The sequence below is a fragment of the Poecilia formosa genome, unplaced genomic scaffold (genome assembly GCF_000485575.1).
Source record: "Poecilia formosa unplaced genomic scaffold, Poecilia_formosa-5.1.2 Scaffold311, whole genome shotgun sequence".
Taxonomy (NCBI): domain Eukaryota; kingdom Metazoa; phylum Chordata; class Actinopteri; order Cyprinodontiformes; family Poeciliidae; genus Poecilia; species Poecilia formosa.
In genome coordinates this window covers 70,031-213,591 of record NW_006800250.1, presented here as the reverse complement: position 1 = coordinate 213,591, position 143,561 = coordinate 70,031, and the positions used below count along the sequence as shown (strand labels likewise).

Below are 143,561 nucleotides of genomic sequence, written 5' to 3'. Positions count from 1 at the left end.
TGTCGAGATTAGATTGTACTCCACTTAGAGTAGCACTACCTTAACATATTTTTACTGTAGTGAAAACGGAAAGTAGCAGTCCAAGAAATTACTCAAGTAAAAAAGTATTTGATAAAAAAAAAAGCTACTAAAGTATTGAGTAACTGATCAAAACATCCGTCACTTCATATTTAAAAATGACATCAAATGGACAAAAGTATAAAGTTACATGGAAATTTTGGTATTTTAATTATCAAAATGGAAATAATTCATATAAATAGTATACATTCAAAATAACAAAATCAGGCAGAACAAAAGTTTTCTGAATCAATTTCTTTTGATACAAAACTTGTGAAACTTTAGCAGAAACTACAGATGTGTGCGTTTGTGTGTCTGGTGAATTTTTGGTAAAAATAAGCTTATTCTCCTTTCAGTGAAGTTACTCTCAATGAGCAAAGTACATTTGAGCAGACATTTTGCTCAACTAAGAGCAGCGATACTTAAGAATAAAGTTAAACAAGCGAAAGTAAAAGGTACCGCATAGTAAAAATACTCCTAAAACTCTGTTTTTTTTCTTCCAAAAAGTTACTCAAGTAAATGTAACTGAGTAAAAGTAACTAGTTACCAACCACCCAACTCTGTTTAATAAAATACAGTGTAGCACTTATTGAAGGTGGTTTTACAAGAGACTCCTGGGGCTCAGCTCTCCTCTGAGCACACTGCCTCCAGTTTTCTGCCCAGGTCGGGTCAGATTACCTGCAGACTGAATCGGCCTGTTCAGAGAAGAGGAAAACGAATCCCCCGCCACCTCACACACACACACACACACACACACACACACACACACACACACACAGAGGAGCCTGGAAACAACTTCTCCTGTGAGAGAACATTTCACTTAATCACCAGGAAAGTAAAAAAAAAATATTCTTGATCAGGCACATCGGTGTTCAACATTGTATGTTATTTTGAGAATAATTTTAGAGCTAAAACCAGCTCTGACTGCAAACTTGTTCTGTTGTTAGCGGTGAGGCTAATAGGACTTCTGAAGGAGAATGGATCTGATAGTACTGGAGTTCATTAAGGACTGTAGAGTCTTGCAATCACCTGTTATGCACCTCTTTTAAACAATTAGATCTCTGCCAGAAAATGCACTGTAACTGTGTCAGTAATCAATTACAATTTAGGTAGTTTTTCTACACAACAGCCTAAAAGTCTGAATGTATATTATGTAGGAAAAGACTAGAAAAATGCAATCAGATAGGGAAAAAAAATCAAATAGGAAAAAAAAAACTAAACACCTGAACACGTTTATAAACAAAAACATACAAAATGTGAAAATGACTTCCCAATTAATTAAGGGTGGATCAGTTAAAGTGCATAAAAATGGTTTATTTTTTCCCAAGTGATATCTATATTATTGACCTAAGCCATATTCATGGCGGTGGATGGAGTAAATGTTTTTATCCTAATGTACACCGTGAGAAAATATAAACTATAACTACGGTTATGTAATTAATACCTGTTGTTAGCTTAGTACTATTAATTTCTTATGAGTCTTATCTAATTTACTGGAAGCCTTTTCACTAAAGGACTTTCATATTTGCGGTCCACACAGATGTTTTGTCCTTTGAAACACCAGTGAATGGAAGCAGCTGAAATTCTCAATCTCTACACATGATCAGTTTCCCCTCAAAACCTGTAAGTTGCTTTTCTCAAAACGTCACATCACCGGGTGTTTCGAACAACGAGATCTGCCTTCTTTATGAATTCATCTTCACAAATGTCCAACATGTTTATTACATTAGCAGGATCTTTGGGGAAAATAAGACCACTTCCTCTCATCTTCCTCTGTATTGTTGTTTCAGAACTGATGTGGCCATGCATCAGTTTGAAATGTTACTGCTGGAAAGCTCTTTTTTGCCAACCAACCAGTTAGATTTGTGTTGAAAACATGTGACACCTGTGGTCTGCTTTTCCAGACGATACTCCATCATTTATATTTGGCAGTGTGCTTTCTCTCTAATAAGGACGTGTGTCCAAAGGCTCTCCTTGTGTTTCTAAGGATTTTGGCTTCAAATAATCCTGAAAACAAAACTGATTTAAGATCACAAAACTGAGACTTAAAGTGTCCAGTTTCTAGAGACGGCCTTTAACCTCTCTGCTGTGTTTGCCTCCACGCACGCCCACTGTCAACAAACTGCAGAGCAAAGCTGTAATTCGAGCCTTTGTTTCACATATTTGCGGAACATTTTGAATTGTTTGTGCACAGAGGAGGACCACGACACTTACACAAAACTCCACAGAAAGATGAACAGTTCTCCCACTTATTATGCTTATAGACGTCGGACATGGTGAGACGCTCTTAGGTGGTCAACGCCCGTCTCTGACGGGATCAAAATCCAGCTTCTCCTATATGATTCACATCCTGCATCTGTTTCTGCCTCCATTAGTCATCTGAATTTTTCTCCCCCAGAGATTTCAACAGATTTCTTTTTGCTTGATTGTATTTGTAAAGTCTTTGTTGTTTAACCACAAATGAAGAAATGGCTTTGTTTTGGCATTTTGGAGTTCAATCATACAGCGCTTTGCCAATTTGCCTTTGGGGAAAAAACCTCAAGGAGTTTAACTCATTTTCAGTTTAATTTCAATTCTGATTATTTTTTTTCTTTACATACTTAACATCATACTATAAAACCAAACAGGATTTCTCAGAGATCTATGATAGTTAGAAAAATCATCAGATATACTCATAACAGAAAACACAAATGGATAAAACACTCTCTAAGAAGTATCTTCATTGTGTTCAGTTTGAACACCAGATTGTCTCTGGATTTTTGACTTTCTTAATGTACATCTAGTTATAAAGGCTATAAATGAATCACAAGTTAACACTGTGAACAGCTGTGGACCGAGCACACAGCCTTGAGGAGTCCCAGTACTAAGTGTGATGGAGCCAGTGATGTTTTTCCAATGCGGACTAACAGCAGTCCCAGTAAGGAAGTTCAGAAAGCAGCCTTCAGGCAAAGAAGAAGAAGAAGTTTCTCTATTAGTTTCTATGACTCTTGTTAAACGTTGAGCTAAAATCTGAGGACAGGATTCTGGGATATGATGGGTGTTGAAACTTCTGTTATTCACTGATAAGTGAAATGGTATGGATCTAATAATAGAATAGAATAGAAACACCCTTTATTGTCACACAACGGGGAAATTCCTAGATATTGTTTTGTTGTAATATCGTTTTTATCAGTCTGTACTGGGGATTTTTAAGTGATGATTATGTGAAATTTTCCTTCTTTACTAGATAAATATAATAGTAACAGTAGTGTCTGTTTGTGTGTGTGTGTTTTTCTCTTTAAATCACCAATAGCACCTGAACAAGACGTACAACACTGATGTTCCACTGGTCCTCATGAACTCCTTCAACACAGATGAAGATACTAAGAAAATTCTGCAGAAGTACACACACCACCGGGTCAAGATCCACACCTTCAATCAGAGCAGGTGAGACCACAACATCTGGAAGCTGGTTAGTATTTTAAATGGCATCTTAGGAAAAGTAGGTGATGGAAAACGGTATCATTTAGTGTGTTAAGAACCCCCCTGGGCGTTACCTGCTATCTGTGTTCATGAATACATGCCATCAGGAATAGACTGTACATGTTTTTGTAACATGTGGAAGAACCTGTTTGTGATTAATGCCACGCTGTCTCCAGTTCGTCAGCCAAGTGGAACTTTCATTTTCCAGTTGTGATTCTATTATTCATCAGCTCCGCATGCCTTAGGGAGGCTGGGTCAACGCTTTTTCTGGGGCAGCAGCAACACTAGCTGGAGGATTTAATGTCAAAGAAGCTGAGCAGTTTTAAAAGTGATTTTCAATGTGAGAACAAAGAAACGCTGAGGCCATTACGGTAATTCCTAAAAATCCAATTACAGTCATTGTTCACTGGCACATGGAGAGAAAACAATCAGCTTTAAACACCAAACACAGCCATGAGTTATTCACCCACCTTCATTATGTTTTGACTTAAGGAAAGCTCAGACATGCATTCAAAGGTCTGGCTATGTCTTTAACAGACTTTTTAAACCTTATTTCAGGAAAAAAAAAAAAAAAAAACTGGAAAAAAAAAAACTGATTTGCACCGAAACAATGGTTGGGTCACAATAAATAAAGACAAAATAATAACATTGTTAACATTATACACTGTCTTAGCATCTGATGACAGCAATACAAACAGTTAGCTTGCCTAGCAATGCAAAAACTATCACCCCATCAATCCTCACCATAACTTAGCTCTACTGTACATTTTGCTCTCTCTCGCTCTCTCCCAACCTCAGTGAACCACAGGAATGTCTAGACATGCATAAAATAAAGCTTCCTCTTAAATAGCTTCTTCCTCTGACTCCATTTTTTTTAAATGCCTTAAATGTATACTCCCTATGTCTCTTTCTCCCACCTTAGATTGCTCTCCTGAGCTTTTGTCCTGTGTTGCCTTGTTAAGAAGCAAAAATTAATGAACATATCACTCAAAAATATATAAATCACCTGACTTTGGTCACTAGCCTAAGAGGCTTTATCAGGCTGCGGGGAGGCTTGTGGCTCAGTAAGAAGAGTAGTTGTTAAAGAGTTGTGAGTTTGATTCAAGTAAGCAACATGTCAGTTAAAATGACTTATTGCCATACTTTTAACTTCTTTGCCCTCCAAGAGGTCTCAGTTTCTTCTTGGACAACTGTTCCACCTTCAGGGGAAGCAGGAGGTTTAAGTGTCTGAGCTCATATCAAAACGATCATCAGAATCAGAACTTGAATTAATCCCACTTTAACAAGACCATGAGCCCACTGCGCAGTAAGTCTTTTCTCCCAAGTAGCTCATCTGTATTTCCTAGAGCTGCCAGTTCACATTTAGTCCAGCTCCTCATGAGGATTGTTAATCCTTCATAAAAACGCTTTGATCTGTCTAATTCTCACATGGATGATGGTTTTTGTACCTCACCTGTCTTCTTGATAAAACCTTAAAAACAAATTTGAAAAGATTCCTCCAGGTCACACTGGGATAGTCAGTTTGAGTAAAGACAAAAGCAATATTTATAAGGATTTTATGGATAAATCCCAGTCATATCTAGGGCTGCAAAGAATGATGATTTTAGTCATCATTCCATCAATTATTCTGATCACTAATCGATTAATTGGATTTTTAAAAATGATGTTTTGTGTAGTTTTTCATTAAACCACTCAAGCTGTTTTTAGGCCGTATTAGAAATACATTAAAAGATTCAAATAAACAAATAATACAATTCCAGAAAATAAGCTAATCAGTCACTAATTAGTTTGATGATTATTTCAATCATCGATTAATCATGATTAATCGAATTAATTGTTTCGGATTAGCATCCCGTTAGTGACTACTTGACCATTTGAAGCAAAAACTGCTAAAATTAGGATCCCATTACTGATTGTCTCATCTCTGTGCTTGTCCGTCCAGGTACCCCCGCATACACAAAGAGTCTCTCCTCCCCGTGGCTGCAAACCTGAGCATGACGGGCCAAAACGCCGACGGCTGGTATCCTCCCGGTCACGGCGACATCTACGCCAGCTTCTACAACTCCGGCCTGCTGGACAAGCTCATCGCGCAGGGAAAGGAGTACATCTTTGTGTCCAACATCGACAACCTGGGAGCCACTGTTGACCTGCACATCCTGCACCACCTGGTCAGCCAGCCCAACGGCAAGCGCTGCGAGTTCGTCATGGAGGTTACAGATAAGACGCGTGCTGACGTCAAGGTAGGCCCTGGAGGACGAGGACACTTCGACGTGAAACTCACATTGGGCTAAAATGATTAATTGATTAATCAAATGCCTTTAATCGATCACTGAAAAAATTGTCTAATAATTTAGTAATTGATTAATTGTTAGCTTTAGCATACAGATTAATAAAGGCCATTTGCTGAAAGAACAACACCCTCAGATGAGTAATTAAGCCAAAACTGCACAAAAAGATTTATCCTTGTCTGTAACTCTGTTCTACCCAGAACTCCTCATCATCATTCATTTTAAAGACAACAGATATAATGTATGAAGTAAAATTGTTGATTTTTTTTTTTTGTATTGTTTTTTCCCAGGGAGGCACCCTAATCCAGTATGAAGGAAAGCTCCGCCTCCTCGAGATCGCCCAGGTGCCCAAAGCTCATGTGGACGAATTCAAGTCGGTTTCAAAGTTCAAGATCTTTAATACCAACAACCTCTGGATCTCTCTGCCTGCCATCAAGAGGCTGCAGGAGCAGAACGCCATGGACATGGAGATCATTGTCAACCCCAAGGTGAGCGAGGCGGAGATGAAACAGCCCATTACATAACTCTGCTCTGACTGGTATCATCATGGTTTTCTTTTTGTAAACATACTAAGCAAAAATGATGGAGAATTTTCCAAATATCAGCTTCAGATAAAGAGAAATATTGGTGAAAAGAGATTAGCTTTTATGCTGTTGCTCAGCAAGAAACCTCATCAGTTTCTGTTTGTCCTCATTTCTTTGCTTAAGATAAATTGAAGGTATGTGGTATGACATCCGTGTAATATTCCACGACCTGTTCAAAGATAGCCATCGCCATTGTGACCAAGTTTGGAAAATAAACAGTTCAGGTGAAAGGCTCTTCCCTGGAAAATTCATTTAGTTTGACCTCACCCATCCTCAAAACTTGAAGGGTGCAAAAGACGCACCTCGCAAAAAATAAATGTAGAAAAAATGAATGCTTTGTTTTTTTTGTTCATTTAGGACGGAGATTCTCAATTAATATTTTTTCCCAAATCACCAATGCACAACTACACATCTAGCTATGCTAATAAAAGCATCCAACAGAAGCATTTTTTAATTTATTCATGTATTTAAAGATCATTTTGGACAGATTTATTCCCACCCTTATCTTGGTATATGCCTTGTTGCCTAGAAACAGTGAGGCCGCTAAATAAAACCTGGTGGAAATAAAGATTGAAATCTTGTTGAGCTTTTTTAAAACTTTAGTCCTTTTAATGAATTAAATTAATGTATTGATCAAATAAATACATTTTCTTCACAAAAGTAAGATTACAGGACATGTCTATGCAAATAACAAAATCCAGTTTACGTTTTTAATTTTTGTACCCCCAGATTTTACTCAGCTTATATTTAAAACTGTTCTCCTTTCCCGAACATGCATGTTTAAGTAAAGGAAAGTGTTTGTAGGTCTTCATAAGTCACTAAGCTTGCACATGTATGCAGTCAGAACAATATTTTAAAATGTTTAAGGCAACTGGAACTGTGACAAACGACACAAATCCCTTTTTTTCTTTCTCATAAAGAAGATGGTGAGGAAGGCAGAGGTGGACAGAGTAGCCAGAAATTGTACTCAAGTAGCGATACTTCATAATATTGTTACTCAAGTAGAAGAACAGTGTACAGTGTAGTAAACCTACTCCTAAATTCAGAAGTAATGTACTAGATTCTAACAGAAAATTCCTATTTCTTTCTTTTTGGAAATACCTGCTTATTTCTGCTGTGAGTTTAAACTGTGCGAACAGAAAGTCCAACTTTAAAGCTGGGTTTTAGTTTGGCTGCTGCCTCGGAGCTAGATTAAACCTTCGCTCCCTCGCCCATCCTTCACTGAGCAGACAACCACTTCAGGATATAACAGTAATAAATTCACACTGAAGCCCTGCTTCGCTGTTGATTACTGCTGCCTCTGCCCGAGCAGAATATACAGATGTAATCCTCATTACACGACGGCGCTCGCGCTGTGATAAAGTTGTGTGTTATGTAAGAGGCAATAAGTGAGCGGGAGCTTTTTGGCTCCCCCAGAGCCAGACAACTCGGTTTCTGGTGCCGCCATCATGCATGGTAAAATCAGGCGCAGGTTTGATGCTCAAGGACCTGAAATTGTGGATGTTGCGTAAGAGGCCTCTCACCGGCGTCTGCCCGAGTCTCCTGTTGTTACATTTGTATGTGTTACATCACAGAAGCCTTTCACAGGGTAATTTTAGCTCATTATGAACCCCTCTGCAGCTGGAAGTTGCTTCACTTTTTAAACTCCAACCTCGTCAGCGGCTCGGTGCTTTCATCAGGTCTAGATGAGGCGGGCAGAAATATCTGCTCATGTTTCCGTCTGAGGTCTCAGGAAGCAATTTCTTAATGCATTTACAGCAGGCAGGGTGTCCATGCAGCCTGAAAAAAGACTTCAATTCATGCATCTAAAATGAAGGCCTTAAAATTTCTTAGATTCCTTGAAAAACAATTAATCTAAGAAGTGTTTTTCAATTAATTAGTCATTATTTAGTGTTGCCTAATGTTGCCATGCTGTAGAGTACATTACATATTTATCTTCTTTGGAAAGCACACCCTGAGCAGTAGGCTGGACTTTGGCACGCAGTTAGTTCTACTTAGTGGTTATATGCTAATCCTCTGCACACAAAAGGTCATTGGAGTATGATCCAAAAGTGTGTGCGTGTGCGTGTGCGTGTGTGTGTGTGTGTTGGTTCAGGTGTGCAGCTATTGCAACAGATCTACTGATAGTTGAAAACCTGGAAGTTACATTTGTGCTCCGTTCTCAGCTCTGTGATGGAAACAAAGAGGGACGATCTAAAATTCAATAAAACGTACTAAACTTTTGCGTAGACTAACTAGTAGGTGCCTAGTTTCAGTTCAAACACAGTAAGTGACTGATAGAAGCTTAAACACAAGTAACTCTTTACAGCTCCAGGATGGGAGCTAACTGTAACCGTGGTGACGAGGTCCAGTGGGGAAAAAAACGACAAGTTAAAAACACATTCAATTTATTTCAGTCACTTCATTTCTCCCTCTCCCCGTCACCCTCAGACGCTCGACGGAGGGCTGAACGTTGTCCAGCTGGAGACGGCGGTGGGCGCGGCGATCAAATGCTTCGACAACGCGATGGGAATAAACGTCCCCCGCAGCCGCTTCCTCCCTGTCAAAACCACGTCGGACCTGCTGCTGGTCATGTCCAACCTGTACAGCCTGGAGGCCGGCTCCCTCACCATGAGCCCCAAGAGAGAGTTCCCCACCACGCCGCACGTCAAGCTGGGCAGCTCCTTCACCAAGGTGGGACCTGGGAGCACGGCTGGCGTCGGTCATGTGACATGTTCACACCGTTACATATTTGATATTTGATATTGCGCTTTTTAGCTGTTTTATTGGAACGTCTGCACTGTGCTGGTTAATCATTCTTACATCATAAATATGATACTTACGGGTCAATAAGTGATGTGACCCACTGCCTGATAAAGACGAGGCCCAGATAAAGTAAGCCTGTTGTTGTGTTCAGGTTCAGGAGTACCTGACCCGCTTTGAGAGCATCCCCGACATGCTGGAGCTGGACCACCTGACCGTCTCTGGAGACGTCACGTTTGGGAAAAACGTGTCGCTGAAGGTAAATCCTGCAAGGGTCAAAAATGTTTCACACGCGAGTCGACGGCTTCGAACACAAAGACTCGAATTTTTGTGGATTTTATTTTAGGTGTATAAAGTAGAGGAGGTGCCAGTGCAACGATTGCATATATTTTTAAGCTGATCACCGATTTTTAAAAAGCCTGACCCGCCAATTCTATTTTGGCCAATCTCTGATAAAATTTGCCAAATATATCAAGAAAGTTGCTAGGTTGCCAACAGTTGTGTGATTGTTGTTAGGTGTGACTGGCGGGCGGGTCACACCTAACCCCTCAGAATAGCTGAGTCGCAGCTATTATAGTTTTGCAAATGTTTCCCTGACCTCCCGCCTGCTCCTTAAGGAGCCTGGAACTCATCATCGCTGTCTTCCTCGCCGATTAAGCCTGTTGATCGGCGGGCTTCCAAGATTAAGGAAATCGGTGCAGATTTATTGGCTGGACGATTTTTCGGTGCAGCCGAAAAGCAGGGAAATACCAATGCATGACACACTTTTCAGATTTTAACTTGTGAAAGATTTTCTACTTTATTTTGATGAATCACATAAAATCCTAAGTAATAAAAAAAGTTTGTGTCAAAAAAGTCTGCAAAAGTTAAAATAGTTTGAAAATATTCAAGCCACTTCATCTACTTATGTCTACATATTTGTGTTCATTCAAATAATATGATTCAGAGAAGCTAGAAATTCCTCTCTCATTCTAACTGCTGGAACCGGTTCTGCCGTCTATCTTTGAGTCGCAGCTATTCTAGTTTTGCAAATGTTTCCATGACCTCTTGCCTGCTCCTTAAGGAGCCTGGAACTCATCATCGCTGTCTTCCTCGTCTTCCCAGGGCACCGTCATCATCATTGCCAACCACGGCGATCGGATCGATATTCCGGCCGGCTCCATGCTGGAAAACAAAATAGTGTCCGGCAACCTCCGAATCCTGGATCACTGAGGCCTTTTCCCAGCCGTGTCGCCGCCCCCTTCACTGTGCAGCCCTGATCATGTGACGTGTCCTCAACCCGCTTGACCTGTTTAGCCACTAAGAAACACAGAGGATTTCTCTTCTCTGGAGGTTGAAACTGGGCTCTTCTGCCCTCTGCTGGCTGAATAATATATAACCATTAGGAAGTGTTAATAAATTAGTCCTAACTGCGACCTTAATAAGTCTGATTTATAGATTAACAAAAACACCTAACTAATGCAACTTAAAAAAAAAAATGGATTACATTTTTTAATCTGTAGCTACTAGATTCAATGATAGCACTAAAAATATTAAATATTAAGTGATATTGGCTCTTAGCAGTGGCGATGCAGAACTAATGCAGAAGTCAGGACAGCTTAAATATGGAGACGTTTTAAAAATTAATCACAAGAAACGCAACGCATCCACGGCTCAATGAAACTCGTTTTATGGGATTCAAGAACACGCACTTAAATGCAACATGCCAAAACTTTCATAATTCAAGTTCAGTCACATCTCAGAGTTTACATGTTTTACCTGGGATGATAGAATTTTATGTAATCTTGTTGAAAATGTAACACTCGCGTGCTGAAAAATAACCTAAACCCAGATTGAGTTTGGTAAAAATTTTGAAAATAAGTGAATTTTTACTGTTTACGAAAAATCCACTGTTTTGAAATCAGATCGATCTTTATGGACCCGAGGCTTTGAAGGAATTCAGGAATGTTTACTTCACCCGTTGCAGAAACGTTAAAAAGTTTCACACACAGTGTCAAAAGAAGCTAAAAGAATGTGTAAAGCCGAGTTGAAGAGCAAGTCGTGATTCTTCACTGTATTCACCTGAAAACAGATTCATTTCACCCATGCAGGTTCTCATTCAGCTTCATTGAAATGCAAAATCTATAATCAGAGCAGCTTTCAATCTAACAAAGGTACATTTTTGAGAGTGTGGAGCCACCAAATAACCCTGAGGTGATAAAGTTGTGCTGGCCGATAAGTTGATTGTCTCTGAAAACCATGAAAACTGTGAGAGACCTTTCTCCTTAAGGTCAATCCATTGCAGACGTTCAGTTTCCAACAGAACTGTCTCGAATTGAAGCTTATGCCATGTTTTCATGTTCTTACAGCAGAAAACCTGACAGGACCAACATTCAGGCATGTTGTAGCTTTATGTGTTTGTAGAAACGTGTCAGTTTCAATGGAAAGCCATTACTTTACCCCTATGAGATTAAACAAAAGGCATTCTTTGTGTTTGATTGTAGCATGTCATGTCGTCTGAAGCCTCTTCGTCCATCCAACTCATCCAGTGCTGTTTCTGTATGTGCAGTATTTCCTGTTGCTTTGGTTTACACACAAAATAGTTTTTTTTATTCATTTTCAAACCATGTACACCAAGTTCTTTTTTTTTTGCGTGGTAATACTTGACACGGGTTTGGCTGGTGCATACAAGGAGCAATAAGTGTTGATCTGTGACAGCAACAACGTTCCCAGCCCAGTTCTGCCTCCTCAGAGCTGAATAAAGTGCAATATGAAGTACCGAACACGCAGTCTGTGGTCTGTTCATCTAGAATCCTCGTTTTTTTCTTAACAGGGATGTAGTTCAGAGGAAAGTGGGAATGTTAAGGATTTCAGCTTTATATTAATGTTCAGAAACAGATTTAAGTTAAATTTAAGAAGTAAAAAATTGGGGTGTTCGCACAACCTTAAAAAGTCTTAAATTCATATGTCTAAAGTTATGGCCTTAAAATGTCTTTTATCCATTGAAGAACAAGTTGGTCTTAGTTACGTTAATCACAGGTCTTAAGTTTTGTTGTGGTGGGATTCTAATCTCATATATTCTATGTAGTTTTCATTTTTCTTGTGGGACTTTACTGTTACGCAAAACTTTGGTAGCTAGCTAAGAAGGGTAAAACTAGATAACTTGTTCCATAGGTAAGTGCAGATTTTTTGTCATTTGCCTGGATGGTGTTTGTCTTAGCCAGTGGCTCACTTCTCGTTCATAATGGCCTTACAAAGTCTTAAAACTTGGTGAAAACTTCAGAAATCCTGAAAAGTTGTTTTGACCAAAAATGTTTTTTTTTTTGTTTTTTTTTTTACAGAAATGTTTTGTCTAGATGCTTTTCAGATCATCAAACAAACGATATAACCTGACCAAATACAAAACATATCCAAACCAAACTACCCTGATTATTTCTGCATTATGTGTTTTTGATAACTGGTAATGGGTTGTGTTGCTAAGGAGAGATTTCGGGCCACACTCAATTGAGCAGAGGGTTTAAAGACAAGTGCAGACTTTGAGTAGGCCACTTTAAAAAAACCCTATTTTGTTTATTGTTTGTTTGAGCCAGTAAGACGCAGGTTTGCCAGTGAGCTTATAGATAAGCCAACTTTCTATAAAGTTGGCTTATCTATAAGCCAACTTATGGCTTATAGATAAGCCATAAGTTATCTATGACTTTGCTTTAGGTCATAAAGCAAAGTCTAGAAGCAGCTAGAAAGCGTCACTAGCCACCATCATATTTGCATGATAAACTTTTTTTTTTACTCTGAAATTCTGTTAGTTTTACTAGACATTATTACGTAAAGTTCCACTTTTTCCTCTTTTTTTTCTTCTCTATAGAGAATTTTTGGGACACATGAAATAGACCTTTGTGTTCTTTTTGGTCTTATAAATCTTCCATGGATGCTATTTTTGCTCTGTCTCTTTCCGTATGGTTGAATCATCAGCTCCATTCATTATAAAAAAAGAAAAATATCACCAAGTGGTGGAAGTAGAACCAACTCCCCCATCGTTGGCTGGCATCCAAGTGAAACTCAACACAACTAAATGTCACTTTTACACTTTATTGTTTAAAGTTGATACAAAAAAGTGTTTGCTGGAAACATTCTTTGATTTTGCCTTTTACAAGCACAAAGACAGGAGGAGAGGTGAGTAAAAGATGGAGGGATAAACTGGTGTTTGAGTCAAAACAGGGCTGAGAGAACAGTAGAGAGACAGAGGGAAGCCCTTTATTCACACAGAGTCCATGAAACAAGACTAAACAAGGCTGAGTGAAGGAGAGGACAGAAGCTTTTGTCTTTTTTTTTCTTTCTTTTTTTAAGGTGACGTATCCTCAGATGGCTGTAGCATAGGGTGTGCAAGAGTGTGCACGGGTCATCGGTTTCTCCCTGAGGTGAGTTAGTGTGTCGCGGTCTGAGGATACGAGGAGAGCTACTGCGTGGACAGAAACTGGACACATACAATCAACCCGTTAAATTACAATCTCTCTCTTTCTTGCATACAAACACAGAACGACCGATTACCTGCGAGGGTTCGGACTTCGCGAGGACCTGAAGGATGGAAGAGACGCTTCAGTTTTGTCTACAGCTTCAGTGTCTCGCTAATGTAGGTCGCACCAACGCGTGCGAGGCAGTAGGAGTTTGGGAGAATCTGTGCTTTTATTTTTATAATAAAAGAAAAAGTGACATCAGGACTGCCTCAGTTAAATCTATTCCCAGTTTCTCAGGTAGGAGGGAGGAGGGTGGATGCATAGTTCAACTAGAAAATTTCTGGTGAGCAGTGGGAATTTTATTAAGGTACAGCAAGTTAAGGTTCAAAAAATTTTCATCAACTCATTCCTTTAATGTAATGTCTTTTAATGATTTACTTGAGAAAGTATCAGTCTGCTGGATGGGGGAAATCTATCACATTTCTACCTTGCTCATAAGAAAGAAAGTCAGATGTTGTGGATCTACTAACGGTTGCACAAAAGCTAGTCATGGTGTTAAAATCCTCCCGCTGTCTTAAGAGATGGGGATAATTTGGACGTCACGAGTTTTTTACTCTGTGCGTGGTCCAGGTGTCTTTGTGTGTGGTTTCGGGAATTGACGGTCTGACGGGTCATTCCCCTGCTTCCCCGCTGTCTGACTGTCACATTTGCCCCGTTTCTCCTGAGTCTCGCACTTAAACCACAGGAGAGTTAACCTAAAAAAGTGCCACCCATCTTAAGGACATTTTAAAAGTAGAAGTGGCATACAGAAAACAGCATGTCTGTAAAGCAGCAGACTTCAGGCTAGTTTCTAAAAGCAACCAGCTTGACAAATTAAACTAATATCAATCTTGCTATTCATGTGTTACTATCTAAAGAATAATACAGTCTAACTGTCTATGCAGAAAACATAAAAAATGGCTACTCTATTTACTTGTGTTTATTCTTCATTCTCCTTTAAATCTAAGTATCATACAATAAATAATAATACTGTACATTGATGTACAAATCAATATGTTATTTTATCAGCAGTATGAATAATGTTTGCTTTTGTGGCGTATATATAAAAAAAAACTATTCTTTTTGTAAAAATTTTGGGGAAATTCCATAACACTTTTGCTTTTTTTTACTAAATCATATTATATGTGGAGTATCTCATATTGTCTTGATTTAAAAAAATAAAAATGCATTGATGTTCTCATTAAACATTTACAAGAACCATTTCAGTGAAAAGAAAAGAACAGGCAGCCCTGATAATCTGTGCCTCATAGAAAATCACACGAAGATGATGCCTGAAAAGCACAAATTGTCACAAAGACCTGTGGGAAAAAAAATCAACGCACGTCTCCACCTGTGGCAGCTGCGGCTCACGAATCAGATGAGTCAAATCCTTTGTGCTGTGATGATTATTCAATCAAAGTAGAAATGTGCCGATCAATTAGCCAGAGATCAGAACTGGAAGATTTTTCTCTGATCGATGGTCAGTAGTTCAAACAGAGAAAAATTACTTTTCCTCTTTTTCCAAGTGTTTTAAAATTAAGAAGCCATTTTAGTCTATAAATGTATCAGCTACAAAGAAGAACTTGATGCACTTTTTGAGTTTACAATCAATCCGCTAAACACTGCACTTTAATACATATGTAGGAACAATCTGGTAATTTTCTGTTGGCCACAATTAAACAATATGTGGTACTTTTTTTTTTCTTTTCTAAAAATACAGCTCGTCAAAACTGGAATAGGCAGATCAGACTTGGTATCAACCAGCATACGTCTGATTGGTGCATCTCTGAACCAAATGTAGGAGAAAATGACTCTAAATTGCCTCAGTTTGATTCATCACAATGGCAAGCCCCATATTAGGTGTGTGTGTGTGTGTGTGTGTGTGTGTGTGTGTGTGTGTGTGTGTGTGTGTGTGTGTGTGTTTGAATGTGTGTGTGTGTGTGTGTGTTTGAAAAGCCACCAGCAGGGGGCACTGTTACTCTTGGAGGCACCAAGAAGCAATTTGAGATCCTGGCGGTTTCTGACTATACTGGTTGGTATCTGACACAGACCTTCACTAACGTCACAGCAGCCACGCAGACTGAATTAAGACGCTATCCACATCTGTTAAACATCAGTACCATGAGTTCCTGTCTGGGAGCTCCTCTATGTTTAAAATAAAATAAGAACAAACAACAGTTCAGCTTAGAGTGCGAGTCCACGGCTACATAATTGCGTTTTGTTTTTATGGCTAACAGGTGATCGGGACGAAGTCACTCGTTAAAGGGAGGGCGGCGGCCGAGCAGGCATCGAAAAACATGCCTCCGTTTAATGCTTGAGGAGGTTTCTATTGCTCTGCAAGTGAAACGTCTGAGAAGGTAACCGATGAGAGCGAACACTAGGACACAAGGTGTATAAATACATTGAATGGCTTCGACAGGTGAATATGGACAGAGAGAGACAGAGAGAGAGAGAGAGAGAGAGAGAGAGAGAGAGAGAGAGAAAACACGGAACGAAACTCCTGGAACTCCAAAAACTTCATGTGTGTTTAACAAATACGCTGGATTTTCAAAGAAAATTACTTATGGATGAGGGATAAAGGTTGAAGCAACATCCTGGGTCATAAATAAACACATTTCTTTAAATAGGCTCTGAGAGATGTACACGTGTATTGCAACAAATACATGAATAAAAACCACTAACGGCGTGTCAGTACGTCAGATAAATACTGTTGAAAGTTCTCCCCGTGACACAAAGTTTTACCCAGCAGTGTTCTTTGTTTGTTTTTGTTTTTTTGTGTCTCTGGTTTCATGAAAATATAGAAATCTGTTTGTCATTCATGAAAAAAGCAATACAAAGGTCACTTAAAAAGGAGACAGAGGCAAAAGGTCCAGAGAGAAAAAAATCAGTAGGGAACTCTCGTCCCATCTGGATCCTCTGAAGCATGCCGAGGAGTTTCCCCCGCCGCTAGTCGAGGGGTCCCTGGAAGATGAGTCTGATGTAGCCCTGCTCACCGCTCAGCTGCTGGGCGCAGAAGGGACAGGCGGCGTGGAAGGTGTGGGTGCCGTGTGGGAGCGGGATCTGGCTCCAGAAGGTTGCCGTTTTCTCCGAGCAGACGTGTCCGCAGGGGCTGAAGGTGTGTGTGGGTGGAGCGGCATCGACATAGAAGCCCGCCTCGCAGCCCAGCCACAGCGGCACGTAGGGGCCCTTCGCCCGGCACATGGGGCACTCCCGCAGCCGGCCCTCTCGGCCCTCCCTCTCCTCACGGTGGTTCCCCCAGTTGTGGTAGCCGTGCACATGGCCACACTGCAGGTAGACCCAGGGCTGCTTCTCGTCGGGCGTGTCCTTGCGGCGCATGGAGGGGAAGGCCAGTGTGTTGAATCCCACGGGGCACTGAGGGCGGGCTGCGTTGATCTCCTGCCGCAGCGCCTCCAGGTGTTTGAGGGTGGGAGTGCGGGACAGGCCCTCAGCTGTGCGCCACAGCAGGGTGGCGCCGCAGAGGTCGATGAGCGAGCCGTCAACGAGCTCCTGGGTCTCGGTCTCCACCTGGAACACAACATGACAGCAGGTCATACTGGGCTCGACACACAGGGGTGAACCCAACACAAGGGACACTACAGCAACTGAAGTTGAACATTTTTCAATTTTCTTAAGCTGTGTTGCTTGCCTCATCTTCGTGTACAAGCTTGAAATTTCACATGCATGAATTTCGCCAGTCGCTTGGCTGGAGGTCGATAAATATATGTCGCATCATTGCACAAGTTCCATAGGAAATGAAAGGAGAGGGAGTAACGTCGCCGTTTCTGTGCCCTGTACATGGAGATTATCCTGCTTCACCTTGAAACACAACATCAGACCTCCAGAAAGGTAAAGATAGAGCCAACTGACACATGATGATTGTCTGATGTGCGTCCCAGTAACATATTTGCTGTTATGTTTGATTAGCTCATATTTTTCAGTAACTAAGTTTAAAGACCCACACCAGCAGTTTACATGCCTCCCCAAATTGTTAAAGACCCGAAATATTCCACTTGGATTACATGCAGCTGGGACTCTATGTCTCTCCATTCTTCCTCCTCTGGGACCTCAATTGCCAAACAAAATGTACTTAAGTCTAAAAATAGGACTTACAGAGTAAAAGTCAACTCTTTGTTTTCTTCTTACCCCAAGAATTTTTTTTTTTACACAGTCTCTGGTTTTGGAGTGGCATTAAATGAGTCAGTTGTAGTCCATCTGCATATGGTCAGTCTTGAGGATCCGACTTGAGGTCCAGTCCATAACTTAAATATCCCTTAAACACTCGATCAGACTTTGGTTTCCAATGCTATCAAGAAATGCAGTTCTCTTGTATTTTCTATCGTTATATTTCTCTTTGCCTCAACTTTCCATTAGTGTGTTTGACACATACCAAAGCACAGTAAGCGGGGACACTTGGAGTGTGTACATTATCATATCTAGCAAACGTCCAGCCAACGCTCAAGCCAATGTTCGCTGAAAGTCCGCAGACAACATCTGCCGGACATTTATAGTATGTCCAAATTCAGTGACTGCATCCGTCAAAGGCCGGATTTGTCTGAATTTACACTCGCTCACTTTGTGACTGAGTCCTGCTACAAGTCTGTGTACCCGGACCTACGTGGACTAGGTTCTTTGAAGGAGACCAAACACAACTTTAATGGTGTTTTATTTTGAGTCAAAATAAAATCTCGTCCGCCAAATCTCGTCTGTTGTCATGAGTGTACAATGGTAGTTCAGTCTGAACAGCCAGGTTTTTGTGGTGTGTCCTATTGTATATAAATGTATATATTCATCAGTGTGTCCAATCATTATGTAGGCCATGACTAAATATCCCCTCCGGTTTTTTGGCCTTACAAAATATTCCAATATTCTGAGAAGTTGAATTTTGGCTTTTCAGCTATAATCTAGCTGAAAACCCAAATCTAAACACTTGATTTACTCTATGTGTGATAAATCCAAATAAATGTTTTTCTTAATTAGACTTAAGTTACTGAAATAAATAGACTTTGCTATGATATTATCGCTTGATAATCCTCAAAATATATATTTTTTCCTCATTTGTTATTTAACTATACATTCTTATTCAGATTTAAACAGAAATCAGAAATAATTAGTATTTTATATCATTTTCAGCTTGTAGAAGAAAATCTGGTTTCTCATCATCAAAAGCTGGTGAACTTTGGTTTAAAAAGCTGTCAGATCTGTTTTTTCTGCAGTACCGCTGTGAGTGCAGCAGGTGGCAGTGTAACAAAGCCCCTAAGACTACAGACACATGTGGGCCTGTCAGAGGTGCAGGAAAAGTGACAGCTGGAGGGAAGCTGAGGAAGCTGAAGTCCATGCTGCTGGATGATGAAGTGGACAGCTGCTGGAAACGTCTAGATGAACTCAATGTTGAGGGACAACTCAGTCAGGACTTATGAGATCAGACGGAGCGGGAAATTCCATGTTTAGATAACCGGAGTACACGAGGAGTGCAAAAACGTAAAATGGAGGTGGGAAAAAAAAAGAAGGGAGACAGAGTTAAGACGAGGAAGTACTTCCAGGTGTTTGTGTTGAGGTTACTATGTGTCTCATATTGGCCAGGGAAGAGCGTGGTGTCTTCATTACATACACATAAGTGTTTGTACAGAAAGACTTTTAAGCTTCTACTGTTGAAAATGACCCAACTCATGGAACAGAAGGTCACGCCTTTTAATTTGTTCACCTACAAACCACATCAAAACAACGGCAGATTGAAAAACTGCTTCAGTGAGACCAAATGCCCAGATGTGTGATCTATGTAAACCTGAGCTTTTCCCCATTTAATTCTCATACATTTGATCAAATTAGACTAAAGCAGATCATTTACCAGCTGTTTCCACCGACGCAATTTGACATTTTGAAAATAAACACGTTTAATGAGAACACAGCAATTAACCAACTAGTATTTTGGATAAAAAGTTTTGAGGCTAGGATGAGTTGTTTTTTTTTTGGCTGTTTTGAAGTTTTTGTTTTTTTGTTTTTTGTTTTTTTTTTGGCTGTATTGAAGTTGTTGTTTTTTTGTTTGTTTGTTTTTTAGCACCACCTGAGTCTCGTGATCAACAACAGGATGTTGCCACTGGTGCAAACCACAAAGAAGAAGAGGACAGGAAGTAGTTGGAGGAGGAATATTTTTTCATTATCATGTGAACAAACTTATTCAAATGTGATTTTAATTGCACTTATTTGGAAACACCAATTGTAATTTTTTTTTTTTTTTACATTTTTACATTACATTTACATTAGCGGAATATAGACGAAATATAGACATTTGTAATGGAAAGCATTTTATTGTGCATTTGTCTGATACAGCGGATATGAAAGTTCCATTATGCAGATGATGCAGTGATGTTTTTGTAATGCAGACAATGGAAGATAAAATAAAAATACATAGATATTTTTTTCCATCAATAACATTCAGAATTACAAAAAAGCCTTCAGAGACGTTGTGCCTGTATTCTGAGAACAAGTGAACTGTGAAACAGGGAGTGGTGGATGTAATTGGAGATGGGGGAGCTGTTAATTTGAGAACTGGTGGGACACAAGCTAGACATTAATAAGTTGATATTGTAGAGGAGGGAATGAAACAACCTAATTAAGACCACCAGTGTCTTGAGTGTAGTCAGATAAGTGAGTCATGGCTGTGAAGATGAGCGGCTGTGATTGGCCAAGAGACAGCTGGAGGATCCCTTGCAAGATTGTGTTACTCACAGTTTTATCTGGCAGACTGTTGCCTGGGAGATGGCATCCAGATAACCTTCTGATGGCGTAAAGGTTTGACGGGGCACGGCCAGGTATAAGTGTGTGATAAGCAAAGTGTAAGGGCTTTTCTGGGTTAATCTGAATTTTCTGCAGATGAGCTAGTCGTTTACCTCTAAGATCTCTCACAGCAATATTTTTAAACCACTGCAGGCAACAGTTTTAAGTTGAAAACTTTCTAACAACGGAAACACGAAGAGACCAAAGACAGAAAAATACTTCCCATCACGGCCGCACTAAGTTTATATGAATGATCTCACCATTTTGCCCCGCTGCTGCGCTGAGCGGGTCTCTCGCAGGGTGAAGACGTTCCCACAGACCGAGATCTCCCTCCATACTCCCGGTTTGGAGTCCTGCATGAAGCCGTTGCGAGGGTGCATCACCAGGACGCCATTAGTGGTCAACCCGTCCATCTGTCCGTCGGATGTCTTCCACTTCGCAGCTTTCTCCTGTTGTGAAAATTGATGTAAAAAAAAATCATTCGTTATCCAGCCTGGAACGCCAGATTTTCACACCAGGGAGGAGCTATTTAAATAAAGATCTAAAAATGTTTTATGTAAGGAGTCGCGTTGTGTTTTTCTGACTTCCGTGTGGGGATGAGACGGCGCTTACCCCTAGGAATATGTTCTTTGAGGAGTCGAAGCCCGCGGCGTAGATGCGAGCTGTGTAAGGCGGCGTGCGCTGGCACATGATGCGGCATGCAAAGCGGGAGATGGTGCTCTGGACCGACTGAGTGTCCGAGTTGCTCTGGCTGCCGGCCACTGTGTCCGTCACCACGAAGTCTATCGGACTCTCTGTTGATCGGCCGATCTGGTGATGGGTAGAAAGAAACTGAGTACATCTTTGAGGCAAACATGTTCAGCTTTTCCTATAGCTTTGGAGAAGCTGAGAATAACAAAGGCAGAGTGTAAGAAAACCACAATGTTTGTAGAGGTAAAAATGAGCTGGTGTAGGAAAGTACAAAAAAAAAAAAAAGGCATGTACTTTGTTTGATTTTGTTGTATTTCTAAGAGCAGGATAACATTGACTTTGTGCTGTGCTAACAGGCACTTTGTTGCCCCTGACAGCGACCTGCATCATCACTGAACCAAAATAACACGGCAACAGACTCCCACAGTGTTATTGCTACCCAAGCAAAGAGTAGGGTAATTTTAGAAAATGCCGTGAATATATTTTATACCGCGCCCCCTCCAAGTCTGAATATGTTTTGCATGTTTCACATCAAAAATGCTCACCTTTTAAAAATGTGTTACTGTGTTTGCCATTGCTAAAAAAACCCCAACTAATTTCATCATTCTACTATTTTGACATTTTGCTCCATTTTTCCACATTTTTGAGGAACAAAAGTCTGTGAAGGAACATGGCGGTACAGAGTTTGACCAGTTCACCTGTTTTTGCCACTTCTAAGGTCAAGAATGATGAACAACCGAAATGGACAACAAGCTCTACTTGCAGCCACAATAGAGGATTTTCAGCCTGGATGCCCTAATTGACGATCGGCTGATCTAGAGGTCAGCAGCCGTTACAATCCAAGGAACCGCTTTTAGCATCACTCCTGCTAAGTAGCTGCTGTAAACACAAAATCTACCACTTCTTATTGGTAACATAAGGAACCGCAATTTCACGTCTAATTTCAAGTTTTAGGCCAAATAAAAAACATAAAGTTTTTGACAAGAAAATAAGAAAAATATTGCGTTGAGTACATTAATAAAATTAGAATTTCTTCAATAGAACAACCTATTTAAATTTAGCTCCAACAAAGCTGGAAAATGAGGAGAAGGAGCAGTAGCCTTGCTCTCTGTTAGGCTACACTATCTCTCCACAACAGAGCCTGTCACGAATGCTAAGGCTAGTTAGCATGGCCACCATGTCCTACCTCCAGCTGGACAGGTCTGACTGAACTTTGCCGCATTTGCTTTCAGACTCCACTGTTCTTTATGACGTAAATGTTATCTCATCTCAGTCTTTAACACCGTGTGTGAAAACCTCTGCACAAACCAGCTTTGTTAAATAGATCCCAATTAACTGCTGCGTGTAAATGAAGCAGAGAGGTGGAAAAAAAACAAAAACAAAGGAAAAACACATAAAGGTTGTAAACTGGCTGTTAAACTCAAGGCTCGGTGATAAAATCTGGGCTGTTTTACCTGGAACATATCAGTATTGCTGTCATGAGTGTACTCCACCACCACCGTCTGGGCTCGGGACAGAGTGTAAGAGATGCTGTGCTGGTCTTTGTTGCTTATGGCCTGATGGGACACAAGGAAGGGATGATGGATGACAACAGAGGCAGAGAATGGAGAGAAGAAGACAAGAATAACTGCAGATGCTGTCACAATAACTCATTAGAAGACTTGAACATGTTTTGATAGAAAAAGAGCTCAGTTTCCAGAGAACAACAGATGTCAGAAGTGCCGTCACGAACTGGAGCAGACCCTAGACCACCCACACGACTAAAGAGGTCAACGACTCTTCCAGATTCTTTGAGATACTGCACACAACAAGCCTTTAGTTTTGCTGAAGTGAGAGTGTAGAAGTGTGTCCACAGTCGGCACACTGCTTACAGATGTTAAACCATAATTTTTTTTTTTTTTAAAAAACCCCTGAAAGATGTCCCTCAGTCCCTCATTTATTTCCTTTCTCTGACCATTTAACAGATTCGGAGGATTTCCGATGATGTGCTTCCCAGGATTTTGCAGGAAAATGCTTCGTTACCTTCCACTGAACCGCTCACTTATTTCCCTTATAAAACCTTCAACGTGTTCCAGTTAAACGCCACGTTAAAATGCCCTCCTCCTTCCACCGGCCTGTATTTGCCGTCACAGTGAGCTTCTCTGTGTTCCCGTCTTTTAAAACTCATAAAGCAAACATGTGGTGGAGAGTCCAGCCCCTGAGAACTTTGTGTGTTTTTGAGCAGCTTAAAGCAAAAACAGTTTTAAGCTGCTGTCTCTCTCCGAGGAGCCACTCTTTCTTCCTCTTAAAGTGGTCTTCAGGCTTTCTGAAGGTCTTCCAAAGTTTTTCTTTGAACTTTCCTGCCCACACATTTCAAACTCAGCACCTGGCAATGAAAGTCGGTGCTGAAGAACAAAGAAATTGGACAGATGGCAAACAAAAGGAGAAATGTCAAGGATATATTTCTACTGTATCTACAGCAGATTAAACTGGGGGGAAAAAACTATTTCAGCATTTATTTATTTGGGATTAACCTAGCCTCGTTTCTTCTGTCAAGCAGTTATCTTTGGCATTTCCTATATAGATCATAGAACTGACAACAAATTACATCTTTGTCAACTTCTTGAAACAAACAGCCAGTTAAAACAAGTTATTATCTAAGGCAATGGTCTCCTATCAATAGAGCACTTGTTTAGTTGTTGAGTTTTAGAAGCTTTTTATGGTTAAAAGATTCCCAGATCACATTTAGACATCTCAGAACTCAATGCGGAATCAAATTGCCAATGGTTTTATCGACAAATGTAGCTCAGTTAATATTCTACTCTTCTTTTTTTATGCCATAGGAGGCTGGGCGGTTCCTTACCAGGCGCTAACCAGAAGCCAGTCTCCTGGGTCTTGCTCAGATATAGGTAACCGAATCCCTCAATCTTGTATTTCTGAAAAAAATTCACTGAATCGCACTTAGTCTGACCTCTCACCCAGAACCAGTTTGCCATGGGAGACCCTACCAGGGGCAAAAACTGCCCCGGACAACATAGCTTCTGGGGTCATCGAGGCACTCAAACCCCTCCACCACGGTAAGGTGGCGATTCGAGGAGGGGACTGTCACATTTAGAAGTGAGCTCAATCCGTTTGTGTCCTGGACAGGAAACAGTGACTTAGATGCTCAGCCAGTGTTGAAAGGCGCTCAAGAGGCTTTGGGGCAGATGGGTAAATATCTAACGGCTATCTTAGGTACACCTCAGAGTTTCTCCCTGTAGGAGAGCTGGGAAGAGGCAGGTCAAGAGAGCTCTTCAGAAGGTATTGCTTCAACGATGGAGGAACCTGTTGGTTGGGCTGATAGTTACATGACTGGATGGACATGGTCAGTGTCTGGACAGAAAAAGAGCAAAGGAGCAGCTGAAGACCAAAGAAAAGCTTCCAAAGAGATTCAAACCAGTTTTGAAATCTCTTTCCTTTAGAAAAGGAGCCAAAAGGAATCAGGACCCACTGACAGAAAAACATGAAAGACGTAAGGTGACGATGAAAACATCAGTAAAAAGATCTAAAAAAAATACTAACCCTGAATAAAAATCATTAGAGATGCACCAGAAAACCCGCTTGATTGACCCTGACTGGTGACCAATTAGTTAGATATTTACAAAATTACCTTTTGACCTCTGAACGCACCATAGATAAGAGCTACGTGTTAGCAAGAGAGACAGCTGCTTTCGTAATGCTAGCCTCACTAACCGCTAATATAAGACAGCAAAGACAATTTAAAATGTCATTTTGCCTACTTTCTAAAATACTAAAACCATATTTTGTAGTAGCTACTATTTTGTATGTTACAGTACTTAATGAGACGTTTCTTTAAATTGTCATTGGCAGATCAAAACCTGACAAACCCGACGTCAGAAACCAGCCACAAAAATCTGATGCATTATTCACACACCAGAAAGTTTTAGGTTTTAATTGATGTTTTAATTTTACCAACAGATTTCTTCTGACTGGGAGTAATATTAACATTCTGGAGTGGCCCATTAAGACTCATAGAGAATCTGTGGAGAAAGCTAAAGATTAGGGTGATGGCAAGGAGGCCTTCCATCAGTTGTTCAGGTCTGGAGATAAATCCTCAAAATACAAGTGAAAACATGCAGAAAGCTGCTCTGAGATTATAACAAGACATATATAAAAGACATTTCAGTTTAATGAAAATAATTTTAAATCTCAATCTGTCAGCAGAATACATAACTTTGGCTTTAACGGTATCACAATACTTATTTTTAGTCGTATGTAGAAAGGCTTGAAGCAGCTGAAGAGGAGTACATAGATTACATCAGTTGTTCAAGTGCGTGTGCGCGTGTGTGTGAGTGTGTTTTCACCTTGGCTGCCTGTGGAGAGCAGGCGACGTGAACTGTGCTGGGCTTCACCCCGTTTGCCTTCGGCCTCTTGTAAAGTGCGAAGCGGCTTTTACGTCGACCTCGGTCCCCGTTGGGCAGAGAACCATTGTACCTACACACACACACACACACACACACACACACACACACACACACACACACACACACACACACACGCACGCACACCCACGCACAGACGCATAAACGCAAATGCAAACACACAAAACAACAGGGCGTTTATTGTCTAGGCAGCTGGATAATGCGCTGGAATAACAGTCACAGTGGAAAATGCTTGAGGCATTTTGCTGCACTCGCAGACCCATCCACAAACCGGTGCTTATAGTTTTCATGCATGCATTTAAACTAAAGTACAGAATGTCATTACACACAACAAAGTCCTCCAAACACAAGATCAGGAAGGCTGAGAAAATAAACAGAGAGAGAGAGAGAGAGAGAGTAATTTGGGCTGGTATTTGTCTGAGGAAAGCAGAATAAACAGAGCCGAGTCTCTGGCCCTCAGCTACACCCCGACTCTGAAGTCAGGGAGAGTTTATCATTTATTAGCTTCAGGATGAAAACTTTCGGAAACCATTCCTCGTCACCATCTACTCCAGGCTGTTTCTGAATTTCCGAATATTTTATTGCCAAAATAATAATAAAAAAAAATGTTTAATTTCAGCTCTGACCAGCATATAACTTCACGTTCCCGTAAGCAGCAGAGCTTTATAAAAGATGCTGCATGTAGTTTAACACATCCAGAAGAATAAGAGGTTTTGTCCTCATTTTGACCCTCATTTCAGATGAACTGCAGAGAGAAGACTCAAAGTACACGAACGCATAAGGACTTTTCACTTCAAACAAGTTATTTCTGGACTGATGGGAATTGTTGAGCGGTTTTCTTCCATGTTTGTTCATTTATTTTCTTTAGTTCTAGTTCTGCAGATTATGATCAGTTTTCATTTACTTCCTGATTTCATATGTTACTCTTTGCATCTATGGTTTTGACTTAGTTTGCCCTTTACGTCTTTTCTTAACACCTGAGATTCAGCTTGCTGAATCATTTTCTTGCTGAAAGAGGAAAGTGCCAGAGGGCAAACATCAAATGTAATCTCAAATATTCAAAGTGGGAATGTCCAACCTACCGACTACTACAGTAAAACACACTTTAAACACCTGCACCTTTAACAATTTGTAACTCATCAAATCTTTTACACACACAGCACTACCTGCTTCAGGCAAAACACAGTTTTTCCAACTTACTTACTTGCAACTTAAAATAGATTGTCTGTATGTACGGTAGTACTGTTGGAATCCAAGATGTCAGGACCCAAAGTGGGTCTTAAATCAATCAACCAGAAATTAATTTAAAAAAAAAAGTAATAAATTGAGGTTCTTTGTGTTATTATACTTGATCATAGGGCTGGACGATATGACAGAATATCACAAAATAAGCATTTCATATAGGTTGATATCATTAATTATTGATTAGTTTTTTGTTTTAAATGTATGAAGTACTGTCAAACTGGTGATGTGGACTTTCTGGTTTTATCCACAGTTTTCATTCCATTTTTTTATTTTCATTTTTAAGAACTTACGGTGACACGGTGGAGAAACATGAAAAAGCTGCTGCGCAAGATATTCAGCAGGTTGTTGCTAGGTAACCACAAGTTACTCAACTGGTTGGGCGGCTACAGTCTTTTTCTCTGCCTACATTCCCCAGAATCCTGTGCAGTTCTGAATTGGAGTTCAGTGAAATTATTGAATATCCTCTCAGACGTATTGTTGCTAATCACGTGTCTATCACGATATGAATTGTTATTGCTTTCTTGTCCGATCCTACTTGATCATTTAGACTTATCTGTAGTGCTTGGACTCTTTTTGTGGGGCAGAAGCTAAAAAGATTATGAATCGCAAATGTAAGCCAAAAACAAATTTAAATAATAGAAAACCAATAACTGTGGACTTCCCAAAAACTTTCTATGAGATGTAGTCTGGGAAAAATATGCAAAATCAAAAAGTATTAAGCAGGCATTGAGTGTACTACTTGGATGTGTTAAAATGCTCTCATGCTCTCATGTCCTATGTCTCTTTGACCAATCAGATCGTCGACTCAACTCCACCCACACACCCTTGGCGTCGGGTCCAGTAAAGGTAGCTCTGGCATGTTGTGAGGACGCCCAGCCTACGGGGCTAAACGTTTCCTCCGCAAGAGCCCAGGCACTAAAACTCAAACAACACCGTGAGGATTTGTGTGTAACCATGGTGAGAGAGAGCAACGTTTGGGAAGAGTTGTCATGGCACAAGCGTAACCATGGGGAAGTTTAGCCCGTATCCATAGAGAGGCCACGGCAGACTTCTTGCAGAGCGCGGAGGGCTGCAGGCGGTTCAAAGGCAGGCTCCTGTGGGAAGCAGAGCTGCGTGTGTACATGTATTCAAGCTCTTCCCAAAAGTGGAGGGACCAAAGGTTAACAAGAAATTAGTGCAAGCCTGTGAATGTGAACCTGCAGGCTGTTTGTGCTCACACAGAACGAGATGGAGTTAGGACGCTCTTTGTCTGCAACCCAAGAGTAACCAATAATGTTATGAAAGTCTTTTTCCTTCAAACACGAAGGACACAAAGTCGGCTAATCAACATCAAGCAACTTCTTTAGAGACAATTCAAGCAACTTCTTTAGTGAAAAAAACGACGATGTCACTCTGAAGCTCCGTGTTCATGTTTCTGTCTAAAATATTACTTGAAGAAGTTCAAATTTCACAAAAAGCTTCTAATTGTCCACATGTATACTTTAAGTGTGTAGATCTTCACAGGAACTTAAAATATGTTTTGGCTGCAACCCAGAATGCAAAGCAGGATTCATCTGACTCAGATGATTAAAAAGACATTTGAATGAACTGGCCTGTCAGCTCATCACCGTGGGTAAAAAAGACTCATGATACATTTATGCCGAACAGATTACATAAGAATCGGACTCAATTTAAGTCCAATTCGAGTTAAAGTGTACCGACACGCAAATGTATTACACAACTGAATGAAATCATGTTTCTCTCAGGTCCAGAGTGAGGGCAGGTACCAGAACACGTCGGAGCAGCAGGTTTCTTCCTATATGTTGATGAGGTGATTGAAACAGTAGGTCATCTTTTGACTTCCAAACAACGTGACTGAATAGTGTTAAACGCTTCACTTAAACAGCAAATTATTTTGTCACAAAAGCACATTTATGTACCAGTTTGTCTTTTGATTTTACTAAACTAGCTATGATTGTTGATGACTAGAGGCAAAAAAAACAAAAAAACAAAACATGCATTGCTGGAAATGTGGCTAATGCAACAATTTCCACCTCCATCAGTTTCATATTTTTCTGCCATTCAACATGTAATAAAGCAGAGATAATAGACCTTAAGCAAATTATTATCCAGTCAAGATCAGCGGGCTTTTATAAGGATTTATTGGCATCATGTATGTCATTCAGTTGTTAAGTCGTATAGTAACGGGTCACTTTAGCTTCATGGCAGGCTTCATGGGAACTCCAGTGCTAATTTGAAATGTTTACAGCAACAAATATCTGTGCACCTTTTACAATTCTGCCCTCCATGTCAGTTTCCATTACCCAGAGAGGGTTTATGTTGCAGATGGGATGGGTTAATGGAGCAACCGGTCCTGTTCAGCACAGTAATGGAGCCATTTCCCTGCAGTAGGTCAGCGAATAAAGGTCAGGGTTAAGGGTTCGACTCCTATGATTGAACCGTTTAAAGTTTTAAAGAGCAGCTTTACTTTCAGCTGAGGAGTGTGATGTCTCCTGTTGCAGGGCATATAAAAAAAAGTGCCCATCTCAACCTTTTTTCAGAAGAAAAAAAACAAAAAACAAAAAACAAAAACCAGTTGGCCTGACCTAGAATTAAAAACTATGGGCGGAAAAAGCACAGCAAACGGAAAACTGGGGTTCTCCCTTGTAAAGGCATGGAACTATGTGCGCTGCTTAATGTGTTTTTTCCACTGGGGAAAATTTCCACGGTCAGCTCTCCCTGACAATGCTGCTCCGGCACAGCCCAGAACAACACACCGTGACTCGGCTGTGTGAGACGGTAGGGAGGGAGGGAGGACCTCCCGGCGCTGATCCGTGGCGTACAGGGAGGATGGTTGGAATATCTTTGTGGGCATTACAGATTGTGGAAGTCCGTCCCGCTCAGTTTTGGGTAAGCTGAAGAAGCAGGGTGGAGTGGGGTTTTTATGTTGTGGCCCCCCCACCTCCCAGCTTGATTAAGAAAAACAAATATCTGACAAAATGAAATGTTCAGATCAGATCTGACGCTGCGGTCGGCCAAATGTTATCTCATCTGGCGACGGGGTTCGTTTCCTTCTGCAAAAATAACTGTTCTGTTCTGGAGCAGGACAGAAATATCTCAAGTGTGTGTGTGTGTGTGTGTGTGCGTGTGCGTGTGCGTGTGTGTGTGTGTGTGTGCTCCACTGTGGAAACAGGTTCCAGTTTGATTCCTTGATAACCATCCAATGCTAAGAATCTAATTCTGCTAACTGGTGGAAAATATGAACATATCCAGACGTTCCCAACACTGAACACGCCTAAATGGTACTGAAGTTATGTTCCCCCCTCTCCATTGTTCTGTCACTGAGTCTGAGCTGTCCTTGTGCTACAGTGTAAACAAAGGAACAATGCAAAGGCATGTCTAATTGTTAAGACTGAGTCTCTATCGGGGTAATTCAGGCAGATTATCAAAGTGAAGAAACATAAATAAAGCCAACATTCCCACTTCCAGTCGTTTGTTTGCTGCTTTAATTTTCCACCATTGCTACAGGCAAATAGGGTAACTCTGTGCTAACAAACCAAAACCAATAAAAAAACATGTTTCTTATAGATACTGGTTAGGTTTTTATTCGAAATCTGGTTGCTAGAATCATTTCTCTTTACCTTTAATATCATCCTCTATGGGTGTTTTCATTCCTATTAGTTTGCAACACTCGGAGTAATAGTAGTGCAAAATTTGTTACGTTTTCAGCTGCTGCAGTTCGCTTTCACACTACACTAAGTCAAACACTCCAAACTTGTTCCCCCTCCTCGCCTGTGGGGGCGCTGTACAACGAAATACTGACAGAAACTACGCAAAAACCAAGAGACAAAACTTGCACGCTTGTTTTGTTGTTTTTGTGGTGCACTGCATTACCCAGAATGCCCTGCACTATAGAGGAGCTTTTGGAGCAGTCTCAAAGACAAAACTAACTTGCAAGTAACTTTACAGCAAGATACTAGAGCCAGCTTTAAATCAGTAATTCCTTAATTGATGAAAAGGTACTAAAGAAGAAAAAAATAATCTGCCAATAGGAGAAGATAGTTTTTCAGTATTAAAAGTTAAAATGTCTTGTTCCACTGGCAAATTATTTCCCTTATTAATAATAATACTTTTTTAAAAACAAGATCCTATATCTCGCTGAAAAGTTACTTGTAAGTTAATTTTGCCTCATTTCAAGTGTACTTGGACTAGAAATTAGACCAAAAATACTTGGTAAGATTTTGTGTTTTTGAAACGCATGTCCCAAATCTGGCCTCCTTCTTTCCTCCTGTGCCTCAGTAACAGAAATACAGCACTAAAAGGTCTTGTAGCTTTAGAAAAATCATGCTTACCCCCCCTCCAAAAAAAAATAAATAAATAAATAAATAAACAGCATGGAAACATATATACAAACATTTATGTGTTGTAGGATTGAAATATTCCCCATATGAACAGAATTATAACAAACAGAAATTCATGTTTTCTCCAACATCAGGTTGGGTTCTTTACATTTTCACACCTCCTGATTGAAATGACTGTAACAGAATCAGCGTGTGAAACTTTTTCATTAGTTTTCGCCTACCCCAGCACAATGAGCTCCCCGTACTTCACTGGCACTTTGGTGGACGAGGTGGTGGAGATGTTTTCCTGCTCCGGGGAATACATCGGGCCCTGCTGACTGAGGCTTGCAGGGGGGAGAGGTCGGACAGGATCCAACAGGGTGAGGCGGGACGGGGTGAGGAGGAAAAGAAGGTGACGTCGATCGAGCGGAGCAAGAGGAGGGGTGAGGAGGAGATGGAGAAGGGGAGAGGGGTCAGCTGATCCTCAGCTCCAGCCTCTCATGCTCCATGTGTTCGTGCGTTGCAGTGCCACCTGTCCTGCCCTGCAGGAAGAGACAGAGGAGACACACAAATAAAGCTCTGCTCGTTTTATTTACACTGACACCAAAGGAAGAAACACACACATTTGGATTACAAATATTACAAATTTTGCATTAGCAATTTCACCAGTCTTAAAAAAAAAAAAATCAGATTTCAGATTTTTACTCTACAGAAAATGGATTTATTGGCTCTACACATGTTCATTATGTAGCTGCTTTGTGTGTTGCACCATTTATCTGCAAATAATTTTGGCATAATATTTCATGTAAAAATACATTGTTTTATATTTCATCACTAATTAAATTAATTAAGTGTTTTTAACTGGCTGCTACTACTCCATTACAATGTTAAAACAAGGTTTTGCAGATTTAATAAAACTTGCAGGGCCAGTCCCAGGTTGAATGAGGCCCTGGGCAGAATTAGATTTTTGGGCCAACCTGCCAACGCAACACCACACTTAAACAATTAGCAAAGATTTACTGCAGTTTTTGACAATATGTTGATATATGTCGCAGCCCTCATATGTACAAAATATTTAACACATTCCATTGAAGAAAATCGTACCTACAAAACCTTTTTGACCCTCTGAGTTAGAAAAATGACTGAAAGTTTTTTATTTAAGAACTACTGCTAGCTATAGATGCTGTTTTTGAGTTGTCCTCTGAAGTAAGCATCTGTGTACGACTTTCTGTACACAGGAAATCACAGAAAGGAGATACGAGGGCATGAGAAACAGAATGCATTGGACTTCCTGCGGCGGCTTTCTGAAGCATATCGACGCAAGTTTGAGTCTAACTTGTGACCTTTTTGTAACACCTCCTTTTTTTCTCCCCACCACTCACTAGACGGCGAAACAGAGAGACGGATTTATCGTACAATTTATTTTATATCATGACTTCACTTCCAGGCAGCCTGCGCCGGGCGAAGCGGTGCATTTCTCCTACGATTCCCAGAGTGCCCATCTGCTGGGAGTTTCCACCACCGCAAATGCACACGGTGTGGGACGTAAAGTGTTTTTATTTATTTTTTTGACGAGTGAGGATGGGCAGGAGCAGGAAGAGCGATGAAGAGTGGGAGGTGTTCAAGAATTTAAATGCATCCAACATCTGAAGTCCAGATCGTTCTGGAAGGACTAATTATTTAAGTGCTTTACATGCACTACAAACCACAATAAATTGTGCTTTTCAGTGGGAACCATTAGGTGTACCCAACATGCACTAAGGTTTTATCAGCACCAGCTGTCGTCCTGCCCAGACACATGCTATTTTAAACATTACTGTCTGAAGGTAGAAAAACTGTTTTCTGCATCGACGAGCACAGTTCCAGTTCCAGTCCAGCTCAATCAAATTCAATAATTTTTTTGAAATCGTTATTTTGAACTTCAAAGAATATAGAAAAGTAGACTTTTCTAGCCAATACATGCATTCAAATACTGCTAAATAATTCATAATAAATAAAAGTTACAAACAGTAAATGTAGGTTATAAAATATGTATTGTGCAACATATTCCTCCAAAGAAGCTGATTTATTATTTAAAATTGCAAAAATGAATTTTTGTGTCCAAGGTTTTCATACACTATATTGAATGCTAATGATTGTCACTGGATTATCTAATACTTTTAAAATGTGTACAAATGGAATTGCATGAAATAAATATTATGAAGGGTATTGAGGTTATTCGATCCAGAATAATTTGGGATACTTGTTACATTTCATGGAAAAAATAAAACCCAGCGGTCGCATCAGTGTCTTGTCTTAATGCCAAGGTAATCTGCTATGTTCATATTAGCTTAGATTTGTTTGTATTTAAAACAATTATTTTTCTAAACAAAAACAGCTTTTGCCAAATTCTCAGGAATCAAAGCAACATTAATTTTACAAACTGTGGTATTTTCAAGCTACGAACCAAAATTTGTGACTTTAACCAATTCGTTTGTTGTTGTAGCTCCAAATTTGTGCCGACGTTGATGTTTTTCAGCTCCCAAATTTATTTTCCCACTTGCTTCGTTATTTACAGTGGCTCTGTAAACAGTTTTTTTTAAATTATTGTTATTCACTAATCCCACAAAAGGCATAAAAAAATCAAACATGCACATTCTTTGCCGAACTGTCCAGCAAGTCTGAAAAACCCAAACTGAGCAGAAAAAGCCACAAAATAGCATCAATTGACTTGCCTTCAATTTTTTTTTTGTTGTTGTTTTAGAATAAGAAAAAATTAGAGAAAGTGTGCGTGTAACACACTGGTTGCTAATATATGCACCACAAAACCCCACAAAAAAAACAAAAAAAACAACAACAAAGCACTGGTTTAAAGGGAACATTTAGAAAGTGTTCAGCAGTTCACTTTCAGAAAGTCAGCACTTTGTGCTGCGAACCTGCAACGTTCCCACACTCACACAGGAAGCGACATCATGTTGACATTAGCAACTGCTCTGTTGTTTGGTTGACCAATCTCAGGAGAATAGTTTCACTTGATCTTGTGCTGCTAAAATATCTCTGCAGGAGGGAATGTATTGCAGAGATTTACTCAGAAAAGGTGCGATCACAGGATCCAGAGCGGCGAGATGCTAAATTAATGCTACATTTTACACTTCAAGATTCCTAATGCTAGAGGATAAAGTTAGAGGACGTTTTATACGCAAATACAAACATTTCACATTGAGTTTCCATGCTAGTAAAAATTCTACTGATGTCTTGGTGAAGGTTCTGCGGATAAAGATCTCGACGAAACATTATTATGACAGAAAGAAGACAAAACACTCCACATGGGATTTCAACAATATCGCTTTAGTACCTGAAGATTACGAGATGTGGAAATGAAACTTAAATGTAATTTCTTGATTTTATGTTTTTAACAAAAGGGCCAAAAGCTTACGGTCACATGGTTTCCATGCTTGTCTGGTTCTGTGGTTAGCTTTAATGTCAAAAGATATGAAAATTATTGTTGCTCTAATAGAGGTTTCATTCATTTCTATTCAGTGTTTGTTTTCCGGAATCGATTACTAAATTAGTTGATCGTTTCAATAATTGAGTCATCGCGATTAATTTTTCCTGCCCTTGTGTCGAGCCAGAAACGATGGTCCAGTACTGAGTAATGTACGAATTTATACCATTAATGAATTCATACTTTGTCCTCTCATTCCAACTCCACCTGTTTTGTAGCTGGACAAACTGATCAAAATTTTATCTTCCTGTTAAAAAGGAAGTTGTTCCTTTTCACTGTCGCCGCATGCTTACTAAATATGAAAGATTAATTCATCTTCCTTAGACGAATTTTTTTTATTGCCATATTGACCTGATTTTGACTGCACTACATTATAACCATGCTAAAATCCTAATGTATGTAGTTTAATTTAAATCAGTTTAATAAATGACTGGATTGAACTGATGTTTCTGCATGTAAATTGTATCTGTTTTTCAAATTACGAATTGAGTTATTCAAACACACTGAATCGACCTGGATTGGTTCAAGGAAGCCATTTTTCTCTCTTGCTCTCTGTGTGTCATAGTTGACAATTCGGTGACATTTCAACATTATTTTGAAATCAGTGCAGATGTGAAGGTACACTCCTTCACAAATTGTCTCCCAGTCTCACCGCAGCTCCTGTGAAGCGGTAACACAAGAGTTTTAACGCTTGTTTCACTTCTGATCTATTTTTAAAACCCACATTTGACAAAGGAGCGATGAGCCGTTCTCCTCTCAGAACAAGGGTGGAGGTGAAACAATTAGTAGCAACATGGACATAACGCCGTTGTTTCACACATTTAAATTGTAAGCAGCTCTTCTACAGCCGCAGCAGCAGCAGCAGCAGCAGCGTCTTAACAAGCTTGATTTCAGCAGATGGTTGGGGGAGGGCGGAAACACCTGAACTGCTTCCCTGGCGAAAAACGGGTTAATCCCACAAAACTCCAACAAAGTTATCAGAGGATCCACACAAACATAGCGAACTGTGCCTCATGCGTGCATAAGTATGTAGGGGTATGAATAGAACTAGTAGCTGGACTTGCCAGGAATTGATCGCTTGAGTATGGATCCAGACAGTGTAGGGGAAAAGATTAATAGACCCGGCTGCTGAGAGTCCTGTAGCAAGAGTTTAGTCTATGGTTTTGTTAAGGATTACGGGCTTTTTTCTTTGGGTTGTCAATTTTGAGGAAACAATAAAAAAAGAAAAAAAAAACATATCCCTACCATTTTACATTTTGCAGCCATTTCTGCCCACAGTTGTTTTTGGGAGGGGCGGGGGGAAATGCAAAGAATCTGCAACAGCAGGCTACACTGATGAGCTTAATGTCAATGAACGTATGCACAATACTAACAAGAGAGAGGAAAGCGCTGTAAAGGTCAGGGGAACAACGCCTTCAGCAGAACATTTGGTGCGCTGCTGATTTCCTAAAGGTAATTTTTAGAAGATGTGGAGGAAAAAAAATAACTGTGTCCTGAACATCTCTGGAACATTTCAGAATAAGATGTGCTCAGTTTCTCCTGCTCCAGGGACTGCGGATGAAAAACAGCCTGTTGGCTAAATCTGGTGCATTTGCACCCTGTCAAATACCCCACATCTATTCTTGTTCATCTCTGTCCAACTCTTAAACACACAATGACCAAATAAATCAAACGGAGGAGATGTTTAGATTGCTAACAAAAGCAAAATGAATTTCTGGGCGGTCTTTATTTTTAGATTCCACAAGACTCGAAATGAGTACGTAAAACCTTAAGAGAGAAATTAGCTAGCATGGATCAATGTCCAAGCAAAAAGAGATTCCTAAAGCTAACACACATCTGGACCAAGACTGAAGATAAAAGTTTACTGAGAAATTACAATAAAAAAATTATGGCTGAAACAATTAATCAAATCAATCGTGATTAATCGCTTTTTTTTTTTTAAATAGTCGTCACTAATTTAATAACTGGAGTCTGGACTGAAAAAAGGTCATTTGGTGAACAAAACAACAAATTCAGAGCAGTATTATAAAACCATACAAACAATATATAAATTGTTTATGATAAAGTCATAATTGTCAGTTCAAGCTTCATCTGGTTCTGTACAATTCTGCATTTTAGGCAATAAAATGTTTATTTTCTTACTTAAAAAAGGAATTGAATTACTTGTTTATTTTCATTTTTGTTTTGTATTTTGGACTAAGTGGTTAAATGAAAAATTTGTACAATGTGCCAATTCTTTAAGCCAATAATTGATTAATTGTCAGAATAAATAATTAATTGATTAATCGGTTACTAAAATAACTGTAATAAAAATGCCATTACGATTATAAAGATAAGTAATCTCTTTAACAACCTACAATACAGGGTTAAAGGAATATAAAGAGATTGCATTTTGGGGGAAAAAAAAAAACTTACTTTACAGCTATTGTCCGCTATTCACTCGTGTTATGTGTGTGTGCGCAGTTTCTGAAGAGTGTGTGTCTGCACAGCTCTGCATGACACTAAAGCCCGGCATGGCCGCTTGCCAACTGCTGCTAAGCTACAGAGACACACAGCGCTGCAACAATCGAGCCGGGGAGCTCAGAGAGAGGCTGACTTTGCAGGCTGAGGTCACAGACTCAGCAAGCTGCTGACAGCACACAGAGCGACTTCATAAATCTCAACACAACCCAGCACAGGTGACACCTGCCACTCCAGCAGAGAGAGAGAGAGAGAGTGTGAGTGAGAAGTAGTGAGAGCTCGACATCTGACAAACCCACGACACCCAATGCAACTGACATGAGGAAACACCTTGATTTATGCTGGTGAGGAAGCAGCAGTTGCGCCTTTGTTTACCGCATCGCCAAGCCAACCTGCAAACATGTCTGACTACGGCCTGTTTTAGTGCATAAAAACAAACACCGCACTCGAACACTATGTCCAGTTTTTTCTTGTTTTTGATTGAAATTCTGCACAGCGCTTCCTTTCATGTTGATTTATATCTTGAAACGGGACAAAATGAGTTCAGAGAAGGCAGAGGGGCTCACCGGCTTCACACCACTTTAGCTGATTCTGATTTCTCTAAGAGCTTTCAAAATATTTCATTTAGCCTTCCTACAGTGAGCCGTCAAATTTATTTATTTATTTTTTATGTAGAGCATTTTCATAACAACTGAAGGCAAGATAATTATTTGATTGTGCTACAAAATGTCTGAAAAACATATAATGCTGCTTCTTTAAACCACATTTGATAACTTTTCACTGGCTTTTTGCTGGCTGTAATAAAGTTACCGGAGCCCAGTCAAAGATACTTGTTTAGAAAACAAAGCCCAGCAAAAACTTTTCACATCAACAATTTTAAAACTTTGCTTGGAACCAAATTTTTTCCCCAAAATAATTACAGAATTATATATATATATATATATACACAAGAGCAACAGCTGGATGACAAAGAATCCAGAGTCTCCAACATGATTGTGGTCTTCATTACTGGAAAGCGGTAAGAGTATCCTCGTGTTAAAGTGGGTTCAGAAAATCAATAAATAATTACGGATACTAGGAAGAGGCTCAGGGGTGATGATATGAGTCTGACCTTCTGGACATGCAGAGTGGTTCAGGACCAAACGGACCCACTGCTCTGCAAACACTACAAAACAAAGGATACGATCTCTAAGTATAGAGACGGTTTTGAGCTGCTTCCTTCAAGCTTTAAAGTTATGTTTTGTGTATATTCTATAGGATATTAAAAAGGCATGAAGGCTGGATTTTAGTCCAAGATTGGATCCAACATCCCCCACGTAGCTTCATCGACATTTTTTAACCCGCAGAACTTGAGCGATGGCAGTAAAAGTATGTCCAGGCGTCTCCTCCTGAACATCTGTAGAAACTCGATGGTGACGAATTCACTTACACGCCAACCCTGTTTTAATCCGCTTCAATCAAACTGTAGTCGGTTTTTCTAGAAAGTCTGGTTCGTTTGGAAACTCTGATGTGGAGCAAAAGAAGTGAACTCTGGTCATCCTAAAAACATAGGTCTCGGTTCGGCTGAAGTGAACTCTGGTACTCTGGTGCTGTTTGCAAATGTGGATGCAGGACCGCTGCAAAAGCAGGATGTGGACTGCAGGCATTCTGGGTAAATATAACCAAAACAAACACTGGCTAATTAGCGTTACTGGGAGAAATGGCTGGTGGTTTTTTACCACAGTAAAAGAGAAATCCTACAACCACTAATATCTGATGCTACTGCATTTTTGCTTACATTCTGTGTCTTCTTCGAAGGTTTTCGTGTTGTTTTCTTCAGCGGTTCTTGCTGCAGCACCACTGCAGCCGAGAAGGGTAACAGGTCGTTCAGTAGTTTGGTTCTCGCTGGCTGCAAATGTCACTAAAGTTGTAATTTTGGTTCCCAGTCGAACCGAGACTATGGGACCATCAAGTGTGAAAGCAACCTGAACACATTACTCAAAGAGTTAATGAAGTTTTGCAAGCTGAGGTGAAATTTGGCATTATTTAGCACAATCTAAGCTGAGGGCGGATGACGGCTGTGTAAAACAGAAACCTGAAGGAGGAAAAAACAAGTTCATCTCCAGACCTGTGGCTGCTGTGATCTCTGTCAGAGCCCCTTTATGAATAAGACCCAGCAGATATCTAATCATCCCGGTATTGCTGGCTTTCACCACATCCTCAAAACACTGCGGCTTTAAGGCATCTCGCACCTTTCATGTCATCGGCGCAGAGTCGCGATGACGTGGGGCTCTGAAGCTCCCCGGCTGCCTCGCGCCGAGCCACAGAAATCTCTTCAAACGCTCGCAGCGGCCGCTTTCCAAAAAAACAGAAAGTCTACCTCGTCCCTCCTCTGCACTCTTTTCATGTCCGCGTCCCATGACTGCTGGTTTTGTTCCAGCTATTACGAGCCGTTGATTAGAAGAGAGGGGCTTTTATTTTAGTTCTTTTTTTTTCTTTTTTGCTACACAAACTGAAGTCGAGCACGTCATATTTCCAGGCCTCCTCCACTCCCGCCACACTTCCTCCGCTTCCCACAACTCTCTTTTAGGAGACGAGGGACAGAACAAGATGCGAAACTGTTCTCTACAGAGTGGTTCTGATTATGGATCTGCAAACAGTTTACCTGGAGGTTCGTGCGTCCTTGGAAGCAAACGTGTGTTTCGCTGACGTGAATCTGGGCGAACTGCACAAAGTGTAATGGAAAAAAAAAGGTAGAGATGGATGGAAACAGAGGACAGTGCGGCCCATTCCTGTTCAGATATTTCTAATCAGACTTTCAAAACACACAGTCTTCTCTGACCTAACTATTAACATTTGTCCGGACATCAGAGCTCTAGAAGTTCAAGCGAAACTTATAAATTCAGATTGGGAAAGCAGATTGTAAGCGCGTGTCAATACCGGGTCTGACAGCATGGAAATCAAGGTTTTAGCCTGACTCAACATGTCTACAGTCCTCTTACAGAAGTTTGGATTTATTGTTTTGACAGCTGTTTTAGTGAATAATAAATAAATCTTTCAGAAATTATCTCATGGCAGTTCTGCCAGGTTCTGGTAGTAAAAACGTCTCACCTCGTCAGCATTAGGGTTAATATTAAAATACACAAATGAATCGACCTGGCTTTTGTTTTTCTTTTCTTTTTCTGCCTCGCTAACAGATTTATGACACAAAGGTCATAAACCTCATACAGATGAGGTATTGTGATCGAGAAGCCGCTTTTACGATTCTCGATCACATCATGTGATGTTTTCTGTCTGCTGTTAGTTTAAAACCCATTTTCACTGAGATGGTAAAAAACATTACATTTATAATGGTCATACCGAGAAAAATATGGTGATTTGAAGACAAACCTTACAGTCCAAATGTCCTTTTTTGCTCTTAATCTAAGTACAATTTGTCTGTAGTCGTAAAACATGCACGAGTCAATATGAACTGTATTCATTTAGGTCTCAAAACTAAGAAAAAACAGAGTTTTATAAGAGGCTTGTTTCACATTTATGAAAAAAAAGTATATGTCTGTTGTCTATATATTAAAGCAAGTTATTAGGAGTTATTTTAATACTTCATTATATTTTGACTACTTATTCTCATTACTGTAACCCTTAATCAAACCAGTACTGCATAGAGCGACCTCCTGAAAGGATTATGATCTGTTAGTCACAAAACCACATTTTGTTAGAGCAAAATGTGAGCTGACATCTAGGGGTGCGTTCACACTGCAGCCTGATGTGACCCAATTCTGATTTTTTGGCAATTCCGATTTTTTTGCCGGGGCCGTTCACACTGCCAGTAAATGCGACCTGTATGCATTCTGCAGTGTGAACGGGCAAACGACCTGAAAGTGTCCCGCATGCGCAGTAGAGGGCGCAATAGCGTCAGCGTTCTAAGTGTTCTCCCAACTGCCATAAAAAGAAGAAGTGCTCAGTGTTTGCGGAAGTAAACATGGAGGCTAACGGTGGAGCTTAGCTTACATATTTGAAGTTGTTGTCCTGCCGGAGCAGCATATTAACAACTTAATCCTCATATAGTCCATCATGGTTGTTGTTTTCCTTCCCACTTGCGTGCATCAGGACGCAGAATAGTGAGATTTGTTGAGAAACAATGACATGGTTTAGTGGACGTCTAATGGACGTTAGGTCGCATTTGAATCGGATACGTATCGGATATGGGTCACATTCGAAAAAGAATCCGACCTGTGCTGTTCACACTGCCATGAAAAGATCGGATACAGGTCGCATTACGTCAAAAAAAATCGGAATTGGGTCACTTCAGGGTGCAGTATGAACGCACCCTATTTAGTACCGGTTGTCATGGATGAACAATTACGAAAAGAACAAAACCGCAAAAGTATGAAATGGCCAAGAAGAAATAAAATGTTGAAATAAAATGTCAGAAACACGGAAAAAGGACATAAAGAAAAGAAAATAACATTAAGTAAGTAAAATAAAAAATAACTGTAAGGAGTCCCAAGACGTGTAGGAAAAATGAAAACGTCATAAGCTGTCAGTTTTTATGTCCTAACTGTAAAAAATGACAGCTACCTTTTGCTAAAAGCTCTTATTTTATCTCTTTAACGCCACTTGTTAGGAGTTTTTTTTTTAATACAGAGTGCGAGTTCATGAGTTTTCCTATTTTTAGCCTAAAGTTGTAAACTGTCCTGTTTTTAAGCATGTCAGCGTTGATTTAATTTAGGTCTCAAAGTTGACTTTACTCCGAGTTTTAAGGCAACCTTTGAATTTTTGTCTCTACAGCAAGTCAAAGGACTTAAAATTCATTACAGTGAACACATTCAGAGGCTGGACCGATCATGAAAAGGTCCAATGTAACGTAAAGGAGCAACTCAGCTTCTCCACAGAACCACCCGCTGCTAAGAATCCAGCAGACCTCCCCTTTAACAAAAGCTCCCTTTTTCAAACTTCCAATCCACTTGAACCATGTCCCACTTGTAAAGTGCAATGACTGAGGTTGCTTAGTGGGGATAAAAAGCCATGTGCTTAACCTCAAAACACTAACAAACAAGTCTTTGGGAGAGAAAAAAAAGTAATAAAGCATCACTGCAACGATACAATCACTGTTTTTCTTTCTTTTTTTTAATTGTGTAAATGTCATTTTGCAAGAACTTGCAGGTCATTATTTGTTGAATTCCAGTGACAGAGAGTGATCTCTCTGTACGATACTATGATTTAAAATAAAATCTTGTGTGTATTATAAGCCTGGCGGGCCACCAGGCTTTACTTGTGCCCCCACCAGGCTAAGCATTGCTTATTTGTTCAAGTCTTTTAGAAATGTTTGCATTTTTTAAGATTTTATAGTTGGTGTTCAGGTATTACTCTTCCAATCTTTCAATAACACATAATTATCAAGTGATATTTTCAAATTTCCTGTCAACTTTAAACATTTTTTTAACTCAGAAACCCAACAGGCCGCTGGATGAATAACTGCCCTAGCACACAACCACCGGACTTAGCAAGTTTTCTGGGATAAACTTTGTTATAGCATCAAAAAGTTTTCTTCAACCAGAAATAAAACTGGTTTCCCCCAGTTTTATCAGTACATAAGATGCACTGATCTTATGCATCAGTGCATCTTATGTTTAGGGATGCACCGATCTGAGCCAATATCAACATCACACCGTAGTTAAACTTCCCACAATCCTTTTATGCATCACTATCACAAGCAAACACTAAATGACCAACCTCCTCTACTCCCCTGGAAACAAATGGCTATATAGTGGAAATAAATAGCCAGGTGGTTAATATCAACCAAATTTCAATTATTGGACCTATTCCGATATATTAAAAAATAACTCATTTTAGGTGATACCGATGTCACTTATGATACTAATCCCTGTTTGACATAGTTTGAGAGAGAAATCATACCAAAATCGGTAGGTCAGAACTTTACAAAATAAGTAATTGGAGCCAACCTCAAAAATAGAAATTGGTTCAATAAAATAGAAATTTCAGTTTTTTTGTTTTTTTTTAATTTGTCAACATTTTTTTGACGTCAACACCAAAAGTATGTCGTATCATCAAAAAAAAAAAAAAAAAAATTTTTGAGTTTGGATCTAACTTCTCCCATTTCCACGTTTTGCAAGTGCAAGAATGTTTGGCTTAAATTAGTGAGAGGACATATCGATAAAAACGTTTGTAAACTACTACAGAGACCCCAGGATCCCAACTTCAATGGCGGTGTAACCATCTATAGTTAGCTTGAAATACCTCCAGTTAAAGCGGATTTCAGAGGAGAGGAGCTCCACATGAAGCGAGCCGGTCCTACGTCAGTGCTGTGGTTCCAAACCCTCAACTTCCTGCATCAAACGGCAGCTGCGTGGCGGGAAAGCCACCAGGTCTGCAGCTCATCAGAGAGAAACCTCTTAAGTGGCCGTCTCGTGTGTGATTGTCACATTTGGAAGCCAGATCTGAGTGTGACGCCTTTCAATTCGCCACTGGATTATAGCTGCTGCCTTCAGAAGCAGAGCTGGAGTCATGTTCACTGATGGAGTGTTGGATTTTAAAAAAACAAATCATATTCATGTCTTTTGCTCCCAAAATGAACTTGTTAGTTTTCTAAACTAACTGGTGATTAGAGGTTTAATGCTAATTAGAGGCTGGGGGGCAAGAAAAACAAACCTATATTAGATTCAGTTACATTTATTGCCAACGGAAAAGGATGTATTAAAAAGGATCTTGGAATCTGACGGTCTTGGAACAGAAAGCTTCCAACAATTTCTTGGAAAAGTTTTCCGAATGGCCTTTAAGACAGAGAATTATGCAGCACATCATGCTGAAGGCCTACACTGTCTGACCACAAACCTCATGCTCGATGTTGGTCTTAAAAACAGTTTAATGCTAACAACACTCAAGCACAAACCCTACAATTTACGGTTGAGTGTTTTTTGTTGTTGTTGTTGTTTGTTTTGTTCCATTTCAGAGTGGGAAGCAGTAAACACACTGAACTCTCCTTTTTTCTGCCTGAAAAAAGGAGAATTTCAGGCAGATAGACAGGAGTGCGAGGATGTGGGTTGATGGATGGGCCTGGTGTCTGTGGGTAGGGTTACAGGACCGGGTCAGAGGAGAGGGATTGGTTTACACATGTTGAAGATAGGACTCCTGATGCTTCGGAAACTGATCCGTGTGGTGGATCTGGCAAAACCCAATGCCAGATCCTCTTTCCCATTTTTTTTTTACCTTCCATTTTGTCTCCTTCTTGATTTAACTGATCCAATCAATGACTTCATTTTCCCCTGCGACACAGAAAGAGGATGAGCGTCTCTAGCTGTTGTCAAGATACTAGAGCTGTTTTTAGCATTTTTTTTAATTATTATTACTATTTATGTGAACTTTCTTATGTTGTTTTTATTGCTGCCACTACAAGGGCCTTAAGTGGAAGATTACAAAACTATTAGAACAAGCTGGTCAGAGACGGGAATTGAGAAATCCCACCACCAATCTAAAAATGCCTAAGTCAACAGCATTTCATTCGATAAACCTTTCTAAGTTAAGTAAAAGTCAGATAAAGGTTTTCAGATTTTTGCTTGTATTCATACAAGCCAATAACATTTTCTCCATGTTTCATTTAAACTACTGTCTCGTTTAAATTATATAACTGTAACATTTTTCAAAATGTTTTGTATGTGTTAAAAATCCTCAAAACAAAAATTTGACAAAAAACGAAATGAAAAAAATAAATAAACTAATAAATGGATTTAGCAATTGATTAATCGTTAACTGGAGACTTAAAAACGGCCAATTGTTGAAAGAACAACATACTCAGAACAGTAATTAAGCCAAAATGGAACAAAATGCACACATTTCGGACTTAAGATAGAAGAAAAACTTTCGTCTGTAAATGTTTTCTATAGCCATAACTCCTCAGGTGGCATAGTTTTAGCTTCACCTGGTTCAATGTCAGTAAAATATATTGTCTTTCATTGAGCCCCTTTTGCTATCCGATTATTATAACAGTATTTTAAAAACCTTGGTATGTTTTAATATTAACCAGCCAATGCCTTTCTCACTCCCGTTCTATTTTAGCATGGGTTTCCAGACAGAATTGATCACATTTACTAAAATTATTTTTTTCACATATTGCAGGCTTGCTGTTTCTTCAGGACTAAATGTGTGAGAACACTATTTTTAATGAGCGACTGTGATGAAGTGTTTCCCACACTAGTAATTCACTCTGACAGAAAAAAAGGTAAATGTGGACAGAAACTCAAAGCAAGGCACAAAGTAAAACATTTTTTGTAGTATGGACATATTTAACCTTTCCTTTCTCTTTTCACACATATTAACTAAAACATGACAATGACAGTAGTAATTGAGGATTAAATAATAACGGCCATCTTTCCGTTTTTACCAGTGTGGTTATCTGGCAACCTGAACACGTCAAATCTGAATCTGGCAAACATCTTGCGTTAATTCTTCATCCTGCTCACACTTTCTTCTTCTGGTGTGAATTGGATCTCAGAAGCAAGGCTGCAACACCTCCTACATTTTTTAAATCTAATTTTTTTCGTCTTTGCATGTGGAGATGTTTTATGGGTTCGGCTGTCTTTAAATAGTGACCGTCTTAAATCCAACCGGACACGATCAGAATCATTTTTCCTCCTACATCGGATCTCCAGTCTTAAAAGTAAGCTGGTGCAATAAAATACAGTAGTGTAACCCAGAGAAACCTTGGATCAAAAGAGGGCTTTAGGAAAGGAAGACATGCTGCCTGCTGCACAGTTACAGAAAATAAATGGTTCAAAAAATGAATTAAACTCTTAAAGTGCACAGACAGATGAGACTTCAATAGGGACACAAATCAGGGTGAATTCCTAACGTGTTGCTGTGCAGCAGCTAGAAATGGAGAACTGATTAAAATAAATCTTTATGTTCATATTACTCTGAAATAGACTTCATGGGATCCAAAAAAACAACATATCTCCCTGGAGTTCGGTCTGCTCGGAGGTGATTTACAGAGAGTCAGCGTGTCGATGTACACAGGAAGTCCCAATTCCCTCTCCACTCTCACTCCTCTCGTTCTCTCTGGTCCCAGGAGGAGTTTTCTGCTGTTCCTCTGAATGTATGGCTATAGGAGGTCCTCTATTTGCACGTCGATGAATGCAAATGGAAACTACATGAGTCTCGTTAGATACCATCCAAAGGAAAACAGGAAATGAGGAAAGACACGATAGACAGAGATGTACATTAAAACTGATAAGTAAATGTCTTTCATCTGGAGATCTATCTTTATCAATTAAAATAAAAGGAATAGAACAATATCAAATCTGTTAAAATAGTGATTGTAGCAGTCCAGTCAAAATCAAAATACGACAGCCTGGCCTTTCTACGCTATTCCACTTGGTTCAAATCTCCCTTCACTTCTCTGTCTCAACTTTCTACCAGAAAAAGTGGATTTTTCCAGTATATTTTCTACCGGGCCAATCAGCAAACAGAAGTAGCTGTGAACGATGAAGTCGATTTTCTGCACTGTTTAATAATTGTAGTCTGCCTGTGGTTTTAGAAATGGCAGTTTTGGAAGTGAAGGAAACCGTTCAGTCTGTGTTGGTCCAAATATTGAATTAACATCAACGTTTAGCTTGACACTTTTCTCTTGGTAGCGGAGACAGCACAGGTCATTTCCGGAAAGCTTAATAGAGTCGAACAAGGCCAAATGTCAGCGAATGAGTAAAACTTAAAACTTAAACAGAGTCCTCACCTCCAGGAAGCAATCATTTCCCAATAGCTGAGGGGCCAGACCCTCTGTACGAATCAAAGAGTAGGAAAAAAAATGCACTTTTCAAAACACTGAGATGTGGACAATTGTGACTCCAGTAACAAACTTCAAAACATGATTCTCTTGAAGTTATTTTATGACTAAATCTTGAGGTATGCAGACGCTGGAACTTTGAAGTGCTCAAAGTGCGTCACCAGGAGGGTTTATGGTGAAAATCACATGCAAAGAGAAAATGTCAAAGATTTTCACCAAAATGCCAAACCACATGCATGAAACCAAAACAAAGAGACAATAAAATAACTAACATGTGAGGCATGGAAAGCCATTTCCACAGAATCTTACGTTGTTCTTATGCTCCAAAAGAGAGCAGCGAAGGACAGACGTACAGATTTAAAAGGGAAACGGATTCTTCTGAACGGTAATCGAATCGCTTCACCAAGAACATAAAGATTCAATTACTGCTACCAAACAGCTGAAAGAAGGCTGCCACACTTTTCCATTGATTACAACATACACACATTGTCTCTAGTGCACTGACTTTAGATCGCTCTGCACTGAAGCCATTTTTAAAATCTACAGCTACAAAAACTAAAACTGTGTTTTCCCACTGAGATCAGACCTAAAATCTGATTCCCATCTTGTAAAGTCAAATGAAGCTCATAAATCCAGGCCCTGAAATTCAAAACAGCTGCTTTTCAAATGAGTACTGATTATCTTGAAAGTAATAAAATATTTATTATCATTTACGTTCATTTTGTTGAGCTCTTCTCAGTGCAGATGCTCCTTTGCTCTTTGAAAGTCAAGAATACATGTAAGAATATCAAAACCTTGTGCGTGTACAATATAAGGCAGTGTTGTTGGTGAGCGTGACGATGATCAAATCCTTGTGATGTCATTCCCACCACCGATTCTTGACTTCCAAGAAAAGCAGAGCGCAGGCGGAGCTGCTATTGGGTGGTGTTTGAACAAACCTCTGTTGATTACCCAGAACAAAGACATACCAGGAGAGAAATGCATCCCAACCAGATGTTCGTTCCCACGTGAATTCACTTTAAATAAGAGATTTCAATGGTGTGATTGCACCTGTTTAAAAGTAAGGGGTTGGTCAAATCTGATGGAGTAGATTTAGCTGGTAAATGTCAGGACAAGATTCAAGAGAAAGGGCCAAACTGACTTATGTTTCTATGGCAACTTTGACTGGAGTGGAAATCCAGTGATGTTGTTTTCACTCAGGTTTTATATATATATATATATATATAGGCCTGGTTCTAATCAGTAATAAGTAACAAGTTTCACTTCCGTACCTAACTATGGGTTCTCATTCTTGTCTTTCACAACCCCATTTGGAAAGAAAATAAGGAAGGATTAACTGTGATATATTTATTCAAGCAGATTGATATTTGCTTCTTTAGAAATTAAACAAATGAGAAGTTCAGTAAAGAAGATTTGTTGATCTCCCTATGTGGAACTAAAGCGGATGACAGTCAACCAGGAAGTGTTGGTGAGGACTTATGATGCATTCACACCAAAACGCGTTACGCGCGTCAAAATGCATCCAGCACTTCAAGTTTGACACTTGTGCACTCTGAATGCAGACGCTTGACATTTTGCCCTACACCTAGCACTTCGCCTGTCTGGTTTACATTCAAAGTCTATGTGGAGGCGCATTGAGTGCACGTCAGATGAGTCAGCTCTACCCGTTCTTTTCCGCTGGACGCTCTTGACACATCAAATGCTCAAAATGCTCCAAACGGTTCAATCACACTGCACTCTAGATGCTCTGAAACGCACCTCCACATAGACTTTGAATGTAAACCAGACGCGCCTGACGCTCAAAACGTGTTTGCTGTGAACGCACCATGAGAACCAAACTAAATATGTTCCAGTTTCCAGTTGACAAATTTATAAACTTCCCCTATTTTTATGCTCAGCGATCAGGCTAACATCTATTAGCATTGTATGCTAATAAGCTATTTCTATGCAGTCTGTACTATTAAAAAAATTTAGCAACATGCTGTTACAGGAGTTGGACAATATTTTCTGTGTGTGTACAAAATTGGATGAGATACAAATCTTTTAAAGTACAAAAAATATTTGTGATTCCAGCTATCAGTAAACTTCTAATGGAGGTCAGCCATATTGGAATTTGAGGTCAAAATTAGTTTGAAAGCTCTCATTTATCCACTTGGAATTTCAACTACTAATAAGTTTGAGTTAATTTTTCCAACTTCAAACTTGGACATTTCAATTTGAGATTAAACATGTAACAACTAAATCACATCCTCTCATCCGTATGTATTGCTTTTGTTTTGTTTGATGACCAAACTGAAAACATTGGTATTTCCTGAGGCAGTACTAGTTATAAAAAGCCGAAGGAATATATCTTGAATGGAGTATTTTTATGTTTGTTTTCAGCACTTGAGAACTAATATAAGATGTATATTAATCCAGCTTCTATACGTCATGGTGGCGTCTTGACATTTGACCCAAAACAGCAGCTTAAATTCACGAGGACGATTTATTAACCACCCCACGAAAAAACAAATCTGTCTTCAGGAGACTGATCCTGTTTTGTCTGAAAGTTGAGAAAAGCTGTAACACTCATAAGTCCAACCACCATAAATGCAAACGTTCATAAAACCGTCGACTTCTGGGAAATGACTGATGCACATCCTGTTCGCTCTGGATGTGCATAGCACATGTTCTCAAAAACAGCAACTAGGAAATTAATTATCCCTAGATCATTTGTCATTTTTTATGTGAGCGGAGTTAGATCCCCCTCTCCCCACTTTTATGAAAACATAGTGTTACAGGAAATCCACATTCAGTGGTATCAGGGCTCTCTGGGCCAACTATTAGGTCACACCAGGGATCTCATAAACTCCTAGAAACAACAGAAACACTTCCTAATACACTGTTGCCAAAACAGTTTCTCTACAGCTCTGTAAACATATTTCAAACCACCTTTACTTACAAATTATTTGGCTGCCAAAGAGTCAAACTTTGGTATGTTTTAAATGTGTCTCTGGTACAGCTTCTGGAGGTCTGTCAAAGTTATTCCTTTCTTTGTGTTTGAGTAAGACAGAAAACTGCTCAGTGTGTGCTTAAAATGTAAAAAGGTGGTCAAGTAAAGATGGGGAAAAATTGTTCAAAACATTTTTTGGCATTTTTCAGAAATTCATCTGAATAAATAGGAACACATTTAAGCTTTGCAAAAGGTTTGTAAGAAAGTGCCTGAACATAATATTTAAATTGGGTCACATTCGTTTATCTCTTTAGTTTGTCTTAATATTAGTTTTAGGCTTGTTTTCACACTTAATGGTCCGGCAGACTCGGTTCGATTGGGGGCCAAAATGGAAACATTTGTTAAATTTTCATCTGCTGCCTTTTGTTTTCACACTGCACTGTGTCAAACAAACCAACCTTTGGAAAAACCTGTTCACCCCCTCACCTGTGGTAGCGCTGCACCAAGAACCACCGAAGGAAGCAACTCAAAAACCACTGAAGAAGACACTGATCTCATTTCCTCCTTTTCAAAAAGTAAACAGAAATAGAGTGGCGTGAGATTTAAGTAGTTGTAGAATGTCTCTTTTGTCTTTGTCAAAAGACCATGAGCCTTTCTCCTGGTAGAGTTAGACTCTTGCATTTGTCTTGGTTGTATTTACCCAGAATGCCCTACGCTGTAGTCCACTTAGTGCTTTTGCAGCGCCGAGTGGTCTGCTTGGCATTTGAGCCGCGCCAGAGATCACTTCAACCAAACCGAGACCTAGGTTTTTAGGCGGACCAGAGCCGAACGACTAGGTTGTAACAGTGGCATCATAAGCTACTCTGTCTCTAGAGTAACCCAACGTTACAGCCAGAAAACACACATCTTTAGCTTAATTCAATCAGGACATAGCCTTTCATAGTCCTCACTGGAACCACTCTAGACCCAAAAAAATCAGAACTGGAGTCAGACCCTTTGGTGCCAAATTCCTGCTGAGCATTAAATTAACTCTTCATAACAAACTAACGGTTGCTCTGGAGCTTCCATGGGATTGGCATCTTCACAGACTCCAGGATCCAGAATACGACCCCAGCAGGGCGGGGGAGGCCGAGGCGTGGTGTTCACCTTCAGACTGAATGAACAGCCGAGTGGATGAGAGCAGACGTCAGAGTGTGAATCTGTGGAGCTACGAGGTGAATCTGACTCATGACTGAGGTCAACTAATCATTCCCTTCTCTCTGCTGCGCTTCGCTAATGAAAGCAGCTCAGGAAAAGTAATTAAAAGCATTTGTGGTTCTGCTTCTATTTTTCTATGAATAATGTTGGGAATATTTGAATCAGATTTTCCAAAATCTGACTTTGATTAGCTCATAAAGTAACAACTAATGACTTTTGTAATCTCTGTCTTCAGCTTGTCAGATCTATGTTTACAAGCTACATCTTATAACCACTTGCTGCCCTACTTGAACTGGAACCAACAAATGGTGCATTACTAAAAAGGATTTGGATTGTCTACTGCACAGATTACCCTACTTAGTGCCAAGAAACAGACTACCTTAGGATTCATCTCATGCAAATTTTTCTACAGTCAAACAAGAAGACATGAATCTCATTTCTGAGAATAAAAACCAGCACGGAAATAATGATATAAGGCAACAAGCAAAAATATCTGAAATGCCATACTTCATGGACAAAAAAATATGCAAAGAAGTAACAATTAAGAGTAGAGCTGGAGTGAACGTTTCTTCTTTTTTTTTTGGTGTGTGTGTGTGATCATTTCCATCCGGTAGATTCTACCAAAATGAATCAGCGTAGAACAGGAATGAGCGAGTTAAAGGCATCAAGTTGTGCAAGTAGTTTGAAGTTACAGTTCCAACACCTCACCAGCTTTACCACTCCAACAGTTTAAGATATTTTTCAATGAGATGCCAGAGACTTTCTCTAGCTGTACATAGCAGGTTAAAAGAAACTTGTTGCCATTTTTGCACTCTATCAAGTGCAAAAAGGAAAATCTTTGTTTGGTCTTGATTAGACTTGACTCTGGTTGAACCTTATTTTAGCTACCAGCTACATAATTCTAACAAAGGGGGAATAGTTTGTAAAGTGATATTAATGGATTTTACTTTGATTTAATTTGCTGGTATTTTACGTCAGAGTATCAGTATACATCCTGTGATGTCAGAAGAAGATGTATTCGTAGTTCATGTTTGAACATAGCCAAAAGGTATGACACAATTTACACTAAAGGTTTCAGGAACAGGTTTTTTCTGAGGGACTGCGACAGAAACAAGAGGTTTCTGTTTGCAATTTCCGGTGCCGATTTTCCCTTGTAGCTGTTTTAGGGTGTTTTCAAACCTGACAGTCCAGTAGACTCGGTTGTAATGGGGTCTAAGTAGCAACATTTGTTACATTTTCAGCTGGTGTGGTTTCCTTTCACACTACACTGTCTAACAATCCAAACTCTTTGAATAACCTATTCCCCTCCACGCCTGTGGTGGCACTGCTCTAAGAACCTCTGAAGGAAACAACAAGGAAACCTTTGAAGAAGACATTGAGAGCAACATCCTTTTTGGCAAAATGTAAACACAATCAAGTGGTGTTGAATTTTTGCGGTGGTAGGATTTGCCTTTTGTCATTGGTAAAAAAAAAAAAACACACAAACCATTTCTCCCACTAGCACTAAGCGTTTGTTTTGGTTGCATTAACCCAGAATGCCCTACGCTACAATTTGCTTCCTGCTTTTGGAGCGGTCTCCGGTCTGCTTGACGTTCAGATATCTATTCGAACCGCACCATAGTTCACTTCAACCAAGTCAAGACCTATGTTTTTGAGGCAAACCACAGTTCACTTTTTTGGCCTGTATCAGAGTTTGATTGATTCACACTTCCCCAAAAGGCCGGTCTTTTAGGCAAACAAAACAGAGTTAAATTAAAGTGGACTAAACAGGACTGGTGTAAATGTAACCATAAAAGAGCTGCCTGCTGGTTTTCCTGAGAGCTGTGCCTGGAGGAGACAATCCTGACAGACGGCGGGGAGGGTTCGAATTACAGCCTCATCAATGATTCAGTGGGCAGAACGCCGACTGCGGTATACTGTGCACACATACAACTAACAGTCTTGTTGGACATGACACAAATAAGCGAGGTCTTGGAGCAGCACAAACAAAAATCATAACACAGTCAGAGTGCGGGCTTACAGTAAAAGCACCCAGGTGCCTGTGTGTTGCACGCAGTCAGACACTGATGCATGTCATGATAAACATGTCTGGATATGAAATCTTATAGGTTTTCTATGAAAGATGATGTTCCTGTTCTTTTTAGCCTCATACATAGGAATCCAGTATCAGCGTCCAGTCAGCGGCTGCATGCTGCAACGCTTCTCTAATAAATAACAGTGACAAGGATGATAGAGGCTACACATTACGTAAGCAGACGTATGTCCCCACAGCACTGCTTGAACAGCCATGTGTCATCTCTAGATTGTATAAAACATGCACTGTGGCAGGACTTAAAGCATCTGACAGCAGAGCTCTCATCAGGGGTCAGAGTGTACTCAAACATTTCTAATCATTGGTTTTTGACATAGTTTTTAGTGTTTTATGATTTAAAATAGCTGAAAATGAGACCCGTGGAACCACTTTAGAGTCTTTTAGGAAAAGATTCAGATGACATGAGAAGAGATGAAAATAAATTTGCTTAACGGAAAGGTGGTAATTTCAGTAAGAAGTTTTGCCCCTAGGTTTAGGTTGTTTTTTCAGTCGTATCAAAACCAACAACCAGATGAAGTAGTCGGAGCATGTTTTTTTAATGATTATCGCATGAAGAAACTTATTCATGTGTGATTTCTATTGCGTTTATTAATTGATGGAAACATTTCTCAAAATTGTGTTTTTACTACATTAGCGAAATATTGACAAAGTTTTGTGCACATTTGTATAGGAAACGCAGTAACTAATTGCTGAGCTGAAAAAGCTGATATTTAACCCGATTTTAAGTTTTAACAATATAAGAAAATTAAAGTTATGTAGCATGAAGGAATAATCTCACTCATGACATTTCAGTGGAAAGGGACTAACTTAACATATGTTCTTAATGATGAAAACTAATCTAAACTATCTAATCTAATTACAGTTACATCACTTTTGCTTCTTGCAGTCCTTTTCTTTCCTTACATCTTGGGAAGAATTTGAATGTTTATTATTGTCAGGAAGTTTAATTTTATCCCAGGTTCTTGCTATGAGTTTTCAGAGGTCAAATCCATCCGCCCCAGCAGGACTTCCTGACTTCACTTGGCTCTGGAGCCTTCAGTGACACACAAAGTCCTGATATCTAGTCCTCAGCAGGCAATTTGACGCATAAGCCAGCTTGCTTTGCCATATAAAATATATCATTGAGATATTTGCTGATTAACCGTTCGATGTACAAAATGTACATCTGTGACAAAAAGTGATGAAATCCTCAAACTGACTGAAGCCAAATAAAAGGGATTGGTTGGATTTTTTCTTTTTAAATAAGGAAAAGACGCCTCGTTTTGAAAATGTAAACAAACCCTTTGGGAGTGGTTGGAGCCAAAGTGTTATTTTTGGCTAACTTTAGCCATTAAAAACAACTCCAACTAAAAATTGTCAAATGAGTTGATGTAGAGATACAATAGTGATCCCTAATGTTAATGACGCATCGATTTGAAAATGTGGCTCGATAGTAATATTGTTGGTAACTGGTATTTTGTTTCGATAAAGAAAGAATTGAAAGACATTCAACTATGGATCAGGACCAATCAAAAGATTACATCAAACTGTGATTCACTGGATCTAAAAAAAATCTAAAAATATCAAGGAATGATGGATGACTCAAAGCTTTTTGTAGTTTTGTATTAATCCAATTTAGTGGTTAATATACTCAATTAACCCCCAAATTTTGCGTGTTACCCATTTAAGCTTATGCATTAAGATTAAGCTTTAACCAAAGCAAATTATATATGTAAAAATCTTGTTTACATATATAGTCATTTAGGAACGTTCATCTTACTAAATAAAATTCAGTCCAAACAATTGCTTTGGAAATCCTCTGACTGGTAAATAGAGCCCACCTACTTGTAATTTACTGTAAGTGTGAATCTAGTTGTTCTGTGAAGGCCTCTAAGGCTTGATAGAAAACATTAGTGAACAAACAAGGATTGTGAAGACAAAACACTTTCCTTAAGACATCAGCAATTCTCTCCGCAATTGCCTGGTTGAGTAAAAATAATCACTGCTCACTACTTCACGCTGCTTGGTATCTCTTTGTGCATTACTAAGAAGCAGCAGCAGCAGCACTGAGCAGGGAAGTCACGACATCAACAAGTCCCACACTCAACCAATCTGTGTGTGAGACTCATCATCGACGTTCACTCAAGCTCATTCGACACAGGAAGGCTGGGGAGAGAGGCAGGAAATGGGTATTGAGCATGATCACACGGCCTCTGAGAGATTCGGCGCTGCGTATAAGAAAACGCGGCTGCATGGCTGTGTGTTTTCTTGAGCTGCTAAACGGCATCGGGCCGTTCTGACAAACAACTTGACAAGGAAGCCGCAGAGATGATCTCAGCGACCCCACAGTCCTGTTTTGTAGAACCAGAGCAGCTTTAGCTCAGCTGTTTGTGTTAAAACAAAACATGATGATTCAAACAGAAACTGAAGGTCCCCACAGATACTGCTTTGTGCACACACAATGCCAAATCTGCAAAGAGAAATAAAAAAAGTTTGGCTGTCACGACTGATTTTTCCATCCACATTTGTCTTACATAAAGTCTTACATGATTTCCACTTTAAATAATCTACAGGTAAAACATTCAATCTTGGAGTATTTTGACCTGAACTGTGCTAAAAAGCACTGGCAGTATGAAAAATGCTTCCTGTGCCATTGTAACATTGTGCAATATGCAAATGAGCCAAATAAAGCCCGGAAAGAAACAGTACATTAATATCCAACGATTTGTTCTTTTCCCAATCCCACAGACAGTGTAGCATCTGCATACTTCTGCATAAATTAGTCTTTTTTTTCATATTTAAACAAACTTTTGTATCAATGCATACAGTGCCAGTCTCATTTATAGAAAGTCCTGTTAAAGATGAGCAAAAACAACCTTTAAAAAAATAAATTTTTGATTTGTTAGCTCACACACACTAATGCAAGAAAACCCAGCCTTAAATCATACACCCTCTTCAGGCCAGAGTTAATTTACCCCTTTTATATTGTTTTCTCATCTTTTTTAAGAGAAACAAAGAGAAGACGGGTGGATAGATTAATTTTGCAGCCCGTACTCAGTGTCATGTCATATGCAGGTTAATTATCCTGCAAAGAACTCTTACAGTTATATGCATCACTGTAACAGCACCTAACCCGAAATCTGTATCTTAGGGGGAAAGGAAAAGCAAAATCACAGAGAAAGAAGTTTTCTGAGGATAGGCCTTCAGAGTAGAACAAAGTATCTGCCTGAACAAATCGTGTTTTTCAGGGCCTATAAATTCAGATTAAGGCACGCAGCATCCAACGGAGAAACCCATCGCCGAAACAGCTCATGATTTAGTCACAAAACAAGAGAACTTACACCAGGAGAACATGAGAAGCTTCCTGAAGCAACATTATGGAAAAATTACCTTCGTCTTTCCTTCTCCACCTTGAACAGAAAACAAGGCCATAAAATCGTGTCCACTGTCTGACCCACTTTCCATGAGAGACGTAATCTCTCCCCCTGCCTGGACAAACTTCAGCCTGTTCGGCAGCCCGGCGCGGGGCAGAAAGCCGGGGCCGGGTGGAGCGAGCCAAGCTTCTCAAAAGTCAGCGCGAGCAAAGCTGCAGCTCAGCCGTCAGCGCGATTACAACCAGGGAGAGCGTAGGCACGTGCAAACACAGAGATTAGTGCAACCCCCCCACCACCCCTCGCGCAACAAACATTACCTTAATCAGCTGAACAGAAAATGACCCGGAATCTCAGCTGTTCATTGTTGCTTTAACGGAAAATGTTCCGATGGAAAAGTAGGAACATTACTCGTTATGCTCACTAATTTACAAATAAGCTGCAGCGGCTCACTGTTTTCAGCCTGTGTACACATCAGTCTGTCATCATGACTGGATGCGGCCATGGAGACATAATAAATGTGCTTTTGGGCTCTTTTTGACGTGCGAATGAGAGTGTTAGGTCTGTCCATGATAACATCACAGCCATGCCAGACGCCGAGTCTGGGGCGTGGAGATCAGAAACCTGATTAGGTTTCACCTGATGCTACATTTTTAATGTATCTGGAACTCCCAATAAGTTATTTTTATCTACTGAATAAATGTTTTTCACAGCAGCTGCAGTCCGTGTAATTGCAGCTACAAAAATAGTAATTCCAATGAAAAAATAATAATAATAATCAAAACTTCACAAGTTACAACAAGGAAACATGAAATACAAATGTGTTATAATTGATTTTGGGAATAGTTTGCGCAGTAATACCAGATTTTCTTTCATTAATAATAAACAGTCTCATAAGTTTTTGTATACAGTGAAGCTTGCATTGTAATCTGCTTTCATCAAACACAGACTAAAAATGCAATAACTTGTGGTGAAAGGTTCAAAGTCTAAAAATTCAGATAATAAAATGAACCTTATGAATACAGTTCCTTGCAGAATTATTGATACTTTTCAAATTTTTTCACAACCTCCACCAGGGCTGCTCCATTTTTCCTGCTGAAGGAGAGCATCCCCACAGCATCATGCTAACTCCACCATTTGTCACTGCGAAAATGGTGTATTCATGCCGATGTGTAGTTTTCACACCTTATCGTTTGGTGTACTCAAATCGACTGGGGACCAAAATGACAACAGTTGTTATTGCTTTAGCTGATGCGGTTGGTTTTCACACTGCACTGGGTCAAATGATCTGAGTGCTTTGAAAAACCAGTTCACCTCCTGGCCTGTGGCAGCGCTACACCAAGAACTATTGAAGGAAAAGACAAGAAAACCTCTGAAGAAGACACTGAACTCAACTTCTTTCTTCACAAAATGTAAAAACAAAAATGTAGTGGCATCAGATTTCAGCTACTGTAAGATTTCTTTTTTGTTGTTGGCTAGAAGCCATTACTCTTGCTAATGCTAGAGGGAGAAACTAAAATGTTTTGGTTATATGTACCCAGAATCCCCCAGGTTACAGTTGACTTCTTTCCTTTGGAGTGGTCTCCAGTTCGCTTGGCGTTCACATATCCATTGAAACCTCACCAGAGCTCATTTCAACTGAACTGAGACTTAGGTTTTTAGGCTAACAAAAATTTGCTGTATTGGTCCACATCAGAGTTCGATCGCGGGTTCACACCTCCCCAAACCAACAAGACTTTTCAGGCAAACAAACTATAGTTAGACTGAAGCATCTAAACAGGGCTGGTGTGCATGCATCCAGAGATTCCTTGCACTTCCAGAATTACCAATGGTCTTGTAGCTAAATGTCTGAATAAAGCTCTGCTTACCAAGCCTGTCAGTTTAGTAAACTCAAGGTAGGTTTCCAGCACTTCTATGCGCTACTTTTGGATTTTGTTCCATGAAATCCCAATCAAATAAAAATTGATTAAAGGTATTTGATATACTTTGAGAATCCTGCGATCATAGTAACGTGTCGAGTTGAATATATTTAAATGAAACCGACTAAACATGAGGAAATAAAACAAAACAATCCTTTTTTTGTCTTAGCCAGTCCACACAATGTTGGGGTTGGGAGGCTTGCTTGTGTCTTCACAGACTGGGTTACTAAGGATACAGCGTTGAGCTTCCATTAGGACATCCAAGCTCTCTCTCTCTCTCTTGAACCCCCTTGCATGACACCGCCGACTCCAGTTTCCTCCCTGAAATTGAGACTCTCTTGACACCAACCATGCAGATCTGCAGGACCCGCGCCCTCCAAAAAATGTGCAAACGTGTGTTTTAACAACACCTACATCACGACCGGAGCCCTTTAGAGTAAAGTTCAAACTGTGTGAAATGCTAACTTCTGGAAAAATGTGCTCAATTATACATTGTTCCTCCATCTAAAAAAAAAACTCCAAAGGAATTCCTGTGTAACCTTTAAATTCAAAGCTTTGCAAAATTAATAAAAGAGGCTTTTTCAACCCAACACAAACCTTCATCTGACGTGTTCCGTAAGATGGCTCTCCAAATTGCTTCAAAAAAGAGTTAGGAGATAACCTTTGCATGCAGCAATATCCTTCTGCAACTTTACCTTGTCTTTCTGATCAATTCAATGATAGTATAATAAAAAGAGTACCAATATATGACATAATAATAAACGAATAATCAGCTTAATAACTAGCAGACAATAAAAATACAATTCTACATAAAGATCTACACCTTATAAAAGCATTATATTATCATGCTGAGGATGAAAAACAGAAGCATTTGCTAATTTTTTTTGCAAAAGGTTCACAGATTTAGTGCACAGGATGGACATGATGTAATAAATCAGGAAGCCATAACCACAACCCTGTAAAAATAAAAAATAAAAAATCAAAGCAGGTGCAGACTCGTGCATTTGTCTGTGAGTAGAAAACACTTGACAGAGACGAGTAGTTAGCAGCCGCAGCGCTGCCTGATGACTTCCCAGCAGAGTGATAGGACATTACCAAATGAGGTAAGAGGCTGGCTGGACAAAGCAGGTGACGCTCAGAAAACACAGAGGGATAAACCGGACGCTCCTACGCTGCCGTGTCTGTTATATTTACTCGGATAAATCAGTGTACTTACTAGGATACAGATGATGAAGTCCTCGCTCAGTGTCTTGTGGTGCTCCGAAGGAAATTTCACATTAATTTCTCCGCGTCTGAGCTCGTGGACCAGAAATTAAAGCACGCAATAAAATAAATTAAAATATATGCATAAATATATCGGAAGACAATAAGAAATTTTGATATTGTCTCGTCTCTCTTCGCGGTAAGATGACTGAATGCTTAAAGAAATTTGTAGCCACGGTGGGTTATGTTAGAGAGCAGCCTCTCCGTGTTGCGCTGTCCTTTGTTGTGAGCATCTCAACGTAAACACAGAGCAGAGTCGTTCTCTGCCTCTCTGCGCGTGCGCATCAGGATATCACACGCGCAAAGTACGCTGGGAGCTGGAGTATTTTCATCTCATCACTCAAACGAGGCTGGTGCTGCGTTCAGTGACACCATGAAGTCAGATTTTCTGAATTCAAAGTTTAAAATTAAAATAATATTAAATTAATTTTCGGAAACTTTACAACTAACGTAGGTTGATCTAAATTTTCATTTTAAAAACATAAACACCTGTTCTTATTCGTTTGTTTTAAGGTTGTAACTTATTTCTGAGTAACCAAGGTATCCAATGTAAAAACTGGAAGGCAGTCAATCTCGGTTTTGGTTGGCTTCTTTACAGCTTGTTTTATCTTTGAGATTCCAATGTAATGAATATCTACATCCCTACTTCATAGACTTTTTTAGAAACTCTTCTCAAATGTAATGGTAAAAGCGTCTCCTTTCAGCGCTGAAAGTGAATAAGTAAAGTCTGAATGCTTTTGTTGGCTGATTTTATGCTCCATGTGTCAACACAAATTATGATTCATCGATTAGGATTTCCATTCTTAACAAACCTCCCATTCTACCACAGGCTTCTTGATGAAATGGTGGCCCATTCCCTCTGACAGAATTACTTGTGTGTTGTGTATAAGGTCTGGTGGTTAATTCAGTTATGGTATTGTTTTATTTTTAAATATGTTTTTACATCTTTTTATTTTGACTTTTTCTCCCAGCAGTCCTTCGAAACAAGCCAGATTTGCTTAATCTTTTTCTAATCATATGTCATGAACTTTAAAATGTACATATTGGGCCAAATGTCTGGCATTTACATAGCTAACAATGTGTAAATAATATGTAAATAGATAAAATATTTCAAAACTAGTTAAATGATAATAATAAAAGTATCAATATGGATATATAAAATAAAAAAAAAATCTTATTGGGAATTCAGCAGGTCCTGTGGCTTGAGGGCTAGAAGCTCTTGTAATCTTATAAATTATTAAAGAAAAATTAAAGCAAGGTAGTTCTGTTTCTGTAGACAAACAATCTAATCTAACAAGTTAGATTAGTAAAATAGTCTTAAAGCAATATGTACTTACATCTTTTTAAATGTTTTCTTACAGCCACAAACTTCAGTGTATTTTACCAGGATTTATATAACTTAAATCAATGCATAATTTCTGGGCTGAAAGATATAGGTACATATTTGTTTCATCAAACAACAATCTGAAAAGTGTGGCATGCATTTATCCTAACCTCCCTTATTCCCACACCTCCAAATAAATTCCAGTGAGACTATATAATCCCAATATCCAACTGCTCCATTAGTGCCTCAAAGGTTTGTTATACTCTAACAAACAATCAAGACCTGTTCACACAACAGGTCTTGATACTCAACTATGTACTCAACTACATTTTTGTTTTTTTCCTGAATATTTTTTGTGTTTGTTAATGCTCCTAATTAAATGCAACCATAGTCAGACTTCTATGGGAATTACTTACAATCCCAAAGTGACTGGCATGTGCAGAAGAAGGTGGACATCACACAGAGGGAAACTGTGTATGGAAGCAATACTAAATAGAGCTGTTTATCGATCAATTTCGAAATCAGATTTTTTTGGAAGGAGAAAAGATTGAAATTGGGCTGTTCAGACTTTCATGAAAAAATATTTGAGTCGCATAGGAGGAAAAAATAATAAATAGCCTGCTTTTGCCTGCTGTGTTCAGTCAAAAGTAACAGGAACAATACTGGACTCCCAAAGCATATCTGAGTTCTTAGAAACATCTGCAGACAGCCACATGTACAGGACAAACATGGAGAAAGTGGACATGCAGCATTTTGCAGATAAAGATAAAAGATGGAAGCAGCACAGACAGTTACACAAGCCAGGTCTCATTCCAGTAACATCCACCCCTGCTGAACCCGTAAGCACTGCAGCATGTTAACGTTTGTGTTATCAGATGAGTGTCAGGTATTTCTATTGAACCATGTTTTGTTTCAGCTGAAGTCACGTGCCTGTCCTGTTGACTCCATGTTGAACCTACGCACTCACAAACAGATGAGACCTGTGTTTTTTGTTTTTTTTGTCATCCCGGATTTTACTGAGATTTATTTGTATTTTAATTTGTGATGGCATACTGTTTAAACTCATTATAAATGTTGGAAATGAGATTTTTTTAACAGCAGTCTCAAAATGTGAAAACACATCTGAAAATATATAACTGCAATAAGCAGCAAATGAAGAAATCACCTTTTTGATTGAAATCATATCAGGTGTTCACTGGCAGAAGTGTTAAATACACTCACTGCTTTTTTCAAATATGTTTATGTCTTACTCACGTGTAAGGCATCTACCATGAAGTCAAACCAAAAGGTCCGATCTACCAATAATTTGATTAGTAGAACTGAAATACTTATTAAACTTCTACATTTAAGAGAATTTTTGTTCAGAGTACGGTGCCACACAGTTAAATGTAGCATAGATGTTCCTCCCACAACTTGTTTTAAGTCAAAATTTATACAAATTGCCTTTTGTATAAAGCAATTATACAAAAGGCAATAATAAATATATTATTCATATATTTATGAATAATTTTGACAAATTATTCATAAATATATATTATGCATTCTGCATAAATTTTTATCATTTAACTTTTTTTTCCAAGTGCAAAAATTCAAAATAGCTCCAAATATCCTGACGTATTAAATGATACGGGGGTTGGGGCTTGGACTAGGGTTACCAAGGGACCAGACCCTATATCTTTAAAGCCGGGAGGGGCGGGGGCCGGAGGGGACCGCAGCGGCAGCGTGTTGGTTGGTCTGTGTTACCCAGAAAGCAGTTGGGCACAATATCGCAACACCAACACCGTGAGTGAAACAATGACTGGGGCAGCCTACTACATAAAGTACTCGGAGGCCATCCATTTGTAGAATATAGGACAAATTGTGCCCAGTATCTGTTCAATACATGACCCTATATTTAACAACCAAATATGGGATGGTTCTGTATTTTAAGGGATGGGTGGCAACCCTATGTCTGACCGGAGCCAGAACTTTAACAACTTAATCCTCATTATAGACTCTCATGGTTGTTGTTTTTCTTTGACAAACGCAGAATTATGACGTTTGTCGAGTATCAGTGACCAGTGTTGTGGTCAAGACCACCTAACCCGAGACCAAGACAAGACCAAGTTTGAGTGTATCGAGACTAAGACAAGACCAAGACTTTTAGGGTCCAAGACCAAGACTGAGGGAAGTTGAGACCGAGTCAAGACCAAGACCAGCGGCCCGTGCTACATGACACAATAAAATGTAAAATATGATCAAAATTGCTTCTCAAATTGATCTGAAAGATCCATATTCCCATAAAAACACCTAGATATTAAATACTTAATACATTTTACCAATATTAAATATTCCGTCTCTGTGCTACAAAGTGTGGTGATTTCGTGCCATCCCTAAAAAGATAACGCCCTGGGCGTTTGCCCATATTGCTCATGTCAGAAACCACCACTGTCTGCACCATTAAACATAGCAATTGAGGCAATGCCCTGATGGTAAATAACGCTCAACTATAAACACTGACCAAGGAGCAACAAGCAAGAAGTAACCAAGCACAAGACCCTCATCGTGACTGTTCTCACCCTCTCTCCTGCTACATAAACCCAGGCAGTCTGACACCATGGCACACATTACAGCTGCCACTTTGAACGAAAACAATCAAAGAGCAATGTGCATGCTGTGCGTGCTCTTTCGTTCTTGTGTTTTAGTTATTTGTTAATTTAAAAAATATCAACGTACATAATTAAATAAAATAATGATAGCTACTGCAGTGTACACAGAGCATTACAAGAACAAAGAACGGGTGTTCTGTCAGGTCAGATCGTCATACGCTTAGCACAAACTCACGGCTATATCTGTCAGACACGTCATTACCATAAGATTTCATTTAATCAGCAACATAGAATCATGTCATACACTTTATTAACAGTTGTATGGCATCCTGACTTAGCGGTTAAGTAGGTTAATGAGTTTTACATGAGTTTTACACGTGTTGTAGCTGACTCCAGCTGCAGGCAGACCCTGCTTTAAATACACTTTGAAACCACAACAACACATGTATATATAGTTATCATTGAAAACAATTTAATGACTTATTTTCGTCATAACTTGCTGCATATGGTGAACTGACAACTCCTCTTATGGTCGGACTTCTTAATGCGCATACGCAGGCATGGTACTCACAGCATGTATGCTCTTCTGACAGCGTATGGTAATTTGATAGAACAACGGCTCTGAGTGACACTCCAATCCTATCTAATAAGTAAAGAGACGTACAGAAGAATCGGACTGTTTCTGAATGTCACATCACTATTGCAGACTTTTGGACACAGCGTTGTCCCGTATATGCGACAAGTCAGTCAACACCTCCGCACAATAATTCAGCGCAGTGAGTGACTTTTCTTCATCACAAATGCTTATGTGTCTCTATACAGCTAGCTTTGCTAGCATCATGTCAACGGGGCTTAACTGTCTTTGAGCTACTTTTCTAAGCGACGAAAAAAGTTAGACGTAGTCCCCACCGTCTGTGAAAGCGAAGCGATGCTGAGTTAGCTCTGGCCATCGGATTTCTTGTGATTTATGCAGCTCTATTATATTACTGACGATTAGACAGATCTTCTACCGCTGAGAGAAAACCACTGCGTATGTCCTGGAGCGCCGCTTGCGAGTGAAAGGTGGGGAGGGATAAAAGGAGTGGAGTAACAGAAACATGTAATTGCTTGGATTTTAATCGGTGCGTTTTGCATCCACTGAAAACAAAGATTTAACAAATAAACTGGACAGTATGGTGTACGTTTAGTGATATTTTCACAGTTGCGGTCTCGACTGGTCTTGAAATAAAATGCCGAGTCCTCAGACAAGACCCAGACCAAGGACTCGACCGAGACCATCAAAAAATGGTCTGGAGACCAAGACCAATCTCGAGTAGCTACTACAACACTGTCAGTGACGTTCAGGTCGGATGAATGCTACCTGGACAGTAGGCCACACTTGAATCGGATACGTATCGGATACCCAAGTGGCATGGGTCCAGGGGCGGAGCTATAGGGGGGGGCTGGGGCCCGGATGGGAGGCAGAATATGACTTCAGAGATTCAAGTCTGTATCACGTCTGATGAGAGCTGGAGAAGCTTGAAACTTTTGTACTGGACGGAGAAATCACTTTAGGTAGAGGCCAGGTACCTGGCATCCACACATCCACACAGACAGACTTCACTTTTGTACCCACCAAGCTGCTTTAAAGCACACACTTATATCTGCCAATAAAATACACGCCTGCTGCTACACTGGTTGCCATAAGCGAGAGGCGGTCATTGCAGGTTAAAGTGGTTTTCAACCAGCTGCAGAGACTTAAGGGAGACTTTACGACTGTGACTCAAGAAACCATCTGTGCCTGTAAGCACACAAACACACACACACACACACACACACACTTCTTCCTGCACGCTTGTTGCATAATCTTCGCTCACATTTTAATCAGTGTTTGAATCATGCTGTTTGTGTTGCCACGGTTACAGCGGATACACCTTTCCTGGCCGTCTCCAGGGGCGGTGAGCAACAGACACACCTTCCTTTGATTGCACGGGTGAAGGCACGGCGGTTGGTTCATTTCCCTCCTGATTGATGTTTTGACAAGTGCTTTTCTTCTCAGCAGGCTTCACTTTCTGCAAGCAGGACCAGGAAACTGTAAACTTGTACACGCTGATATGCATCTTCAGATTCCAGCTAGTCTGTGTTTGCACAGAACGCAGCACGTGTCGCAAGACGTTAGAAAACAGAACAGAAAAGTTGTGTGGTATGGAGGAATTTTTCTCCCATAACCCAAGAAATTCTTCCATAGTGTCGATGCCTTCTGTGATCAAAAAGACTTTTCATGTTCAATTCAGTGGATCCAGATTCCTGTAGCGACTGATAGCAGTCAATAATTTTACAAAAAGTGATAGCAGTCGAATGAACATATCTTCCTGACTTTCTGACATCTGTCTAACCTAATATATTATGCAGGATTAAAATGCAGACTTAAAGGTTTGTGCAACCGGTCTTGTGGAAGCTTGTCCTGCGCTGCAGAAGCTATTGTCTGACCTCAGCATTTAGAGACAATTTATTCAGGCGAAGTTGACTTAAAGCAGACCTCTAAACCACTTGCGTGATTTTTTTTTGTTTTTTAAAGAAATGCAGATTAAGAACAACTTTTATTTTCACCAACTGGAGCCTTATGACAAAACATTTGTACTCCCAGTAATATGCTCGTTAACAGGTCTTTAAAATCAGGGCTGGCACATGGCAAACATAAGCTAAACAGCTGCCTGGGGTCCCCGCAGCATTGGGGGGCGGGATAACCCTACAAGGTAAACGCACACCATTAGGGGCCCCCCTAAGACATGCGTGATACAAATATATTTAAAATAACATTTGAATAATACAAGATAAACACTATCACACATGGAAAAACAAATTCTAAATTGTTTTTAAAGTTGTTACACAACTTAAGGTTAATTTCTTTCTGATGATGGCTGCTGTCACTGTTGGGGAAACATAATATATCAAACTTGTTTACTGTAAATTACAGTTGATGTTACTTCCAAATAGTTAAAATAATATGGCACACTTAAATACCATTTCAAGTTCAAAATAATTGTGGGGGGGATTTGTTTCTCCTGTCAGGTTAAAATTAACAGCCATAATAGCACTTGTATGATGTAAGCTAATTTCACAAGATAAATTTGAAATGACAACAGGTATGCACACGTAGAGAGTAGCTTAGCATCTTGTGTTGACATGTCTGTTTAGGGTGCACAAACTGACAATCTGCTTCGGGTCCCAAAAAGGTTTGGGCCGGCCCTGCATCACATCAGCCTCCTTGAAATCCCTGCTGCCGCTTCTCAGTTGACGCCGACGGCGGCCAAAGTGTCTGGGTCCGCGGAGCGGGAGGTGAGCTCTGGACTAGCAGTTCAGCCTCTGTCGATGTTTGCCTGATAGAGGAAAACATAGCAACAGCTATTCAACTGCACGTGAGGGGTATGAGGAGCACGAGGGCCCAGCTACAGAGAGAGAGAGAGAGAGAGAGAGAGAAAAGCAAGTGTTCGCCGGTGTGACAGGATTGTGTGATACAAACATGCTATGCTCGCGCGCAGCCAAATATTAAATAACACCGCTGTCCTGTGTTTGAGGGGCCGAGCCGAGCTGCTATGGTGACAGTAACCATGTGCAGGGTAATGTTTACTGAATGTTTGGTGGATCACAAAGCAGAGCGGCTGGACCAGATGAATCAAGATTGTGTGGGTGTGTGTATGCGTGTGTGTTTGTGCTGGCATTTGCAAAACTGACTACATTTTTACTATTCAGCATTGCTTTCATGCATTCACTGTCCACATTGTGACCTTGTACCATCTAACACTGCTGCTATGCACAAACACTTACACATGATCAAGTGTGCATTTTAATTTATTTCAGAGTTTATTTCTGCAATACAGAAAGCAGGACAGTTGCACTGCGTTGCTAAATTGGCCTGCAGATAATTAAGGGAAGATACGATTTCAAAATGCCTACAGCCCCATGTTAGACAGAGAGGCCCCAAACTGATTTTTTTTTCTTTTTCTTGCAAATCTTAAGATATGAAGACTGTAAAACAATTATTAGCACTTTCAAAAGATAAGGCTGAAACCACAGATTTATACTGCTTAGATAGACAAGCAGTCATTTTTCTCTTGCTGTCTGACATAAATCAGACGAGCTTTTTTCTGCTCATGTTCAGCTAGGTCTACTAAAAGCATTTCTGCTTTACCGATACCAGAAAAAGTAGATGCTGTCTTCCACTCCCTTGCATCTCTTTCCACTGAGATAAGGACTTTGTGATGACTACCCCAAATTATTGACTTAGTTGTCATGTCATTTTGTAATAAATCTGCAGGTATGGTTAGGATGATCGTCGATTTGTGAGACACATTTGTGGCCAAGCTGTAATTTCCCTGTCTGATGTGTAACATGATGTTACATAATGCCGTTTCCTTCTGCTGCTGTTGATTTTGTGAACAAAAGTAGCCTCTGCTGCACCAAAACACACTGTTTTTAATGCACACACCTCACAGTTGGCGAGGCTCACAAACTTACCCTCTTTTCCTCCAGGTGTAATGATTGTCATTATGACCAAAAACTTGATTTAAAGGTTTTTTTCCCTGTGTGAGTGTTGACTTTCCCATTTTGCTTTTGAGGTAATGGTTTCTTTTTCTCAGAGTGGGATTTCTCCCTCTCATGCCAGCTCCAAATTTGTTTGAAATTGGATTCAATTTAATTTAATTCAAAGATACCTTATTGATTTTTATTTAATTTTGTTTGCCTTTTTAAGTCACTGCTTAAAGGTTGCATTTGATAAGCTATTTAATGATGTTTATACACTACATATGATTTTCATCTTATGTTGATTTTCTTATCAGTTCCAATATCTTTCTGCAGGAGTAAGTTCCTCTCGTCATTCTTTATCATCAGGAATGAGAAGAAGATGTAAAATTAAATTTATTCTCAGAATCATTACATTGGTAATTAAATAATGAATAAATTAGTGCTGTGTAATTTTATCGATTCTACGATATTCATAGATTTTTTTTTCCTCAGAAAGTATTGATTTTTCATCCACGAGTATCGATACATTAAATCCTTCTTCTTAGTTTCATGTCAAATCCACATGAATGAAATGACAGCTATCACACATGACATATTTTACCCAGCTGCACATGTAAATTAAAAATGACATGTAATGAAACAACTGGTTACAATTAAATAATGAAATTAAGTAGATAAATTACATTGTCTAATATAAGTGAATAAGACAAAAAATGTTCCTTTTCTGCAAAACTAAATACACAAAGCCACACAATTAACATTTAACTAAATGTATAACAAATACAACTTATTTCACCAGTGTTGCACATTCAGTTCAATTAATTCAATCCAAGTCTATGGAACAGTCACAAAATGTCACCAAAATCACTCTGTCCTTGTATAATTTGCTGAATGTCATGATATATATTGTGAGATTAGTGTATCGCTACAGCCCTAGAATGAATTCTGTGTTTCACTGTTAGATTTCCTAATGAACCTTTTAGTAGTTATACTGTTTTAAATAGCATTTTATTAAATAAACTAAACATCAACAAGCAAAAATGAAATGTAAGTTCCTGTTGGGAATTCTAAAGATAAAAGATTGAACATCTAAAGTATCGGAAGAAACTCAAGGTTTTTGTGTATGATTTCGATTTTGGATACCAGATTATTTCACTTCTAACATGAGAAAAAATGTCTTGTTACAAGTGAAATAATCTGCCAGTGGAACTACTTCTTTTTAAAAAAAATAATTTTAACTTAAAACATGCTCCCATATCTTGATGAAAAGTTAGTTATTAGTTTCGCCACATTACAAACTAGAAACTAGACTGAAATATTTGATATGATTCTGTGTTTTTGTAGTACATTCAAAGTCTTCTCAGCTTCTTAACCAGCAGAGACAGACAGATATTTTTAAAGAGCTTCTTTTAAAATGTACTGACATGCATCTAAATAGAGTTGTCATGAATGCCTTTCACCTGAGTCTTCGTCAGAGTGAGCTGGATCGCCCAACAAAATGAGTTTTACGAGTCTTTTCAGTGCTAATTTGTAATTGATGGGACAGGTGAACATGGATCCTTTAGGCTTCTGGAAATTGTACCTAAGGATGAGCCAAACTTGTGGAGGTAGACAGTTTTCTGATTTCTTTTGATTTTGACAAGGAAGCAATGTGTCCTCAAGGTCTTGCCTTAAAGGACTCCGCCAATTTTCCAATAAAACAGAAAATCATAGACACAAGGACTCATCATCTTGGGTTATCCCAAAGTGTTTCAAGGCAAAGTAATCATAAACTGCTGGGATATCTTTGAGTTGGACTTGTTTTCAGATAGCACCATTCAGCTTTGGTCTTGGATGGCCTTGGATGAATTAATTTGAACTTCAAAACCTCATATGATATTTATTCAGACTTTGCAAGTAACACTACTTTTCCTGGTACACAATGTGAAGAGATGAAGCTCCCAAAAAAGTTGAATTGGTTTGGGGCTCACTGACGAAATCACCTCACAAACTTTCAACAACATGAGAAAAGTTATATATTCCACCTACTATATTAACTGTGTTTCTTTGATTTCACTGATCTATTGTTGATTGGTACAGCAATTAAACTGAGGAAATTGAATACAAGCCGACTCCTTGTGCATCCCAGAATTGAGCGCTTTATAAATATAATCATATGATGTGTTTTAGAATGATTGGAGCTGATGCGAACCACATGTGGACAGTTGTAAATTGCATTTAACTGCAGAATTCCCCATAAATGAAAGCTTGGCAAACATGTGGCTCACTTTCATCACTGCTGGATGTATGACTCTCACTGTAGCAAATTGTTTGTACATTCTGTCCACGTTGCATCATGTGTAAACTGGGACCGAGCTGCATGAACGCTAAGGTTTCTATAATCCGCAGGGTGTCATTGAATGTAATTACGCTGTAATTTTCTATAATTGGAAATGGTGTTGTCACTGAGCTCATCAACCACTGTAAATGACTGTGGACAGACAACCAGACTCTCATTTCATTCTTCTTCTAGCAGGAGGACAATGCTTAAAAGACTCCCATTGTTTGAAACACACACTTAACTGTGATTGTTTAAAATTTAACAGATAGATGCGTGCTCCAAATTGGGTTGGTTTAGTGTACAGACAGCATAGCTGAGCTATCTATTCTAAATCGCGTCACCACGACCTATTGACCCTGATTAAATCTAAACTGAATCATTTTGGGTTTAACAGAGATTCTTTAAGACACAATTGGAGATTAGTGGAACATTTATTTTAATATTGAAAACACAAAACGTCTTCAGGAAAACCACTAAGATGGGAAAACAAGGAAACCTCAATTAAAGATCTAGTAAAACTGAACAACAATGATTGTCATAATTTCCCGTTTGGAAAAAACTATTTCTGCTAATACAAAATTTTACATTTTCAGTTTTCACATTGCTAGAATCTTGTCTTTAGTTTTATAGTCTTGTCCTCATGAGCCTAACTTAATTTATTTTGTCGTTTTGTAAGCTGAGTGTGTCCTTGCCATCTTTTTGGATGGCGCTCAGAGAACGACTAACCCTTTCAGAACCGAGTTTTCTTCACATAAAACAACTACAGTTGCTTTGATTTGATCAAACTGTGAAAAAAGTAAAATACAACAGATGACAGAGGATGCTCAGAAAACAAGATGAATGAAGCCAGAAACTGTTGGAAGTGACAAGGCCTTAAGGTAAGGTAGAAGAACTTCCTTGTGCTAGCTTGAAAGTAGCTTAAACATTTTGTTACAGTGGTATACAATGCATTTAAAAATGTTAAAATAAAGAATTTGGTTTAAAAAAATACAAAAAACAATAAAAATACAACTGAACAAATGCAAAAGAGCTCTGATTGGCTAAACAGATTTGTCTGTTTTCTGTTTAATGCAGGCGTGTCAAACTCACTTTCATTTTGAGCCATATTAAACATTTGAATATTTTTAAAGGGCTGGTTGTGCCAGAATATATTGATAAAACCAATTAAAGTGTTAAAATGTCAACAAATAGCTCTTTGTTTCAGCATTCAATAAGTGTTTCTTAAAATTAAATAATACTGATCTTCTTTTCACAGTGTTCCATCCAGGATTTTCTGATTATTTTTGTGGTTTTTTTGCAATGCACAGATTTTGTGGTGCTAATTTAGAAATATTTGTATGGAATTTGTACAATGTTTGCCCTAATGTATGACATTAAATGTGACTTTTTATTAATTGCCATATTGATCAGGGACCATAACTTGACATCAAGTAAAGCTGAGGCAGCTGTCACTTAGACCTGATCATTTTTTACCAATTTTGAGAAAATTTTGAAGTAAAAATCTGAAAAAAATGTGGGGATCTGTTGATTTTGTGTGTATTTTGCAAATTTGTGAAAAACAGGAGTGACTTACTGATATAATTTGGAGCCTAGAGGGCCACTTAAAAAGCTACGGTGGGCCAAATTTGCCCCGGGGGCCAAATTTGAGTTTTGAGTTTGACACATAATGGTACAGGATAAATGTCACATCAAAGACGGATTTCTAAATCATATTCATTATGGTCTCTGACATGTTAACAGTCAGAAACTGTTAACTACTGGTTATCTTAAGGGAATTAAACGACAGTTTATTTACATTGTAATTTCTGAGGTTGATTTTAATTTTATTTTATTGTTAATTAGCTCCAGTTAATTTTTCTCTTTTGGTTTCTCTTCCTCTTAATTGAACTTTGTGTTGTTAAGTACCAAGTTTTCTTTTAATAATAAGCCGTCGACTTTTATGGACCCACTTAGGTCAACGTAAAAGACAGAACGTTTTTTTTTTTTTTTAAAGAGAATGATGTGATTACAATACGTGTGTTACACACGTAGAGTTCAAATAGTCAGCCATAACCAGTCGGGTAGGGACAGATCAAAAACTAATCCATGGTAACGGGCCACACAATCAAGCGAGCAAGGTGTGATGTAACTGCATGCCTTTGCCGTCCGTCACCACCAGGTGTTTCTGCAACCGCAAAATCAGCAGCGACAACAAAGAGGAAGGATTTTTTTTCAACAACATTTATTGTTTCAGAATAAACGAATAGGACTTCATCCAAGCGTGTCTGTCACACACAAGTCACAACACAGGAGTGTAAATTCTTCACGCGCCCTTAAGGGAGAGACGGCGGAGGTAGTGGACTGGAGTCTATAGAGCACGGGTGGACGCACACGCCACCGCTTACATTATCTGCAACATTTTAACCGAAAAAAAAAAAGAAAAGTCACATTTCAAATCAAAACTGGCAACTTTTGATCAATAGACTCCTCCCCGTTGCTTCTCCTTAACAGTGTTTTTGCAAATATTGGGCAGGATTTCCAATTTGAAGGGTGTGTCTGTTCAAAATCAGTTGCAACACGAGGTTATTTCATTAAAAAAAGGAAAAAAAGAAAGAAAAAAAAAGCAAATTTTAACAAACATCACCACCATATTACAAAGTTTAAACATGGTTTTTTTTTTTTTTGGCAATGATATCCTGACAGTCCAAATATAGGTTCTTAACATAAAATAATGTTTAAACAAGCTGTACCAGTGAACCCAGAGACAGATCACCGTTCAATATTGTGATAGGATCAGACCGAGGCACAAAAACTTTATTATATTAAAGTATATTATCCTTAAGGAGTTTATTAATGATTCTGTCCGAGCATATGATCACCTTGTTCTATCAAACAATAACTCAACATTTTCAATAGGATAAAACTCATTCACAGTAGAGGCTGCTCCGATATAACCCAAACAGGAACACGTGTTTAGAGAAACCCCTGCTAGCAAAAACACGGTCAGATTTATTATATGCAGATAATTGTAAACATTTTGCATCTTCAACTGGCACAAACATGTGATGTTGGTTCCAAAGACGAAGGATTGAGATTGTTAACACTACTCTTAAACTTTCTAAAAACAAAAATAAAAAAAGAAGTAGGATGGACAGAACTTTGCAAATGTTTAGAGTCGTGTGTCAATTCTTTACATTTTCATCCCAATGAGTCAATCTTTCTTCGAACGTATTAAGGTGAGGTTTAGCAACATTTCTCTGGGCTCTCAGACGGTTTTTCATTGGTTTAGCTTGATTTCACCAGACCACTGTCAGAGAAATAGTCAGGTTCAGCTGATGTATTTTCCCTTTGTTATTAGTAAAGTATTTCTGAATTGAACTGACAGCTTAACTGTGATTTATGAAACATTCAGGCACACAACGTCTCCACAATTCAGGGGTTGAAGTAGTTTCCTGTCTGCACGTTGTAGAAAACTTAGCGAGGAACACATTTTAGACCAGATCTTTTGGGCAGTTTGCTTTATTGCTTTTTGCTTGCCACATCTGCAAAATGTAAAATTCGACTCATTTCAGTGGTTGAACACGCCAACGGGGTGATTCCCAGCTGAAAACAGAAGGACAAGACATCTCTCTCATCTCTTTCAAATGTTGCTCATTGTTGACGGAAACAAAGCCAAGAAAGATACAAAGAAAAATACTGAAAAACCGTCAGAAGGGCTGGAGAAGCACTGATCAGAGGTGAGCCCCGTTCTTTACAGTTTCGAAAACGAAGAGTTCATGAGTCTTAATCTGTGTTTCAATCCCAATCAGATTCCTGATTTTTTAAAAAGCAGAGAAGTAGCCCTTCAGTTTAGAGCAGAGTCACTTCGAATCATGACTGCGTTGCCATTATAGTACAGCCGTGTTTTCAGATTTCTACAGTGCTTGGATTGCACATCTGGACATGCAAATAAGTGACAGAAAACCAATTCTGGATGTAAGTGATGTTAGTTTTTTTTCCCCTCTGTCGCTCGAGCCGCCCCCTACATTGTGCTGATCTGGGTGGCGACCCGGATTGCACATAATAAAACTCACCAGTCCAGCAAAATCACCTTAAAAATTAAAAGAAAGTTTGGCTCATTGGTAGCACATTACTAAAAAAATAAATACAGCTGTGTTTTTCTAGTGACAATTTAGGGTTGTTTTTAGACCTTGAGAAAATATAACCGTACAAATCCCACCTATAAAAACCAATCAACCTCAATGCACCTTTATGCGTCATTCAAAATGTGGCTTTTCAATTACAGATATTTGTCACCATATCAGCAGGACAGAAAAACACATTTTCTGACTTATAAACTTTCCCACTTTTTCTTTTTTTTTTTTTTTCTCACTGTACAAACACACCATCTCTGTATTTAACCCCTAAAAGACTCACTCCTGTGTGCTTAGATTTTCTTGGACTCCTTAAGGAAAAAGAAGCATGGATGCTGACGGCTTGAGAACGGCCTCCACTCTGTCCGGCAAAGTAGAGCGTACGTGAAAAACATCAAGTTGCAGGACAGAAAAAAGATAAAAAATAAATTCACCATTACCAACATTTTCCCTCCTTTAGGAGATACAGGCACAAAGTTATAAGGAACACCACTGACCAAAGCTGAAGAAGAACGACATGTTGAGCACCTGGTAACGCAGCAAGACCAAACGGTTACCGCTTCTTTTTGTAATCAGACGGGAACGACGGGCTCAACGTAAACACACCCAGCAAGCAGCGAGAGAGACGGAGACACTGTGGGAAGAAGCCTTCGCGGGTGAGGAAATAAGAAGCAATCATCACTTTTTTAATTCCGTCTACATTCACATTTCATTGTGCAATAATCTCAATTTCCTGCTTGGAAAAGAGATGTTTTCTCTTATTTTTGTGCTCCTCCTCTTTAAAGTTTCCTTCATTTTCTCCGGTGCCCGTCTTATCTTCATTGTAGTACAGACGGCATGAACCTCAAATATCCATCTGTTACAGTCAACATATTTATATGTTTTTCTCTTTTTATATCAAAAAACGAACAATACGGCCTTCATTTATTCTAAAGTGTAAAACAGAAAAATCTCTCGGCATTAAGTCAAAAGGCAAAAACAAAATAAAAGAAGAAACAAAAAGTAACCCTGAGTTGGTTCGTGGCTGTTCACAGGATGAAGGTTTTTGAGAAACCGCTCGTAGAAATGCGAACGAACATTGATTGCTGCTACTTTGTTTTTTCTACTTGAAGCATCTTGAATTTAGACTGAACAGACCAAACCAACTGGTGCAGGATCAGAGAAAGTGTGTGTGTTAGTGTGTGTCAGAGAGACGACCAGTAGGGGGGAGATCCCTCCCTCTTTTCTCCCCATTTTCCTCTTTATTTCTTCTGCTTTGCCTCCTCCACAGACGGAAGGTCCAAGGATTGTTGTCGGCTCCTGATCTGTCTCCGGTCAGGATGGTGTCTTCCGAGGGGATGAAGGCTGTCACGTTCTCAGCTTTAGAATGACTGTGGCCAGGATCAGGAAGAACGTGTTCCAGCCCAGGGTTACGGCAAAACCTCGCCACACCATCATCTCAGACATACCCCACCCTGGGCAGAAGATTACCAAGTTAGCTACGCGTTAAAATTACATTTCAGGCAGACAAGTCAAACGAATAATTAGAAAAGCCAATAACAATTTGCTCAGAGAGTTCTGTTATCAGCGGATGTTTTAAAGTAAACGGTAAGAAATGTGCTCAACAGCCCTGGCTTTTTTTTTTTTGCATACTCACTACGCAAGACTCCACTGTTGAAGAAAAACCACAATGAAGTTTGTTTAAAATTTGCTTCAGAACATCTGGACAAGCGAATCAATTACTTGTTGTGTATGTTCTTCAAACTATTTGGACGTCTTTACAAAAAACATATTTGCAGTGGAAATGGCGCTACACATCGTCCCAGAAACAGTATATAACGGTGAGAAGATAATGGAGTCGGAGTGGGGTTGTTTTTCAGCATATCGGTCAGACAGACTTCTGCACTGAAGAAAGAAGGAATGGGCGAATGTGCTGCGATTTTCTTCAAAAAAATAATCCAGGGATGGATTTTTAAGGTAGACAGATTTTAAACATGAAGCCAAGAAAACTCTACAAAGCTTCTGGAACGGGACAATCAAATACCAGAGATGAATTCAATTAAAGATCAATAGAAAAAAAATGATCAAGACAAGAGTGGAGGTGAAGGACCCGAAATATCTTCAAGATTTGTAGACAGTTGAGTCAAAATCATGTCTAAGCAAAGGAAGACTAGTTTCTCTATACAAGGGATGCCTTAAAATTCTCATGACCAGAAAAGGCTTTTCTACGACGTATTGAATGGATTTTAGTAAATGTGTTCAATAAATTTTCCCTATGCAGTCACATTTTATCATTCATAATTTAAGGGGTGTTTATTTAAAAATATGTTTTATTTACTTGGGTTACCAATATCTGGTGTGCATTTCAGGCTCTGAGAAATAAATTCATTCAGAAAACTTGACAATTTTATGTTTTCAAGCATATCCTTCCAGCTGTTTGGTAATATATTCCTCAAAGTGAAGTGAGGTCATGACAAAAATTGGCACACAGAGCGAGAGCCTTACGTTACGTTCAAAGAACCCGAGTTACCCAGAACCGAAGGCTGATAAATGATTTAGACCCAATGCTAATGTTGTGGATGAAGTTAGAAATTAAGTTGTTGACCCGAGCCTCATGCGGCAGTCGTGTCAATGTTTGCACAAATGTTACCTCTGTACATGATGCAGCGGAGGGATTCGGAAGCATAGGTCTGAGGGAGAGCCAGGCTGAGGTAGCGGAGAGGATACGGGATGCACTCCACAGGCCAGATGATACCTGCAGCACAGGACAGAGGAGGATGCAGGGTAAGATGTCGGATAAATAAAAAATGCAGCTCGTGACTGGATTCTGATAGCAAACATTATTAAACATTTACATCGTCGACTGAAAAGTTTCAAGTCATCACTCATTTCTTTAGATTTGTGCTCGAACACGGGATGTTGTTTTTTTTACTTTCTAGTAGGTTTTGCTGTTTTCCTCATTTTCAGTTTGGTACAAGATGACAGAAACTTGAAATAGACATCTTTTTTCCAATCACTGATCGTGCTGCACCAATCCATAAAGGTGTGGTGGCTAATAGCAATCTGTTGTGTTGGAATTATTTTTACTGTAGGACAAAAACTCAAAGTCAACCATGTTCTGTAGTAGAGAAGTGGATAAAAATGTTGAGCACCATTTAAAAGGAAATCATATTTTCTGGGACACAGAGACTTTTAGCAGCAAACAGGAAGGCTAAATGTATTTCAGAGTATATATTGTCCAGGGAATACACACAGAGAGAGACAGGTGTTTTAGAAATACTCACCCAGCTAAATATGGCTCTTATTTTAATACGAAATGGCGGATACTGCCTTTACTGTTTGGATTTAATCACCAGGTATTTACATTCTCGATGTGTGTGCCTCATTATAAGTATCCTCACCATCAAAATCCAGAAATATGTGCTCTTTTCTATGACTGTTGATCACTTGAACTATCTTCAGATCCCGTCTTCTGAACAAATATCATCCCCACATGCTGGCCGACACCCCGCTCACAACGATCTTTAATCAGCGGCTCATGCTTAATCGAGCAATCGGTCTCCCGCTGTGCTTTAGGAGTCTGACGGGCGATGACACGTGAGTTGGTTTTGTGACAGATTTTCCCCGAGTCTCTGCTTACCGCTCAGGATGAGGTTGGGGTAGAAGATGCCCAGGGCGGCCTGATTGGCGCTCTGCTCGTCGTCGATCCCCGCCGAGATGACGAGGCCGAAGGAGATTCCCGTGACGCCCTGCAGCACGATCAGACATATGACCAGAAACAGGGAGCCTTCGTTCGGCATCTGTGAAGACAGGGGGGCAAAAAAAATAAATAAATAGCACGGCGAAGAAGTGGAACAAGCTCAAACACGATGCATGATTGTGATTTCTTTTTAAAGGGTTCATCGTGTTTAACTGGTCACAAACACACGGGGAGTTCAAACAGCCACTTACTCGAACATTATGCAGTATCTCAAGGAACCAAAAATGTACATTCCTATCATTAGAAGCATAATTATCCCAATTTCATGCAGAGGAAAGACCATGATTGCAAACCAGGACATACTTTGGAAATGCTTCCATGAAGTGTTTTAGGGAGTTCATTTTATCAGAAAATGACGATGTGGGAACAGGCAAAAATAAAGATCTGCAGGGATGCACGCACTCTCTAATATTCCAATGATACGACGTAAAAACAAAAAAACAAAAGAAAACAAATTCAAGAAACGACAAGAGTAAATACATTTAGAGGCGAGACGAGACTGAAAACCAGGCAGAGTTTTGGGCAGGACTCAGCTACGAGGAGTCGAGGTGATAAACTCTCCAAAGTTGACTGGAATGTTTGTGTTGCTCCTCGGAGCTCTAAGACACTATCCGTCTCCCCTGACAACGTGCAAAAATAGACCCGCACCCAGAGGCCACATGACCACACGGTTGCCACAGCAATCGCGGGCTGTTGTGGTGGCGATCCTGCAGCGATCCCTGGATACGGGCGATGCAGGAAGTGATTTATGAAGCGCCGCTCTCTTTGGACTTAGGCACCTTAATTAACACGGTTCTGAGCCATGCATATATACACTCACACACACGCACACACACACACACACACGCACACACACAGAGAGAGGACAACACACACTCTTTTGTTAAGGGTAAGAAAAACAATGAGTTTATTGAGGACACGTGTTCAAGAACTTTGGGGTTTTGCCATTTTTTGTAGAGATGGATTTCATACTCTGTCCTCCTCAGTTTGAAAACTTCTTTCTCTATTGATTTTATGCACACACACACACACACACACAGAGTGGATCAATCCAGACTCGTGTTGCAATGGTGTGTTGTTCTCACACCAGACTCGACCTTCACTACCGTCAGACTCTGTTGCACACGCAGAAGAAACGCTGATTCCTCATAGAGCGCGCCGTCGTAATGGAAAATAAATCTCAGACAAACAGCTGGTATTGAAAAGCTGTTTGCTGGCTGCAGTGGATTCTTATTAACATAATTACGTCTCTGCAACTTGCCACAGGTGAAGTCAGAGTTTTTGTCGACGCAGTAAAAATGCAAATGAAGGCCTGGGAAGGCTGGCGAATTATTAACCTCCAACGTGTCGGACATGTTTCCCACACGTCAAAACCAAACCATGTTAGGGGTGACTTTGGTCAGCAGACTACTGTTTTTATTGTTGTTTTTCTTCCTTCTCACTTTTACGGTTTCTGTGATTTTATGTGACAGGCAGAACAAACATTTATGAGTGTATTTGTGGATTTGTCTTCAACTCCTCCCTCTGCTGGAGTTGCAGCTGCGATTCATTTTCATTTTGGACCAAATCAAGATTAAGAATGTTCTCAAAGGGCCAGTTATGCCAGGATGTATTGGCAACACTGTTAAAGTCTGAATAAACAGCTGTTGTTGCATTCGATAAGTACTTCTTCAAATTAAGTAACCCTGAACATCTTTTTTAACAGTGATCGCAATTGTTTTTGAGAACGGCTTAGCGCTAGAGTGGAGGACTGGTGACGTAGCTGCTATAATATGGGAAATTGACGGGAAAATATTATTACGGGAGCACAGCAGGAAACACAAAACACTGTACTTTCCCGGCCAAAACGGGAGACTTGACAGGTATGAACAGAAGTGTAGTAAAAGTGAGAACTACTGCCACCTTCAGGTGGGACTTGGCATCATTTAAATCCAATGTTTTTGACTGTGTTGGTGGGAAAATTTGCTGTACTCTGAAAAAAATGTGTGTTGCTGTTGATTTTATGAGCATTTCCTCAAAAAACTGAAGCAGCTGATTGATGACGAGTCTAAAGGGCCACATAAAAATATATGGTGGGCCAAACCTGGCCCACCATATATTACATTATTACATATTACATATATACATTTGGACGTTTGTCCAGAGCTCATTCTCCTTTTTGCAAATTAGCTCAAGCTCTGGATGGAGAACGTCGGTTCTAAGAATTGCCAAAATCTTTATTTTGATCTAAACATTTTTTTTAGATCAATAAAATTGTATAGCATAAGTGTAGTGTTTGTTCCCCGAGCCAACCTTGAAGACGAGCAGGATGAAGAGCAGCATCAGGATGATCTGAACGCTGATGACGAAGAGCTGGGAGAAGAGGTGAGCCAGCATCGTCTCCATGGAGCTCACACCTAGTGGAGCGAAGAACAGGAAGGGCTTTTTGATGAATCTGAAGTTGAAAACCTTTTTAAAGACCCGATGCGGGTTCGTTTTTATTTTGTCTGAAAATGTCTTCTGCCACAATGTTTTGCCGAACGAGAACAGCAGTTTGAGGCAACTTCAACTTGAGACCAACTTATTTTATTTCCAGACTATTTAATAAAATTAGAGGACATTTTTTTTCTTAATCAAATCAAGAAAACATAAATAAGAAGAATAAGTCAAATTTAAGCCCTGAAATAATCTCCTCTTATTCATTTTTACTACGATTCTATTCTGCCTCACTTTGAGCCAGTAGAATAGAAAAGCAACAGCTTGCTACAACTAAATCATGTTCAAACACTAACAAACAATGAATTCAATAAATTCAGATTCATCAGATTATCGACCAAAATGCGTGTGATTTTTCTAAATGAAAAAAAAAAGTGATTGAATACATTTGTTCAGTTTTCTGTTGGCATCTTGGACAGAAACGTCTTCAACCTCACTTGTGATCATGTTCCTCCCTCTACTGGCCACGTGTCAAATTACACCTAAATGATGCATCGACTGGATTTTCATCAATTCACGCCTGGCAGCCTCTCTTTTACAACTTTTAAAGATTTCAATAGATTTGGAGATTGTTAACAAACACTTTATTTTCTAAGCCAAACTGTTAAAAGCATCACTTTTTTTAAAAGTAAGATAAAGACGAGTTTTAATCCAGCTTCTTTTATAGTTACTGATAACACCAACTTTAATTTTTCGGAAAAATAATTATGTTGGATGTTTAATTTTAGGTTTCGTAGAAAACCTAAAATTCTGTATCTATTTTGGCATTTTCACTTGTATTTATTTGTTTTTTGTAATTTCAAATTAATAGTTTGTTAAGTGTTAGAAATATTTTTGATTTCATATTCTTTTTTTCTTTTTCCTATATAAATAAAGTCTTCACTTGTTTCTTAGTAATGGATCATATTCACTTGCGGCCTCAAAAGTGCTATTCAAATAAAGATTTATAAACAAAATAATCAAGTGATGGAGTCACTTGTTAATGTTTATATCAGTGCTCAAAGGCGACCACCAAAACTTCTTATCTAATCTGTGCAAAATAAAAAGACCGCCTTGCTGCTGACAGAAATTTTTATTCATGGATGCTTTCCAGAACTACTTTGAGTGTCTAAAATAGTTGAAAATCATGTCTTTGATTAGCTTTAAATGATATTTATCATGACAACAATCAATCAAAATTCTAATGGTGAAAAAACATTTTTCACAATAAATGATAAACGATACAAGAAAATGCCCCTCCCTGTTAAAGATTCCTAATATTCTGAAGGTACTAACAGTGATTCCTAACATGAGCAAAGAGCTGGAACTGAGACTTATGAACTTTTGTGCTGCTATCAGAGCAAAGGAAGGTTTGGTTTCTCACCTGCGACCCAGCACCTGTCCATAAGCCCCTCCTTCCTCTCCAGGACGAAGGAGAGCGCCGTCAAACCCACAGCCAGGTAGAAGGAGATGCTGCAGGAACAGAGACAAAAGAAGGATTTGTTCCTTTAAGTGTTTCCCAGTGATGTGCCATAGTAAAGGTCATAAATAAATAAATTCTGCCGCAAGCAACACAAAACCAGAGCGGCCCACTCGTCACTGACCTCAGGACAGCTCCTGGAGTCACATAGGTGGTAAAATCCATGTCCAGGCTTCCGTAGATCGGCTCTTCAAACTAGGAAATGATCAGAAAGGGTTTCATTCTACCTGATGCAGCAAACAGCAAAACCATGTCACACTGTTGATGATTAGAGTGGGTGATATGGACGTCTAATTTTATCGTGATACTATTGTGATGACGAAAAAGATTATTATAGAAACAAAAAAAAACTATTTATTACCTTTTAGGTATAAATAGTTCTGCATGGCACGACATTCAAAGTGCCACAAACACAACTATTGATCTAGAAAAACATTAAAAACTCAGTGTGTAGCAACATTAAACTGCATTTAATCATATTTTCAAATTTACTGATATTTTATTGTAACTTAGTGTAGAAAATGGCAAAAATGAACATTTCTTACCAAACTGTCAGTTTTATTTTTTGCATTTATTTTCATTAACTGAAATTTATCATGACAACGATAAATCAAAACTCAAATGGTGATCAGAAACTTTCCACAATGAATGATTGTGAAAATAATTTTCCGTTGTACTTAACAATACAACAAGTATTGTTAAATGTGATACTTATTGATAAATATCGTAAAGTATATTTATCGTGTCGTGTTTAATGATACGATAATTACCCATGACTTATATGTTCTTATGTAATTTTCCTTAAGGTCTCTTACTTTTATCGGTAGAGCAACCAGGTATGCCAAAGCACCCATTTTAAAATCCACAAAGGCCTGCAGACAGAAAAGAAATAATGTTGATATTGACCTCACACAAAATCATAACAATGGTTTGATCAGGAAGCAGGGAATTTTATAGTTTCTGTTTGGTTAAGCAAAAGTTTGGGGAACAAGAATAACAACCGACATTAGAAGAGGAAGATCCCTCATTCAGTGAAATTTATCCAGCTTTCGATGAGGCATCATGTTGTACCTGAAACGCCTGGTGCAGCTGCTTCTGTAGCATGAGGCCGATCTGTCGATCTGTTCAATGACAAAGCTTCAGGTTAATTCAGTGTTTTCCACCAAAGCGAACAAACGTAACACTAAAAACAAAAGTGTGTCCCACTGGTCAGGTCCAGCCAGACGTGCACCGATCCTCCATCGATCACTTCCTTGGAAACCTGCCGCTGCAGAATCCTGCAAAACACGGTTTCTTTAAATAAAGGCTCAAAACCCACCTGTTTAGAGTTGCTTTATAACCATAATAAAAGAACACTGACCAACATAGTTGATGTGTATTCATGATTTTGATGGTGGTACTCGACAGACTCAAATTGGTGATGGGACGATGTTTTTCTGACTTTTTATTTTTGTGTTTTTATGACATAAAGCACTTTGAACTACCTTGTTGCTGAAATGTGTTACGCAAATAAACTTGATTGATTGATTATTTTCTTCTTATTGTAATGCAGCTAATAATCAGGTAATGCAGGGATAAGTCAAAAATAAGCTCTGATTCATCTTACTCTTTTTTTCAAACCAATCTTTTTCTTATTATGCTTTTTGTTTCTGGATATCCCCTTCGCTTGCTTCTTTCGTTAAGCTCTGATTAAATATCAAGGTGATATTTTATTAAAATATAAACAGTTGTAGTAATTAATGCATTAAGGGATGAGTGTGTAGCTGCAGGTTTGTTTCACCAACAGGAACCTGAAAGGTCAGCCAGGCTAAATATTCCACCGACGGCAAGTCTGAGAGTCTATCAGCCAAACTTCTTCCACTTTCAGTCAGATCAGTAGATCTACAGATAAACATCTCTGTCCAACCAGAGGAAACTCAAGACATGTTTTTAACTCAGACTGGAAACATGCTATAAACTTATGCTCGGCTTATAAATTACATTTTATTTTCAGCAAAAATAATCATTTTGCCTTTTAAGCAGCTTTCTACTTTTGGCTTTCTCATCAACTTTCATCAAGTACCATAACTGTTTCCATTTATCCAAATTGCTTATAAATGTACTCTTTTTTATATTACCTTAATTTTATCTAATTCCAAAATTACCGATCATTTTAAATTGTTTGTGTCTTTTATTACTTTTAGAAATATTTACAATATAATTTATCTTTTTTTTTTTACCCCTAATTTAAAAAATATATATTTTACTAGAAGTAGATAGGTGCATTTTTTTTCTAAAATGTTAGCTGTAACTGTGTGACATTATCGGGACGGTGGGTCAAAGGTCCATTGTGGAAATGAACGGAACCAAACGAAGGTGTGAAACTTTTCAGAAATCCCAGCTGACTCAAAAAGAGCTCCGTACAATATCCTTATGGAAAAGCATCTAAACCCTGAGACAAAAGTTCCCAAGTTTTTAGTTAACAGCTCCTTATTCTAATGTTTGAAATGTTCACTCACTTCACTCGCTGGTCATAGGAGCGTGAACATTACTGTATCCACTCTGGGGAGCAAACTTATGTTTTTGCTCCATCCAAAATATATTCAAAAAATATTTATTTAAAAACTTTGTTCTCTGATTTTATAATAACATGTACGACTATAACTTCATTAACCTGGAATACATTTGTCTGGAAAATAAATATCGCACTTCATCGGGGTGAACTCCCTGCAGCTTTCTGGGTAATCACCAATTACTGATACAATTTTAAATGATACTGATGTTTTTTTGTGTAAAAAGTGGCTAAACATGGCAACTTTGTTGCCAAGTTGGCAGCAGTGTGGTGATTATTGTTAACTGTGAGCGTGCGGTCGTGATGCGGTGGGTGGGTCTGTCAGTCGGCCCTCTCTCACAGCAGAACAGAGGAAGGTAGATCAGATCGGTTTCTCAACTATCGAATGATCGCCAATCAACTAAAATGAAGGAAACTGATCCAATTTATTGGCTGGCCCATTTATTGGTTATATTAATTGTTGTGTGCTAATGACAGGCTTCTGGTAACAAACCCCAAAAGTTCACATCAAATACAAACCTGTCCTACATTTTCTCTTCAGAGTACACACAACACTGGCTCATCTCTTGAGTCTAGGAGCATTGATATGCTTGAAAGACTCATAAGTCAGACAGAGGGGGCTTCATTAGAAAAAACAAATACCCTACACGTGGGTGTGTATTTTAAATCTATGTCTTAAAACATCAAAGACACCTTTGAAGGCTAATTGGCTTCAAATCTGCTTGCGGCCCATTTTGTCGACCTCAGACTGTTGTGTGGAAGCCAGAGAATGTGGAAGCCGAACACCTTTTGTTTTGCTCGACCAGGTCGGTCACATCAGCGCCACGTGGCTCAGAGAAAACCGGCGTCTGATTGGCTGACCCCCTAAAACCAGAACCCGCCTAGGTGTTTTTAAGGACAGGAAGGACCAGAATGGCGACCTGCGACTCCGGCGCACAGAAAACAAAAACTGGGGACTCTGACTCATGTTCACATGACAGCAGCTCTAATGAACTTTAGTGACTCAAAGTGAGACTCAAGAGAAATAGTTCCATGAAAACAAACAATGTTGGCATATCTTTTCACTGCTGGTAGGATAATCAGGAAGTACAGTTATGTTAAGTTGTAGCATTTCGAAGTTGTTTTTCTCACTAACTGTTATTGTTAGCCTGATCGAAGCTCTAAAAACCACGTTACCCATGAAAACATGTCTGGTTATAAACAACACATTCATTCCCCTTTCAGCTGTTGACGATCACGCTGATATCTGCTGAGCGGCCCTAATGCACATATAGTAGGTCAAAGGTCAGAAAGGTCAAACAAAAGGCAGGGAAACAAGTTTCACAACCAGACCGATGAGGTGGCTTCCTGCACATACAGTTTATGCATGTCTCCAAGCCAGTACGTAAATGTGTGTGTGGTGAACTTTCTTCTCTTTAGCCATGAGTTAGTGGAATTTGTTTTTTTGTGTTTGACACCACGGCGTGCTTCAGCAGAGCCAGTCCGAACCGGCAGGTAGGTAGGGTGTTTACATGATGACTGAACACCTGTTTGACTCACAACAAACATGTTGCAGATGAACAACAACAAGAACACCGGTTTGTGAAACCGAAACCCTCACGGTGACAGAGGAGAGGAAGGGAAGGAAAACAGGATGAGAAAAATGTGTTTTCAGAAGCTTTCAATAAATGCAGCTAAACCATGGAGTCAGGAGAAACTTTTTTTTTTCTGGTAACTGTTCAGTGATGTGTGATTACATATTTTTATATTAATGTTCATAATTATACTTCTAACTACGATCATGCTGTAGATCCTTCTAAATTGAAATTTTGGCCACTAAATGAACTTCTGATAACTTAATTGCCTTTTCAGACCAGAACTCTCGGTAACAGCCTACACGTCGTTCAAAGCAAACCAATTCAAAAATGCGTTCAAGGATTTTATTACATTTTGCATTGACTTACATAATGCGGTCTTAATTATGTTTTACTACATTCTATGTCTATAGCCCAATTTTATTACACTATTACATCACACGGCGTTATAACCGGAGTCGAAGTGTTGCTCCAGTTACAAAATTCTGAGTGAAAAGGGCTGAATATATATACATAACAACACAAAACAAAACAACTAAACTTAATAATCACAAATCCCTTTCCCTCTTCTTCACTACTGCATTGTGTTCCTCTATCCGATAACGGAGAAGTTTAAGGCATCATAACATGACAGAATGTGAAAAACATCCAGAGGTTCGAATGCCTCTGCAGGAAACTGTATGCGTCTTGCAGAAGTACGGAGGAGACGCCCGGTGGCAGTAGACGTGTATCTGACATGTAACAATAGCCGAGCGGAGAAACGCGAGAGCTTTTAGCGAAGAGTGGGGTAGAGTTACCAACATCACATTGTGCCTGTATTTTCCAGGCACAATCAAGCAACTACGTTACCTTTAGTTATTATAAAAATTACACGATCATTAACTGGCCATTTACAGACTAAAATTGAGTCTTTAAGTTTTGAAGCATTTAACAAATGAAAGAAAAAAAATCTGTTTAATTTGATCTGTTGATTCCTGGTTAAGAAAATAATAATCAGTGGCTGACTGACTGACTGCTGTACTTCTACTTTTAAACCAGTTTAAAGTTAATTGCAGGAACATATTCTGATTTTATTTTATTTATTGACATACTGATTTTATGATATTTTCTATATCTATATTTTACTCCGGTTAGGTCTTTATGTGTATTTTTTTTTCAGTATCATTAACATCATTAATAGTAATAGCACTATTAATGATGTTAATAATATCATATCAATATTTTGTGCATTTCACCCAAACTTTGGTATTTAGCTACCAGAGTTCAAGATTTGACTCTTTCAGGATGACTCACGCAGTGTGATCAAAACCAGATGTATTCAAATGAGGTATTGTCATTAGAGATCATCTTACCGTTTAGTCAAGTAATTGGTGAAGTTCTGTCCGAAGCCGATGACGCCCCAGTACTCCCCTTTATGGACCCCTTCGAACGCCTCCTTGTGGGGCAGGGGAACCTGTAAATGCAAAAAAAAAGGGAAAAAAAAGAGAGCAGTTTATATATATGACTGTTGTTTCATTTTCCCCCAATGGTTCAATTACCTAAAAAGCAGAAAGTCTCTAGGGCCAAAGTGGGTCCTGGAGGGCCGGCATCCTGTATGTTTTAGTTTTACTTTTGTGCACAGCACATTTAAATTCAGTTTCATGCTGTGCATCATATCTAGATATATTTTAAAATGCAACTACAAACTACCAGACTTACACCAGTAAGCAACATTTTGTCACCTTCCTAAAATAATGACCTCAGTAATTGCTATGTGTCTTTTTTTGTGTACAAAAAAAAAAACTTTTGGAAAGATGGAGAAAATCCTCTTGGGAAGGTAACAACATGAAACAGACACAACAGGAAGAGGACTCCACAGACTGAAGAGCCTTTATCTCTACACTGTGCAGTGGGTTTACCCATTTAGGGCCTTAAATACAATCAGAATTTTAAAACAAATCCTAAAATAGACTGCAAATCAATGTCAAGAGGCTACGGCGATCTGCAGGCAGAATAACTGAGACTGAGGACAATGGATATAAAATACTCTGCAGTAGTCTGTGAAGTAAGTGAAGACATGGAAGAGGTGATTCATGATTGTTTAAATGGAGATCAGGACCAAGAGAAACACACAGAGCTTGACACATTTAGTAAGATGCAACATGCTGGGTGCAAGGGCGCCAGATGAAAAAAGTACAGAAACTAACACCTTCTGATCTGCTGCTGCTTATGATGAGAAATTTCTATTCTATCGCTGATGGTGAGAATAAGAGGTTGGAGATAATCTGTAGCTTTTTGAGGAAACTAAGAAAACAGGACTGGGGTCAAAAATAGGGCCCTGCGGTGCCCAACAGGGGAGATGAGGCATAAAGGATGAAAGAAAATAATTTGAAGATAAAAATAATCTTGTTTTGAGATGAACCACTGAAAGAGCTGGACCACCAACGTCGATCCAGACAAACCAGTGGTGTTTATATGACCTACTGTATCAAATGCAGCACTCAGGTCTAACAGAACCCAAGCAGGTATGGGAATAAGATGAATCTTAAAAAAATAAATAAATACCGTAAAAGTTCCAGCAACACGTTGGGCTGGAAATATGGAAGGACTTGTAATGGTAAACGTGATTCCAGGCATTTGAAAGTTTGTCGGGGTCAAGAAAATCAGATTTAACAATGACCTGAAACTGCTGCTCACAGATTACAAGATAATAAAAACTACACAGTATTCTGAAAACTCTCATAATCTGTGAGAGTCTGTGTCAGTTCGTACTCTGTGTGGTACATGTGCAGCACTACAGTGGACTCAAAGGTTTCGGTTCCTCCACAAACAGAACGAAACTTTCCTAGAAGAAAGGAAGTCTGAAGTGTTGGTGGGAAGGAGAACTGAAACTCTCTTGGTTAAGATTTAAACAAAACACACACACACACACACACACACACTCCACACCCACACACCTGCACATTAAAATTACTAAGTACAGTAACTGCTGCCTTTGAAGGAACTATAGATAAAAAGTAAGGAGATTTCTGTTTGGTTGTTCATTCACTGTAAATGATAGTCATGTAATAAAAAAAAGGAAAAAAAAGGAATTTAAGTCATTTTAAGGATGCGGGGACCCCCTGGATGTTTCCTGGATAAAGCGAGGGAATATCCAGGGGGTTCGAGCCGAGCTGGGCCGAGTCGAGCCGGTGGAAAAAGAGTATAAGTGAAAACTAAAGCAAAACCGAGCCAGAGAACATCAGCTTGTTCGAATCGTACTCCTCAGAAACGAAGCCATACCTGAATCACGCTGGAGTTGTCCAGGAAGGTGAGCAGCGACTGGCTGAATGAGCTGGACGGCGGGTAGCTGTCGTTGTTCACCACAGCAACCTTGATCCCCTTCGGATCTCCGCCGACGCACAGACAGATGAGCGAGATCTGGATGACCGGCAGCAGGAACTGGAAACACAACGAGCTGCAAGCCCGCAGGAGACCCAACCAGTCACTAAACAAGCTTCTGTTTGTTTCTCTCCTGCTGTTATTGATTAGAAATTAAAAAAAGAAAGAAAGAAAAGGAAATACCCTGGCATTCTCTTCATCCGCACCATTGTTTTGATGAACAGCGCGCCAATGTTTCTCCCCTTTGGCAGGATGTATCTGGCCCGCACCTTCCAGTCCGCTGAGCATCAAATCACAGAAAAATAATCCATGATGCTTTGGGACAACCTCAAGTTAATGTAGATGTGACCATATAACATAATGTAAGCACCGCAGTACAGTTCAGGTGATGGGTGTCCAAACTATGTGTCACAAGAAATGTCTAAAGAACTCGGTTTTGGTTAAAAAAAAAAAAAATTTCCTTCTGAACAATAAACCAGAGTACTTTAACGAAACAAACTTTCTGATTTTTTCGTTGGGAAGGTGATCGATTACCGCAGATTCAAAACTTCAAACAGGTTTTGGAGGTAAACGTAAAAAAAATAAAAAAGGAATCCAGTTTTCAAAATGTTTAGGTCCTGATTAAAAAGAAAAAAAAATAGTCAACTCTGTGCAATAACAACATCATTTAGGTCTCTCTCTTTTCTTTGTAAATTCTTTCCATTCTTAGCCAATTTTAATAAAGTGATTAAAAACCAGATTTGGGTGCAGCAAAATTGAGTAAAAGTCACAGGAAAGATGTGGAGCTTGCAGGAGAAAACAAAAATCCTGGTTACTTAAAGATGAATACTTTGATTTTATTTTGTCACATATAATGAATAATGAATATTATGTTTGATTTGACTCAAGGACAGTTTTTAGAATTTCAATTATGGAGCCTTGAAGGGTTAAATTTACAGAATAAATACAAAAATCTCCACAAAATAAGCATAAAAAATTCCTACAGAATGAGCCTAAAATCTAAAGGCTAAAATATAATTCTTTGTATTGTGGCCAGTCTTTTCTATTGTAAGAAATGTTTAACTTGTGATAATTTTTGCCCTAATTAAAAATTTAAAGTTTTAATCTAAAGCAACTACCCGTTCAGTTAGAAGCCGCACATTGGACACCCTGCATCATTTTCCTTCTGCTCTGAGTTGGCCTGTCCCCTAAAAAGTGATAAAATCTAGTTAAGTTTGAAACTTTTACATTACAAAATGTCAATAATGAGTAAACTATCTCTCTATTTTTAGTTGCCATGTTTGTAGCATATGAATGTTCAGATCTGAATAGCCTGAAAAACATAAACGTGCTCCTGTGTAAAAAGAAAAATATAAAAATTTAAATGTCATAAAGCAACACAATTTTTCCAAAGAAGGTCGACGACAGATTGACGCCAGCAACTTGGCACCGAGCACATGTCCTGAACAAACATGATCCCACTTCATACCGTATCTGTTGTCTCCAGAATGCACTAATGTCTGGATAAGATCTCCCTGATAGACTGAACTTAGAGCTGCTATTAAAGGCCGTATCTCAACATGGAATCACAAGGCCTGAAGTCATAAAGCGGCTCTGCTCAGACAGATATGGAGACATAAATGCGAGCGAGTTCAGATAAGGTTCCACTTCTAAGATTTATCCCACTTTAATTAAAGAGACGGAACAAAATGATTGGGAACCAAAAAGAAGAAAGCTTTTAAAGTCTCAAATTCAGATTGCAAGCATATTTATTTGATTTCAGGTCTCGACTAGGATTTTGTAAAAGATTTATAAAACTGATCCCTGGTCACAGTTAGACATATTTTGGAACAACATTGTGAGACATTTGCCTGCAAAATGTTTTCACCAGCCAGGTGAAAAAGACCTCGGAATTTTTACCCTTATTTCGATTACTTTCGTCCGTGGAGTTCCATAAACAAAATAAAAACACATTATAACTATAATACATTGTGCATACATCAGTACCTGTACATTTAGGAATGTCTTCCACAGGTGGAGGCCCGACCGCGAGGATTGGCTGACTCTCGTCCCGGCCATTCGCGAACATTTGGCTCTTCTCCAGGGTTTCGCTCTCTGAGTTGGATTCCTGAGTGGAGTTCTGGTCCGACGACTCGCACAGCTGCAAGAAGGCATGCTCCAGGGTCTGCAAACAGCCCGTAACGGAGGTCAGAACAAGCTGCAGCTCATGGGTTTTAATTGGGGTTTTTGCGTAGTTTGTATGAGAACAGCCCAAAGAGCAGAGAGAGGTTACCTTCTCTACATTTATTTTTCCCCCTTCTTAGTCACGTTTCAGTCATTAGAAATCGAGAACGACTCCCTGACCCCGACAGGAGCCACACACCTGAGACCTAGAGAGTACTCACTGTTGCACTGTGCTGCTTCATGACTGCATCTGGAGGACCTTCTGCCAGCAAATGGCCGTTTCTCATCAGACCAACCTTAAGAAAATGAAATAAATAAATAAATAAATAAAATTCATAGGAGAATACTTTGATTTGACTCCAAATAGACACTTTGTCACCAATAAACCAGCATTTTATTTCAGTGCTGATAGCAGCAAAGAAAAGGATTGTAATAAACAATTATAAAACCACAATTTGGTTTGACTGATTGGTTTACAGGCAAAAGATTTTCAGGATGAGGAAATGCCTCATGCTTTTAGAGAATGAAATTGGACATACTAAATACACAAGTAGGTCGTACAAAAGGAAGCTGACATCTAGACTATCTATCAAGTTCCTGAAAATCATTGTGAACACAAACAGAAAGAAGGAAATAAAAAAAGTCATCTACGTATGCATAAAAAGATGTCAAAACCTACATTTCTGATACACACATGCCATAAACTAAAGTAATGTGCAATATCTGACATTGCTAACCTGTTACAGGAGATGCTATAGCATGAAAAGCATTGATAAAACTCCTGTTTTCTAAGTCACATCAAAGTGACATGGCAATGTTTCAGTAGCCAGGAGACCTCATTTCTTCTCACTCCCTAAAAGTAGAGCAGAGCATCTTTGTGATGTTTATTACACGAACAAAGCATTCCTCTGGCAAGGAATTAAAAGAGCCAATTAGCAACTACATCATGCTGACTCTGCACATGTGGCTGTCTTTCATCAAGCTGTCATTTCATACTGAAAGTACTAACATAAGTGGTTATACTGGTTTTATTGGATATTTTTTCACTCTATGTTTATGGGTTCAACAACAAGAAAAGCATATTTACATTCTGTATTCAAATCATGCAGTTTTGACTTGTACTGAGCTGGTTAAAAAAGCTTTTTACACGACAGTAAGACAGTCATGTGCTGAGAAATTCTGCACCAAGAACCAGAGAAGCAGTCAAATCCTACGGTGGGCTGGATTTGGCCCACGGGCCTTTAGCTTGACACATGTGAACTAGAACAACGATTCGTCTTCATACATACATACAATATTCAAGTGTGATGAATATTTATGAAACACATAATTAACAAGCTCTTGGCAATTAAAACAGGCACATCAGTTTTTGCCTTGTCATCATGGTGAACTGGAAGGTAAACAAAGCTGTTCTGCCTTGAGTTTTCATGAGTTAGCTAGCTAGCTAATTCAGCCGTACTGTTAGCTCCAACAGTAATTAACAACTTATTCTGACTGAATTTCAAAGCTTAAATCTAGTTTTTTTAAAACAAGGCGAAGAATGGAGGTTATATAGGAGCCTGTGAGATAATCTAGAAAAAATAACACTTAGCTTTGTCACCAGTAAACCAGCATTTTATTTCTGTGCTGTTAGTAGCAAAGGAAAGGATTGTAATAAACAATTATAAAACCACAATTCGGTTCGACTGATTGGTTTACAGGGAAAAGATTTTCAGCATGAGGAAATGCCTCATGCTTTTAGAGAATGAAAACTGTACTGTAGAAGAAGTCGTTGTCTTCCATTAGCTTAGCTAAACCTGCTCTCTCCATAAACTAATCTACACCACATAGCTTTGGTTGGATTACAGAAAAGCTAATCTGCATTGCAAACATTCACTTGCAATTTAACTTTTTGGATTTCATAAAGAAGATTACTTGTAAAACAATACATGAACTCAAAGAATTATTGGATTTCAGGTGAACCTGGAGTTAGTTTTCTGAGAAAGTGACTCAATGTTAATATGAAGGCAAAGGGCTTTTTGATTTCCTAACATCATTTTCATGCAAATGTGATCATTCTTATGTCCTCTTTTCAACTTCAAGTTTTACAAAACTCAGAATTTTTTTTTGTCAATTTGGACAAAATCTTTTACAAACCCCAAACTATGAACTATGTTGAGTACATATGCATTTTAATTCCTTATTTTGTTCCTCTTCTCACCCAATTTTTGTTGCTAGTATCCTCCAGCTGAGGCACATCTAACCTGGTATGAACTTCAAGTCTTTACAATGGGTGACACCAAATATAAGGGTTGGTGAACGTTTAAAAATAACAAGCCACTGCAGTTTTACAGCACGTTTAAACTCGCTTAAAGCCGTTATTAATTACGGCAGCGATCTCCACCGCATGAAATCTGCCAACCAGAGCAGAAGACGTAAATAAACACACAAGTGAGCCTTTGTGCATCCTCATTCCACCGTACCCTCACTGAATTTGAACTCATGATCCTGCTGTCAAAACTAATAAAAACTACAATTCATCTCCAGACTCATTATTCTGTGAAAGAGTTTTGATCTATAGATGTTCTGATAGTTCTCTTTCATGCTTGGCTCGGCTGCGTCTGTCCATTCATTTTGTTGCAGTGTGTGCACAGGTGCGCCTGTTTATATCTGCTTACCACGTCAGCTTGCCTGGCCTCCTCTATATAGTGCGTAGTAATGATGACAGAGACTTTCCCTGTCTTCACAATCTCTACCAGATGTTGCCAGATCCTAAAACCAAAGATGAAAAAAATAAATAAATAAATAACAACGTGTTACATAACACCTGACCTGTGCACGAATGGAGATTTCCTGGTAAAGCAGGCCTGCTGCTTTACCAGCAGCAGGCCTGCTTCTGGCCGTCTGATCCAGCCAGACCGTGTGATTATGCAACTACGCCGCAGGACCACCCCGCAGGGCTGGATTACAAAAGAAATGTCCACCTTTCTCAGAAATAATCCAAACCGTTGGTGCTGACCTTAAGTGGTGAAACTTTTCACCCTTCTGCCAGGTCGCAGCTGTCAGTGCACCATTACTATTAGCAGGTCAGCAGAACGTTAGGCATTTACTGACGCTATCGGTGTGAAGGTAATATAATCTGTCCTTATTATCTTTTGGAAAGATAAACTGAACTTCAATCTGTGGACAGTCATAAAAAGTGGCTTCAGACGAATGAACTAATCCTAAAATTACAATAAGTTATCACTGCTGAAAATACTTAGTAATAAATTATAGTGTATTCGTCGCTGCTTATAATGACACAAAACTTATAGACATATAAGTTAAGTGTTCACGTTAAACAAATAAATGGAAGGTAACTCTTTAGGCATTGTGTTTGTTTTTATCTAGTTTATACTGCAAATATTTTACTGCACTGGAAATAAGACAAATTTTGAGCAAGATGTTGGAGTTTGTTTTAAGTCAATAATTCCTTAATATTTGTGAAAATGTACCAGATCCTCTGGCAAATTACTTATAGATTCACTTATAAATGTCTATCTGCCAGTGGAACTAGTATTTTTTCTTTTAATCAGTATTAAGGAATTATTGACTAAAATTAAGCTCTTATCTCACTAAAAAAGTTACTTGTAAGTTAGTTTTGTCTTATTTGAAGTGTACTAAGATATCTGCATTTGAAACTAGAAATAAAATACTTAGTGAGATTTTGGTTTTTCAGTGCAGCTCCAAAGGGCCCCGTATGAATAAGCAGGAATACATGATAAAATGAATATATGGATGTTTTTGACATCATGATTGTCTTGAAATTCATTAAGCATCAGAATAACATACAGCTGTCATTTTCCCTCATGTACAAGCATAAGTGTTAAGTAAGCATGACCTGGTTCCAGACACGTTTCAGTTGAGAAACCCAGCAAATTTTCCATCTTTTTAATGAGATGCCAGCTTAATATTCTCTTATCTCCACCTGCTGCTGTGCACTGCGAGTTAGTGTGCTGAAAGAAATCTTTTCCCCTTGCTTACAGTCATGTAAGCAGATTTGTTTTTAAAGTGCTGCGTGTCCAAGAAACAACTTCATCTGACTGAGCACTGAAGAAAATCTTCTAATGATAAAGAAAGATAGAAAGATAGAAAATTAGAACTGTTGCAGCATTTTAAGAGGAAATTCAAGTGTATTTTGTGTCTGTAAAAAGTTAAGAATAAATTCACAGAAATGGCTCATTTTCAAAATATTTTATATATTGCTATAACGAAAGGTTTCTGAAAAATTATTAACTCCTTTTAGTTGATCAATAGTCGTTTTGTTTAGTCGAAACTTTACCTTTGGTGATGTACACAATATTCTGGATTGAACTAAAAACACATTTTGTTTACAACCTTTGGTCAATTAAACGCTTTACAATTAAATACTGAAATTAAATAAGGTAAAAAAAAAAACTGTGAAAATGAAAATGAAGTGGCACTGATGCTTAACGTTATCATACTGAGAGAATATCTCAATGGCCCACACCTATGTTCTGCAGATAACATAGAGCACTTCGGAGAAAAACAAAACCCACGGCAATAAACTTAATTTGATGACTAAAGCAATCAGCTACAAATTGATATTGTGATATAAAAGGATTTAACATAAGGTTTTGATTATTGATTTATGAAACCACGTGGTTCCAAAGAAACATTTTCCAGCTGATAAAGTTGATATTAGAGTTTGATGTAAATACTTTTTTGCTAATCTTCTCTCAAGCTTTTAGAACTGAGAAGATATTCGTCATCGTGTTGAAAAAGATTTATCAGATCATCTGTGCTAAATTTAAACTAATCACCAGAAAGGAAAGAAAAAAGATATAAATAACACATTTGTTTAGAAACACAACAATCAAAAAAAAGAAACTATTAATATTACTTCTTTGTAAAAACAAAAAACAAAATAAACCTAAAATACAAATCCAGTCCAAATCAGATATTTACATACATAGACAAAGACATTGACTTACACAAAACTTTTAGCTTTGCTGAAGTTTTGGCATATTCTTGGAATGAGATTAAAAATTTCTGATGGCCACTCTGCTGTCCTTAACCTACTGCAGGGTGTCCCCCCAGTGTAATATAAGCCTGGCGGGCCACCAGGCTTTATTTGTGCCCCCACCAGGTTAAGCATTGCTTATTTATTTAAGTGTGTTTTTTAATGTTTGCATTTTTTTAGGACTTTATAGTTGGTGTTCAGGTATTAATCTTCCAGTCTTCCAATGACACATAATTATCAAGTGATATTCAAAAATTTCTTGTCAACTTTAAACATCTTTTAACTCAAAAACACGACGGGCTGCTGGATGAATGACTGCCTTACCTCCGCTGTGACACCGGGTTTAGCAAGAGTTCTGGGGGAAACCTTATGCTGTATATATAATTTTGCTTAGGGTCATTGTACATTTGAAAGACCAATCTGGACTCATATTGTAACTTCCTGATTGATGTGTTGCGACGCTCTGATGTGTTGTATTTTGTATGAAGTGCACCAGTTTCTCCTGTTGCAAAACATGCACACATGATGATGCCACCAGCCCATTTTGGATTTGGGATGTAAAAGCCATGACAGTTCTGAGATCATCATCTAAAGGCATTACAAGCTTCATGTGAACTTCTGACTTTAAAGAAAGTGATAGGAAAATCTCCCATAACATCTCTAATCTCTCTAGGATTTAGTAAATAGAAATAATTTTGCTAATGCTAACTGAGCTGAAACAGGAAAACTTCAGTCTGATTTAAATGTGATGTGTTTTTATATATATACAATGTATGCAAATATTTGGTTCCATCATTCCTTAGGGATTTATACCCAGTTGGGCCTCAGTTGTATCCAAATAAGATGTCTCCCTTTAGTGGGTTGTGTTTGTGTAAGGGCATCTGGAAAGTTCCACATGACTGTGAAGTGCAGTCTGCAGACCTGCTGGGTGACTCACAGAGGACAGACAGGCGGCTACATACTTGGCTCTAAGCACAGGGTCCACTCCAACCGTCGGTTCATCCAAGATGAGCAGCTCAGGATTCTGCAGCAAGGCAGCTCCGAGAGACACTCTCCGCCTCTGACCCCCGCTGTGACACACAGGGGCAAAACGTGAGAAAAAAAAATTCACACAGGAAGATCCTTCTCCAGTGTTGTTTCGTAACTGGTTGATATTATGCATGCCGCTTGAGACAGAAGAAGGCGAAAAGGTGGGAAGCTTCCAGAACAAAACGGTCAAGACAAACCTGCCTGATGGGACTGAGGTAAACAATAACTAACCACAGGGATGACATCATCAAAAAACAACCTCTTTACATGTGATATTTAGCAAATCACAACTGAGCAAATACATCTAACACTGCATTTTAAACAAATATGAGACTATAAAATAATTAAACACATGAAACGCCATTGTAAAGGCTACATATGGAGCATATTTGTGCATACCATACATATCTTCAGTGAGGCGTGTATTATGGACTTTCCCATATTAGGCCACAACATTCACACCCGCATAATATGACTTCTTTACTTAATAAGGTTGAGTAGCAGGGAGACCAGAAAACACGAGCTGAAATAATTTAATAAAAAGAACAAGATGAAGACTAACTAGTCATGAAATACATGATTTGATCATTTTTTTTTAGCTTTTCAAAATGAAGCTTCATCCCTTCATCTTCTCAAAATATTATACCAGACGACACCAAAACAAATTTTTACACCAAATTAAAGAGAAATAAGAAAACTTTATCAGCATTAGAACCGTGGTAGAGCTAATATAGAACACAACGTGAAAAAAGTGAAACTTAATGAAATATAGTTTTACTAAGTTTAAGTAATAGTAGGTCTAACAAGGGCTTTCAGTTCTGTCAACACTGCTGTGAACATAATAGTCATAAAACGCCCAATCGCAGAGTAATTTAACTTTCCCCCCGAGCGCTTATCAGACAAACTCTGACTGCTTTGTTGCTTTACAGCCTCTCAAGAGACGAGATCATGTTTGTCTGCCTATGTGGGTTCACTAATACAGATAATTCGAGGTTCAAAGTCCACAGCACATCATTAACTGGCTGCATCGTACGATAAAATGCTTTTAGGCTCGACCAGGTGCACATCCGAGTGCGGGATCTTTAAAGTCATTACTAGATGTAAAGTGCCTGTAAAGTGGTAAATGAGTTTTACCTGAGATTTCGGACTAGGCTGCTTTTCTGAGGTAGATGCAGGAAGTCAATAAGGAAGTTCATGCGCGCTTGGGTTTCCTTCGATGTCAGGCCATGGATTCGTCCAAAGAAAGTCAAGGTGTCGCTAATGGTGAACTCGTTGTACAGCGCCAGTTCCTGTGCAACACAAACAGACCCGTGTTGTAACTTGTTTCATGTGTTTTTTTAGACTAGAAGCAATAAAACCCTGTAGGTTCCACTTCAGCGGATGTCTGGGGATATCAGTCTTTCCACATGTTATTGCATGATTCTTTTCTGAACACACAAAAACATGAATTTTCATGATAGCGTACAATCACTTACAGTATGTTTATTCAACGTGTTAAAGACATGACTAAAAAATGTGTGCTTCACAAGATAAGAGCTTTTGAAGTGATGCTCTGGTAAAGGCCTGTTTGGTGGGGCAGTTGATGTGTATAAGACAGGGTCAGGGTTCAAATCCCAGCATACAGGAAGCATGCAGAATGCTTCCTGTATGAAGTATTCTCCTTGTGAATGTGTGGCTCTCTCTTGGAGCTGCGACTCCCTTCCACAGTCCAAAAATATGCTTGTTAGGTTAACTAGTCGGTCTGAAATGCCTTTAGCAGTAATTGTGTGTGACTATGGTTGTTTGTCCTACCTGTAAAACTAAAGATTTCAAGTAACAAACAGGTAATATCCTACCTGCAGTTGATAACTCTTTTTGCATTGTTTTTTCTGTATGAATGCTGATTAGTTTAGACAAACCCTTTTGGATCGACCTTTAAACTTTTACCACAATGAATTGGTGACAAAATTCACGTTCTGTTCCGAGTATGTATCCCACAGGAAGACTACTGATGGCGCACGGCCCCCAACCTCCATTTCCTGTTTACTTAATCATCAGCATCTGAGTAAATAATCACCCAATGCTAACAGCGTTATTAAAAATGTTATAAAACAGAGTTTGTGAACATTACCATCAGCGTTTTGCGTAATGTTTCAATATGGTAGAAGTTCACTTTGATTGCAGCCAGACAGGCTAGCTGTTTTCTTCATCTACGGCAGGAATGTCAAACTCAGTTTCATTTTGGACCATATCAAAAATCTGATATAGTCCAGTTAAAGGGCTGGTTGTACCAGAATATGTTGATAAAACCAACTGTTAAAATATTAATAAATAGCTGTCCCTCCAGGAATTTTTGATTGTTTTTGTGTTTTTTTGTAATCAAAGTCACATATTTTGTGATGCTAAGTTAGAAATATGTGTAATATGTTTTTCATGATATTTGTGCTAATGTATGATGTTAAATGTGACTTTTTAGCATTTGTCTATTTCTTGACATCAGAGGCTGCAGTCAGTTAAACTCAATGTTTTTGACCAAAAAAATGTGGAGATCTGTTAATTTTGTGTAAATTTTTAGGATTTGTGAAAAACTGGAGGGACTTACTGATGTAATTTGGAGTCTAGAGGCCACATAAAGAGCTTCAGCAGGCTAGATTTGACTCCTGGGCCTTGAGTTTGAGAGCAGGTCATGAAGGTGGAAAAAGAGTGATGTACTGCAGGTCAGTTATTAACCACTATTAATCTTTAACTAGAACCTGATATCTAAAAAGTTAGGAGTAACACATTAAAACCTTCACCGAAGCAAATTTGATCATTCAAAGATGAAAAAATGCAATAACCATGCTTTAAATGTCATTTAAATATACAAAAATAAAGCAAAGATTAAGACTGCATTTTCTTTAAAAAAAACAGCACAAAAATATCCATATTAAGGTATACAAACAAAATATTTCCCTATGACATGACAATCATGTGGTTTGCCATTTATTGGTGACATCTCTTGTTGAGTTGTAAGAAAAAAAATATCTTGGCATCAAAGAAAAGTAACATTTCATATGTCAGTTCTTTCTCTCTATATGTGTCACACTGTGTGGATGAACAGGAAGCTTAAGGTAATATGAGGACAGATAGCATGCATGCAACTCCCCGGATCTGAACTCTAGTTTGACAGTAACGAGTTCACGCTGCAGGTTCGCATCGCCTAGCAACACAGGCTAAATTACTGAAGCCCCAGAGCGAGGCAGGGATTTTTGGTCATAAAGAGCAGCTCACTGATATAAAAGCTGGATCTAGAGTTTTCTGTAAAAAAAAAAAAAACACCTAAAATCTTCCACACTCCTACACTTACTGGGGTATCTGTGGATTTCTAACAAGCTAAAAATCAAAACCTCGTCCTAAGATTGACAGCAAAATGTAACAGAGTTTTATTTTCCAATTTTTTTTTTTGAGTTAATGTGTTTGTTTTTCAAAACATTCAAGACTTTTGAGCAAATGATTGTAAGGGAGCCGAGTGTTTACGTTTAGCAGTTTACCTGCGGCATGTATCCAACCATCTTCCCTGGGACCTCATGTCCAGGAAATGCAGGCGGCTTCCCCAACACAGTGATGTGTCCTCTTGATATTTTCAGTGTTCCCACAATACATTTTAAAAGCGTCGTTTTTCCACATCCGCTGGGACCCAAAAGGCCATAACTGCAAAACAAAATCATGAACAATTCACACATTAGCGTGAAACTAAAGAAGATTTTTACGTACAAACAAGGTAAAAATAAAATAAAATCTACTACTAGCACATTCTGTAACATTTTCCATAGCACACATTTTGCTTGGCTTATCAGGTTTGGATGCAAGTTGTGTTGAAGGTGATCATGTTAGATAAACTAAAGGCTTTGGTTGAGATGTAACCAGGAACCTGAGGGACCTTGTCAGGTGAGGTAGAAATGTTGCGAACCCCAATGTTGCTAGGTGACTGAGTTTTCAGTGCAGACTCTCAGCTTCTGTATATTTTTGGTGTTTGCTGAAACACTGAAAATTATTATTTTATCCATCTACATAAATATGGAAAATACTTAACAACAATTAAAAATAATTCAATAGGTCTTGGTCAGAGTGCATGGTTACAAAATGTTTTGTTTAGGTAAATGAAGAATGTACAGCGATGAACCCGAAAAACTTGGCGAAGAGGCAAACTGATTAGTTGTTTTGTAGCATTTAGTAAAAAAAAATTATAACTTGTGCTATAAATCACTTGAATTTTTAGTAAACATGCTATTTTGTTATTGTTTACTAATTTATCATAGTTATATCACAATATTTTCTTATTTTGCTTAATTTTAAGAGTAGAGATACAAGGGTAGCTTAGCTACGCTAAATGGAGAAAATGGCAAGTAAACCCTTTTAAAATTTCATAATGAGTAGACGATCCTTAAGTATTTATAAGTAAAAATTGAAGACGTGTTATAGATTTATTTTTATTGAAAAGAATATGATACTCTGAAAAAGATAACTTGAAATAAAGTTTATGGAAATTATTCATGGCAATAAATAATTTAGCTCAGAATAAAAGTTTTAAAGAGCAAACAGACTTAATTGATCTATTTTTACAGTAAAACATATTCCAATCAGAGTCTTAAATTTTTTATTAAAAACTGTTTTAGTTTTTAGATCCATTAATGCTTCTAAAACTTAAAAACATGTTTATGGCAAGACACGCTAGCAGTTTAGACTCCCTGGGGAAGTTTTCAAAGGCTGTTCCCTATCTATTTCCCTAATATTAGCTTTAATTACATTTTATGCTACTCTAATAAAAAAAAATCCAAGCTCTTAGAATTGTTCATGTTGTTTTAATACCCATATGGATGAAAATATTGTCATCATAAGTTTAAAACAAGGTTTCTGTTTTTTTTTTACACAATAGTTAAAGCGGCAAACAAAAGTTGCCAGGTTTGAGGATTGAAAGTTTGATTTCTATCATTCTATACTAAATCAAGACATACTATCACAGCATACTTTGCATATTCTTTAGATCAATAGTGTACAAGAACAAATGTGTTCTTTTACCCTCGCTAGAACAAGAACAAGTCCTAATGAACTAAAGTGCAGCACTCTGGGTTCCTCATAGTTCCCGCTTTTGGCAGCGTTTGATAGTTGGACACCGCAAGACAAAACGTTCTCAACAGAATATGTGCCCAGGAAAACTTGTAAAAACACCTCAAGCCAGGGTTGCAAGAACAAAGTAATGTCATTCTTTTCTTTCAGCCCTGGGAAGGAGAACAAAGTTGCCTGTTCTTAGAGCATTGAGCTTCACACATACTTGGAATACCCTAATGACTGTTGAATGTTACATCATTCTGTTGAGAAATACCATGTCATAATCATGATGTGTTATTTTCAGTGAACTGTAGTTTCAGCAGCATATAGTACAGTTTAGATGGTCTGTCTCAATGCAGCAGACAAGTGAGGTATGATGCAAGATGTGATTATTGTGCTAAATGATTTAACACAGTCTGAAGACGTCTTGCAATGTTTGTAACGGACTTAACTTGTATGGTTCTGTACACTGAATTTGAATCATTATTTTGTGCATGTTTGAGGTAGATAGATAAGAATCCTTGTTGACATGGTGTCCATATTTATTCTTTTCTCTGCAGAATCAGTACATGAGTGACCTGTAAACTGAACCTGTACATATTTATGAGTGAACTGTACTTTTGTCATTCCAAAATTTAGGTCAATGTAGAAAAAAAGTCAATGTAAATCCTCTATCACTGGGCACAGAAATGACAAAGACAAACAGTGGCGACAGTAAACAAAGGACAGAAACCAGAAGCTAATTTTTACAAGCAGCTGAAGGCTGCGGTGTCACAGAACAGTATGTTTTCTTTGCTATCTCATCTCTAACTCTATTAGCACTTAGGAGGGATGGAATTTTCCTCTTTTCACAAAAACCAGCCAAACAGTATGTACCGGCAGTACGTTGATTTCTAAGCCGGAAGGTGACGAGTTTGGCGACTGATTAGTCAAATGAATGACAAAAGGAGAGGGCGAGCGTCCTGCCAGCAGCTCCCTCGAGAATGCAAACATCATTTGCATGGTGAGCCATCCTTGGATGACTAGGAAGAGTACTTAATGCCTGTCAGTGCTACAAGGAGAAATGCACAATCAAACTCTGATGTAGACCAAAAAGGCGATCTCTGGTCCACCATAAACCTAGGTTTCAGTTCGATTGAAGTGAACTCTAGCAAATCTAGCTAGTGGGAAAAATTTCTCATGGTCTTTTAACAAAGACAAAAGAGAAATCCTACAACTGCTAATTTCTCACACCACTCAAATTTTGTTTACATTTCATGAAGAAAGTGTTGTTTTCTTCATTGGTTCTTGGTGCAGTGCAATCACAAGCGAGGGGGTAAACGGGTTTTTCAAAGGATTCAGTTTGTCTGACACGGTGCAGATTGAAAGAGAACCTCTCTAGCTAAAAATGTAACAAATATTGTAATTTTGGTTCTCAATCGAACCGAGTCTAATGGACCGTCAGGTGTGAAAACCCCTTAAGAGTGAGAGTACTCACATCTGTCCCTGTGGTACAGTCAGGTTAAGGTTGGTTAGGACCTTTAGCTTTCCATACGACCGGCATACATCTCGGCACCGGATTGCAAAGTTGTCCTGTGCAGCAGGCAGAGACGCTTCCAGGTCTTTTTTCATGTTTCCCTCTGTCATCTGGAAGAGAGTGGACAGTTTATTAAAGGACATCAGTGAAAGTTCACGCTACGGATCACTTGCCCTTTGCTATATCAACTCCTCATCAAATATTTGCACCTTACAATCTGTGACTCAATCTGTGATAAGATTGAGACTTGAGTGTGTGGCTTTATCTTTGCAAAATACCTCAATTCAGAAAACCTTTGCACATTTTTTAAAAACTGCAACCAATTTAAAGCAATACATTGATGGCATTTTCCACTGCAGATGCAATCTACTACATAGATAAGATTTATAATAACAAATTCTTGGCTAAATAATTCAGTTGCTAAAAACAAGAACTAGAGTTTTTTTTGTTTGTTTTTTTTACAACGAAGCTACCCAAAACATACACTAGGTTTAATTTTTTTTTTTACATTTTTCTACTTGTTGTTTGAGCTACTGTCCTGGCTTTGTGAAAGTCCGTTGCTAAGACAGAAAGTATAAAATCTTCCACAGTGCACCAGCATTCCTTGAATTGCTTCATGTTTGTCTTTGTGTGCATATTTACAAATCCCATGTTTAAGATGGAGAAAAAAATGCCACAGGAGCACATTTTTACTCACGTTTTGGCATATTTTGGTAAACGTATTGTGGCATTGTTTGCCAAACGTAAATCAGTTTCATTGGTGCTTTGTATGAAAAAGCAAAAATATTTCTGCACACGACAAATTTATTTTGTGGAAATGCCCACTCGTTTTTCACGTTACAACATGCATTTTTGTCTATCTTGGCAAATATTTACAGAGGTGTTTTGCTGCTGCTTAAAAAGAAGCTAATTTCACTTGTTTCACAAAGAGGCTCACTACTGAAATTATTAATTTTGAGAAACTCCTTCAAGCATATTTTCCATCATTTATTATGAAGTAAAGAGCATGCTGTTGAGGGATACACAGACAAAGACATTTGTTTTCACCAATCATTTTGAACTCTGTAATAAAATATGTTCTTCTTTTCATTAGATTCCTACAGAATTAAGTATGAAGTTTTTAGAAAGACAGTTTTTAAATTGGCCAGCAGGCTTAAACCTTATCAAAATCTACAGTCAAGTGGGGAAATCATCAGAAAAATAAGCCATTTAAACAAAGAACAATCAATTTTTTTATATCAGCTGAACTTAGGTAGCAGTCTGATCAGATTGTGTACAGTCTGCACTCGGTCAAAAGTATGTTTGGACTTCTTCTGTGGTTACAATATGTACTAAAAAAGTGTCGGAGAGGAGTTGTGTTTTGGAACGCTGCAATAAGGTCAGCGTGGTTATTTGTCTTATAGAGACAGGAATGCTCAGATCTGAGTTGTGTCTAAAGGAATAAACTTGCCCGTATGTGGTGAATTGGTCTGGATGGGACAAAATGAATGCTGTAATTTGTAACTTTCCGTTCTTCAGTTTCCTCAGTCTGGTAAATCAGGTGTCTGAAGGACAACAAGCCGTCTGTTTCTGGAACCTTTTCTTTTCTCAGAGATTTATTAATCATTTCAATGCCTAATGCTCATTAACACTAATATTGTGTCACTCATTCTACACAGACTTTAGTTTTACAAAGGTACAAAGCCCTCATGACAAAGATTCATTGATATAACTGGGACATTTTCCTTTGTTTTATGTCTCCCTTGACTTTCACTTAAGAAATAATTTTTTTTGTTGATTTTCTGCTTAAATTCAAGACAAAAGAATGTGTGTCATCGACTTCATGTAATGCTTATTGTGAAAATATTCCCATCTGTGATCCAGAACATGATGTCCCCAATGGCCTTTCTATGAATGCAAAACCTAGTGGAACATTTAGATCGCTTAGAAAAACATATTTCATTTTTTTATGTGAAAGTTAGTTTGAAAGTTTTATTTTTATTTTTCGGAGCTGATGAACAATTAGACAATTTCCCCTTGATTTGCTTTGATTGGATCAGCAGGACCAATACAGAAATATATTGTTGTTTTTCTTCCTGATCGTTAAATTCGACAAAATTAATACTTCCCAGAGTTTTCATTCTATAAATGCATCAACCAATGTCTTGTTTTTGGTGCAGTATTTGTTTTGCTTCATAGGCATGTCTAACCTTTACACAAGTGTATTCACAGAATAAACATGTATTAAAATTTGCAGTTTATTAACTGTTAATGACATTATTTTTCCCCACTCAATATTTTCAAAGTTTTATTTGTACTCTCAGACGAATCTTTGTCTGAAATAATGGGCTTTAAACATATGAACTTTCACTCCTTAAAGGACAAAATAAATATGGATTCAAGCGGTGCAAGACACTCAAACAGCTTGTTTGAGTTTCATTCCTACAGAAGCTGTTCTGTTCAAAGCACCCTGATGCAATCTGCTGGAAAAAAACAAACCTCTCTACTTCAGGAGGCGGTCACCAAACCACTTAGGGTGAGATCTAGGTCCATTCTTTCAGAATTTGTAAGCAGGAACCCAAACTATGTTGCCCCTCAACCTGAAAAGCAGCAGACAAGCATCACGTCGCAAAGAACCTACTGGATCGTACTCGGACATTCCTCGCTATATGCTCGCATCACCGCCTTCCAGCCATCAGGACACAAATTATGTGGTTCCAAAAACAACCAGGAACCCAGCAAGCTGTAATCACAGCATTTCTTTTGCTGTTTCCCCCCAACTAACTTCCTCCTTTAATCCAGAATCTCTCATTTTCCAGCAGGGAGATTAGAGGGATTGCAATGCATAATCTGGAGCATTTGCGCGGTCTAACCCTTGCCACTGTAGCCTAAATATTTCATCCTTAATACACCTCTGCTCTGCTTAAGAGGAACCCTACTTTTGCATACATATGTAAAATTTAAACTGCATAAGAAATGTTGACATTGCATTGCTGATGAAGATTTGATGGAGAATTCCACCAATAAGACTCACCCAGCAGAGAAGACGTGGGTAGAAAGTGAACGGTGCAGAGGTGTCAGAGCAACTGACTCCTGACTGAGTTCTCACTCTGAAGACATTCAGTTAGTAGCATATGAACGTCAGCTGACACAAATATCTCAACTAAGTTGAAGGACAGGTTTTAGTTCACAAGCCAGCAGGTGGAGAAAGGCATGCTTCCTTCTTTAATAAATATCCAGTTAGAATAGCACACACATGCACACATGCGCGAACACACACACAGCTAAATCTAACCCTTAACTTGAAAACAATGCTTCATTTTATGGGGTCCATGCTTTGTGTCCCATAAGGACCAATAGGTCCCCACATCTTAGTGTTTGTCAGGTGAACGGTCCTTACAAAGTATCAAATACAAGAACACATTTTGCTCTTCATCGTTCAGCAGGTGCCTTCCAAAGCACCACTTTGAAAATAATAATAAAAATAATAATGATGAAGATGATTTTTTAGCTCCTAATTTCAGATTTTGGTCCGAATCCAGGTGTCTTTGCTCCAATCAGAAGACGGGTTGTAATTGATGGGAACACTGGACTGGTTCTCTGCACTGTGAGAACCTACTTCCTCCCTCTGATACTGACCTAAGTGAACCCAACAGGTCTGCTCTCATTCACCGCTCGCCCCGCCGGGGTGATCAGGAAGAATTCCTACCTCTCCTGCCAAGTTGTTGGGGTCTTGCGTCATCGCTAGGTGGAAGAAAACCAGCTCTCCTGCGTAGACTCTTTAAAAGGCGGAAAGTTGTGGCCAGTAAAAGAGAACCGACTGCTCCGAGGTCGGCCAATCACAAAGTATTTATAAGCTGCGCGTTGGGCAGCCCCTCTACTTTCACTTCTCCCCCTGACATATCAGCGCGTCACGCAGGATGTGAGCCACTGATGTCTCTCTCTTCCCCTCCACGCCATTCAACACCACCTGCGATAAGGCGCATCCTTGCTCCCTTTGCGCATAAATCTATTCATAAATATTATTCCTAGTTGAGAGAAAACGCCAAAACACGACACGGCTGCTTCTGGTTGCGTGCATCCAGCAGAGTTGAACTCCATCCCTGTGCAGCGGTGCATCAAGGCCCGCTCTATAGAAGGAGGAGCGCCTCGATGCGCACCACAAGCATTTTTTTTGGCGCAAATTTTCTATTTTTTAAAATCAAAAACAACTTACCAGCTGCTCCCGCATCTCGGTGGAGTCTGCTGGGCCGGTGATGGTCGCATCTTTCCGGCCGGAAGCCTCCGCAGCCATGGCAGCCGCAGCGAGGAGGAGGAGGAGGGGAGGGAGCTGAACACCGGACAGGAGACTGGATCTGTGCAGCAGAGAGCGCCACAAAGGGGCGACAAGGAGAGGCACGGATGGGCTGCGGGATTCCCAACTGCTTTCTAATAACTGGAACATATTCAGGAAGGTTATTTGTTATTTTCACCCACAAATGATCACATAGTGCATATTTCCATATCAGAGTTGCCCTAGAAGAGACTATGACAGTAAAATTTCCCGTGTGACCTGAACATTTTTGGCAAACTTCTATGGGAGAGTGGGGTAAAAGTTAGCTGTGGCGGGCAAAACTGACCCCGCAGCTAAGCTACTATTTCGACTTTATTTGTTCCCACAGTTAAAATGCTACACTTCTATCTTCGTTTCTGATCTCATGTCATAGCTCATATAGCATAATAGATACATGGAACAAATTTTAAAATATAGATATTATGGTCTAAACACATTTTTTAATGATTTACTGAATTCACTTTCAAGTTTGGAAGGTGTATTTTAAGGAATAAAACCCTAACCCATGGTTCTTACCTTTACAAATTTTATTAAATAATGCCTTCCTCCTAACTATTTGGTCACATGATCAGTGTTTTTTTTTTTTACTGTTTCCTAGCAACAAAGGGTGGCTCTCCCCTAGGTATTTTATTAGAATTTTTTTTTCAATACAGCAACAAAAGTAGGACATAATTTTGATGTCGAAGGGGACAGATGAACGGTTTTCAAAATGCTTTACAAATAAAATCTGAAAAGTGTGGCATGGATTTGCTTTTATTTCCCCCTTATGCTGATTTGTATGAATGAAAGTGCAGTCAACTTAATCTGAGAATAAAGCCTGCTGTTCTGTGAAGGCTTCAAAGGTTTGTTAGAGGATGTTAGTGGAAAAACCAGCAGACAAGTAAGGAATAAGCTAAAGTTATGTCATAAAACAAAGATTGGCTTGTTTCATTCAGATAAGACCGAAATTTAGCTTTTTAGCCAATGTTGAAATACTTTGTCAGGGTTAAAACTATCACTAACACATCATCTCCAAGCTGAAACATGGTATTGGCAGGATTAGGCTGTGGGTCCAATGTTTTTCAGCAGAGACAAAGAAACCAGTCAAAGCTGACTGGAACGTGTTTATTTCAGGAAAAAAAAAATTATGTTTTTCTTCCAATATTATAACGACTAATAAAAGTTTACATCAAAAAGGCAACTTTTTAAAATGTGTGAACTGTCATACTGGCTGAGCATATGTAACTCTTAATGACTCAAATGAACATGAGGATCTATTGGATTCATCAGAACGACACACGGAGGAAACGTCATGAAAAGACAAATAGCCTCTTCCCTCCAAACATCACCGTACACATGCTCACATGTCGTTCCTCAAGCATTGTAATGATACCAGGTTCTTCATAGAGGAAAAATACGAACAAAACATTATCAACTTTTATACAGAGTGTCTGTAAAAGGTGCCGAGTCAGCAGTTATGGGACTGGGCCTACACAGAACAGACAGAAAAAAAAACATCTGAGCCATGTTATCAGGCTTGAAAGCTGCCATATCTACACTTTGTTTCTCTTCAGACGCATACACTCCTCCGTCCGCACAATGCTGTCACTTGCCTCTTCCAATATGTATACTCATGCATATTCTTTTTAAAATTGTAAAGTTCTATGTGGGTGGGAACATCGTGCTATGTATTTAATAATAATATTATTTAATATTGTGTATTTACACACTTGTTGAGTGTTTAACAGAAGTGAAAAGCCAGTAAGGACAGCTTGACATGTCCTACACCAGGTGTGTCAAACTCATGTTTGTTTTGGGCCACATTAGGATCATGAATGGTCTCAAAGGGCTGGTTGTGTCAGAAGGTATAGATAAAACCCATTAAAAGACTGTTAAAATATTTATAAATAACTGCTACTTCTTAAAGTACTTCTTAAAATTAAATCAAATTGCTCACCTTTTTACATTGTAATTTGTTGCAGTCAAAGTCACAGATTTTGTGATGTTAATTTAGCAAAAAATTTCAATAAATATTGCGATAAGACGGTAAATGTGACTCGCCATCTCGATCACGGACGATAACTTGAAAGCAAAGATGAGGCAGCCGTGTAGTAAAGTAAGAAGTGCTTCCACCTGCAGGTGGAAGTTAGCATCACTTTAACCCAGTGTTTTTCACAATTTTTGCAGAAAATTAAAAAAAAAGTTACTTATTCAGTCTTTTCCTAATGGTACTGTAACAATTATTTAAACGCTATTGTAGTTGTGAAGTTTGTCAAAATTTGTTCATTTATTCTTTCAGTATATTTTATTTAGTCAACAAGTTATTTTCTCCTGGCATTTATTGCAGTTTAAGTTGGTGCTTAAATTATGCTCTTGACGGGCTGTGGTTGCCATAGCAACCAGTAACAGTCAGCTTACCCCTCCGCCCTCTTTGCTCCTGCTGTCTTGCAACCGAGGTATGTAGTGGAATCAGCTTTATGTTTTCTTTACACGTTTTTACATAATACACATATGTTTTAACTGCTCTCATCATTAACGTTGTGCATATCAATTCAATTAAACTCAAAAATACTTTGTGTATGCCGAAGGGAAATTAAATGTTGTTGTAACTAATTTAATTAAAGTGCTATGGTAGATAATGATGGCTGTGGACAAAATGAAAATGAAACAAAATTAAAATTTTACAACAATTAATTGTTCTGTTTCTCTGAAGTTAGTATAGGTTTATTGTAGAAGTAGCTGGACTGATATTAACCACCAACTTGACTCTTCAGTATGCTCCAATTTTTAAATTAAAATTAACATTTTAGTTGTCAATTGTGTGATAGTCTTTGGATTTTTAATACATTAATTGGGGCATAATTTCTTCTTCTTATTTTTTTTTTATAAAGAATCAAGAAAATTATGGATAACCCTGAGCATCCTCTTCATGAGACTCAGAAAAACCTGTCTTCAGTCAGAGGCTTCTTAAAATGTTGCTGTGAAATAGACGACTACAGGAAATCCTGCCATTGTCATCTGCAAAAACTCTTTAAAAAATATTGAATGATTAAAATTAGAAAAAAAAAATTACATTTGGGATCAATGAAGTATTTTTACATTTTAATTTGTATTGTTGTATTGTTGTAACGTCCACACGGGGGCAGGATGGCTCAATTAACCCAAAGCAGTCAGGGGAGAGAAACTAGAACGTGTTTTATTGGTCAAACCGGAGAGGGCTAAAGAAGTCAATGAATCTTTCACTTTATTTAACGGAAAGGTTTTTTTATGTGTGCATATGCATTTGCGCATTTCTGGTTATATTTTGTGCACCTCATTGCCCTCTGATGCATGCTTTGGCGTCTAAACATTTACTTAAAAACGGGGGGGAAACTCCCCACTTTGTGTCACATTCGGACTTCGCCTGACGCTCATTTATTCCAACCACCTCCAGCCTGCTGACAACACCGAAAACAAACCCAAAGAGCGCGTCCGCCTAATCGGCTGAAGGCTCGGGGAAGATCTGTCCGATGATTAGCCCTCTCCAACAGACGGGGATTAAAGCTGCTGGTCTCTAATTATTATAAAGCATTCGTCAGCACATTTATCCACCCATTTCAGGGGCCGACAGTAAAGCGGAGGCGGGGAGTGTAGATGTCCTGTTAGGTGCTCTTTCTCTCTCTCCCTGTGTGTGTGAGGTGAGGCCTGGAGCCGACCGACGTCGGGGGACGCAGGAACTGGGAAATCCTCCCGCGGCAAGTCCCACGACGCAGACACGCCACGCTTTGCTCCCTCCCTCCGTCTCTCCCCTTCTCCCTCTCTCCCCAAGCTCGCATCCTGTGCTTTTCGGCTCAAGATGGCGGTGCAGGCAGCAGAAAAGGACGGAATAGTGAGTATTCCCAAAGCCACATCAGCTTTAGAAGCAATGGGTGGAAGGAATGGGGGGTGTGGGAGGAGGGATTGCGTTCATTTGTGCATTCGGTGGGGATTGCGTGGTAATGCGCATCGTTATCTGGACGTGGAAGTGCTGTAAACGTGGACCAGAGCGCAAAAACCAGAGGAGGGTGGGTTGGAGAAGGGGAGGTGGGGGGAGGACTCCTCTTTCATCCAACTATCATCCCATGCGTGGGGCTAGGGGGAGGAAACGAGGAGATCCAGCCCGGTTGTGGTGGCATGCCTTCACCCTACGCCGCACGGTGCTCAACACGCAATCAGCTCTCTAAACCTGCCAGATCGTCATTGTTGCGAACCGCGAAGCGAGGCCACAACAATTATCAATTATTGATCACACAGGCCCGCAGCCTCACGGTGGGTCTCTGACCCGGGTCCTTGTTTGCTTATCGGCTCCTGATTTGTGCTCTGGTGTCTTTTCAAGAACATGGACGGGGATCACACGCTGAACGACTCACTGGAGAACCCCGCTCTGATCTCACCCGACAAGGAGGATTTATCCCGTCTTTTGGTAAGAAATCTCTCCCCCCTTTCCCCCCCACCTCCACACGCCCCCAGTACCATTGTTTGAGTCAAGCTTTGAGAGTGTATCATCATATCCCGGTGTTTGATTTATTTGTTTGGGTGGGTGTGATGGTGGGGTGGGGGTGTTGTGCGCAGACGGTGCCTTTCAGCGGGCGCATCCGCGGCGGAATGCGACCGGGGAAGAAGATCATAGTGATGGGTATCGTCGATCTGGAGCCACACAGGTGAGATAAGGCCTCACGAAGCGGCAGGCTCAGTCCTACTTCTGCATATCTATAATACTCTGAATACAAGTCTGTGCGCACTGATTGATATCTAAGGTAAAATCCTTTTTTTGTTGTTTTTTTCCACTTTGTCAAACTTGTACATCCACTTGGTGAGGGCAGTGGAGCTTTAAATAAGCAGAGACAGGGCGTTTCCTCACCACCAGGAAGAACAGAAAAGGGGGGGCCAGGGGGTTGGGGCTGTAGGGGAAAATATGAGGAATAAGAATCCCCAGTGAGGCAGATTTTGTTTGGGTGTGTCTTTTACCCTTCATGGAGACTTGTGTTGAATTTGAAGGGGAGGAAAAAATCCTCCCCATGACCTCATCTTTCCTGCTGCTGGCAGAGAATTCAGAGTCCAAAGTTCATGTGAAAAATAACAGCTACTCCAACAAGCTGTCTTTGTTTTGCTTTTTTCTTCTTTTGTTATTTTCTGTTGTGTCTTGGAAAGTTTACAGTAAGGATGAGATGCTTGAGTATGTATGAGCTGCACAGCCGCAGGGGAGGGAGGATAAACAGAAACTGTAGCAAGAGGGATTATGCATAATTAACACACGCACACACACACACACATGATTTGCTCTTAGACAGCAACAGCAGAATTATTCATATGTCTCATCCCAGATTAGCTACAGATGTGGACACGTTTATTGCCCCCAATGGTGAAGATGAGTAAAAAGCCTAGAGATAAATGTATCTTTTATTTAAGTGGTCTAGTTGCATTCACTGTGAGAAACACATGTTAAGTAATTGTTTAGATGTTTTCACGGGGAATAAATATGATGTGACACCACGAGCCATTCCCTTAAATGGGGAGTGTAAGGGAAGACGTTGGAGAACCTGGGAAGATTAAAAACTAAATAAATTTCAAGGCTCTTCAGCAGAGGTACCGACGTAATAGTCCAGTTTTGGATCTACTGTCCGACTCCAACATGTTTTATTGTCTCCTCAGCTTCGACGTCAGCCTGACCTGTGGACGGGATTTGGAAAAGGATGACCTGCCATTCGACGTGGCCCTGAAACTCACTGCTAGCTTCAGCAACCGGCAGTTTATGCGGAGCGCCCGCGTCTCAGGGAAATGGACAGATGAGGAAGCTTCCACTTCCTACTTCCCTTTCATCCCTGACCAGCCTTTTAGGGTAAGAACTTCCCTTTGCTGTTAGTATCTCAGCATAAGAAGAGGTAGTCCCAGAGATCTGCCAGGTGTTTCCCAAACTTGGAGGTCAGGGGATCGAACACCAGAACCAAAGACCAAGACAGAATTCAAGGGGGATTGTGTGCTGACAACACAGAATGACAATTGTTCCTTTTTAGACTCCTAAAGACTGAAATTAAACAATTTACGTTTGACATGCCCTGACTTTTATTAAAAAAAAAAAAAAAATCTTATCTTTTTTCAAATCATTGAACAAATCGCACATAAACATTAGCAGGTAGTTCAAACAACACTCTTCAGTGTGGAAGTGGAAAGAAGACTTTTTGTGTATCAGTGAAGTGTTTAAAAACATGAGGAAACATGAAGGCTGTTGAACGCTTCCTGAAGGAAAGATGGATTTTATATTTGAAAACAATTGAACCGATTGCTCAGCTGGAGGAGTGGAAGCGCCTGTTATCATGCAAATTAAGTAAGAAAGGAACGGAGACGGGTTGACGTCACCATCCTGTCAAGCCCTTCAGGCAACAGCAGGTAACAGGAAGTAGAATCTACTACAGTGAAGTTGCTAGGTTTCATCTATTTTTTGAGGAATCCCGTTGTATTAGTCAACAAACTAGATAAAGAAATGTTGGCGGTGTTTTGGCAATCTCACAGTGAAGACCACGGTCTCCTCCTGACTCTACATTTGAGTAAACAGAGACTTATGTTGGCTAAAAACGGTAGAAACATTCAGTTTTATCGGATAAAATTGGTCATATCTGTTGATTTCCTATCAAAATCAGTGATCAAAAATAGTCTGGAAGATCTTTGATCTGTGCATCTTTGCTCTTTAATGCACGAGACCATCAGTCCTTGCAGCATTAAAACCGAAACAAACGGCAGAAACCCTGTGCGCCATCACGTGTGTCTAATGTTAACACAGCCTGCATGAGTGCAGTGGTGTGTTTACAAAACAGCATCAGCTGCTCACGTATAGAATGAAGTCAGTGCTGGGGGAGAGGGACGCTTCAGGTGGAACAGCTGTGACTCATCACTGCTAGACATCAGGGCCCGGATGCTCATTCACATTCCGCTCTAATAAATTATGAATCACGATCAGCCAGAAATAGTTTGAGTTTAAAGTCCATGTTAATATTCTCATGCATTGTGTTTGCAGAATATTTTTAGGCGTCCTTTTTGCTTCTCGCTGCCGTCTCTGTGATAAGGCCATCGTTGCTTGTGGTGGGTGCGCGGTCAGGAGCTGGAGCCTGGAGATTACAGCTGTTTGTTTGAAACAAAGTGGAGGCTTGTGGACAGACACATGATGATCTGTGGTTTTTACAGTGAAAAGGCTTTTTTTTTTGTCCTGCTGATCTCTTTATGGAAACAGGCTTGTTATTGGCAGGGGAAGCTTCCTCCGGTCTAAGGAGTGGGTGGAGGTCTACTAGTGTGGTTTATGTGTTTATTACTGTATTTGGTCAAAAGTTGAACTTGCTGTGATCGTGAGGCATCATGCTTCGGGTCAAACTGAACAAGTGGACTAGGGGGAAGCAATAGTGGGTTCAAAATACTTGACCTATTTATAACATGAAATGAAAAATTTGACTAAATAACAATAAATCACTAGAAAATGGAACAAAAAATACTTGATAAAATGTAATAGTTTTTTTTTTTTCGTGCTGTGAATTTTATGGTTCCTACATGACAAATTGGAAATGGTTCAGGGATAAACTGAAAAAGCTATTGAAAATGGGGGTGAGGAAAAAAGTTAATGAAACGAATAAATTTTGTCCCAAGTTAATTTTATTGCAACCTGCTTTTTGAGTCGAAATCTTTTCAGTTATTTTTCTCTAGGCTGAAAATGTAATTTGCTAAATTAAAACTTGCATTTTTGTTTTGAGGTCTTCTGCCCCTGCTTCCCTTTACTTTATCTGCTTCCTTTCTCTCCTTCCCTTCCTGCAGATTGAGATCCACTGTGAGCACCAGCGTTTCCGGATATTCGTGGACGGACACCAGCTCTTTGACTTTTATCACAAAGTGAAATCCTTGCCCTCAATCGACACAGTACGGATACAAGGAGACCTACAGATCACCAAGCTTGGTTAACGCTCCCTGCTCTTCCCACTCGCAGGAGATCTGTTTTGTGTGTGAAGCAAAGACTTGATCACAAATGACCGCACACACACACTAGCGCATTACGTCGTCACCGGTAAGCCGTCATCCAGCGCTGCAGCAGCATTCCATGTTGGGGGTAAAATAGCTCTCTAGAGAGGACTGTTTAGGATTTTTCAGCTTTTTTTTTCTTCAGTTGTGAGGATATAATGCGTTTCTGCTCATTTCTTTCTTTTTAACTTTATATCCAGTCATTTAATTTAAGCTCTAAAACCTTCATAAGTAAAAGCAAACCTCTAAAATGGATTGTTTGGGAGGAAACTTTGAGTTCAAGATTGGAAAATTACTGTTTGTTTTGATTATGATCTCTGCTTTCAAGGATGCTTTAATAGAAATTATTCTTCAGATGAAAAAAAATAAATCTGCTCATATTGTTCAAGAGTCAAGCAAATTTACCAGTAACTGCTGTACGATGAGTTTTACTCCAGATAAAGCTGATGTCAGTAGAAATATCACTGTTTTTTCCCCCCTGTGTGTTTATATTCAGTTTTTTTCAAAGCTCAGAGATGTCAATTCAGTTCAAATTTAAAGTCTTATTACTGCAGACCTAAAACTTTCTGGCCTATTTGTTACTTTCCGCCGTTGCACTTTCAACTCTTGTGCTCTCCATGAGGTCTATCCTAGTTTACGTGATGATGTGCTGCAGCCTCCCCGACCTAAATACCTAAAAACCAGGATTATATCGAGACGTCCCACATTGCTGTGTGCTGCGTTCGCAGGCAGATTTTTAGCGACTCCTGCAGATGGAAAGCAGAAAATCATGTTGAAATGACTTATTTTATGTAATTGGCTTAACTTCTGGAAATCCTTCAAACCTGAAAGCAGGACCACGTCGTTGGCGGTACTTTGAATGTACGATGTGCATGTTTCCATGGTCGTGCAGACGACATAGCGATGTACATAATTAATTTAAAACGTTTAATACTTCAGTTGATTTTGCAGTGTGGCTGTCGATGTCACAGTTCAGGAACGTGTGTGTGTATTTATTTGTGTTTTCTGAATCATTCCACACCAGCTCATAGCGAGGCAGAGCTTTAATGTCAACAGGAGCTCCTTCTGAAGTCTTGCTAGTAGCAATGCGATGCACCAGTCTGTCATTATGACTGTTCCGCTACGTGCAGAAGATCCCTTTTTTTCCTCGGTTATGACAATTCTGCACTAATTGTTGTAGTAAAACTGCTAAAAGTCGTACTTGCTGTTGGTGCTGCTACTGCTCCTCTTCCAGTATTAACATTGTTACAGGGTTAAGTTCCTGCTGAAGCTCCATAAGATGAAATGTACTAAAATTTCACAGAGAAAGCAAAGGCTGTGGGTTGAAAGGTTGGGATACGCTGATTAAAATATAGCATATTTTGTCAACCGTCATGTTACTGAGTGACCAATTAAGTTTACTGAGTATTACTTTATTGCTGCGATGTTTACTATATTTATTTGGTTATTGAAGTTGAGGCTGTTGGATACCTCCAGCTTTGTAAAGACATCAAGGGGCGTTCTTGTTATAATGAAATCTGATCTGCATGAACCACCTGAAATGTTTTTTGTTTTTTCATAATCTTGCTCTAAAGTCATGAAAAAGATAATAGTAACTTTAAATAACCAGTCACAAAGCCCATTTTTTGCTGTGGATAGACCAAAACTGATAGTTTAAAAGAAAAATTGTCACTGATTGGCGACATTAATCTAGACTGAACCTCTCTGAGGCCTTATACACACGTGGCCAGGTCTTTATAAAAACAAATATCTCTGTCACATTGTTTAAAAACAATCTTGTACACATGAAATCTGTTTCTGAAAAGTTTTCATCCACATTAACTTGCATAAATACGCCTCTGAGTGTTGTTTTAAACATGCCAGACCCACAGGGGGCGGTGTAGTGCTAAACTGAAACCCATGTCGGCCAATCAGATTGCTTGAAAATAACCACAACTTCCTGTTGGGGATTAAACATGGCACCAGGAGGTTCATTTTTGTGGAGAGGTGTGCAGGTTGAACTACTTTTAAATCATATTAGAATATGAAGTTAAAACACAAGATGATGTTGATTGGGAATCATTTCAAAGCGAGCATGTGGATATGTTGGCTCATGAATAATCTGGACTCTAAATCTCAGTTTCACAGACAAATATGAAGTTTTTTTTAAACGTAGACTTTGGTCTGAGTTTGTATAAATGCGTGTCTTTGGTGATATTAAACAGTTTTTGTGAAGGAGAAAGGCCAAAATGAATAAAAAATGTTTTTTCCTTGATATCCGGCTACGTGTGAACTAGGCCTAAAATTCAAACAAAACTAGAAACAATGTCATTGTTTGTTTTGTTTTTTTCTTGTGAAGGATATTTTTAGGAAAATTTTGTAGAAAGAAATTTGCCACAAATTTGACCTCTGACACCATCTAGTATACTCCACATTGTTCACAAAGAGTTCAGAAGTCTTTCTGTTGTGCTGCTCTGAATCTGAAGTAAGCCATGACATCTGTGCCCTAACCTGCGTGCTGACTTCACTGCCTAGAACTTCATCCACCATATCGCTTTTTAGACATTTTCTTTTTCTCCTCATGCCGCATCCATCAAAATCTCAATGTATGCACTAACTGTTCATTCTGCCCCTACTGTAGCAATAAATAACGTTGCTGTTGTGTGAGCGAGGTCTGCTCTGAGGCACAGCGCCTCTTTGAACCGGGTCTTCCTGAGTTCAGTCCTTGTTCTTCGCTGGCAGGCACTCGTTTATTTCGGACACAAACAGGAAGTGCGCGCGGTGTGGAATGCGAGTGTGCCGAGAGGTCAGATCAGATCTCTACATGATGTGTAAATGTGCATTGTTGGTGTTTGGTATACTTTCCTCTGTTTTTTGTTTTTTTTTTAAGTTTATGAACAATGACCATTGCTACTGCCTCAACGTGTTGATTTGGTCTACGTGACTCGGTGGTACGGTGCTGGTGGTAGATGTGTGTTCAGTTCAGTGTCATGTTCGTGGGTCCTCGGCTGTTGGGCAGTTTGCAGAGTTGACTGCTGCAGGAATTATGGGGGAGGAAGATAAACAATTGAAAAATTATAGCTCTGTTTATGTCGAGCTTTCTCAGCTGGGACTCTCGGCGACAGTTGCAATCAGTCATTTGCAAGTTTGTTTGTTTTTTTTGTTTTGTTTTTTTTAGTGGGTTGTACTAGGCAAGGGTCTAAATCAGATTCTCATGGTATAACATTGCCAGAACCAAAGCCTTTTAACATAGAAACAAATGCATAATATGTTATAGTTGCTTTTAACACACAAAAAATATTCCTACTGCTGCTAAAATAGTGGAGCATATTACAAGTTTAATAGCATCAATAATAATTTCTCGTTACACTGATTTGAAAACAAAGACCTGAGTAAAAATCAGACTCCTGAAATTAATGCTGATCTTGGTTGGATGGATCTTTTTGGGTAGGATTGTCAGTCTTAAAAGAGGCGTATTGTGCAAAATTTGTATTCTGCACTTTTTGTACTTCCATTTGAGTTTCTCCTGCTTCTAAAAACAGCACAAGTGCTTGGGGAGGGGAAAAAATGCATTCAGATGTTTTTTGGTGTCTGGAAAAATGACTTGTTTTAAAGTCTTCCTCAAAGTAATGATACAAATCAGCAGGAACTGCGCCTCACCTAGCAAACCAAGCAGAACTCCAGCACGTTGGTCAGCTGGTTTTACAGCTGTGTGCGCTGTACAACGGCTGCTGGAAAAGACGAGAGTTTTGTTGTTAACTCTCCATTCAGACACCAGTTTCTGCATTCTTGTTGGTTGTGCAGGAGGCTCTACTAATGCTTTTCAAAGCTGTACGGTTGTATAATTACACATTTGTTTTGTTATTTTCACGTGACCGTAAACGTTGAGTTGGAGGGCGTGGCCAGCAGCAGCTCATTTGGATTTAAAGTGACAAGAGGCCCTAAAACGCCTCAGTTTGAAAGGAAAATGGGTAGAACTGACCAGACTGAAAAATGTAAGCAAAAAAATATAAACTTTTTTTTTAATAGACCTATCCTAACCTGTTCACATAATAAGTCACCTTCAAGTGTTAATCAACACTTCTTTATTTGCTACACCATCACTAAAAGTATTTCTATACAGTAAAAAGAAGAAAACAGTTGACGGTGAGCAACAACAGGTGTGAGAGGGGCAGCAGCTCCGTCACAGCCAAACCCAACTGTTGCACCTTCTCGTCCATCTCATTGAAAAGAAAAACGTCAAACAGTTACGAACGGTATTCAGGAAACTTTAGCGTGTTTTTTTTTTGTTTTTTTTTTAACCTTGACCCCAGTATCCATGCCATGCTTAGGTTGTAACCATGTCTGCAGAGCATGGTGCACAGCACAATGCAACCTTGTAGGGTACTCGTATGTTCCTTCTTTGTTCTGTTGCACTTTAACCCCACCTTGGAGACTCCCGGTTTGGTACGTGCTCTCAGAAAGCTTCTGTTCTGTACTTGTTGATCTCCTTATGATCCCATGAATCCTCCACAAAGTAATGGAAAGTAAACTCTGGGAAATGTTAACTTTTTTTTTTTAACTCCAGACTGTTCCATTATTTGCTCTACAAACCCATTTAAAATGGAAAAATGTAACCGAAGAACTGAATGTCTCTCTCTTTCTGATTGTAACCGGTTTAAATGCAACCCGGCTCCTACTGCCGCCAGAATTTATTCCCAGCTGTGTTCAAGTACGAAAATCCACATCTTATTTTGAAAGCTTCCAGTTGATATGTGTGCTACCCTATGTTTTATTTATTTTTATTTTTTTTTTAGATGTAGATACTGGTGGGCGTGGCCTCAGGGGATTTATTTTGTACATTTTATGAATGAGTTGCGTGGCAGCTCGTAAACGTAACCTTTCCCCCCTTCTCCAGTTTCTGGTTTGGTCTAGCATGCTGTTCATTTTCTCTTCATCATTCAATGTTTGTTGAGGCTGTTTACAGAAAAGTATGAATAAAAATGTTCTGTTCCAGTACAGAAGAAATCCCAACTATTTCAATATCTGATTGCTAATTTTTTTTCCCCCTTCCAGTTGGAACAACTTTCTAAAAGTGCGAGAAACTAAAATGGCTGTTGTGTGAAATGCTCCATCCCATTTATTTACAAAATGTCCTAGTAGAAGTAGGCTGATCTCTTTCTAATGTGTTGTGTGGTTGTACAGGTCATTTTCTAATAATTTATTGTAACCTGCAGGATCAGTGAGCCTGCTGTATGACGCTGTCTAAATAAAGGCATATTGAGAAGTCACAGTTTCCAATTTGTGCAAACGTTTACGTTTCTTCCTTGGGGGCGGGGCAAGGGGCGGGGCTTAAACTTCACCGTTAACCAACAGGTCTACAAAGAGTTGGATCATCTCCAATTGGTTTAGCTGTCGGATTATTTGTCATGGTGGTTCTTTGGAGCTGCTTTCCAACGGTGTAATTATAGAAATCACAACATGGAACATTCCTGAAAATACATGAGGAAAAAAAATTTGCTTCTTATTAATCGGTCAACTTTACCGATGAATAAACTTTAAATATGACGTTGAATAACTTTTTAATGGGACACTGAAAAATAGACGGGATACAAAAGGGCAATAGACTGCGTAGGTCTGATGGGTTTTAGCTTTGAGTCTCTTTGCTTACGTACCCAATATCAGAACCAGAAGTAAAGTTCAGCTGTCTTCCTCACATCTGCTTATTTATAAGTTCCATAAGGGATTAACAGACGCTTGTCGAGGTGATTGATGGTAACTCTGAAGAAAGTGTTCTGGTTTCTGCCAAGTGCTGAATCTGTTCTGTAAAACAGAAGTCATTTATTATTCTCTGAAAACCTGATGACACGAGGGCAAATTTGAAATTTGGCCCCACCTTTACAAGGTATGTTTGACACAAAACAAAAAAAACAAAAAAAAAACAAACAAAAAAAAACACTGAATGGCATCATGATTTGTTTTTTATATGGAAGTATTTGTCGAGATGAGAACATGAAAATGTTGTACAGTTGCAAAATGCCTGTTGGAAACATGAAGTAAAAGGCATTTTATTTTATTTTTGTGAAGTTAAGTACACGTCCAAAACAACTGAATAATGTTTCTAATCTTTTTAAATTATTTGGAGGTGAGTTTTTTATTTTTTAGAGGAAACTTAGAGTTTGGGAATGTTTAAGCCAGAGAGAAGAACTGAGTTCCTCAAACAAAATCAAAAAAGTTCATCTGAAAATCCCTGTGGGCTAAAGATGAACTCACAACCTGATAGATCTTGAGAATGTTTGCTTGGTAGAGAAGACCTATATTGCCACATCAAGATATGTGATGCCAAAAATATTCTCCATAACCCTAAAGCTCTGCCTTAAATGTAAAATGTGAATGAAATGACTGAACTCATGCAAAGCGTCTGAGTGTCCTAATGAAGCGTTATACAAGTCTGTCATTTCTTTTCATTTAACAGCAGCGTCCAAACTTTTTGCACCGGGTGCCAAAACTGGCAAATTTTAACTCCTGGCGAGCCACAAGTTCATTTCCGCAAAAATAAGTTTATTGAGTTTATACAATTATCGTTAGCTATACCTTCTTAGAAATAAATAACACTTTTTCATTTGTAGGTAATTAAAGATCTGAAACATAAAAAGAACTTTGCATTGTGCTTCAAGGAAAAACAGACAACTCCCAAATTTTGGGGGGTGAGGTGATCAATTGTTTTCTATTTTACTGTCAATTTTTTTTCCATTCTTGACTTGTAGGGACCATAAAGAAAGCTTTTCAAGGGCCACAAACACCCCCCTGGGTCACACTTTGGACTCCTCCTGACCTTAAAGGCATGCACACTTCTGCAGTCGTGTTTTTGGACCTATTTTATTTTATTACTATGTGGGCAAAGTTTTGAAATAACTCACCTTTGTCCTTTGTTTACATTAGGAAATATGGCATTTTGAATGTGTATTTAAGAGTCATTGTTTGTTACTGAAAATTAAATGGTTCAGAATTGCCTCCCTGTTTAACTCATGTACTAAGAGATAACAAATGACAACATAAGTATCTAAAATACAAGTGACTGCACTTAAGGAAATATGCAGATATGCAAATGAATACAGTGAAAGGCAGTAAACTCAGAAAATGTTTACCCTACAAAACCAATGCTCTTTTTTGTTGTTTGTTTAGAAGGTGGTCTATAAATGGAAAAAATATTCACTGCCAGCTGCCTCTGATTTAAACAAAGGAAAATTTTAATGCCGTAAATTAAATTTTCTTCATGTCTGAGAAGCAAAGAGGCATCGACAAAAAGCAGCCCCTGACAGGGCTTGTCATTTATGTCCTCACAGCTGCTGAGTGGCCTACACCAAGCCCGAATCATTTGCATCCCAGTTGCACTGGATAAGCAACTCAAAACAGGGAACATTTCACCCTGTATGCAAAGATAAATGTCTTAACCAGCTGGCCACGAGAGCAAGCAAGTGAAACGGCTGACGAAGAGTATGGCAAAGTGCTGGTGACAATTGGAGAAAAGCAAAACAAAAAAACCTGAGGAAGTTTTTTTAGTTGTTTTAAGTATTAAAAGGAAATAATAATTTGTTGACGAGAAAAAAAAGTCTATGAATAATAAAATCAAAATGGCACCAACATAAGACCTGTTAAAGGCATGTCTTATCCTCTTGAAGCATTATTTAGAATAACAAAGTACTTTTCTTTACAAAAGATCCTGACATGCACTTGATATTTGTGACATTCACTAAACACGTGTAGGAAGAAAACACAGCAGTGTGTTTTCTCAATGTGTTTTTTCCAATTTATTCCATAAATACTCAACAGAATTTCGAATTTATTTGTATGTATTTCAGCTTTAATTCTGTTAATAGGAGAGAGAAGAAAAATTCACAAAAAGCATCCGCCATTTTTTTTTTTCTTCTAAGTGACTTCCATACCCGAAGAAGAACACTGGCATGCTGAAAAGGTTGTTACTACCACCAGGGAGAGAACTAAAACATGCCGGATGCCGGACCTAGAGGACGGATTTTGGTAACCCCTGTCTTAAGGAATTCATAAGACTATTTCTGATTGTATAAAAACCAAACGGCATCACAGAAAGCCTTCATAGTCCTCCTGGGCAACAAGGGGCGCTACAGAACTACATTTTTAAAATGTTTTTTATAAGCCAGTGACAAAAGACAAAAGATTAATTAAATTACTTTGATTCGATTAGACGTGGAACTCATTTTCTGTTCAAAGGGACTCGTTTCTTTTTCGTTTTCTCTCCCTGCCGCATCCTTCTTGTTTGCTGGCTGTGTTTTTCCCCCCGGGTGGTTCTGTCATGTCGGGGATGCAGCAGCTCAGGCTGCTGGTCAGCGAGCGGCTAACAGCGGCTGCAGAGGAAATCTTCGGGCTCGTTGAGAGGACAATAACGGAGTATCAGGAAGAGGTGGTCCGCTCCAAGAGAGAAATCATCCAGCTGAGGCAGCAGATCGAGCAGCTGACCGTCTTACAGCCCCGAGTGTCATTGTTCAAAGGAGGTTGGTAGCGACGCCGTCGAAGCAACCTTCGAGCTGTTGCTAAGTAACCGAGAAAAAAAAAAAGATGAAGAAACAACGACTTTGCTGCCATATGAGCAACATCCGCAGTAATTTAGTTTAAGAAAATGTGCTGTAAAACGTAGCTAAACACAGTTAAACTGTCTCAAGAAGCATGTAGAACGTTTACTGAACTTTTACACTTGCAGGTCATCTATCTGGCTATCTATCTACCTTGAAAATGACAAGCTTTAAAGGGGGCCTATTCTGTAAAATTCACATTTTGCTGGTTTCGTTTTTATACTTCCATCTGGGTCTCTACTGCTTCTACAAATAGCCCAAGAGCTTAAAAATCACCCAGCTATTTTATTTCCCTTTTTTAGCAATAAACTTTTTTGGTGTGTGGAAAACTAACTGTTTCAAAATCCTCCTGATTGTTGAGTTTCACTGCTAGCTACTTTGCATTATTATTATTATTTATATTATTTGCTAGCTGCTAGCAACCTAGCAGTTACCTAGCAACCCAAACGGAGCTCCAGCACACTAGGTCAGCTAGTTTTATGTTCTTTTCAATGGCTGCTGGAAATTGTTTTGCTGTTGACTTATCATCTAGAAACCATTTGGTGCATTCTTGTTGGACGTGCAGGAGGCTCCACTTCTGCTTTTCAAAAATGTACTGCTGTATAATTGTGCATCTGTTTGCAGCCACACTCACATCCCAGTGTAAATGTTAAATTGGGAGGCTTGGCCAACAGCAGCTGATTGTTTTACTTTAAAGTGACAAGAGTCCCTAAAGCAGCTCATTCTGAAAGGAGCTCAAAATAGGCAGAACTGAGCAGATTAAAATCTCATCATCTGCAAAAAATGTGATAAACATGTTTTGTATAGCCTGTAGACCTATTCTAACCTGTCCAAGGAAGCATTATAGATCACCATTAAGTTGGTGTTAGGCATATTTTTCATTAGGCTCATATTTCTATATTACAATATTTTTTTTTATTATTAGTTCAATGTAACATTCAAATCTAAAATGTCATCTTGTCATTACTGTGAGAAGGGCTGCGTGACATGGACTTAGAATTTTATCACAACATTTTGCGGTACTATTGTAATAACAAATAAAATAATGAAAACCATTTATCACGACTTTCTAAGGTAACTGTACGCCTGTGATTGCGAGGAGCAGCATTCATAGCGCCACAAACACTGTTCTTGAAAAACATTCCTATAAAAATAAGCTTCTTCATATTTATGAATTTGCAGATATTTATTATTGTTCTTGTGGACAAAGCAGTGGAGAAAATAGTTAAAGGAACAGTTTAGTAAAGGCGTTTTTAACATTAACTGAAACTTATTGAGACAATCAAGATTAGCATCACGATACGATTGTTTTTTTTTAACAATAACTGATAAACGATACAGTAAAAGCTAACCCCTAGCTGTAAGTGGAAAATTATCACAATTAACACAAACAATGGCTTTAAAGCTTACGTCTGTGTCTAATAATGTGTTTTGATGTAGTCCCTCCTTTGCATGTTGTCTGTCTCCTAGATGTCGAGTCAGTGTCAGAAAACCAAAGCCAGCCTCCAGCAGAGGAACAAAAGGAATGTGGAGACCATCGGCAGGTTAAAGAGGAGCAGCTGGATGTCTGCATCATCCCAGACGTGGATACCGATTCTTCTGACGACGTAAAAGTTTCTCCTTTCGAATCGGAGATGACCCCTCACGTCGACTCCCAGCTGTTACCAAGCGTCAGCTCCATAACCGTGACTCTGAACAGCAGCGACGAGGGAAAATGGATTGGAAATTTTGGCGGGAGCTCGTTGCATTCTGGTCCAAGTCGCGGCCACGTTTCCCTCGTGCAGCCGGAACACGTCCTGGACAGCAAGTCCTGCCGTCTCTGCGGCGTGTCCTTCATCAGGGACTGCGACCTGATCAGGCACGTGGACGAGTCCCACGCGGGGCAGAAGGCCTTCAAATGCTTCGAGTGTCACAAGGAGTTCGCCCGGAAAGACAGCTTGACTTTGCATCTGAGGGTCCACACGGGCGAGAAGCCGCACAGGTGCCCCTTCTGCGGGAAGTTCTTCACCCAGACCTCCAACCTCAGGGTTCACATGAGGAAGCACACGGGCGAGAAGCCGTACTTCTGCAGCTCGTGTGGCAAAATGGTGGCGCACTCGTATCACCTTAAAACATGCTCCAGGCGATCCTCAGTCACGATGGACGTTAGTGGACATTAGAGGTCTTCTAACTGAATTCTGGGCGGTTAAAAAAAAAACAAAAAAACAACGTACACTACAAACCTGAGTTTGCACAGAAAAGCCTTGGAATCACGTTGTATTATGGAAGCTTTCTTCTGATCAGATACAGATGCTAAAGATGCAGACTATTTATTATTTTTATATATTATTATTTGTGTTATTATTATTGTCATAGAGGTCTTTTGGAATCACATGAAACTTTTTTTAACCCATAAAACATCTGTTTAACTCTTCAAGTTTGATTTGAGTAGTTTTCCCCCTGCTTATTGTGACGTATCTCTCAATAAAGAAACACTGTGTGAGATTTAGCAAGTATTGAGTCTTTTTTGGGGATTGTTTATTTGGCCCCTGAACTGTGTTTTTATGTCTGATTGTACTGAGCTCTTAAATGCAATCACTTTTTTCAGGTAAAGTTACCTTAAGCACTTTGGAAAATTATAAGTTTAGAGAACTAAAATATGCAGGACTGACTTTCGCCTGAGCATCCTTTTGCTAATATTTTGGAAATTCAGGCTAAGAAATACAGCTAACTTTAGCAGTAACTATTCACTAACATTTGGGATTGCTGGCTAAATGCTACAGCTTTTCCAGGAATGTTTTGGTAAAGTTTCATGAATTTAGGCTAAAAGTTACAACTAACTTTTGCAGTAAGCCTTCGCTAACATTTCGAGAGTGTCAGCTAAAAGTTACAACTAACTTTTCCAATAACTTTACACTGACATTTAGTGGCCGTTGTCTCAAGGTTACAACTAGCTTTTGCAGTAGTATAATACTAACATTCGGGGGATGTTTTAAAGTTATGGGTTACTTTTGCAGTATCGGTCTTCAGATTTATATAATATGCAAAATTAAATTATACTACTGTGATTCATGGATGGTGCATCTGAATAAACTGGAAATTAACAAATGTTTATGTCAGAAATGTAACTTAATAATGAAAACTCTTACTGTATATAGATTCACTACACACCCCCTGATATATTTCAACCATAATTCCTGCTAATTCTGTTTGCTATGGCTTCATGCTTCCATCTGCTGTAAGCTTTACCAAAAAGGTGAAGGTGATTTTGTTTTTCAGAAGGACATGGCATGTGGTCAAAAGTACCCATTTCTGCGTCAACAGTCGTATCACTGTTAAGACCAGTTCCGTTTAAATTAACCTAAGGGATTTGTATAAGATGTAAGCAAGACAGAAATTCACACAAGCAAGATATCACGGATGTCTTGAGGTGTCCAAACTTTGAAAACTCTTGGCATCACAAAAATTAGAAAAAAAGAAACTTTTGGTGCAATTTTTTATTTTGTCTGATCAACAGTGAACTAAACCATTTAAATGTTTTTAAAAAGAACAAAGGAGTATAATTTTTTGATGAAAACTGATCTGCAAATCACAGTTTCCTAAATTTCAGGGTTGACTGTTTTCATATTGGAGACGAAAGATTTACTTTTGAGAAACAAACAGGTCAATGTTTGCAGTTCTAGTTACTCCAAAAATAAGATGAATGTAGAAAATGTGTTAATAAATGGAATTATATTTTTGTATCTACTATCTTATTTTTAAAAACACGTTATATTTCTGTAAAAAAATGTTCCCCTAAAAATAGATCACATATAAGTTTTACATTTTGAAATGGATTAAGCTCGTTTCAAACTGTTTAAGTACTCCTAAACTACAGGGGGCGCTGTGGATATATTTTACTTTTATAGGCGAGCGGGGGGGGCGGGAGGGTAAACAAGTCACGGTGCTGTCATTTAATTAGATTATGGCTATGCTTTTGGACTGCAGTGATTGTTTCTTTGTTTGAGAGTCCGGCCGCATCCTTCTTGTTTGCTGGCTGTGTTTTTCCCCCCGGGTGGTTCTGTCATGTCGGGGATGCAGCAGCTCAGGCTGCTGGTCAGCGAGCGGCTAACAGCGGCTGCAGAGGAAATCTTCGGGCTCGTTGAGAGGACAATAACGGAGTATCAGGAAGAGGTGGTCCGCTCCAAGAGAGAAATCATCCAGCTGAAGCAGCAGATCGAGCAGCTGACCGTCTTACAGCCCCGAGTGTCATTGTTCAAAGGAGGTTGGTAGCGACGCCTTCGTTACTTAGCTATTGCTAAGTAACTGTGATGTATGTAGTGCAGCTAGAGGTAAATCCATCTGTCGATTTCTGTTGCTTCACAAGAACTTTGTGAACATTTACTAACCTTTAATTGCCAATAAATACACAAAACTCTTTCGGCAACATTTCTTCTCTGAAGTTTAACATTTATCGTGTGTATTTTGTCTCCAATCAGTGCCAGAGAATCAAATTCAGCTTCCAGTTGAGCAACAGAAGGAAAGTCAGGCGTGTCAGAAGGTTAAAGAGGAGCAGCTGGATGTCTGCATCAGCCCTGACCCGGATACTGATTCCTCAGAGGACGTAAAAGTTTTTCCTTACGAGTCGCAGACGACCCCTCGCAGCGACCCCGAGCTGTTACCAAGCGTCAGCTCCATCACCGTGACTCTGAACAGCGACGACGTGCACAACGAGTGGAATGAGAATCCCGGCTCAGATTTGGCTTACTTCGGCCAAAGTCACAGCGACGCTTCCTTTCTGCAGCAGGAACAAATCCTGGATAAGAAGTCCTGCCGTATGTGCGGCGTGTCCTTCATCAGAGACTGCGACCTGATCAGGCACATGGAGGAGGCCCACGCCGGACACAAGGCCTTCAAATGCTTCGAGTGCCACAAGGAGTTCGCCCGCAGGGACAGCCTGGCTTTGCACATGAGGGTCCACACGGGCGAGAAGCCGCACAGGTGCCCCTTCTGCGAGAAGACCTTCACCCAGACCTCCAACCTCAGGGTTCACATGAGGAAGCACACGGGCGAGAAGCCGTACTTCTGCGACACCTGCGGCAAAATGGTGGCGCACTCGTATCACCTGAAGATATGCTCCAGACAGACCTCATACACGACAGACATCACCGGGGAGAGGGCGTTTCGCTGCTTCCGGTGTGGCAAAAAGTTTCACACGATTTCAGACCTGAACGTGCACATGAAGATCCACGAAGCGAGAAAATCGCACGCGCTTATGCAGGTTTTCTCTTAATCTGCTGTTTCGCTCTTCATAATGTCTAGAGACGTTGTTTAGAATTGTGAATGCAAATGATTTTTTTTCCACACACAAAAAAAATGGTGTATAGGATTATATACAGAAGCCTGGTGTGTTTTAGGTCCTTTTACTTCATGTTGTTTTAACTCTGTAATTAAACTGAGAATGATGAACACAAAAAATCTGCTGTGTCGTTGGTTATATTGACAATTGTATAAGCTACCCTGTAGATTTGAGTTGAGATTCTGGAAATGAACGTTTTTTTTCAGCCTGTGATGTTGGAAACGTGATATATAAATAAATTGAAGAAAACAAAATTAAATTTATTTTTGAAATTACACGTACAAAATGTCTTGCACAAGTAATGCAGTGTCTTTTTCTACATAGCATAGCTAAAAACAGTTTAACCTCTTTATTTCACTTTGACAATTTCTAATTTAAAAAAATAATATTTTTTTCCTTTCTAAATATTCTTAAAATTATAATATTTTAATCCAACAGAGCGAGCAGGATCACACTGATTAGACATGGGGTTATTCAGTTTTTATGGAATTTTGTTCCAAATAGGTGGAAACTGCAAAAATGATGAAACACCGAGTTCCTTTAATTCAATGCTAAAAACCTGCATTTGTTTAATGAATAACAAATGGAACATCATAAACTGTACCCTGTCTTTCAACATGTCATCATTACTCCACTGTAATGTTTTTTTGTTGTTGTTGTTGCTTTCTTATTATTTTATCTTCATTATAAACATATAAAGCACTTAAATGTGCTATACAAATAAAATTGTCTTACCAAATTTGGCCAGCAGGAGGTAGTATTTCACCCAGGCAACCTGGACGTCATCATAGATTGTCTATTTTAAAGCGGTAGCACGATGCTAGGTTTGCCAAATTGCAGTACTCTACAAAATTGCCTCTATTTCTTTTGGAAAGAAATAGAGGCAATTTCTTTGCCCCATGTACTGCGCATGTTTTTAATTAGGGATCTATAACCGACAATTCCAATCCTATATGTTTTTATTGCTCAATTTCTGTGTCAGCAAAGATGTACAGACATATGGTGAGGAGTGAGACCTCTTTCTCTGTCCTGCCTTCCAGTTTCCACCTCATTCCCATACAGAATAATGCTGAGAGATGATGGAGGAACAGGGTTGCGGTTCTGACAGGCAAGCAAAATTAATTGTTGCTGGTAAACTAAAAAGCTGTACCGACTAAAATTTACTAACTTTTAGTCGCTTGTAGAGAGATAAGGTTTTATAACATGGCGGCTGATAAGTTACAACAGAAACCGGTTACTGGTGGTAAAGCTAGCTAATCTGCTGCGATGGGAACAAAAATAATGAGCTAATGGGGTCAGCTTTCTGTTTAAAACAAAACTAATTGTCAGTGTCAGATTACACTGACTTGCCACTTCTCTGTTTTTACTTTATCGTGTTAGTTTTCAGTTCATGTTTATATGTCTTCACATTTGTCTGTTTTTGTCACCTGTCTGCTCTGTTCAGCATGAAGACTGGGGGAAAAGGACAAGGTAGGAACCGCAGTGGTTGTTTTCTCTTTTCTGACAACAAACCCGAAGAGCTGCGCTAACCCAAGACATTAAAACAACAACGAGGGACGTAGAATGCCATTCAAATGGTGAAACAGACAGTCGCTAACGTGTGTTTAAATTAAAGGACGGTATAATAAAGCCGTTAATCCATTACCGCGGAGCTGCTGCTGAACTGTGAGGCGGATTATCTTTCCTGTGTATCGGTTTACTGGCCTCTCTCTTTTTTTTCCACAAACGCCTCAGCGACTGAACTAAAGACATGAACGTTACACATAAATGTAAAACTGACTTTTAGGGAAACTCAGAAAGACAACTTCCGCAAAATATTAACTATCAGCAGAGTCTCAACAACAACAAAAATCAGTCTGCGTGTTTACTTCATATGAATTTATGCAGACTCATTCAAAAAATTTGAATATCAGACGATTTTCCACTTACAGATGGCATTTAAAATTAGTCATCTGTAAGTGACTTTTTCTTATTGGTTTGGTGTTTTATGTTAATAATTTAAAAAGTCCTATTTTAAAAACAGAAACGTTGGCTTCATGAACAGTATGGTTAGTACTCGCTTATTATACAATAATCTGTTTATTGTATTATGTATTATGAAAATGTTCTTATTTTCAAAAAGTATTTTAATATGACAAACGAGATTCAATGGGATGTAAATTCTAATTTGTTGTACATGACTGTAAATATTTCTCATAAAGAAACTGCTTTACAGATAAATTATATTTTATAATAGTATTATCCAACTTCTTGATAACAGTATCGTATTATTAGAGTCTTTGCATATAGTCTGAGTACGTTGGAATGTGAATATGTATTTAGCCCCCATTACCCTGATGCCACTAAATAAAATTCAATTCAGTTCATTTTATTTTATTTACATAGGGCTAGTTCACAACAAATATCAAATCAAGGCACTTTGCAAAAAAAAGAAGCATTAATTTAAATATTACATGCATTCCAATTGTATTATCAATTGATTAGTCAAAGTAGTTTGTAAAGTTTCTAACTAAGGAAACCCAGCAGATTGCATTGAGACTTTGACTTGCAGCATTGACTACTCCTGCATGAGTATGTAGCAACATCCCTTGCGTGGTCTCATTGACTTTACTGCAATCCCAATGAAGAAATCCAGTGAATAGACCGTAAACATACAGCCAGAGATATACTGGAATAATCAAAGCAAATACTTGTGTCAGTCTGGAGCTAAATAGACTCAAAATCAGTAGCAAGACTTAAAATTTTATATTTGCAGAGCCTTCCCAGTCAATCTGACTGAGCTTGAGCTTCTTTGCAAAGTATATATCAACCATCAACAGTAAGCAAGATGATTAGTTTATGTCCGGTTGGCCCTGTTTCCTGTCCTGAGGTTACTATTGAAATCACAAACACTCTGATGTGTCTGTTAGGAGCTGTTTTCTACCCCATGCTGGACTAATCATGTTCTAATGCCAACCTAACTGGTTAAACACAACACAGACAACCCATAGGTGCATACTCTACCAGTTTGTTGTCCCAAGAAGTTGTAGGTATGATATTCAGACACATGGGTGTAAATTGCATATGGCAGGCTGTCGGGTTGGCCCCCAGTCGCTAGCAGAAGTGACCTGTAGTCATACCCTATGGCTCCGCACACCGTAATGTCAGAAGTATCACTGGGTTGTCTTTCTGAGTGCTGGTGTAGATGCTGCCGATGATGGCACATGGTGATGCAGAACACGAAACGACACCAAGTCCAAGGGTCTGTTTTCTTTACATTGGTCAGGATGATAAACGGCATCAGAAAGGGTTCAGTAATTCTGACTTGACATAGTTGTCTTGAATTTAATGCAAAGTGTGATTTTCTTGTGTTGTGTTTTGGGCAACAGAAACGTTTATGGCCTGTGTGGTTCTTTGGTTCCAGTACCAGTCCACAGTGACATCTGACATCTCTTGCTGTCAACTCTCTGTTATCTAATGTATCTAGAATGTTCTGTGTCTGCCCACCTTCACTCGCTACTTTAGCTGACTGTCAGATGCTTCAGCAACTTCTTGATAACACCATTGCTCTACCATTATGCCCTCTGTTACCCATCCCACATGGTCCAGCTCCTTTGTTAAACCACTGACCGAGCATCAGTCCAAATCGGATCATTCCATCTTTGTGCTCAAGTTTTGTCACAAAGTGTTTGTTTTTTTTATTTGAAGTTTATTAGTTCTGTGTGTTTGTGTTTCATATTTTACAGTGTTTCAACTTATTTGAAAAGAGCTCTTAATCATATGTAAAAAAAAAAAAAGCATTCCATATTATTTTTATGCTTTAAAATGTCATCGAATGAATGCTAGAAATCCTCAAATGCTTGAATTTCAGCTAGGTGTTTTCAAAGTTTTTAAAGTGCTTTGCATTCAGACTGCACAGTTTTGTAATAAAGTGCGGGGTGGGAGGATGTCATGGAGAAACGTTTGATTAAAAACCTAAATTTGGAAAGCATCATTTACTCTTGACACCAGATATTTTTATACACATAATGAAAAGACATCTGACCAATTTTACCGTAAGTTAAATCAGACTAAATTTCTGGTGTTAGGGCAGTTAGAATTACCAAAGTCATTTTTTGTGAGGCATAAAATTTTATTAGATTTTAGTTTACCTTGCCCTGCTGTAGAATGTCAAATGATATCATTTATCTTGAGTATATTATAAATTATATTATATACTAGTGAATAGAAACTGTGTAGTTTATTTGTATTGTTTTTGTCTCCAAAGTGTGGTGCTGAACATTTGTGAAAACTAATTTTTGAGTTTTAAACTGTATGAGCCCTATTTAAAACACTTTTGTCACATATAAAGCATGCTTACTATGGATTTTGTAGTGTTACAGCTTCTCAGTGCGGGTTTTGTTTGTTTTGGTTATTAAAAAGTGATAAAACCCAATTAAAAAGGGCTACATTAACAATCTTGGGGGTCCTGCTTTCTGAAACCACAAGAAGAATTTTCTTGTGATGTCAGGAAGTTTCTGAAGTCACAAAATTGAAATGAAATGAAATGAAATGAAATGAAATTTTATTCGAACATGATACAAATATAAAATAAAATAGTGCACAGTAACAAGAAGTGCATAAGAAAGAAGAGAAAATACAGATTTTTTTGTTTCAGTTTCAGAAACAAGACTTCAGGATGCTTTGTTGAGCATCCTGAACAAAACTTCAAGACACTGTTGTTAAGCAAGAGTTATTTCATCACTAAATAGGTTTATAACTAAAGCTTTAACACAAGCTGAATGTAATAAAAAAAGACTCTTAAAGGATTGTGACTCTACTTTTTTTGTTTTCATCACCTGTCCTGTCAGATGCATGAGGCCTTTGGGTCCTGCTAGACAAACTTATGGAGCCTGACGTGATGCCCCCACCTTCTTACTCCCCCCCTCCGCTGGATGATGACGGTGATGACGGGGTGGGGTCAGAGGAGGATGAGTTTGGGAATTTCTCTATAGCGGGCGTTTGCTCCCCGCTCGGTCATGCCGACTTCACAGAGTCAGCAACTCATCAGTTGGATGGTCACCTGGTTGAACAAATGCAACGCACTCCATCTGTGGAAACTGGGAACCGCAATCCTGAATCTTTGCACTACTCGAATGGACAGGCTGGAGAAGACCTACAGTCCGGAGCCCAGAGCTCTTCTGTGGAGGACACAGGGTTTGCTGATTTCGCAATGTTCACAGAGCAGGCAGGACACCCCTGGTGCTGTGGCTTCACGGAGCAGTGGGATAGCAAAGTGGATGAACGCGAACGTGTTTCCGGGCAGGAGGTTGTCATGGAGTCTGAGCCTAGATCCCAGCACGCCTGCAAGGCAAATGGAGGTATCTGCGTTGAGGGTGAACACTGTGAGAAAAGAGATGCAGCACTTGTGCAACCACCTCAGGTCCACAGTCAGCCTCAGGGAGACGAAGGAAATGCTTTTTTGGGATCAGCTGAGGAAAGGCAAAACGTTGTTGGGAAAACTCCAGAGCCTGCTTCCGACAGGGTGTCCTGTCATGACGATTGGTCGTCAGAGGAACCAAATGTTTCATCCCTTACATCTCAGCATGGCCAGTCTGCTTGGGACCAGACTGATGATGAGGTGGAAGACTGTGGATATTCTGACGCTGTTGTCAGCAGCACTGTGAAGAACCTCGGCCCATCTGAGTTGAAGATCAATGCGCCTCACTGTGATGCCACTCAGGAAACCTCGGCTACCTCCTGCCCAGAGAAACATACATACTTCACCAATGCTAATGCCTTGCGTCACAGGGAACCCGCTGAGACAGCTGACACGGGAGTAGAGAGTCTGGGAACCCTACCACCCAGTGACAGCTTTGCCGATTTCTGCTTGGCGCCCACGCAGGACGATGAAGAGGGACCAACGTGGGCGGACTTCACAAACCAGAGCGGACCGACAGAGGGAAGATCGTCGACACAGCGCAGTGAGCTGGTCGATGGACAAGATGGAGTAACAAGAATGAATAGCTGTCAGGTAGAGAACTGATCTTTGAAAAAGAATCTCGGCTTTGTTACCATTCATCAGCACTTTTTCTTTTTTCTTTTTGTTCTAATTGTTCAGAATTCCCTGTCCTATCATGTCCAGCGGCTCCTCCAGTCCAGCTTCCCAGAGGTCTGTGTCCCTGCTGTGGAAGGTGAGGAGGACCTGTCCAACCTCAGTGCTTTACTTCATATCCAGCAGCCTCCAGAGACGGAGGAGAAGAGCCCAGAACTCAGCCGTTCTCTGAGGTGACTACAAATAACTCAGCTGCTGTGTCCAGACTATAGAGTTAGAAAACACATTCATGACTATAATGAAATTTCTGAATGGGTTACAAATCTGCAAAATTATTCAGGGTGTCCATATAGTAGCATTCCTTAAAAGGTCTTAAATTTGTGTGTCTAAAATTAAGGCCTTAAAATGTCTTGAATTCTTATATAAGTTACCTTTTAATGTTAAGTACATGAATCAGGTTTGTTGTGGGAGGACTGAAGTAGTTTTTTGGATTCTGGTAAAAGCTTCTCATCTACTTTTGCAAACTAGCTAGCTTTTTGCCTCTATTATGGACACAAACCCGGGTTCACAGTTTGTGCTATGCTTCATTGTTATGCCATTCCTCATAGTAATAGTTTTTTTGGTCTTAAAATTCGTTCAAGGTGACATTAAAAAGCTCTTTCAAAGTCTTAAATTTGACCTGCTGAACCTGCAGATACCCTTTGCAGTATTGTAGTAAAAGAATATTTTAATTTATTTGAAGGTCAATTTTTAAAAATATTTGTATTTATTTATTTTTTCTGCTTAATTTCACATTTTATGTTATATTTCTATAGAAATGGTTTGGGTTGTAGTTATACCCATGGAACATTTTCATATTCTGTCATGCCAAATGCAAAATTCCGTCTTTTTTTTTTTTTCTTTTTTTTTTTTATCGGTAACATAAAAATGTCACAAACTAAATTAGAATTGATTTATATTCAGTACCCTTTTACAACAATAAATAAAATCTAGTGCAACTACTTGCCTTCACAAGTCACTCAATTAGTAAATACAGTCCATCTGTGTGTTTTCTGCATGGCATGCATGGGGAAAGCAGAATGTGGCAAAAATAATATTATCCATAATTTTTGGGGGCAACTATGATGTCTGGTGCCAGAACCGTCAAAATGCAAGTTTGATTGCCCATAGAGATACCAATTAGTATAAAGCATTATACCTTATAGGGCTGTTTGGATCAGATTTGCTTCTCAAATCTGGTCTTCAGGATAGACATTTGCATGTCATTTGCAAAGTTTTGATTCTCCAAACCTGTTTTGAAATGCTTACCAAAGTAACCCGATAGCCTCTGATGATGACACACCTTTAAAAAAATCTAATTATTTTTCTTGATTTGGCATGAAGCCTCATTATACCTTTGTATTGTTTAGATTTGCAGTCTCTGTGGTTAAGCACACATTGGATCTGGACTTGCCAGTCGTGAGCTGGGTATGTATCCAGTCAGATTGTCTAAGATACAAAAGTAACCATTTTCTGCTGTTTTTTGTGTTCCTCTCCCTACTCCTCCCAGGATTCAGCAGCTGATGTTCAGCCCACCTGAGGACATGCACTGCTCACTTGGTCTCCAGTTTAAGTGGGGAGGTTCTCACAGTAACACAACACTGCTCAGGTGCCTTGGTGTGGACACTAGGAACATTGTAAGTTCATTACATTTTATTTAACTGAGTCCTAACAACCTGAGCCAGCATATGTGAGGGATTGTGTTGTGTTTTTGTCCCCTGAAAGGTTTTTATTGGCACGAAGAAGCAGGCGGTGACTGTGCCAGCGTATGCCTCTTCCCTGGTGAGCCCTCAGACTTTTAATGTTTCATAATGATAAACTTGGTTCGCACTAATTTTTGTGTTGTTGCTAAATTCAACACGCTAATATTACCTAGTGCCGATTAATCGAATTACCCATTTATACCTAAAAGCCTCTGTCCCGCTGAGGGTTACCTGGTTCACAGCAGCGTGTTACACGGTCTTGTACTGCGGTCAACAACGCAAACTCACAAAAAAAGTTGAGCGAGGAGAGTCAAACTGGTATGCTCATTGGCAAATTTGGATAAAACCAATGACTTCATTTAAACCTCCCTGAATATGAAAACCTATAAAACTGAGAATCTTCATTTTAGACAATAAAACATTCTATTTTTTGGGGGGGTTGGGGGGGGGGTTATGTGCATACAGTTTTTCATATGAGTTGCTGCCCAAGGCGGCATTAGAAAGGGGTGGGAGCCACCCAAGAACTAGCAAATAAAATATATCTTATCTGTCAGTTGTCCCCTGAAGGAGTTTTCTACTACTTGCATGCATGAGTACCGTGACGATACCTTTCATCCTAATTGGTCGGAGTGCGGTAGAAGAAGCGGCGTTGCGTTGCGTATTTATGTTTCAAGCTTACAAAGTTAAGCATAGTGATTAATCACAGCGCTACAGTGTGATTAATTTAATATGTTCACCACACTTTTTAAAATGTAACCAAGTCTCTTAATATTTCATCAGGGAATGCTGGACCCCACCAAAGACCCTTCGCCGGCTGTGTGCTCTCCAGGACACACGGCCGTCGCGGCAACCTCAGGGCCCCCGGAAAAGCAGAAACCCTCGACTTGTTCAGCGCAGGTGGCGTTTGCTAACTCAACACGACAATAAACGCATTAAAGCCGAAACACTGATATCCGTTTGTCTGAGCAGGAGCTTCCTTCGAACCAGCTGGACGGGAGCTGTAGAGGCCTTCGCAGCTCCCAGGAGGGTACGTCCCCTTGCCGAGCCCCTCACCCCTAGTAGTCTGCCAGCCACGCCCGATGGCTGCTGCTATAAAGCCAAAAAGTGTCTCACTTCCTCCAGAGCATGCTCTGCTTCTGTCGTTTTTTTGATTTTTTTGTATTTTTTTTCCTCTTTCTTCACTCAGCTGGTTAGCGCTGAAATTATGTTGATAACAAAGCAAGTATAAGAAGAAAATCTTCTACTTCTGTTGTTTCCTTTACCTCCTGTGACCTTTTGGAGCGTTTATCTCAGTATTTATCAGTCCCATTGTGATGAGGAAAAGATGAATATATTCATATTCAGTGCATGCACACTGCAAAGACACAAAATCTTACCAAGTAATTTTGTGTAGCTTCTAGTGCAGATATTTTAGTACACTTGAAATAGTACAAAACGAACTTCCAAGTAACTTTTCAGCAAAACATACGAGCTTGTTTTAAGTCAATAATTCCTTAATATTTATCAAATATACTGGTTCCATTGGCAGATTATTTCATTTATAACAAGACATTTTCCCCATGTTGTAAGTGAAATAATCTGCCAGTAGAACTAGTACTTTTCCCAACAATATTAAGGAATTACTGACTCAACAAAAGCTCCTATTTCTTGCTGAAAAGTTACTTGTAAGTTAGCTTTGCCTTATTTCAAGTGTTCTAAAATATTTGGGTTAGAAGCTACACAAAAATTACTTGGTAAGATTTTGTGTTTTTGCAGTGCACCTGCTAACTTATACCTGCTCCAAAACTCAGTTGTTTTTTCCTGCAAAGGTGTCAATATAATTTGGTTGTCACCTTTTATTTGACGTAAAAAGGTTTCTACTTCAAAAAAAGGAAAAAAAAAAAAAAAAACATTTCCATATTATTTTTTATTTTTGCCTCAGAAGGCCTTGATGGTTCCCTGAGCTTCGGAAAAGCTTTACTGATAAAATATAAACAATACACACACATCAGCTCAGGTCATCAGCTCATCTTTGCTCAGGAATATTTTATTAAATCTGCTAAAATTTTATTTGTTAAACTTTTTTGGGGTAAAAAAAAAAATTCGAAAATTGTCATGAAACTGGACATAATTGTTGCATATTTTTAAGTAAAGTTTATGAAAAATACATTAAAATATCCATTGCAAAATATCTCTAGCTCCAGCAAATTTTCACACATTTGTTTTTTTCTCAAAGACAATTTTGAATATTGTCTCGTTTTCCTTCTGCACTTCCTTGTGTTGACTTTTCATATGACATCCATCACAAACGCTAGTTTGTGGTGTCAGCATTACTAAATGTAAAAATCTTCAGAGTGTTTGCACTGTAAATGAAATGTGCCTGTGCTGCAGTACTTAAAATATTAACTACCAGCATAACTAAACTGAATGTTTGCTAACATGCACAGGGAAGCTAACTAATGTAAATACACCTATATTACCTTCAGAAACTCACCTGATCAGCATGTTATTCCTCCTCAAATGAAAACGATATAAACACTGATTCATATGAGCTCATCTCACTCATCATTTTTGAAATATTAACATCCACATTTTCTGAAATGCTAGCATTCTTTATTAAAATGGAGAATTTTAAATGTCCCCCCCCCAAAAAAAAAAAAAAAAAATTTCCTCTAACCTATAGAGGGCAGTATGTTTTAAAAAAAAACAAACAACTTTTATTCAAAAATAAATCAAACCTCATTGCAACAAATGTAAATAAAGCTTTAAAACCTGCATCCTCAATCCAGCTGTAACTTTCTACTGATTTTGATCGTTTTCTTTATTATTTAAGCACCTTAACTTGTCTCACAAGCTGAACTCCTCATTTAGAGGCTTGTAATACAATCATTCTAATCATATTTGTTGTTTTTCATTACCGATAAAAATTGTTTCTGCTTCAAAAATACGGCAGAAATTTTTATTGATGAATTGTAACTTGTGCCAGCAGTGTTTTTTTTCCCCTCCCTTAGACTGTTATTTTTATCTTTTTTTTTTTCTTATTCAGTTTTATTGCTCAAATTGAGACATTCACTGCATAACAGACTGTTGGGGAAAATCCTTGTAAATACTGAAATAAATCAGTTGATCCTCCCTGTTTGGTCTTCTCCTCATACCTTTCACGACTATTAAAATTGTACAACTTTGCTCTGTGGTTTGAATGCAAAGTTGAGATTTATTTTTGTATGTTTTTTTTTATTTAATTTTTGTGTGTTTTTTATGAAGATAACATAGTTCTTTACAAACACAGATAGGGAGAAACTGCATCCCCTTTAAGTTGCTCTTTTTTTGATAAAAATAATAAAGTGCATTTTAGAGGAAGCTTTAAAAACCAAATAGTGAGGTTAATTAGAGACTGAAACAAAGCCTCAGTTCTCATTTCCATTCAATTTCTTCTATTGATATCAGTCTGTTCCTCATTCAACCTTGATTATTTTGGGTCTGAGGATGAGAGCAGATCCAGTGGCAGCAGCCGAGCCAGCAGTCCTCCTCCAGGTCAGCACACAGACGTTGGTGAAATTTTCCGTAAACATTGTTGATTTATGCTCCTGCAATTCTCTTGAAGCTTTTGTCCCCTTTCATGTGTTTGCTGCGCATATCCGCGTCTGAAGGTGTCGACCGTGAGCTGTATGAATTAATCATAAGCAAACTGGAAATCGACAATAAAACCAGTCAGACAGAAGACACTCTGAACCGCCTGATGTCCGCAGCAGGGAGCACGAGCATTTCCGCCAGGTCTGTCAGCAAAAACTGTTCAGATGCTGTACATTTTTGTGTGTTTTATTAAGCCTAATACAAAACCACTTGCAGAAACCAGCTATTCGTGTTTAAATCTGTTTATTTGTGTTTCCGTTGTTGATCAGGAAGCCTTCAGCCCAAGAAGAGCTGAGCGGAGAAGCTGGCAGAATGATTTCTGAACTTCCTGACTTGTCCTTCATGCAGGCCAAAGTTCTGATGTTCCCTGTCTTTCTTGCACCCGAAGCTCACAGTTCCCCAAAACTACTTTAGTATTCTTACTCATACTCAGCAGCCACTGACAACTCACTTGTTCGAAAAGACAAATAAAGAACAAAATATACGTGTGTGTACAGCACATGAGCTGATGTAGATTTTAAGAAGTGCAATCTGAGATGCCCCCTACTGGCCTAATGTGTTTGGTCAAGGATCGTCATGTTTGGATCAAACTATGCCACCTGCTGGCTATTTAATGTATCTTATTCAAATGGAAGGCAATGAAAACTATTAACTATTAAAACTTAAGCAGATATACAGCTGAATTACGGTGTATCCAAGTAGTACTGTCTTAAGGTTCAGTCTTTGGATTTTACTGCGGTATTAACCGACATGTATTTGCTTGAGGTATTGTATAATGTTGTATTCTTTGAATATTTTGAGTAGGCATATGTTTATTTTAAATAAAAATGTGTCAGACTAAACATATGTAAACTTATAAGTAACAAATTATAGGTCGATTTTTGCTCACATGTTATAGAGAATGTACTTTATGGATCAACTGAGAAGTCCTCAAGAAGTTGCATTTAAATAAATGCTGGTAACAGTTCAAAAAATGGTGATGTTTTTTTGTTGTTGTGCTTAAATGTTTTAGATTATCATAAAAAATTATATCTGATATTAATTTATTAAATATTAATATCTGATATTAATTCAAAAAGGTCTCCAAGCCCTATGTGAAAACAAAATTTCTACAATATGTATTTTAAATTCACTACCTACATCCAGGCCTGACAAAACCTGTAGAATAGAGAAATTATTTAAATAGTCTCACAATGAGAAGTGAGACAAAATATCTCAAAAAGCAACACACAAGGACACAATCTGAAAATATTCAAGAACAGATGAGAAACAAAGTCATAGACTGAGGGAATCACAGTAAGAGGAATTATGCATTAAATTAATTGAGCAATTATGGGATTTTTACTACTCTGGCATAAAACATGTTTCTAATCGAGAATCTGTTTTTTATGGGTTTGGTAAACAAAAAAAACTTCACCTGTTTTGATCCACAGTGCTCCGCTGTCTCCTGCACAGAAGGCCTTCGCAGCAAAACTCCTCAGCAAATTATCATTCTGTGATGACAATATGCAGTACACCTCTAGTCTATGGGGTTCCATTTGTATCAAAAATAAGTAGAAGTCATACGTGTAGATGTGTCGTTGCTATGTGTCGTTGGTCTATGTTGCATGTAGATGATGCATATGTAGATGTTGCATATGCGTTCGCACATATGGAACCCCATGCTAGTCAACGCATTCCTGTTAAAAATCA

The 143,561-nt window shown here is 39.1% G+C and overlaps 7 protein-coding genes and 2 long non-coding RNA genes across 15 annotated transcripts in view; 5 read left to right on the top strand and 4 right to left on the bottom strand.

Moving 5' to 3' along the window:
• The window catches only part of ugp2b (UDP-glucose pyrophosphorylase 2b), a 24,699-nt gene extending 12,804 nt beyond the window's left edge, over window positions 1-11,895 (top strand). Inside the window, exons 5-10 of one of the 2 annotated variants that reach the window (XM_007572925.2) lie at window positions 3,350-3,483; window positions 5,462-5,759; window positions 6,098-6,295; window positions 8,822-9,064; window positions 9,288-9,392; window positions 10,238-11,895. In XM_007572925.2, coding sequence (XP_007572987.1) covers window positions 3,350-3,483; window positions 5,462-5,759; window positions 6,098-6,295; window positions 8,822-9,064; window positions 9,288-9,392; window positions 10,238-10,345 — 1,086 coding nt within the window. In that variant the 3' untranslated portion in view covers window positions 10,346-11,895. The remainder of the gene's footprint in view (window positions 1-3,349; window positions 3,484-5,461; window positions 5,760-6,097; window positions 6,296-8,821; window positions 9,065-9,287; window positions 9,393-10,237) is intronic. The other variant, XM_007572926.2, reaches the window with a different exon arrangement.
• Window positions 11,896-13,184: 1,289 nt separating this feature from the next.
• On the bottom strand, window positions 13,185-59,785 carry peli1b (pellino E3 ubiquitin protein ligase 1b). 2 transcript variants are annotated; one of them, XM_007572923.2, is made up of 7 exons: window positions 59,480-59,785; window positions 31,294-31,593; window positions 25,410-25,539; window positions 22,521-22,622; window positions 20,989-21,186; window positions 20,637-20,825; window positions 13,185-17,127 (listed from the first exon to the last, which is right to left on the bottom strand). In XM_007572923.2, exons 2-7 carry the CDS (start codon window positions 31,374-31,376, stop codon window positions 16,549-16,551), a joined length of 1,281 nt encoding a protein of 426 aa, XP_007572985.1. In that variant the 5' UTR covers window positions 31,377-31,593; window positions 59,480-59,785; the 3' UTR covers window positions 13,185-16,548. The 2 variants fall into 2 exon arrangements, with proteins under 2 accessions (XP_007572985.1, XP_016516597.1); XM_016661111.1 differs by lacking the exon at window positions 59,480-59,785 and adding an exon at window positions 56,364-56,498.
• A 5,495-nt stretch (window positions 59,786-65,280) lies between these two features.
• LOC107833032 (uncharacterized) lies at window positions 65,281-67,030 on the bottom strand. The gene is made up of 2 exons (XR_001658745.1): window positions 66,572-67,030; window positions 65,281-65,489 (listed from the first exon to the last, which is right to left on the bottom strand). It is a non-coding gene; the product is annotated as an uncharacterized LOC107833032 (long non-coding RNA).
• A 5,438-nt stretch (window positions 67,031-72,468) lies between these two features.
• abch1 (ATP-binding cassette, sub-family H, member 1) lies at window positions 72,469-110,310 on the bottom strand. Of its 2 annotated transcripts, none has more exons than XM_007572922.2 (20): window positions 108,507-110,310; window positions 104,273-104,421; window positions 101,238-101,397; window positions 98,863-99,017; window positions 97,662-97,769; window positions 94,355-94,448; window positions 91,919-91,993; window positions 91,521-91,698; window positions 89,718-89,814; window positions 89,436-89,610; window positions 87,527-87,627; window positions 83,256-83,326; window positions 83,121-83,170; window positions 82,865-82,921; window positions 82,174-82,244; window positions 81,954-82,042; window positions 80,408-80,511; window positions 77,996-78,155; window positions 77,006-77,110; window positions 72,469-75,830 (listed from the first exon to the last, which is right to left on the bottom strand). In XM_007572922.2, the coding sequence occupies exons 1-20, from the start codon at window positions 108,732-108,734 to the stop codon at window positions 75,724-75,726; spliced, it is 2,334 nt and encodes a 777-aa protein (XP_007572984.2). In that variant the 5' UTR covers window positions 108,735-110,310; the 3' UTR covers window positions 72,469-75,723. The 2 variants fall into 2 exon arrangements, with proteins under 2 accessions (XP_007572984.2, XP_016516596.1); XM_016661110.1 differs by lacking the exon at window positions 108,507-110,310 and adding an exon at window positions 108,000-108,155.
• Window positions 110,311-111,792: 1,482 nt separating this feature from the next.
• Window positions 111,793-118,270, top strand: lgalslb (lectin, galactoside-binding-like b). The gene is made up of 5 exons (XM_007572921.2): window positions 111,793-112,470; window positions 112,957-113,043; window positions 113,193-113,281; window positions 114,273-114,459; window positions 116,418-118,270. Exons 1-5 carry the CDS (start codon window positions 112,438-112,440, stop codon window positions 116,559-116,561), a joined length of 540 nt encoding a protein of 179 aa, XP_007572983.1. The 5' UTR covers window positions 111,793-112,437; the 3' UTR covers window positions 116,562-118,270.
• Window positions 118,271-120,886: 2,616 nt separating this feature from the next.
• On the bottom strand, window positions 120,887-124,876 carry LOC107833033 (uncharacterized). Its single transcript, XR_001658746.1, has 2 exons — window positions 124,787-124,876; window positions 120,887-122,399 (listed from the first exon to the last, which is right to left on the bottom strand). It is a non-coding gene; the product is annotated as an uncharacterized LOC107833033 (long non-coding RNA).
• Window positions 124,503-127,673, top strand: LOC103152454 (zinc finger and SCAN domain-containing protein 12-like). Its single transcript, XM_007572919.2, has 2 exons — window positions 124,503-125,107; window positions 126,656-127,673. Exons 1-2 carry the CDS (start codon window positions 124,909-124,911, stop codon window positions 127,342-127,344), a joined length of 888 nt encoding a protein of 295 aa, XP_007572981.1. The 5' UTR covers window positions 124,503-124,908; the 3' UTR covers window positions 127,345-127,673.
• Window positions 127,674-129,058: 1,385 nt separating this feature from the next.
• Window positions 129,059-130,621, top strand: LOC103152455 (zinc finger protein 260-like). The gene is made up of 2 exons (XM_007572920.2): window positions 129,059-129,428; window positions 129,643-130,621. Exons 1-2 carry the CDS (start codon window positions 129,230-129,232, stop codon window positions 130,434-130,436), a joined length of 993 nt encoding a protein of 330 aa, XP_007572982.1. The 5' UTR covers window positions 129,059-129,229; the 3' UTR covers window positions 130,437-130,621.
• A 900-nt stretch (window positions 130,622-131,521) lies between these two features.
• Window positions 131,522-142,845, top strand: aftphb (aftiphilin b). Of its 4 annotated transcripts, XM_007572917.2 has the most exons (11): window positions 131,531-131,610; window positions 131,947-131,972; window positions 135,332-136,494; window positions 136,582-136,748; window positions 138,065-138,191; window positions 138,280-138,336; window positions 139,038-139,154; window positions 139,227-139,284; window positions 141,684-141,770; window positions 141,887-142,010; window positions 142,139-142,845. In XM_007572917.2, the coding sequence occupies exons 3-11, from the start codon at window positions 135,367-135,369 to the stop codon at window positions 142,281-142,283; spliced, it is 2,010 nt and encodes a 669-aa protein (XP_007572979.1). In that variant the 5' UTR covers window positions 131,531-131,610; window positions 131,947-131,972; window positions 135,332-135,366; the 3' UTR covers window positions 142,284-142,845. The 4 variants fall into 4 exon arrangements, with proteins under 4 accessions (XP_016516601.1, XP_007572980.1, XP_016516602.1 ...); XM_016661115.1 differs by lacking the exon at window positions 131,947-131,972 and having other exon boundaries at window positions 131,522-131,610; XM_007572918.2 differs by having other exon boundaries at window positions 131,523-131,972; window positions 136,606-136,748.
• Window positions 142,846-143,561: the final 716 nt, after the last annotated feature.

What these genes read in the sequence shown, in the direction of transcription:
- lgalslb (XM_007572921.2), top strand. Translation starts at nt 112,438, where the DNA reads ATGGCGGTGCAGGCAGCAGAAAAGGACGGAATA. An exon ending in AGGATTTATCCCGTCTTTTG is followed by an intron (nt 113,044 to 113,192) that starts GTAAGAAATCTC and finishes TGTTGTGCGCAG; the next exon opens with ACGGTGCCTTTCAGCGGGCG. An exon ending in GTCGATCTGGAGCCACACAG is followed by an intron (nt 113,282 to 114,272) that starts GTGAGATAAGGC and finishes TTGTCTCCTCAG; the next exon opens with CTTCGACGTCAGCCTGACCT.
- LOC103152454 (XM_007572919.2), top strand. Translation starts at nt 124,909, where the DNA reads ATGTCGGGGATGCAGCAGCTCAGGCTGCTGGTCAGCGAGCGGCTAACA. An exon ending in AGTGTCATTGTTCAAAGGAG is followed by an intron (nt 125,108 to 126,655) that starts GTTGGTAGCGAC and finishes TCTGTCTCCTAG; the next exon opens with ATGTCGAGTCAGTGTCAGAA.
- peli1b (XM_007572923.2), bottom strand. Translation starts at nt 31,376, where the DNA reads ATGTATTCCCCGGAGCAGGAAAACATCTCCACCACCTCGTCCACCAAA. An exon ending in GCAATACTGATATGTTCCAG is followed by an intron (nt 21,187 to 22,520) that starts GTAAAACAGCCC and finishes ACCCATCACCAG; the next exon opens with ATCGGCCGATCAACAGAGAG. An exon ending in CAAAGAACATATTCCTAGGG is followed by an intron (nt 20,826 to 20,988) that starts GTAAGCGCCGTC and finishes TTTTCACAACAG; the next exon opens with GAGAAAGCTGCGAAGTGGAA.
- abch1 (XM_007572922.2), bottom strand. Translation starts at nt 108,734, where the DNA reads ATGTTCCAGTTATTAGAAAGCAGTTGGGAATCCCGCAGCCCATCCGTG. An exon ending in CCCCAACCTCATCCTGAGCG is followed by an intron (nt 77,111 to 77,995) that starts GTAAGCAGAGAC and finishes CCTGTGCTGCAG; the next exon opens with GTATCATCTGGCCTGTGGAG. An exon ending in CCGCTGCATCATGTACAGAG is followed by an intron (nt 75,831 to 77,005) that starts GTAACATTTGTG and finishes TCTTCTGCCCAG; the next exon opens with GGTGGGGTATGTCTGAGATG.
- aftphb (XM_016661115.1), top strand. Translation starts at nt 135,367, where the DNA reads ATGGAGCCTGACGTGATGCCCCCACCTTCTTACTCCCCCCCTCCGCTG. An exon ending in GTGTGGACACTAGGAACATT is followed by an intron (nt 138,192 to 138,279) that starts GTAAGTTCATTA and finishes GTCCCCTGAAAG; the next exon opens with GTTTTTATTGGCACGAAGAA. An exon ending in AGCACGAGCATTTCCGCCAG is followed by an intron (nt 142,011 to 142,138) that starts GTCTGTCAGCAA and finishes GTTGTTGATCAG; the next exon opens with GAAGCCTTCAGCCCAAGAAG.
- LOC103152455 (XM_007572920.2), top strand. Translation starts at nt 129,230, where the DNA reads ATGTCGGGGATGCAGCAGCTCAGGCTGCTGGTCAGCGAGCGGCTAACA. An exon ending in AGTGTCATTGTTCAAAGGAG is followed by an intron (nt 129,429 to 129,642) that starts GTTGGTAGCGAC and finishes GTCTCCAATCAG; the next exon opens with TGCCAGAGAATCAAATTCAG.